Source organism: Calliphora vicina, chromosome 5, assembly GCF_958450345.1.
Source record: "Calliphora vicina chromosome 5, idCalVici1.1, whole genome shotgun sequence".
In the NCBI taxonomy this organism is placed as follows: domain Eukaryota; kingdom Metazoa; phylum Arthropoda; class Insecta; order Diptera; family Calliphoridae; genus Calliphora; species Calliphora vicina.
Genome location: NC_088784.1, coordinates 42212472 through 42334367, shown reverse-complemented (window position 1 = coordinate 42334367; position 121896 = coordinate 42212472). Strand labels below are relative to the sequence as shown.

At 29.7% G+C, this 121896-nt stretch overlaps 1 protein-coding gene across 3 annotated transcripts; it reads left to right on the top strand.

Annotated features, from left to right (window-relative positions):
* Nucleotides 1-724: 724 nt before the first annotated feature.
* hbs (hibris) lies at nt 725-53704 on the top strand. Of its 3 annotated transcripts, none has more exons than XM_065513201.1 (14): nt 725-1060; nt 48744-49235; nt 49306-49479; nt 49543-49696; nt 49757-49893; nt 49973-50272; nt 50398-50688; nt 50757-51059; nt 51124-51405; nt 51474-51755; nt 51818-52405; nt 52475-52686; nt 52855-53217; nt 53287-53704. In XM_065513201.1, the coding sequence occupies exons 1-14, from the start codon at nt 1006-1008 to the stop codon at nt 53293-53295; spliced, it is 3642 nt and encodes a 1213-aa protein (XP_065369273.1). In that variant the 5' UTR covers nt 725-1005; the 3' UTR covers nt 53296-53704. The 3 variants fall into 3 exon arrangements, with proteins under 3 accessions (XP_065369273.1, XP_065369272.1, XP_065369271.1); XM_065513200.1 differs by having other exon boundaries at nt 52834-53217; XM_065513199.1 differs by lacking the exon at nt 53287-53704 and having other exon boundaries at nt 52834-53235.
* Nucleotides 53705-121896: the final 68192 nt, after the last annotated feature.

The window sequence follows — 121896 nt, the reverse complement described above, 5'->3', positions numbered from 1 at the left end:
GAATCAAACACCGGTTTATATTTAAAGCTTTTTATTTTAAATTTAACACAAACGAAGAATCTAATAAACAATAGAACTATTCGATAGATCAAACAAGTGAGTTTATCAATCCATCAATAATTTTGTTAATAAAAAAAAACATAATTTCCATATTTTGGATAAAAGAAAGAAAAAAACATAAATGAAAAAATAGTGAATGGATATTTTAGCGGTATTTACGTGGGCTGTCATAAACAAACGGCCAAAAGTGACTAAACAACTTCAAATCGAAGTTAAGAAATCAAAATAAAAAAACGAATTATAATAAATTATTTAACACATCCATTAGATACTTGTGGCGGGTGTTGGTGTAAGAACACAATTTAATATTTCTTTTACAAAACAAACCAACGATATCATTATCATTGTAATCAGTGAATTAATGAATGGAATTCAAATTTGTTAAATGTGTGTGTTTATTTTTTGGTGAATTAACAAAACAAATACAAAAATTATAAAACGTAATATGAATTAGATTTGTGTGCTAACGTTTCCTTTGCATTATAATTTATGCAATCGAATTAATAAAAATATAACTGTAGTTTCTTCAAACAAATGACAAAATACTGTAAACTTTTTGTTTAAATATTAAAAACTATTTGCTAGTAAAAGCAAACTGATTTTTGTGACGTGATTAAATAAATAAATTCTGTTGTTTTTGAATAAAATTAAGAAAACCAAACTTTAAAATGTGTAAAATTGTGCAAAATATTTAAAAGAACTTAAAAAGCTGGCAACTCAAAATATAAACTTGTTTTCAACGCATTTAGCAAGCCTGCCTGCCTGCCTGCTGCTTTTTTAAAAGGACACTCGACTCTTTGCCTATTTTCCCTTTTATTGTCGTCGTCCTCATCGTCTCCATCATCATCATCGACTTGAACATCAACAACGTCTGGCTTTGTTAACGTCTTTGTTTTGTTTCATTTTTATTTGTTGCTAGCAGCTTGCAACATTTAATGCCACAAGATGCATCTGCCGTTAACACATTTTTGGATAACTTTGACATTTACGTTGCTTGCGGGTAAGTTTAACTCACATATACAACCATACATAAATACATACAATCATATTTTATACTGTTTTTTTTTTTGCATTTATGCAACGTTACAAAACATTGCAACAAATATTCATACAGTTGTGGCAAATGTTAGGACAGACGGACGAAACTTGCAATAAACCAACTTAAGTTATGGCATTGTTGTTGTTGCTTTTGCTTTTTAAACAATATTTCTTAAGTTTTTGTCTTCTTGTGCAGACAAACAACACCTTGGCTTTTGTTAATGTTTCAACAAAAAATGAAAAAAGACACAAAATTATGTGCTGCATGTGTAGCGTCTTTTGGGTGCTTTTTTTATTCCGTCGTAAGCATTTGAATGAATGAGTGCCAGAGTGAGTGTGTGTATGTATGTTTGTTTGTTTCATTTAAGCCATTATATTGTCATTATTCTTTTTGTTAACCAAGTTAGTGGTAAATAAAGTCTCTACTACTTTAGCTTCAGCTGTATAATGATACGACGCTAAGTACTTGTACAAACAGCAACTGCAACATGAACGCACATTAATTGTGTATGAATATGTATGACCTTTTAGGCTTAAAACAGTAGACTGTATGTTAAGGTATAATAATACCATACGTCCTCACTGTATGAGGTCTGCACTCTTCTTGCATTATTGTCTTCATTATGAAAATATTCAAAAAAAAAAAAAAAATTTAAATTAAAATTTAAATGTGGGTTTTGCGGCTTTTACAGAAAACTAACCAAATAAAACTCAGCCAACCTGTTACCAGAAGCATAAGAAATATGAAAAAATTATATAAATATAAAATTGTAATTGATGCTATTATTATTCATATACAGAGAGCCTCAAAATTTTTTGATTTTTTTAAGATCATAAAAATCATTATATTCAGAACTGAATTTATTATTCAGTCCAATCTCCAACAAACCGTAACTTTTAAATTGTAATCGATTTATAGAATTTTGGATTTTTTTTATCTTAAAAAATCAAATAATTTGTGGTGTTTACTTACTTTTGAGGCTCTCTGTATTTATACATTAGGGAAGTTTTTAAATTGGACATTTTCGATGGGCTCATAGTCTTAAAATGTTCTCTATCATCTAAAAATCAAAAACTAAAAGTTTAAGCAAAATGGAATAGCAAAGTTTCAAAGTTTCCTATTAGTGTTAAAACAGCAATATTTTCCTAAACAATTTAAAAACTAAAAATTTCAATTAAATTTAATTGTTTTATTTCTGAAATATAATTGGAAACTTCTGAAAAACAACGGGCAATACTGTATTTCATGTTGTATTTCAAAACGAATTTTCGTTTGGGTTTCTGTTTGGAACGAAAAAATACAAATTTGTTATTTTATAAAACGAAACATTATTTGCGTTTCAAGACAATTTTTTATGTTTAAAAATATCGTTTTTATCATGATACAATAATTGTAGAAGGTAGAATCACTAGGGAGAGTTTTCAATATTTACTCCTATAACGTCAAACTTTGTATGATTTTTTTCATATTTTCTTTTGTTTGACGTTACAAGAATTTGTATAATTGAGAATTTATATTCTACTGAGTGTACCTTATATTGTTGTGTCATGGTTTTTATGTCTGTTTTCTGCCAAATAAATTAAATTATTTTTGTTTATTTATCAAAAATTGAAAATTTTTATCTAAAATGTATCAAATATTTGTTTGCTGTATTTGTTTTTGCATGAAAAAAATATCGTTTACTTATACAAATGTTTTTTTTAACATTTAAAAATCCACAAAAAATCTCAATAGCATTTTTACTGCAATTCAAGTTGAAAGCAAGTGTAATTCAAGCCTTGAATTATAGTTGTCTAAGACTTTATATCTATAGCATTCTCCAGTAAAAAGGAAACATAAATCCAGGCCAAATCTTTTATGTTTGAATTAATTTTTGCAAATGTTTTTTAAGTTTAAAACATAATTTTCAAGTCAAATTTCAACCAAATATTCAAGTGCTTGAATTTTTTGGGACTGTGGTGCTTATTGCCGTTTATTGAAAGGAATAAAAAGTGTTAATGTTTGATTATGACATTTCAAGCGCTTGGGAACGTTTTATGAAATTTTATTTTTTAAACAGAATCGAAAAATTAGTTTTGAAAAATATGAAAAATTGTTAATTTTTTAAAAAAAAAAGTTTTGTTGCGACTTACAAAATTAAAATTAAAAAATGTTGAAATTATAAAATTTATGATTTGCGAAATGCATGAAATTTTATAATTTTTAGTCTATTTCTTTTTAAATAAATCTTGTAAAATTTTTAATCCAGTTTTTTAGTTAGTTTATTCATTTAATTTTAAACAAAAACATAAATTCTGGGAAGAATAATTTTAAATTTATTATCATCTCCACTTTTTGATAGCAACTTTAGTGACAATAAAGACTTTAAAATAAAGAATAACTGTTATATAGAAAAACTACCAAATAAGTAATAGAAAATGTGCCAAGTCCTCAAAAAAGACTCCTTCTAAACTGTGTTTATTTATCATTATAGATCAGTAAGTAAAAAAAGACTAATTAAGAGATTTCGAAAATATTAAAAACAAAGGACTTGAACATATTTGTTGTGTCTCCTCTAAAATTTGTAAAAAGGGACTTATCACGTTTGTACACTAAGCTAACGAAATTTAAAAAAACTATTTTGAATTAAACATTTGAATTTTTAAAGCTACTTTGACCCAAAATTCGAAATTTAAATTAAATTTTATTTGCATTTAGTTTTAAGAAAACTGTGAACAATATTTCGATATAAAAAGTATAATTTAAGAATCCCCCTAATACATATACAATCATAGATACAAAAAAATCTAAAAGCTTTACCTGACAAAATCTGCAATGATTTTGTAAAATTTATAAATATTTGTTGGTTTTATTAAAAGTTTAGAAAAAAAGCTCAGTAAACCAACCATAAACGAAAAAAAAAAATAAAAATAATAGACAAAAGTTCATGACATTTTTTTTTTGTTGACTTGACTTGTTTTTTGTGTTTTTTTTTTGTTTCATTGTGGCACATACAAAATATTTTGCACATTTTATACATAAGGATTTTTTCCAAAATAAAATTTTTGTAGTTGTCGCTGTTTTTTTTTGCTTCTTTTTTTGGGGTTTGTTAAAAATGCAGTAGATTTTATTGTTGTCATTGTTGTTATTACCCAGAAAATACTGACATTTTAAACTATGCTTTCAGCACTATGGGTAAAATAACATAAATATCTTTACATACCTATACAAAATACATTTATTACTTAAATATTTATGTATTTACTTAGTTTTCAAAAAAAACACTCAGGTGTTTCTTGACAACAAATATTAAACAAATTTCTTTAGTTGCTTGAAACTTCAAAAACAAAGTTTCATTATTAAGTCCCCAACAAATCAATCATTGTTTGCAACAAATTTGTTTGCTTCAATTAGCATTAAAATAAAATAAAAATTTGTACTGTAATTCCTAGAAAAGTGAAATGAAAAAAACCATCAAGCTAAGTCTTTGGAAAGAACTTGGCAAGAAGTTTTTACATATTTTTTTCATTATTTTATTTTACATACAAATTAAGCTTATTTCTTATTACTTAAAGAAACCAAAATTTTTATTGAAATAATTGTAAAACAAGAAACAATGAAATAAATAATATAAAATTAAAATGTATACTTTTGTAAACTTTTGCTACAATTTACAAAAGAACATTTCAATGTATTCAAGTTATGTCAAACTAGAAATTTGTATTAACATTTTAATCACAGTATAGCTTTACCTCAGATCAAAACTATTTTAACAGGACTAAGGGGTAAAAATACAATGGCACTTAGATTTTGTCAGTAACACATCGAAATATTGGCTGTAGACCCACAAATGTATATCGTAACCTGAAATGCAAAAGAGAGTAACAACCAAAAAATTCAAAATTGAGGTTTTAATGGATATTGGTACACAGCATCAAGGCACACGCCTTCAGCAATTTTTAGCTTTCTACTTTATTAAAGAAAGAAAATCATATTTGTAACCACAACACTTTTAATTTTATTAAGTTTTTTGTGTCTCTTGTAAAATTTTAAGGTGATGATAGGCCATTTTGTCTTTCAGGTGACGATATATGTTTTAGATCCTTGTAGATAGCGATATCCTTCTGTCTTTTGAACTCAACTGTTCAAATTCCTCAAATAACAAACTGTTGGCTTAGTGTGCAAACGTGTTAAGTCCCTTTTCGCCAATTTTACAGAGAACACAAAAATCGTTTAAATCTGTTGATGAAGTTTTTTTACTTATATATTTGGTATGATCTATAATGATAAAGAAACACAGTTCATTGAGCAATATTTTTGATATCAGTAACTAGTCGAGAAAATGTCTTTAAAAAATTTAGATTTCGTTTTAAAAATAATATTTAACTAATACTAGTTCTATTTGACTGAGTTAATAAATTTTGCACTTTTGACAAAAAGTAAATGAACTTAACACTTTTGCATACTCCAGTATAGCGACGAGAAAAAAACAAGTAAGAGAGCAATATTCGGCTTTACCGAATCTTATATACCTTTCACCAAATTATACTTAAAAATTTCAAATATTTTTGGTAAACAAATTTTTTTTTCCAAAGTTGTTTTTTTCATTTTTTGGAAAAAAATTTGTTTGAATTTAAATTTGAAAATTTTGTTTTTTCAATTTTTTTTTTGGAGAAAAAAAATTCGGTTTAAAAAATATTTTTTCCGATTTTGACCGATTGTAGGTCCAACTTACTATGGACTTATATACGTCGTTGCAAAGGTCTTTGAAATATCTATCATTAGATATCCATATTGTCTATATTAATGTCTTAGTAATCCAGATATAGGTCAAAAATTGGTCAAAAATCTAGGTTGTCCTGGTTTTTTCCTCATATCTCAGCCATTTGTGGACCGATTTTGCTGATTTTAAATAGGAGACTTCTCGGAAGCATGTCTGACAGAATTATTGAAGATTTGGATCCTGTAGATCTGGGGTCTTCAGAAAATTGATTTCAACAGACAGACAGACGGACGGACATGGCTTAATCGACTCCGCTAGCTATAAGGATCCAGAATATATATACTTTATAGGGTCGGAAAATTATATTGTGGAAACTTATATATACCCTTCTCACGAAGGTGAAGGGTACAAATAGTTGGTCGATTCACAAGGTATCCTATCATGTGATATTGTCATAATGTTCTAATATTTCACAATGTTTTGAAAATGTTGTTATTGCTTTACAAGCTAGAAATGTCCTAAAATAATAACCAACCAGCAGAGACCTGTGCCGAACCCCTAAAAGTCGGTTAAGACGAGCATTATGACAATATCATATGATAGCATACCTTGTGAATCGACCAATTGTATTTTTACTTATACTAACATTTTGTAATAAAATCTTAATTTTCATAAAAATTTATGTTCCCGAGAATGTTGTTAAAAATCGGTTCAAAAATTGAGCTATATTCAATTATTTTTTATTAAAAAGCCAAAGAAATAACCTACAACAAATTAGAGTATTTCAATAATCTCTTTCTCTATAATTTCACGATCAAGATTTGAATAGATAAACATTCAATATGGTGTGTTCAGATGGTGTGCTTTTAAGCATCAATTATGAGAACAAAGTAGCCCATTGTGCATAATTATTGTCTTTCAATTCGTTTTTTATGCAGCTTTAAAAAACATTTATCGAGTTCAATTTTTTTGCGCTGTGTTTTTTTTTTACAAACAAATATTATTGGCAATAAAATGCAATTGGCAAAGTTATGTGCTGATTTTTTCTTTTGCCGTTGAGCTAACTCAACTGCTGCTGCTCTAACTAAGTATTTAATGTACATACAAACATACATATGTATGTATCTATGGATGTGTGTAAACTAGTAGATACAAATACATAACTAAATACATTTAAAAACATATTGATGGTATTAGCTGGTAGTATGTATATACCTTTACCATACATACATACATATATATTTATGTATATTTAAGTAAAGGTACATACAGTAGTTTCAGTTGTACGTTTTATGTTCATAGGACCATTTGTTTGTTCGATTATACGTTGAATCCATTGAATTCATGGCTGGTAGCATCATGATACTCCTCTTATGGTGCTAAAAACAGACACCTTGTGTGGAATTATGATATTCTAGTTTTTGTTATTTTATTTCTTTCTTTTTTTTTTTTGTTTTTGCAGTTGTTGCCGTGTGGCAAATATATATTTATTTTGCAAAAAAATAAAATAGAAAAACATATAAAAAAAGCAAACTTTGTATCTTTGTATAGTTTTAAAAATGTTGTTTTTTTTGTTCGTTAGTTCGGTTCGTCTGTATGAAAAATCCATTGAAAATGTCACTGGTTGTGATTTATTGGAAAATATGTTCACCTAATTTAATGTCATACATAAATAATATGAAATAATACCTCTACTACAAAAGCACATTTGTTAAATAATGTTAAATTATCGTTAACTATATAATAATGCGAGTATTTTATTGACAACTTCAAAATTAATAAAAAAAACAGAAATACTTTTGGCGAAATATTAATACCTGCTTTTATTTACATACAAGTGTATATAAAAATAAATTAAATTATTTCAGGTTGGCTTCATTTTAATTTAAAATATTAAGGATGTTTTTAAAAATATGTGATCATTTTAAAGATTTTTTTTAGTTTTCTAGTTTGTTGTAAACATTTTAATTTAAAGCTAATATTACATTGGAACAATTCCATTGTTTTAAATTGAAATTTTAGTCTAGTGATCGTTAAATTGAAACCAGTTTTAGTTTATTTTTCTTCTTCTACAAATTCCCGCATTTGTTTATATGATGGCCCCTATTGTTTATATAGATTTGTATTATTTTTTTTGAAAATATTCGTTCAATATTTTCCCATTTATTAATTGCTGTTTACGTTTGAGAGTTTTTTTTGTATTTAGTCCTTGATATTTAGAGATTAATATGTTTAAACTATAAATTTAATTTTATGCTTATTTATGTGTTTTAAATAGTAGAAATAAACACTAATTAAATAATTTATTATTTTGTAAAAAAGTTTGATTGTTTTTGTTTATGTTGTATTTTTTGTGGGTTAGTCATTTGTATTTGATCTTTTTAACTTTGTAATATTAATAAAAATATTTATTTAACCCATGTTGGACAAGCAACACATAGTATTATGTCATATCACACAACTATTCATTTAATTTTACAAAATAAGCAAATATAATAAACGGAAAAAATTATTTTTCTGATCTTTGCCCAATAAAGTATATAAAGCATATGTTTGTACCGCCCAAAAATATTGGTCTAACACCCCAAAGTATACCGATCGACTCAGAATCACTTTCTGAGTCGATTAAAGGATGTCCGTCCGTCCGTCTGGCTGTCCATGTAAACCTTGTGCGCAAAGTACAGGTCGCAATTTTGAAGATATTTCGATCAAATTTGGTACATGTAAGTTTTTCAGCCCAAGGACCAAGCCTATTGAAACTGGCTGAAATCGGTCTATTATTTCACCTAGCCCCCATACAAATATCCTCCCGAAATTGGACTTTATCGGTCATAAATGTTTAATTTATATATGTATCTTCACAAATTCCGCTTCAAATAAGTTTTATATACGATCGGTCCATAATTAGTCATAGCTCCCATATAGAGCCGCTTCCAAAAATCACTTTAACGTACATAAATCTCTTAAAAATGTTGATATACACACGAAATTCACAATAAATAACTTTCATATAGACATAAATCACACGATCTAATTTTATGGTGATTGGTCAATAATTGGTCATAGCTCCCATATAAGGCCCACTTCCGAAAATCACTCACGAATATAAATTATTGATATTTTAAAAGAAAAATGTTTTTGCTTACTTACTTGGTGTAGGGTATTATCGGGCTTGACCGACCATACTTTCGTACTTGTTTTTTACTTTTTATATGAAAACTTTTCGGTTTTGTGAAGGGGAAAATTCCTATTTCACCCCCTCTGGATCCGCGCCTGAGCTGAATATGGAACTCTGACTTCTTTTTTTTATTTTTTTTATTTTTACGAATTATTGGAAATTAAACCAAAAAAACAATCCCACATGAGATTAAAACATTTAATATGTAATTAAGTTTGATTCTATTTTCGAAAATCCATGACAAATCGTTAATTTATGGATATAAATAGACACAGGGGAGAGAGATACTATCTGGGGGGAACTAAACATGTAATGAAGCTATAAGCTGGCCATAAGGGGTTAATATTTTCTTCATTTAATTATTTTATGACTCCATATTATTACATATTTTTGTTGTTGTTGCTGCTGCTGTTGTTATTGTTGTTAGTTTGGCCGTGTTAATATTATTTTATTATTATTTTATGTTTTTGTAAACTCACCCATGTACGAGAATCTGTTTGTATTATAGTTCAAATATTTTATAGTGTTTATTGTTTTTTGTGTTGTTGGTTTTGTTAGCTGTTGGCTGTTTTAGTTTCAGTTGGTTTTTTTGTTGTTTCTTATTCTCAAAAAATATTGTTGTTGGTCGTTTAGCTGTCAGACATGGTGGCACTAATGAAAATTTACCTACTACAGATACAGAAATGTTAATATGTACCTATCTATCTATAACTTTACTATATGCATTTGAATAATAATAATAAGAAAAAAACAACAAGCCAACAACTTTTTGTTGTTAATAAACAAATAAGATACAGCTAGCTACATGGAGCAACAGATACAATATGAAATGAGTAAAAAATAAAGTTAAATGAAATAAAACCTGTTAACCTTTATTGGCAATTATCATGCTGAGAACTTTATTTCTTTGTTTTCTAACAACAAACTAACAAACAGCAACATTTTAATATCCAAACACCAGCAGCAGCAGCAACTGAAGAAAAAAATCCCAGAGGCACTAAGTTCTCTATGGTCTGTCGGTGGGTCGGTCGTTCTGTCGCTTGTCATAAAGTGGCCAACTGACTTTAATGTGAATTTGTATCTGCATTGTGTGTGTGTTTGTGTGTGAAACACAATTTAAGTTAATTTAAATTAATTTATTAACTTAAATATACAAAAAGCCACGAAACAAACAAACAATCAAACAACGAAAAGTCCCACAGATAAATAAATTTATAAACTATTTCATATCATTTTTTTGTAACTCAAACTATTTTAATAACTGCTTAATCAAATCGTTTTTCTTTGTGTTTAAAGAAATTTGTGGGAACTTTTTTTGTTCGTTGTTTTTAAATGTAAAACAATCGTTATTAGTTAAATCACATAAACCTAATGAGAATCTCTGGACATTCGTAGCCACACAATCTAATAACACTAATAAAATGTTCAGATTTATTGAATTGTTTTAAATAGTTTTGTAGTCAGGGCCAATGCTAGTCTCTCTTATGTTTGGTTTTCAAGTAAAAGATTGTAAAATTTTGATAACATTTCAATGCCTAGTTTTGAATGAAAATGTTTTGTCATAGCTCAAAAATTAATATTGTAAATATTGAAAGTGTAGCGAATTCTTTTTCAAAATGCATAGCGGAGTTGGGTATTAAATGCCAACAGTTTTGCCCCATTGCAAATTCGAAATTTCACAGCAATTCAATAACAAAAAAGCACAGAAAAAAGCTATAAAATTCACACTTAATACTCCCGAAATTATCATTGAAATAAACATGTCAAATTTGAAAATTACATTAAAATTGATAAAATGAAAATAAAAGTTCTGTGGGTTCTTAAGGAATACATCCCTATGTCCTTTATAGGAAACCTATTTTATTTAAAAACCTTACCAGCTTAATAAAAAAATCCCCTACAAATCTATGCTTGTCGGTCTGTCTGTTTATTTGGAATGTCAGCAGTGTACATATGTCTTGAATAAATCTATTCATAGGCTGATGTGATAACAAATATAAAAAAATGACATTAATTAAGGAATTTTTATCTTTGAGGTGTGTGTTTTTTTGTTTGTTCATTTGTATTAAAAATAGCAACACGTTGCAAAAGAAACAACAGTCTTTTAACCATTCGAATATTTTGTTGTAGTCGTTGCCACATACAGCAAGTTTTGTTTTTTTTCATATCTAAAGTAACTGACATGCAACTTAATTACTGCTTAAACAAACAGTCAACAAAAGCTAAAGTCCAAGCAAAAAAATAAAATAAAATATAAAAAAAAACTTGTACTTTTAATATGCGTACAAGATTGTAAAGAATATTAAATGAATAGAATAGAATAACTATATACATAGCGAGAGAGAGAAGAATAAAAAGTCTTAATATTCTGTGTGCCACATATTGTTGGAATACGTAGATACATTGGTTATAAAAACGATTAAATGCTAATCCAATAATTAACTTAAAGCCCTGGTATAATTTTAGCACAAATACAATATATATAAATATTTATGTAGTAGAAAACTAAAGTAAGTTTTTTTTTTGTTTTAAGAAACTACTACCACTTGTTTTCTAAACATAAAAACTAGTAAAAAAGCACAAACTCTACTGACCTGTAGTTACATTTAATGGTTGTTAACACATGCATACACACATGAGTAGTTTAGTGTAGTAAATAAGCGATATAGTAGTTTTACAAACCCTGCAGTTTTAATAGTAGTAGTAACGTATCCCTATTATAAAGTCGTTAGCTTAGTATGCAATCGTGCCAAGTTACTTTTCACAGATTTACAGGAGTCACAAAAACTGACTACCCCGTCTTCGCCCGGTGGCATTTACTACTGTTAGTTCTTCGAGTTTCTCCAACCCACATACGCCTGCCTGTTCTTATTTATTTGCAAATAAAATATCTAAATTTGTACTGCATACTTTAGGGAGCTTTTTTATAACAGTTGAAAAAATAAAAATTTCCGAGTTTTACCCGGATTTCTTTAATTTTTTTCTTTACAAAGCATCTCCTGAAAATTTCGAATCGAATAAAAAAACAAGTAAGAAAGTATGGTCGGTCAAGCCCGACCCTATAATACCCTACACCAAGTAAATGAGTAAAAATATTTTTCTTTTAAAATATCAATAATTTATATTCGTGAGTGATTTTCGGAAGTGGGCCTTATATGGGAGCTATGACCAATTATGGACCGATCACCATAAAATTAGGTCGTGTGATTTATGTCTATATGAAAGTTATTTTTAAGTGATTTAAGCACGTTAAAGTGATTTTCGGAAGCGGGTCTATATGGGAGCTATGACTAATTATGGACCGATCGTAACAAAATTTGGTGACATGAATTTTGTATATATAGAACTTATTTGGAGTGAAATTTGTGTAGATACATATATAAATTAAACATTTATGACCGATAAAGTCCAATTTCGAGAGGACATTTGTATGGGGGCTAGGTGAAATAATGGACCGATTTCAGCCACTATGGTGGTGTAGGGTATAAAAATTAGCCAAATAGCTCCAGCCATTCTCACGTGATGCCATTACATACATGGACCATTTAATTTTTATAGATATAGAAGATAGATAATCACTGCTTAAATAAGTCGCCAACAGGACTTATAAGTTCTTTTTTGGAACATAGCTCATTTTCAATAACTTATTTTGTATTTTTAAGTTTTTTAAACGCATTTTTTTTATAAAATATTTCCTTAATTTTTAATATTTTATTATTTTTTTATAAAAGATTTTCTTTCATTTTCAAAAAAGTGGACTTAGCATGTTTTCACTACTTGACTTACAAGAATTTATATATTTTTCGTCATGTGACACGTATTGGTTCGTTGTAATGCAAAGACCTCAGCAGTTAAGCAAGTAGTCAATGTATTCCTTAAAGACAGTAATTGTCACAAATGTCTTATCACTTGGCTGATCTTTGTAGTGCAGAGAGAAGACAATTGGTTACTTTATACATCCCAAGTAATCTAGCGTGAAGACAATTGTCACTTAAGTGTCTCTAAGTAATCTGGAGTGTAGTCACTTTAAACGTTTTGTGAGTAATTCGTACAAACCGGTTTTATGCAAATTGTGTTGATATAATTCTCATACAGTTTATTTTTACTTTTGCTTAAGTATACTGATATCCCATGTAACATAGCATGAAGTCAATAGTCACTTTAGTGTCTCTTAGTAACCTATGGTGAAGTCACTTCAAAATTTTTTTTGTACTGCACTTTATTTTACCCACCATACTACTTTCGATCAGCTATCAGACAGTCTCATTGTAATCAAAAGGGTCAATTGACCTCCTGCTTAGGACATGAACGTGTTAAAATAACTAGTCACGTAGCTATTGAAGTAACTAGTTCCCATCCTAAATGTTGGGTAAAATCACTAGTTCGGGACTGTTTCCTAGAACTGTTGGGATATGGCAATATATTACTTTAGAAAATCCTAGTGATCTAGTGTATACCTAAGTGTCACTTCATTGTCTCTTAGTAATCTAGAGCGTAGTCTGTATATGTATTTCATATATTACTTTAACAACTAAATCGTTCACCAGTAGTGACTCTATAACAAGTTTGGGGACAGTCTCTAGAACTCCTGGGTATATAGAATATGTAAGTAGTAACTTTGTATATTCTTTATTACTTTATATTGACAAGGAATTTGTGTTGCAAATGTGTATTTTTTTTTTGCTGTTGATGGTGAAGTTACTAGAATAGCAAATATCTGGTAAATGTGACACTTACTTACATATTCTTACTATGTAAAATATAAACGTTCTAGTAAATAATCGTCATGTGTGTGTAAATGTTTAAGAAAATACAAACGCAGAAATTAAATTCTTGAGCCAAAATACTTATTTGAAAGTTTTTTATTAACGGCTAATAAAAAATTAAATTTATAAGCCAAAAAAACATACTAAGAAAAAACAGTTTAACTAGATTTTTTGCAAATTCACTTCCGTTGTACGAGAATCTGTGTGCAGGCAGGTAACTAATACAGGTATGTTGTGTTGTATAATTTTACACAATCACTGTACTGTAAGGCAACATACGAGTACATATTTGCATGTGTGTCTGTCTGCTTGTGGCAGCTTTGTCAAGTCTTTTTTCCCATTTAGCTATTTTTTTTTGTTCAGGTTAAAAGACACATTTTTTGTTGCAAACTCTTTATATTAAATAAAATTCAGAATAAATATTTTGTACTCGTACTTACAATGTGTATGAAAATTTGCCAACAAAGTGATTTTTCCTGTTTGCCAGCCATACGTACGTCCATACGTACGTACAATATCATACATACTACTTGCTGAAAAATTACAGTTTAACAGTTTTAATATGAAATTTTTGAAATTTGTATATTTTTTTTCATTTTATTATTTCAAGACTCGTTGTTCATACTGCGTTCAAGTTTTGAATATAATATATTGGCAACCAGTTTTGGGTTGAGAGAGAAAACTTTGGTAAAATTCATTTAAAACAAAAACTTTGCAAAAATTTAAGTACCAAAATTTAGAAAAAATAAATAAAAATAAAGAAAAGTGAAAAAGAAGTTGAAAATTTTTAAGGTGTTGGCAGTAAAATATTTAACACAATAAATGCTACTCTCACAGATACACTCATTCATTCACTCACTCACTTGCAAATGCTTGCAATCTTTTACACTTCATAAAAGTTAAATAACAAAATTTGAATATATTTGTATGTTTTTAAAAAATTAAAAAAACTTACACATAGAAATTTATTTAAAAAAAAGGATTTTTCGAAGTTAGCAAATTTACACCTAAAAATTAAACATTTCTGTTATTGTTATTTTATTTATTTTCTCCATATGATTAAAATTTTAGTATGAGAATTATTTTTTTTAAAAAAAGTAAAAGTGTTTAATTAGTTATAATTATGTTTTACCAGAAAATTACCTGTTTTAAATTCAAAAGTAATCATAACATAACTATTTGTATGCAACTAAATTCAAGTCAATTAGTGCCAGTTTAAAATGAAAACAACTGACATTTATTATTTAAATGTTGAATTTAAAACAAGTTGATTTTAAATACATATTTTTTGGGTGTTTCCCATGGGAGTTTCCTTTGCAGTTTAAATATTAATATAAATTTGTGGGGAAATTAGCTAAAACAACCTACATATTGATTAAACTATTTAAATTATTTATTTCTCATGCCTTGGCTTTCCTTGAAATATGTAATTGCTTAAAAGCTAATAAATTTATAAATTAAAATTTTTCATTTCAATTTTTTTTATTATGTAATATTTATATATTTATGCAACTGATTTTTAAAATTATATTAATACTCTCAGTCTTCAGACAACTACAAAGATTGCCAAAGTCTGATTTGAAATCAAATTCTTTCTCAAATGTCAAACGTTTGAATATGATTTGAAAATGCGTATTCGCTTCAAATTTTTCAAATTTAGGATAATTTATTATCTATTGGAAAAATAACTTTATTCTCAACCTATTCATAAACCTTATTTTCAAACGTATTTCAAATGTGGAACATAAGTTAAGTTTCCTAGATTTTGTAATTATCAAACTCAAATATTTTAGGCTAAAATATTTATTACAATAAGTTTCCTACATATTACGTTTAAAAATATAAGTTATTTTTTGAATTTTAACTTAAATACAACAATTTAGAAATAACAGTTGATATCTAATTGAGAAAAACAATTTTTATTTATTTTCTCATGCATTAAAACTTATATTTACGTTTGAGAATAGGTTGGAATATAACTTTTGATAACAAGCTGAGAGAATATCATTTGTTTTTCTCAAATTATTATTAAGTTGAAAATTATTTAAATCTGGAATAGTTTAACATGGCGTTAATTGTCACAACAAACATTGCCACTTCGTGACTTGGCTCTTGACATACACAATACCCACCAGAAGCATTGACTACTTTCGATCAGCTATCAGACAATCTCACTGTAATCAAAAATGGTCAAATTACCCGAAAATGACTCCTAAATGAACCGCAATTCGACTCAAAAATGACTCCAAAATAAACAGCAATTCGATTCAAAAATTAGAGAAAACTGATCAGAAATGGGGCCCATAAAAGACTCATTTAGACGAGTCACGGATAGAGTATCAAAAATGACTCGAATGATTGATTAAAATGTACAACAATTAGGTGGAGTTGCAATGACAAAGTATGACAATGTTTTCGGTTCGGCAAGGCAGTGTAGAACCATTCGTATGAATTGTCACAACACTGCATGACATAGTAGAGTATAGAATTTTTCATCAGGATTTTGTCTTGTACTGCTATTTTCAAATATGTTGTTGTGCCTAAAGATCCAAATTCCCTTTGAAATTATTATACAATTAAAATACTGATCATGTGTGTTGTATTTTGTTGACTCGCCTTTATAAAATTGGAATCAAACTGTTCCACATACAAGTAAATATTTATCTTACAAATGTCTAGTGAATTTTATGAATGAAACCAATTGCATTATGAATGAAAATTGTTTTACGCGTATTTACAGAAGTCTGTAATGTTTGATTAATTTATTCACACCAAAAGTGAAATTTTTTTCGGGTGTAAAGTAAAACTTTAAATAAAAAATAAATTTGTTTGTATGTAAATAACTCGTACTTGTACCGGTAGTTGGAAAACTTATGGCAAAATTTTGTTTTAATACTTTTGCACTCAAAACTACTTACATATATTTACATATAGTACATACAACATTGTTTTTAACATACAGATATCTTTATGTAGATACATATGTACATGTGGTTTTTTGGGTAAATCAAACATATTTCATTGTGGTTAATACCAGAAAACAACAATAAATAAATAAAAAAAACTTAAGGTTTTGATATGTAAATTACAGTAGAAAGGTAAAAGGTAAAACCCCAACGAAGGAAACAAAGCGTACATATTTAAACATTCAGTATTTACTGCGTGTATGTAATGTATGTTACGTACTATGTGTTTAATGCAGGTAATTTTGTGTTTGTACGAAGTATTAAATGATTGACAATTAGGTTTCTTTGCATTGCTGCATCTCTCGCCAGTGTTTTTGTATGTTAATTACACTGTACTATAATTCAAATATTGATGTATGATCGTCAGCGTCATCTTCACCATTGGCCATCAATATCAGCATGATTATGATGTTGGCATTTTTAGTTTTCTTTAGTTTTTTTTTTTATTTTTCTGTTTAATGATTATTTGCCTTGTCTGAGTGACTGATTGCCTGCATGCCTGCATTTAGACATAAATACTTACCCGTACGTACTCATTCATTCATTCATTCATTCATTCACTCACTCATTCACTGACTAATGCGAACGTTTTACATGATCATTTTTACATCTTAATGAGTAAATATTGTGTGGCACAATAATTTTTAAATCAAAATAATCAAGTCCATACATATTTTCATAGTTGGGTTTTTGTTTATCTTTCTCTCTCTCATTTTAACCATTATAATGTGTTATTATTGGCCATCATTTAACGGTATTTTTTTTAATAATAAATACACATGATATGAAAACTTATGAGTTTTTCATACATGTAGTATGTATCTGCATCCTATAGATACTTATGCATTTACAGTATGAAGTAGAAATGACCATGGTGATGAAAATTAAAAAAAAAAAATATTGCATAAATTACACAAAATTTCAACACATGCAAATACATAAATACAACATACGAGTATTTTGTTGAATGTTTGTTGTTTGCAGCTGCCCCTCAAAGCCTGAGCTGTGGCTGCTTGAATTATGATTACGATTATGTTGCCATTTGTTTCTTCACCTTTTTCTTTGCCACTAATTGTTGGTATTTATTTTAATAAATTTTATAGCGTTTTTTTTTTGCTGTGCACATTTTATTTTTCGTTTAAAATAAATTTATATGGTGAAAAATTATGGTGTTACTTTTTAACTACTTTAACAGCGAATTATACTTAAAAATCAATTTTGACAAGTTGTTGCTTCATGTTTTATCACACGCCACCAGTTTAAGCAACAACGTTTTTCTTATTTTTTTTTTAATTTTTTTTGGCAAAATGAAAGTTTAAATTTCAATGTGTTGCATTTTGTTGTTGTTGGGGTTTGTTTTGCTTTATTTTGTATCTTACAATCACAATAAGGGCAACAAATTACAGGTAATTTTGAAATATTTTTCTTTCACACTTAAAATAAATGATGATTTTGTTCTACTTTTCACACATTGTTGTGTATTGATGTTTCTTTTAGATGTTTTTTTTGTGTTGTTAAATATTTTAATATTTATTACTTTGTTTGTGATATTTACAAAATAGCCCACTCTTTTTGAGAAAGTAAGGATTTTGTATAAAATTTGCTTATATGATATTAATTTTCAGGCATCAAGATTTCAGTGCCTGAAACTATTTAATTTTAAGAACTTAATTCCATAACTATTATGAAAATATGTACTTATATTGTAATTTATAAGATGCTAATTTATTTCCATTTATTACTTGTTTTTTCATATTCATCACTAAAAAGATGGGGGTATTTTCTCATTCCGTATCCGATCCTAGACTTACAAAACTATTAATAGCTCATAATAGATATGACCCATTTCCACCCACCAAATACAGATAATTACCTTAGCGCCATGGATATTTGGCTTTGTTGTCGATTCGGCTGGTTGAAAATCACAAAAAGTGCCAGCCTAGTGGACAAATACAATCCGACACAGGCGAATATAAAACTCTTACTTGTTTTTTTAGAAAATCCTTTAATGTGCTGTGATTTTTACACCCTTCACCTTCGTGACAAGGGTATATATAAGTTTGTAAATTCCAAAATTTAATTTTCCGACCCTATAAAGTATATATATTCTGGATCCTTATAGAGGTCGATTAATCCATGTCCGTCTGTCTGTTGAAATCAATTTTCAGAAGACCACAGATATCTTCGGGATCCAAATCTTCAATAATTCTTTCAGACATGCTTTCGAGAAGTTTCCTATTTAAAATCGGTCCACAAATGGCTGAGATATGAGGAAAAAACCAGGACAACCTCGATTTTTGACCTAAGACATTAATATAGACAATATGGATATTTAATGATAGATATTTCAAAGACCTTTGCAACGACGTATATAACACCATAGTAAGTTGGACCCACAATGGGTTCAAATCGGAAAAAATGTTTTTTAATCGGAATTTTTTTTTTCACCAAAAAAAAGAAAAAAAATTTTAAATTTAAAAAAAAAAGTTTTAAAATTTAAAGAAAAACTATTTTTAAGTAACAATTCGCAAAAAAAAATTTCCCAAAAAAATGCAAAAAACAAGTGGAAAAAAAAATTTTGTTTACCTAAAAATATTTGGTGAAGGGTATATAAGATTCGGCACAGCCGAATATAGCTCTCTTACTTGTTTTTTTAATAACATTATCTTTGGATAATTAACAATGACTCAAATTAGATTTATTCTTTGATCCTGATGGCTCAAATTATGATTGAAAACTATTTTTTTCTTCCAATTTTTTCAGTTCTTGGTATTAAGTTTCGTTTTTGAAGAAAGAAAAAATAATGTTTGTTTCAGTATATATTGTAAATAAATATTAATATAACTAATATGGGAAACTGTCTGTAAGATAAACTTTGCCATAAGATTTCTTAAGTTTCAAATTTCATCTTTCTCATACAGCTCACATTTGTTGGATTTGCATTAAGAACTCAAGTTTATAAAGTTAAATGAAAACATAAATATGAATATTTGCCATATTTAACCTTTAATACTTGTATAAACATATTTGTGGATGTGTAAATATGTTTGAAACTGCTTTAAAGTCAAGAAACACAAGTTAATGTAAGGCCGGAAGTAAAAACAAACTTTAAATTACAACTTTTAGTTTTTGTATCTATAAACTACAATATAGAATTAGTATTAAGGGAATATATATACACAAAAATACTTGTAACTAATATATGTATGTATATTAGTGCAGTCGTAAGTATATATTTCTATAAATTTCCTGTTTCCACTTGTCTCACATAGTTAACCCATTAAATATGATAATAACCTTTAATTTACAAAATATAAACTTTAACTTTCTTATAGATAAGTTCGTTTGTTTATTGGTTTGTTTTAGGTTTTACTTTGAGAAATGTTGTGTCTTAATTCCCAAGACCCCTTTCCCCCCCCCAAAAAAAAAACATGTTTAAAATAAATATTGAGATTCTTTTAACATGTGTAGCTGTGTGAGTCTCTGTATCTGTGTTTACATGTTAACTGACAATCAGTTTGTTATGTTTGTATATGTTATAGGTTTTTATTTCATTAATTAATTAATTAAAATCGTAAAGAAACAAAACAAATTCAATATCTGTAACTCTCTGATTGATGTTAATTGTTGTTCAATCATCATTATTATTATGTATTATTTTTTTTATCCGCCATTAATATTATTTTTATTTTCTTTTTTTATTTTTCATTTTGGTTTTTATTAATTTTATTTATCATTTGGCTGTTTGTGTGTGAGCGTGTAAAACAGTTTAATTTGCAATAGTTAAACTCATTTCCAGCAGCATCTATAGCTATACATATAAATGGCGTATGTGCAAAGCTATACAAAAAAAATATTAGTTTATTTGCGTGTGTGTGAAAAGATTTTAATTGATAAATAAAAATTCATTTTTAATTTACACTTTGGTTAATCATACAACAACAGCAGCAGCAACAACAGCAACGGTAACATTACAGCAATCAACCACGGGAAAAATTACCCACCAACAGACACACATATGTATGAATGTATTTACATGTAAAGTTATGGCTGTGTATGTTGCCATTAATGCGGTTACAGGTAAAATGCATTGGTGTTTGTAGTCATTTTGTTGCAAAAACTTATCAACATTAATTTATGACTTCCTTTTTTGTTATTAATACATGTGTACACACACATACATAATTTTCGCATAATCATACAGACACACACATACACACTGTGTTGTAATTTTTTAAACAGACCGGTAACACAACTTACTGTTATTGCTACTTAATACATACAAAGATACATATCGTCATCTAAAATGCAAAATAACGTAGCATCATTTCAAAAATGTTTCAAGTTATGGTCAAAAAATCATTGAAAAATTAAAAGTATCTATGATATACATAGACTTAATTTCTCCCATCAAACAGAATGACAAACAAATTTTCAAATTAAAATTTGGCTTTTTTAATATTATTTCTTAACTTATTCATCATTTTGGTATTTCAGTTGTTACGTTATTTTGCATTTTAGGTGACGATATGTACTTAGATATATGTAGGTATATAACCCAGCAGTTCTAGGAGACTGTCCTGAACTAGTGTTTTAACCTATCATTTAGGGTGACAACTGGTTACATAAGTAGCTACGTGACTAGTTATTTTAACACGTGAATATGCTAGACATGATCTCAATTGACCCTTTTGGATAACAATGAGACTGTATATCTTACTAGATATCTAACTGGTAACTTGATCAGCTACATAAGTAGTTATCTCATCATGTACTAGTGCTAATTCACCTCAAATAGTCAATTAAAAAGACATTTCATAGACATTCCAATAACCGATTGATTGTAAACAAACCTTCCTCCGACAACTCTCCAATAGATTACTTCTGGTGAGTAAAATAACTACTTTCTAAATTGCAATACTAAATTTAAAGTGACTACACTCTAGGTTACTTAGAGACACTAAAGTGACAATTGACTTCACTTTAGGTTACCTATAATGTCAGTATACTTAAGCAAAATAAATAAACTCTATGCGAATTATATCAACACAATTTGTATAAAACCAGTTTGTACGAATTACTTACTCACAAAAAAGTGCAGTACAGAATGAACGTTGAAAGTGATAATTGACTTCACGCTAGATTACATGGAATGCATAAATTAACCAATTGAATTCTCTCTGCACTACAAAGAGCACATACGTATCAAATTACCCAAAATATATAAATTGGATTCCGCCAAGTGATCAGACATTAGTGACAATTACTGTCTATAAGTGATACATTGATTATTTGCTTAACTGCTGGGAAATGTAATCAATACATATGTAATGTAAATAAAAATTAAATACACTTAAAGAACAATCTCATGGTCATGATACTTTTTCTTCATAACTTTTCGAAAACTCAAACCCTTCAACATAGTAAAGTTGAAGAAAAACTAATTACTTTTCAAATTTTGCAAGAAAAATAAGCAAAATCGATTCAAAAGACTTTTTTCAGATTTTCTACTTTTAAAATTTTTTTTGACCAAAAAGTCGATTTCAAGTTTCGAAATTGTTCACAAAAAAAAAAAATTATAAAACTACAACATATTCGTTTCTTTTAGCGACGACCTTATTTAAATAAAAATCAGTTTGATTGATAAAGTGTTGTTATTTGTTAAGGGTGCAAATTTAACGAAATGTGCGTTAAATTGACGAATATTTTGTTAATTTGAATGACAAAATGGTTCTATTTACTAAAATTATTATTCATATTACAGAATTTTATTCATTAAAATTTTAAAAGAAATTCTTTTGATTTGAACATGAAATAAACATATTTTCTAAAAACGGACTTAATGCTTTAGCACTCTAAGCAAACAACATATTTGTTTATACATATATGAAGATTGAAGCTTGGCATTTAAAATATTATAAAACTTGAAAACTTATTTTCCTCGCTATATTTATATCATATTTTCTGGACTGCTACGTCCTTCGTCAGCAACCTTCTGGTCTGAATAGGGTCTCACGCAACATGTAGAGTAATAAAAATCAATTCTCAATAAAATGTGAGTTAAATGGATGATATTTATGGTTTTAAATAATGCAGATGGGTGCTGACACAGATTGTAGCATTACACATCTTTACATTGTTACAATAATGCACTCAACTTGAGCTAGAATTTGCAATTCATTCATAAAATCATGTACAAACGTAAACGAAAAGTTTTATAAGCAACTTCTCAAATCAAGGAGAAAAATTACACAAATATGTTTTTATTTAGTTATAATCGTAGAAAGATAAAGCTTAAAATGTAGTGATGTTTTCCACTTGGTCAGTCATAAACCTTGTGAATGTGCCACTGTGTTTGTTTATGTTGATTTAGGCCCTTGAAAAAAAAGTTTAAAGCGCTAATGATATACACTGGCTTATAAAACAGTGAAAACCCTGCGTAGACACACACGGAAAAAGAGGTCGTTAGCAGCACAGGAAGCAATCAATGTCGACGTCATCATTATTATTATTATTATTATTATCGTCATCAGCTTCTTCTGCTTCTCATATTAACTTGGCCAAAAAAAAAAAACCACAGCCCAACAACAACTCGCAAAAAAAGAAGGAAATTAAAGGAAATTGAAAAAAATCTCATATCAAAAAATCACTGCAACTCCTTATATCATCATCATCATGGAAGAAAAAAAAAACCAAAACAACAGCAACAACATTGTGGAGTAACAGCAGTAAGTTGCACAAGTAACTTTAGACTCTTACAAACACACAGAAATACACGCTCACTACATGCAGAAACAGCCGGCCAACTAAAGCATGTGTTAACTTTAGTATTTTGATTTTTTTCCCTTTTATTCTCTACTTCTGCCCGTCTGTCTCTCTACGCTGTTGTCTGATTTTGTTTTTCAGTTTTTTATGAAATACTATGGTTTAAACCGAGATCCAAAAAAAAAAAACAAACTCCCATCAATATAAACTGCTAAAAGAATCCTGAAAAATTAAAAAAAAAGAAATCCAACTAAAAACATCAATGAACGTCTAAACCAGAATTGAAGCTAAAAAGTAAGAAAAGTAGAAAACCAGAGGCAACAAACAGCCAGAAAAGAAAACAAACAAAAAAACACGTCCACCAATGGCCACTAAACTTGAGCAGGTGCACACTTAAAAGGAACAGCAAAAAAAAAAGAAAAACATAACAACATACATGACCAGTACAATATTAACAACAACGCCGTGTAGAGTGTATCTGTGTGTGTGTTTGTGTTTGTGGCAAGTGTACTCTACATATTCATTGTTGGTAGCAACACATTATAAGTGCAACATACAGAATAACACATGTGTGAGCAGCAGTGTGCAACAAACTTTAACGACCAAATGTTGTTGTAGTACACACACGAATATTCGCCCAGTATCTTTAAGCCGGTTTTTGCCTGCTTCTTAGCTGGTTGCAATAGAGTTTCTTATACTTGTTCTGCTGCTGCTTCAATTAAAACTTTTTCCACCACTCATCCCTTGTGCATTAAAACGAAAAGAATGAAAAAAACCAGACTTATGCAAAAGTCAATGGATGGGAACTGAAAGATACTTGTGGTTCGTTCCTACAGCCATTCCAACCATAAGTTTATTCAATAATTTTAACAATTTTTTTCTTTCATTCTTACTTTTTGTTTGTTTACTAACGAAATTGTAAAACACACGAATGCGAGTATGTTCAACTTTAGACCTGGTCAAGTGTTAGTGTTATAAATATTCCTCAAATAAAAGTGGTTGATTGAAGATAAAGAAGATACTCCTCGTAGTCGTGGTATCAATGACTCAATTTTTTTTGTTTATTGCCTTCGTTAGTTTCTCAATGAAATGTTTGTTTAACTCTTAAGTAGGGGTTAATTTTTCTTAAAGAATTTTTAGGGCCACAAAACAAGGTGTAGTTCCTCTCACATACAAACGCACTTGTATACGTACATACATTTTTTACACCTTTCCGCACTTAAAACTCATATGTAAGATGATTAATTTAAGTATGAATAATTAAAGTTCTTTTCCGTTTTTTTGTTTTAATTATTTTTAAGTATTTGATAAATGAAGTTTTTTTTCTTGGTTAGACCGGCCTTTTATTTGATTATTCCCTAGCTAATGATGACTTTTTATGTTTTTATAATGGTAACGGTTAAAGTTGATGATGAGATCATTTCGGATTTGTAAATTGTAAAACTTTATAGATACATTTTGTCATTGATACCTTAAACTGCTATGTCCAGTAACATTAACTTCAATTTATAGTTTTATAAAATAAATAATGAAATCCTTAAATCTATAGAGAATAACCCAGCTGAATCCCAGCTAGACGGGCAAGTTGATATAACTTCAACTCTTATGTATAATTCCGAAAGCTGCATTTATCTGACACACAGAAAAAACAGATTCGTAATAGCAACCGAAATTTTTGCAAATCGAATGATTCTGCCTTAGTGACCCAATTTTACGGTTGTAGCTACTAAATTTTAGAAATGGTAACAAAAGTTTGATTGCTTCAACCAAAATTCTTCTTTATCAACTGACTTTCTGTTGTTAGAACCGAAAAATTCTATGTGTGTAACCGAAACATTCGATTGGCAACAAAATCGGTTGCTACTACGAATCTGTTTTCTCTGTGTATATGTTCAAGCATTTGTATATTGCAAAATAGAAAAATCGGTCCATAAATGGCTGAGATATAAAAAATGCATATCGTTAGCTTATTTTGCAAACGTGCCAAGACCCATTTCACAAACGTTACAGCAAAAACAAAAAACTCTCTAAAATACTTTGTCTATATATATAAAAATGAAATGATCCATGTATGTAATTGCATCACGTGAGAACGGCTGGAGCGATTTGGCTGATTTTTTTTCCATTCGAAATTTTCTGGAGATGGTTTGTAAACCAAACAAAATTCAAAAATTCCAGGTAAAACTCGGATTTTTTTTTGAGTCCAGTCAATTGTAATAAAAAAGCTCCCTAAAGTATGCAGTACAAATTTAGATATTTTATTTGCAAATAAATAAGAACAGGCAGGTGAATGTGGGTTGGAGAAACTTGAAGAACTAACAGTAGTAAATGTTACCGGGCGAAGCCCCTGTCAACTAGTTTTAAATATTTTTGAAATCTGCTAATGCCGTTTTTTGTACTTATTTTTGATAATGATAAATGTTCGGCGACTTATAAGTCACATTTTCGGACATAGCTGATTTCTGTTATTTGACTTAGTGCCATTTTCTCAGTCTCTGGTTACCGTATACAAACTTCTAATTAATATAATATTTGTATAAGAACTGTCAGTATATCGATAAACGATAAAAAATAACCTGAGATTGAGAAAATGGGACTTAAAGTCTCAATTGTCTGTAAAGTTACTCTCAAAAGGCAATGGAGCAACGCAGAGGTCGACTTGATAATTCATTTCAAAATGATCCATCATTTCCAAACAAAAATGAATGATTTTCGTTTTTGGATGAAATTTTGACAAAATCAAAAAATGGATTTAGCGCTTTTGCGTATTTTTAATTATTCTCAAGTTTTGAGTTCAAATCTCAATTTTCATAAAAAGTGCACTTAGCAAACCACTCAAGCTGATATCAAATCTATCATTAAAGGCGCTCGAAATAGAGCTGAATATAAAGTTCTTAATAAACAAAACGATTTATATGAGTTATCGGGAAGTAGATAGTTTGACTTTGTTGGATATCTGAATGCTGCAGGTGAGATTTAACCCTTAAATGCATGATTTTTACTTTAATTTTTTATAAAGTATCAAATATTTAGTGGATTTTTATTTATTATATTTCCTTTAGCTTTAGTTTGATTTAGAATTTCGTTAGCTGAAACTTTTCGTACTCCACTTGATTTTTCTGAATTAGAATCTGAATTAGTATCAAGCTTATATTCGTCTAAAATTAAGTGGAACTGAAATGTAGACAATTGGAAACAATATGCATTAAAGGGTTAAAAATCTCGCATATTACAAGCATATAATATTGAACTAGTTTCTCAATCTTATGGAGTGTTGATGTCCTGTCAAACTGCCTATATCAGAGGACTAATTCAGAGGACAACACCATAATAGATTGTTAAAATTTTGTTTTTTTTTCATAAAATTACTTGAAACTATATATATGTATGTAATAATAAAATTCCAAAATCAAAGATTCTCTGGAAATTTTTCCGGTGTAGAACCCCCAATGTGAAGTTTAATATATATAAGTAAAAAGTGTGATATAAGACCAAAACCTCCTACATGAGTTTGGTGGTCTTAAATCTTCGTCTTATTTTTATAGGCGAATAATTAATCATAGTGGGCGTGGTGTGTTAATCACATTCTTTCATACATACATAGTTTTCAAAATTAAAAGAACAATTTTGAGTTTGCCAGAAGTTTTTGTTTTGCTATGATAGAACTGTTTATTTAACTTTTTTTTATTGGCAAAATAAACAAATAAAGTTTACGACCACAACGAATTTAAGTTTCTATCAATGAAATATATAAATTTTGTTAACACAGAATAGATAGATGGTGAAACAAGTAACCAACCATCATTATACCAGCAAAATATAAAAAAAAATAATGAAAAATGGATTTTTGGTTGCCAAGTTTAAAAACGTTTCGATTTAGGCTGTTATTTTGTTATGCAAATTGTTAATGATTTTTTTATGTTTTTAGTGGTTCATCAAATCCCTAATGACAAATGATGGATTTAGTTTTTTGAAAAAAAAACAAACGAAAAAAACAATCATTAATACTTTTAAACTGGGCAGGTTAATAACATTTTGTTGAGATTTGATTTGAAATTTTTGTTTGCGTTTTGTTGAGAGAAGCTAGCCGGAGAAGTGTTAAAATTGGTTTATAACTATAATTTAGTATAATCAAAATAAATTTACTAATGATTGTAAACAAGATTTTATTATAATTATGGCACAGCTGTATATTACTTGTTATAGACTTTTCTATTAAATCAAACAGACAAAATTTCTGTTTTAAGTAAATCTAGTTCATCTTTAAAATGGAACAACAAGATCTCAAAAACTTGTGGCCAGTTTTGTAATTAAATTACATGTTTTAGTTTAGTTTAATAAATTGCTGTATATTTAATTTAATGTTGTACTTAAGCAAAACTTGTTTAAAACAATTTTAACAAATTACTAAGAATATTTTTTCTCATTTAAGCTAACAAAAAACAAGAAGTTTGTTTTGTAAATGACGTAAATTTTCAAGGGAAATGAAACATCTTAGAGATAAAGTATTTCATTTTCTATTGCTAAGATTATAAGTCACAAGATATTTGTAATTTCAGTGGTGTTTATTTTATGCTAAGAGTACTACTTAAAACAAAGTAAACTTAAGTTTTAATTAAAAATTTAGTTAAATCAAATAAATATTTCATTGCTATAAAACAACAATTTTGAGTTTTTTAAAACAAAAATTAATATTTAGATTCACTCTGCTGCTTTTTGCTTCATTAATGCTGACTTTCATCTTGAATTGATAATGTTTTATGAGAGAATGGTTTTACTACATGTTTAGACATTTTACAATGAAATGTTACGTTTAGAATTTTCGGTATTAGGCTAAATTTACCGATATTAGGCCGAAAGTGTAGTGTGCTAGACTATCAGTTTGGAGGTTCGGGGTTCGACTCCCGTTAGAGACTCTGATATTTTTCCATTAATTGCTCTGCTCGGCAGAAATAATAATTTAAATAGAATAATTTATATTCAAATTATTTTCAGTGGACCTCAATTATTAATTGTTTCAATTAACATTTTTTAATAAATTTTTATTTGTTTTAAATCATGGTTTATTTTTACCTTGAATAATTTGACGAATGTATCAATATGAATTACCAGTTCTTTATGAAGTTGAAATTGCACTAAAACTACTATTTTATAGATTAAATGCTGGCAGCCAATCACGTGTGATAAAAAATCTAAATAAATGGACCAAAACTATCTTGATTGATCAGTTTTCAAGTCACGATTACTTCATAGTTTTTTTTATTTTTTTTTGGAATTGAAATGTTAAAAAAATATTCAATTTTGTTTAAAACAAAAATGTGGTAAATAATGTGTGTAGTTGAAAGTGAATTTCAGTGATTGTTGATTATATTAGTTCCATTTGCAAATACTTACAGATACGAAGTTTTCATTTTATATACTAAAACACACAAACAAAGTCTTATAAAATCCTAATATATATATGAAAATCGTATAGATTAGAGTTGTAAAGAGTAGACGAAACTGTTGTGGAAACAAATCCATCTTAATAAGTTTCATTAGCATTTATTATTAAGCTCTTGGGAGAGTATTGGTTATAATACGAGTTAATACAATGTAATATTAAAATCCCAAAGAACGAACTATAAAGCAAAACATTAATTTAAGTATAGACTTTGAAACAAACTAATTAACATTTCCACACGGTCAAACTATTAATCAGTTCTGGCAGTCATTAAAATAGAAATCCAAAAAAAAATAAATAAATGAACATTTCAGTTAATATAAGGACAGTTATACTTACCTAATAGATACTTAGACATACTGACTGGATACCAAATAAATACATGTGTAAGTATGTATAGAAGTTTCAGCTAGTAAATCAGCACAGAGGGGAGATTTACATAGATTTACACTAAATATAACAACAAGAGAAATACTAAGCAAAATATCAAATCAAATATTAATATATAAGAAATATATACAAAAACTTATCAAAGCAACTAATAAAAGAGAGAAAAAAAAAACTTCAAAACCAGTTCAACCACTAAACAGCCCACGGTTTTGAAGCTTAAATTGTGGCAGGTTTCTTAAAACACCAACAAACAAACAGCAGCAGCAACAGAAAAAGCTACAAAGAAAACATGAACAAAATAAGAAGAAAAAAAAATACTACATTAAGCCAAGCTTTATGAATGAATATATGAATGAATCTAAACTAAAGTTGTATCTGTGTGTAAATAACTACACAGAGTGTGTGAGAGTGTGTTTGAGACTTAAATATTGGTTACAAAGCCAAACGTAGGTTTTATAGTAAAACGTAGTTAAGATGAAAAAAAACCATGCATTAAATAAATGATCTTTTTTTTCAAAGTAGTTTCGCTTTTTTTTCCTCTCCAGTCGGCTACAGTAGAATCGGTTTGTTGGCCAGATGAGATTTTCATAATAAATTTACAAACATTTTCTTAATTCACCAAATTCAACTGTATTCATATCTACACAAGTTTTAAAGATACTTGTTCATAACAGAGGGTTCATATTGAATTTAATTTGGATTTATGGCCAAAGAATATCAAACAAATGAATTAATAAACATACAAACAGCGTACATACATTTATACAGACATGTCCGATTACTCACACACTCAGTGTATGTAGATGTACTTACTGTACAGTACTTTATATTTGAAATTGATGTATTTTAGCCGTGTCCAATACGCACCTGGCTGTAAAGTAATAATGATGCCTGGCTTGCCAAGTTTTTTTCTTTTCTACTTTAGCTTTAGATTTTGCTGTTGTTGTTTTTGTTGTTTGTTAGCTTCTAAAACTTCTTCTTCTTCACAACAGCTTTTAAGCCATCCATCTAAGTATTTTACACAGTGTATTTCGTATTAGCTTCTGAGTATTATTACTTTATTTTTTGCCATATTTATTTCATTTTTTGCGCAAGAACTAGTAAAACATGTTGTAGTTTAAATGTTAAATGTATATTTCTTTTTTTTTACAACGTTAGAGTTTTTCTAGTCTTTTTTTATTATTGTTGTTATTATTGCACTAGGGTAAATTTAAAATATCCCTGTAGGAAATGAAAAGTGTTTGATGGCCGTCAGCAAATTTTAATTAAATTGATGTAAGAAAATCCAATAAGTTGGGAAGTATTCGGTGCTTAATTGTGTATATATTAAACTACAGCAGTATATTGGCTATAACTGGAATATGTAGCAAAATTAAAAATTGGGATTGCTAAATTATGTTATTTCAGTTTAGGAAAATATTCAAAAATTTCTTTAATAGTAGAATTCGAAAAATCAAAATTAATTCATCTATGGCATCCTGTCTCATTTTTAAAATTTTATTTTGCTAGAAAATCATTGTTTTAAAAAATGTATGATATTTTGTTATCGTCAACGGCCTGCACAGTTTAGTCATTCTTCGATCCTTTCATAAAAGTTTTGATAAATTTGCAATATAAAGACTTTAAGGCCTCTAGATTTTGAAAGTTCGGGGCATTGAAAGAGGAAGTGAAATGAAATTATAATCGGGGCACAGTCGAATTTTCCTTTAAAAAATATTAAGTCCTGTGATAATAAATACATTGATCCTTCATTCAGGTTTACTCTGGACTAACATTCTCTTCCTTTCCTGTAGCCCATTGCTTTTACATACATCTCGAAGAATTATTTCAAAATGTGTATGCATCGACTTTAGTGTAGAAGGAGGATCATTCGCCATATAGGCACATCTGCCAACACCAAATAACTTAAAAACCGATTACATTATCATGTTATGTTTTCGTTTATCAATTATTTACAATTCCTGAAAGTTGAAAAGTTTAATTTTACATATGATATGAGGCAGACGCGATTAATTGTTTTTCAAAAAGCTGTGTAAATATTTCAGCATATGAATTTTTTATGTTAACTTCTTTAGTTTTTGTGATACAAAAAAGACATTGGTTGGTGATAGAATGTCAATAATAGTGAACAATAAATGACAATAGTTTTTTCGATCATTTAATTTGAAATACGAAAAAAATTTATATTAAATCTCAAAACTCCCCCTGGGACACATTCGCCAGATACAAAGAATCCCTGTCATGTAGAGCAAAATATTGATAAAATATAGAAAAAATCAGTCACAATTTGTTTAATTTTTTTTTGTTAAATTATGTGAAATAAATAATAAATATCTGGTTTATTATACTTTGTTTTGTGAATTAAGGTATAAAACAGTAAAATACTTTTATATTTTTGGATTTTTTTGTTTTATTTGCGTATTTACCCCATGTTTGGGTTGGTTTTGCCGTTTTTGGTGAGTCTATAAATGTTAAAAAAAATATGTATATTATGATGAGATAGGCAAAATTGAAATGAATAAAACTAAAGCCAACATATCTAAGTATCCGAAACAAGAAGAAATTTAAGAATATGTATTGTGATTTTGATTCGAGATCGCCTCAAAAAAAAAAGTGGCGTATGGTCCCCCATCTACCCTACCCCTATCGTCTTCTATACAAAGTCAAGACAGGCAGGTGGTGTATATTCTTACAATCGATGCCAGCATCAATATTCTTCCCTAATTTCATTCTAATCGTTGTTATTGTGACCTGGTATCCAGCACAGTTTCAATTACATTGAAAGCTCACTGTTGCAATATTGCTATAACCAAGTATCTGATTTGGTTACAGCAATGTTATAACTTGAATGTGTAGGACTCTTAAATATCAGACAAATTGCTTCAGACACCCCAAATATTGCAGCTTGGAAAATGTTGCAACTTCTCAAAGAGAATCCAATATTATTATATTTTGGCGGAGTGCTATGGTATCATTGTCCCAGAGGATTTGAGCCATTGTGTAATCAGTTTTTGTGTTCTTTAAATTGTATACATACACAGAGAAAACAGATTCGTGATAGCAACCGAATTTGTTGCCAATCGAATGATTCTATCTTAGTAACCGAATTTTACAGTTGTGGCTACAATATTTTGTAAGGGGTAACTAAAGTTTGGTTGCCTCAACTGAAATTCTTCTTTATCAACTGACTTTCTGTTGTTAGAACTGAAAAATTCTATGTGTGCAACCGAATCATTCGATTGGCAACAAATTCGGTTGCTATCACGAATCTGTTTTCTCTGTGTATGTATATCAAAGAGAACTTCCGGTTTAATTGGCTCTAACTCAGGCTCTGTAAATTTTCCATTGGCATCGCTTTTATATAAATATATTTTTATATAAGCTGTATGTAAGCGTTATTTATGTATATTAGGATGGCCCTGTTTATATGAAGCAAACCAATTTTTTGTGTTTCCAATTAAAATAGAAGCTTACTACATTTTAAAATATCCTTTCTCAAAATTTGTATTTATTTTCTTATGCTACAATTACTCAATCTCTAAAATATTTATGTTTTGGGCTTAAAATTACATTTTTAACTTTTATGATTTTGCTGCTAAATACGACTGAAAAATCGAAAACTGGCAGAAATAAAAATAACTATGCTTTTGATGCTTTTATGATATTTTACAATTATTTGTGTAATGAAAGGAACTTTTTAAGTTTTTGGGGGCATCCTAATCGACATATGTATAATAACTATTAAAATATAAATGCGTATGTGTTTATAGCTACTACAAGTAAAATTACAACAAAAAAACCCAATTCTACTTATGTATTATAAAACTTACCTGTAAGTAAATATTACTTAACTTTGTTTCCAATGGTGTGTGTTTCTTAGTTACAGTTTAAAAATATTTCGCAATTTGCAAAAAACATATAAAGAACTGAATGGATCTCTTGTGACTTAAAGTTTAAAACGAGATAAAATGCTCTCCAAGTCTTTCAAAGTGTTTTGCCAACACTGGCAAAGAGAATAAATACAATCATTATTTATGAAACAGTTGTTAACACAAATAGATCCGTTTGAGAGTCCATCCATGTATTGGTCTAACTACAATAATAAAGATACCGTTTGACATTAAATGTATGTTTCTACATAAATGAATGTATTTATGCATTTAACAATGAAAGTATTGTATTATTTTAATTGTATGCAGTTGGTTACAAAGACTGAAGGAATTTCAAACAACATGACACCAACACTACGACACTCAAAGATCACTTGTTCCAATGTTGTCAATAACAAAAAGATTTTCAAATGCCACTATTGGCATTTAAATCTGCAATGGCTGATATTGAATGGTAAACAATGTACACACATTAGCAGCCAGACATACAGACGGACGGACGGACAAAAAGACAACACATAAATTTATGTCATTTGCAAAAAACCCAGACAATCAGAAATACATATACTAGATTGAGTTGTTCAGACAGATATTTAAAGGTATGTAGATTTTTATACAAGTATTCCTTACTAGTTTTTAATGGTTTCAGTACAAAATGTGACTGAAGGACTTTAAAAACATAATCAGCAAAAACTTAATCATTCAGTTTTCAATGACTAATACATACTGTCTACCTTACTTGGAAGTAATCGTATAATGACTTATTTCTTATATGAGCATTTGCAAGAGGGCATTTTGTTTTTACTGATAACGGTACAGTGCACTCGCGATAATATGAACTAATTAAAACCAGGCCAGTTCACTTTTGCAAGATTGTTCATATTTGCGAATGGCATCTAATTCCCATCTACAAAAATTTTTCCCATAAAAATAAAAGTTTCTTATGTTTAATATTTTATTTATTGGATTTAAAAAAACAACAATTTATTTTGAAAAAGGAAAGAAAAACTTAAATCAGTAAATTTTTTTACCCCAAATGTAATTGCTAAATTAGTAACCTTTTCCTAATTGTTCTAAAATTTCTAATTTGTATACCCTTCACCTTCGTAAAAATGTACATATATATAAGTTTGTCATTCCGTTTGTAATTTCCACAATATAATTTTCCGACCCTATAAAGTATATACATATATTCTGGATCCTTATAGATAGCGGAGTCGATCTGTCTGTCTGTTGAAATCAACTTTCCGAAGCCCCCAAATAACTTACATACACGATTCATACATCAATATCTCCGGAATTCCGGCTATTTTAAATCGAGAAAATCGGTCCACAAATGGCTGAGATATAAGGAAAAAATCCAGGACAACCTCGATTTTTGACCTATATCTGGATTACTAAGTCGTTAATATAGACAATATGGATATCTAATTATAGATATTTCAAAGACCTTTGCAACGATTAATAGGTTTCAGTCAGATATAGCTGAAGTAAGTCTGAAAAAAGCAACAAACTATATTGAAATACAGAGTACGGCAACGATTTCCTGGAATACCTGTAAATCTTGCAACAACGGGAGCAAGATACAATACTTTCAAACTTTGGTTTGATTGCATAAATGAAATGTTGAGTTGTCTAATACTTACAGTATTTTCTATTGCTTTTAAGCCAAGTGTGGTGGTATTTTTATGATTTTGTTTTTGCTGTCTTTTGGATTGTTTAATAATAAACAAAAATAAATATGTATGTAATCAAATTTCATGCTGCTTCATTATTAAAAGTGTCGGTTTGTGGATAGCTGCGTGTGTGAGTGTGAGTGTGTTTGTGTATCTGAGACGGTTGTTGCATTAACTGTGGCATGGACAAATGCAGAGTTTCAAGTCGATCTAGACTTCAATTAAAAGGTCAACATTTTAATATTATTTCACGGCATGAGTTTGGTTTTCCACAGCTATTTTTTTTGTTTTTGTTTTCGGTGGGTAATTTTGAAAATATGTATTTTAAATGTAAGTATGTACGAACACAAGCAGCGTACACATGTGTGGCTCGATAGAAATAAACCATAAATACACATTACAAAGTTCTTTTGTAATTGTTGCTGCATTTAAAAAAAAAAAAAAATATTTTTTGGTTGCACGAATGCAGCAACAATTATGACTAGAGAGGACCTTGTATTTACACAAACATACATACTTATTAAATAAATTGGTATTAGTGTGAGAATGTTTTGTATGTGTATTGGTGCATTAGTAATCATGCCTCTGATGTTGACTGTTGCTGATTCTGACGACTATGATGATGATGATGGTGGTATTTAATTTAGTGGTTGTTTATTAAATACTTCTAGTGGTGGCGTTGTGTTCGTGTTTAAATAAATATTCTAAATAATTTTATGAGTTCACATGAAAAGGTCACTTTTTCTCTAGCGTTTTTTTTTATTTTTTTCTTATTTGACGTTGAAATTGTTTATTTTATTTTTTTCGTTTCGTTTCATTTTATATTTTTGTCGTTAATTCCGAAAATAACGTCTTTTGGGTTCACTGCTTTTCAAAGCCTTAATTATCTTCTATAAAGTTCAACAGTTTTTCTGTATTTTTTTTACCATTTTTCTTTCCTCTGATGAATGTTTTCATAATTAAAAAAGCGGTAAGGGGGAATTAATAAATAACTCGTTGTATTATTTTTTCTTCCATTTTCATTCAACAAGAATTTGTTAGTTTTTATTTTTATTTATATTTTCCCAAAAGGTACTTACTATTATTATTTTATTCAGTTTGAAAACCAAATAACAAGTAGCCGAGAAAAATTTATACATTTGGAAAATAAAAACTGTTTGATGTTTTCTATGGTCCAGATATGTTCATTTTATTTCTCTAAAACACACACAAATTCACATACAACCTAAAAATATGATGGATTATTTTCTGTATCTATTGCTATGGGTAAAAATATCTCTGGCCATTGTTTACATGTACTAGGAAAAAAAGAATACATATTTGATTTATTGGAAAATGGTTAAAATCAAAAGAATTCAGTTGTCAAATATGGGTTTAATTTAAATGTATTAGTTTGCGACAACAAAAGAAATATTTATGTATATTTCTATTAACTCCAACATTTCATATGGTTAGCTTAGTGTGAAAAACATGTCAAGTCCCTTTTCACAAATTTTACAAGAGTCACAAAAAACGTTCTCAAATCGTTTGCTTTAAATAATTTTGAAATCTCTTAATTTATTTGATATGATTTAGCTCATTTTCTATTACTTATTTTGTATGTTTTTGTGGACTTATTTGATATCAAGTCTCAGTTTTCACAAAATTTGCTCTCATAAGGCAATGGAGCAACATTTTTGATATCAGTAGTGGAGATGATAATAATTTTAAAAATTATAATTTGGTAATTTTGAAAATTTGTTGAAAACTGTATATTTTTAATTCTTTTAACGTTTTGTATTAAAAACTAAATTTTCATAAAAAGTGGACTTAGCATGTTTGGTCACTTACCTAACTAGGGATGCCAAACGGGACTGGGTTTTACAAATCCCGGGATTCGGGATTTTAGAAATGTAAATCCCGGGATCCCGGGATTTTTCGGGACCCCGGGATTTTTCGGGATCCCGGGATTTTTCGGGATTTCGGGATTTTTCGGGACTTCGGGATTTTAGTTAAACGTCAAAAACATCAAATTCAACAATAAAAACTATTATATCATTAATATATTTAAGTAAAAACATAACAAATCAAAAACTAATGCGTTAAATTAAAATAAAATGGTCCATGATTTCCCCTAGCTCCATACAATTGTCCCCCGGAGTACTGTTTGAGCAGTCATAAATATCTTGATTATGCGGCAATCCTTATAAAATTTTGCACAAAATAAGTTGTAAATACTCTAAAATTATACTGTAAAGTACTGCGGAAATCGGGCTACATTTGCCCCTAGTCCCCTTTAGAAAATAACTTGAACATAAATTTCGTAAAAGTGTAAATTGTGTAAAAGCCTGTTAATGCAAGGGAGACGTGCTGCTCTCCGATTCAAATGAAAAAATCTGTCTGCGTTTGGATTTGAAGCGAGATTAGTATTATAAAAAATATGGAAAAATTTAGCTTTCTAAGTATTTTGGGTGCTTCAAAAATCTTCCTAAAATATCAAAAATCTCATAATATTTCGGGATTTGTTAATCCCGAAAAATCCCGGGATTCTTTTTCACAAATCCCGGGATTCGGGAAATCCCGATCCCGAAAAATCCCGGGATTTTCGGGATCGGGATTTCGGGATTGGCATCCCTATACCTAACCTTATGTACCAGGTATTTCAAAATATATTTGTAGACATTTTAAAGTCTCTAGAACATATAAAGTTTTTATTTAACTGGAACTACTTTCAAGTAGTCTAATATTGTCTTAATTACTACTTTGGTATCTATGGCGACCCCCACTGAAATTCCGGCAAACATTTTCGTAGAATATTTTAATCCGTAAAGAGAGGAGCTATAGGGTTAAGAACTCCCATCTCAGACATTAACTTAAAACATTTTTTTCATTTAGTATAAGGTTTTCTTCGATCAAAAAATTAAAACTTTGACCTACTGTAAAAAGAACTCAGACAAAAATTATCTACTCAACATACCTTTTCAGAATTATAGGGTCTCTATTCTGTTCCAAAATTGCTGTTGGACAGTGTTATTAGTCTTTTATATTAGCACTTAAATACACATGTAGTTAAATTTACAACCACGTGGGTTTGTTTCGGCCTAAGGAAAGGGTTGCGGGTTCGATTCCTGCCAAAGACTCTGGGTGATTCGCAGATTGTGTTTTTTTTTTTTAACTTAATATTTTCCAAGGTACTAAACCAGGAGACGACCTGAGCCGTTACCGTAATATATAACTCCAGTGGCTTATTACAGTTGTTACATGTATCTAGTTGTTTTAAAGATATCAAATTAATGAGAAAATTGTAAAAAGTGTTAAGTAAATGGCATCAAAATAATAATTTGAAATGCTAATTTGTTAGCGGTGAAAAGTCATTACATTATCATTTTCTATTTATTAAAGCATTTGGAATTTATTTGATTACAAGGCATCATATGAAATTATAAACAATTTAAATCACCACAAATAATAAATTTGTAATGATTTAACTCGTTAATCATACAGTTTTTCATAATTAAATTTCATCGGTTTTAAATTATCCACAACTTTTATATAGTGGGGCTATAAACAATTAATTGAATTTTAGGATGATAAAAATATTTCACTAGAAAATTATAAATGGCTTTTATTTAATTCAATTTGAATACTTTTTTAAAGTAAAATCCAAAAAAAACGCAGCATACTGTCAATCAAGCTTGTGTTAAAATTTGTTGTTAATAAAATTAAATTCGTGTAAAACAGAGTAGACTAAAATATTTTCAGATGAAAGAAACACGAAATATTTATAAAAAGAACATAGTACATACTTTGGCATATTAATAATAAATTAAAACTAATTTAAAGATCAAAGTTTGTTCAAGAGAAAACAACACAATTATTATTGACTCATGCCATTGATTGCCAGCCTACAGTCAAGTCAACGCCAACCAGAACGACCGACTGACAGACAGACAGCTACATGGACGGACAACGGAATGAATGATATTTCACTTACCCCAGTACCAAATAAAGATGCTGCTGCTGTGTGTTGCATGTGTGGTGCGTGTGTGTTAGATGAAAATGAAGACAAACCAACAGTCAGGCAGACAAACTGACTTTTTTCTTCACACAAACCCCCACGCACTTATGATCAGGCAAGACTCAACAACAACAACAAGAAAACTTATGAATGAAGGTCTTAAATTATGATAGCAACAACAACAACAATAAAGGAAAAATATGTATGAGTAAAAATACATGTTTACACCGGTATGTTTTTGAAAGTAACGTATGAGTATGTTATTAACAGTGCGTGACAAAAGTGAGATGACGAGTTAAATTGATATTCATTTTTTTTGAAAAACTTTAGGAAGGTCTTTTACATACATATCTATCTTCTATCTATCTATATAAAAATGAAATGGTCCATGTATGTAATGGGATCACGTGAGAACGGTTGGAGCGATTTGGCTGATTTTTTTTTATTCGATTCAAAATTTTCGGGAGATGGTTTGTAAAGAAAAAAATTCAAAAATTCCTGGTAAAACCTGGAAATTTTTTTTTGAGTCCAGTCAATTGTAATAAAAAAATACCTCTAAAGAATGCAGTACAAATTTAGATATTTTATTTGCAAATAAATAAGAACAGGCAGGTGTATGTGGGTTGGAGAAACTTGAAGAACTAACATTAGTAAATAGCTACCGGGCGAAGCCGGGGCGGTCAACTAGTATTTTAATAAAAATTAAACGTTTGTTGTTTCAATTAATATATAAATTCTATCGTTTGAAGAGTTTTCATAGAAATATTTAGCTAGACTCAGATTCTTTTTATGTTAGGTTATTTCCCTTACAATTTTTTAAAATATTTTCCAGGTTTTTTTTCGAAATTTATATATATTCGACTGACCTCACTACCAATTTTATTTGTTAAAAATTTACATGTTTGAATGTTCAATTATGCTAGTAACTGTATAGTTGTGTCATTGAGTAAAAGTATTTAAAACAATTTTATGCAGGCAATCAATTTTTAATGGGCTTCTTACAAAGAAAAAAGCTAAAAACTAAATGGCGTAAAAAGGAAAAAAATAAATAAAATTTGATATATTAACTAATTTAATTAATTAGCAGGAAAACTTTTTCACACACAAATAAACTTAACACAAGAATATTCAGTTTACACACATTAGGGTTCATGTGTATGTAGATTAGACATGTCCTTAAGAATAGATTTACTTTGGATGGACTTTATTTTGTTCTTTATTAGAATTTGTGCCGCAAATAAATTGAAAGTTATAAAGCTAATATTACAGAGAAAATTATCCTTATAAAAAGGTATAAAACATGAATGTCAAGTGAAAAATAACGAAATATTAGCATATTTCCTGGCATTGTTTACCCATTTTTGTTTGCATAAAATTACCAAATAAAACGCTTATAACTTTGCTATATTTTATTCAAACGATTTATACCTTGTTAGGCAGATAATTTTCTCTAGAAGAAATCGGGGAAAGTAACAATCGAGTTTTGCATCAGTTCATTTTAGATACTAAAGCACAAAATAAAACCCCTCCAATGTAAATATATTTTTTAAGGGCTGGTCTAATGTACATATATTTATATGTATAAATGAATGAATGTGTTTCCATGTTGTATTCCCGCTTACAGGTTTTGCTATCTCAAATCATCTTAATATAAATGGTTGTGTTGTGAGCAAAAAATAAAAAAAACAAATCTAAAAAAAGAACTAGCTCAACAGGATTTAAATTAAACTTTGTTTGCACAAACACTTACACATGCTTACACAAACACTAACATCCATATGCACGTATGTATGTTTTTATCGCAAGTGAATTAAATTTCTTTTGTTTATGATCCTCTGTGTCCGTGGAGTTGTGGTTCTATATGTTTGTCTAACAGCGTGTATGCCAGTCAGCCATCCAGCCAGGCAGCGAGCCTGTTTTCCCTGGTTTCATTTGGCTAGTGGTCTAGGTAGGCTGTGTTTCTGTAGCTGTAGCTGTATGTATGAATGCACTTGTAGTATAAGTTTCTTGATTACTAGTGAAATTAAGCGGATTTCCGGTGATATAAGTGTTGGCAGTAGTTTATTTGATGATAATTCAAAGACGCACATAGTTACAAACTGGAAAACTTGTACGATTACTATGAACTACTCGCATCTATATTTTGGTAATTTATTTTGCTTTTATTCCTGCATCCTTTTAAAGAGAGACAGACAGACAGATACATAGACATACATACGATGCGTATTTTAGTTTCAAGTTTGAAACAATGTATATAGCGGAAAATAACCCAGGAAAACTTTGGCAGTTGAAATGCTAAATTCTGGCACTTTACTACTTGGACAAAATAGCATTTTAACTCAATATTTTAACACGGTGAGGTTATTGGTGGCAAGTACTTACAAACAACCGCTTATTAATATGTCGTTATTTTAATATCACTTAAACTAGTTACAAGTAATGACTTAAAAAACTCATTGAGAGTTAGGTCTCACTAAACCAGTTATCTGTCAAATTTGTTTTTAATTTGTAAATTATTAAAGTTTTATAAAAACAAATAGATTTGCAAACTTGTTGAATATCTACTAAATATCAAATGAATTTGTAAAATATACAATAATACAAAAACAAAAATTAGTAATTATTAGAACATTTTATTAATGGGAGAACATTTTATTAATCTACTATATTTGTGCAAAAAATTTCGATGGAGACTCGATTAGGTTAGGAGTTATAAATATTTACGTTATTAAAAATACGTTTTTTCATATAAATTCATATACAATTTATTTTTTTTTAAATGTTTCTCCACATAATTTATGATAACTCAAAAACGGTTAGTCCGATATTATTGCGTACATTTTATATGTGTTTTGTTTTTGTTAAAATTTTTGTTACAATAACAAAACACACTCAAAGTACACGCTTGTATGCACATACAATTTTCTGAAAATATGCGAATTCACTTAATTGTGAGTAAATTCGAAAATAATCCATAGATTTTTATGATCGATATCTCATTTTGTTCCTATTACATTTGGCTTTGTGATAAAGCAATAGATCTAAACAATTTCTGCCGTTTTCGATTTTTCATGATTTTTTTAATGCAAAAAAATTGGATATTTTTACATAAAAAATATATTTTTTGCTTCAATTTGTTATCATAACTCCTAAACGACTGAGCCGATTAAAAGTATATATGCAAAAAATTGTACATAACATGGGGAAAATGTTTTCAACACTTAATCAATCGAAATAAACATTAACTACTCAATTTTATGTAATTCAAACAACTAAATATATTTTGTGAAAATGAGCGAATTCACTTAATTGTGAATACATTCGAAAAGATTCAATCGATTTTTATCTTCGATATTTCATTTTGTTGCTATTATACGCGGCTTTGCCACAAAGTAATAAATCTGAACAACTTATGCCGTTTTCGATTTTTTATGAGTTTTTTAAAACACAAAAATTTGCTATTTTCACGTAAAAATATATTTTTTGCTTCAATTTGTTATTATAACTCGGAAAATACTGTGCCGATTAAAACGCAATATATAACCGGATTAAAGGTTATGTAACTGTAATTTGAACTTTTCTAAGTTTACATCAATAATATCGGACTAACCCTTTTTGAGTTATCATAAATTATGTGGAGAAACATTTAAAAAAATTCACAATTTTAGAAAAAAAAATTTTAAACAAAATCTGTCCATAGAATTCAAAAATTTTACCATTTTTGTACTTAGGTAACCATGATGCATCAAATCTATATATTGGTTAGTGAAGCCTTTTTTTGCTGTTGACCTGTGTTATCCATAAACACTTTAATAAAGTTCTAGACCGGAAACGGTTTCGAGTCAAAAAGCCAATGATAAATTAAAATTGCATTAAAATCGGAAATGTAAATCTGTCCGTTTCGGAATTACTTAATAGTGGAAGTTTTAAAGGATTATTCAAGATGAAATTTTTCCTAAAATTTTTTTAAATGGGACGATTTCCTACTGGCAATTTCTATTCATAACAAAACGAGAAAAACTTTTGGTTGTTTCCTTTTCCAAATATATCAAGCTGTGCTAAGCAAAAGCTAATATACTTATTTTATGAAGCAACATATAGCAACTACAAGGTACAAACTTTTTGTTGAAATCTCCAGTCAATTTGAAAAAGAAAATAAGTGGAAAAAATCTTAATATAGTTGGGGCCCGTAAAGGCAAATATGTATGAAAATGCAGTTGTAGGTAGTTCATTTTATTTTTACACCTTTGTGGTTGTTATTGCTGTTAATAGACACATTGAATTGCCTACTTCCCTTCGATGCATCCATCCATCCAACCATCCACACATATATGAACTTAAATACATTAATAACCATTATGTCCTGGCCCAAAGTCCAGCCATTCGTGCATTCATTCGTACACATTTACATGCTCAAGTTCTAAGTGTAAGTAAAAAGAATAACGCAAGAAAATAATTAACAGCAACAACAACAAGCTAAAAAAAGTTTGAAACATAAAGAAGAAAAACAAAGTTATCAGCAAGAGGAGTAATGGCAGAGAAAAGGAAGCTACATGCCATTAATGAACCCAACGAAAAAAATAAACGAACAAATAAAGTAAAGTAATAGTTTCAGTGGAGTAGAAAAACCACTAGGCTTAGGGTTTTTACCAGTTTTGTTATTTTATTCTTAGAGTTTAGTTTGTAGCTTCATACAAGTCATTAACTCATTTTCAGAAGAACAAAAAAAAACAGGCTAAAATTAAGTAAAAATAGCCAGGGCAGGAAGATTTCTAAATATTCATTAACAAAATTAAAGTTTTCATTAAAGATACATACGATCAAACATGTATGAAAAAAAAAACATCAATATCAAGTTAAACCACAGCAACAACAACATCTACCAAGTTCGGTTCGGTTCGTTTCTTACGTCCACTCATTTTATGAATGAATTGACTGAAGTTGTTGGCTTTTTTTAGTTGTAGTTTTTGTTTTTAGGGAGGCTTATATGTGTATCTGTGTGTATTTTCATTTACACATCGATAAACATTACGAGTATAATACCAAGTTTTATGAAAATAAACTGAAAGTGACCATTAGTGTGACATCCGGTGTGTTATTACCATACCAACTTCCATATACATACTCGTACATCTTCTATCTACCACTTTTTTCAGCTCAACTGCCTGTTTGTTGCTGGTTTTTTTAAATTTTTTTTTATTCCATTTAAAGTACTTTTTGCAGGGATTTTTATAGTTCAAACTTGATCACTTGACTACCTTAAAGTCAGTAATCGTAGTCATATGTAAAATGATTTTTTTTATTTGCTGAGATTTTTTTTTTTGCAAAAAACACTTTAGTTTCTTATGTGCTGCTTTATCAACTGTTTGTGTTCCTTTTTATGGGGGGATTAAAAGTATTTTATGTAGTATTAGTATTGGTTGAGTAGTATGTGACATATTCCAATTACTTTTTTTTTTTTTTGTCAAATACATAAATTCTGGGTTGGTATTAAAACTGAAATTGTTTGGGAGAAAATGTGTTAAACAATAACAGCCTAATTTTTACTACTTTTTTCAATACTAAGAAGTGCTTCTTTTTCAGAATTCAAATATTCAAAATATACCATGTAAAAGAATAGCGCAGTAAGGGGTTAATTTCTGTAAAACTAGATATAAATACATAGTTTTGAAAGTTAATTGGGTCATCAAATATCCTTAAATTTCTTTAAAACTTAACATTTTGTAAACACATGTTAAACTTTATGGATATTTTGACCAATATTTTCATAGTGTTAGCAATGTAAAAGTAACCATAACATAACTTTTGGGATAGTGGCTATAAAAGTAACCTCTAAACTAATGACAAATTGATTATAAAGTTTTTGTTTTTCTTTACTTTTGCTAGCAAAACACATGCAACTTTAAATCTTATGATATTTACTGGCCATATAATTTTCTGGTAGTCCACATCCTGTATTTTTTTTTCAAAACTTTTAACCTTAATTTAATAAATAAGTAAAAAAATAACTATTGATGAAAGTTTGTTGTGTGTTTTTGTTTGTGGTTAAGGATCAACAGCAACAAATAATTTTCTAGAATTTTTGGTTTAAATGGTGGTTGGTGACTTTAACAAGAAAACAAGACTTTAAACAAAATAAATAACCAAGGAACCATAAGTTCGGATATAAAAGCAACAAACACTACAACATACATACATATATAGTATATGTATTATTTCCAACTAGCTATATAAATCCCAGCGGGAAAAAATGATAGGACTTCAATTTGTAGGCCTTCTAAAAGGCATACTTACACATTCTAAAAGATCCGATACTCATTCCACCCTGCCTGCTCTTAGAAGGTGTTCAAGAAGCCCTATGAATCCCCTTCTAATAACAAGTGAGCTTGTTGGCTGCCAACAGCCCATCATAAGTAGGCCTTCTCTCAGTCCTCTAACAGCAGCGAGTATGCAAGGCCTTGGCTCGCAATGACACGCCGTGTAAAATTGAAATGATTTTGCAATGCGGCAAAATGATTTTGCAAGTCCTTGTGTCTGCAAAATGAGGCATTTAGGAAGGCCTCTTTACTGCATCTTTTTCCCGCTGGGATATATCCAACTAGCTATATACATAAATACATACAGATACGAATGTATCTGTTATTTATGAATGAATTGAAAACTCAGGGAGACTGAAGCCGGTCAAGTGTTTGAACAAACGTTTCATTGCTGTTTAAAACTAAACAAAAATTCATTTAACTTTTTGCCTTTAACTTGTCACACTTGAAGGAGTTTTTCTAACAAATGAAACAACAACTACATACAACAATAATAATGACAACAAATCATCATGATGAACGTTAACCAGCCCAACACATTTTAACAAAGAGGCGAAGAAGTCTTTGAACTAAAGATGCCTTTAATTGTTTTTATTAAAACTTTGACCAACCACAACCATGAAAATAAAAAAGAAAACCCAAAAATATCAATTTTTTCCTGCTTGTGGAAAACCAACATCATTTGGGTCATTTTAATCAAATTCCATCAAATACACTTCTCACACTTTCTTCTCACACTCCTACTCGTAACTCATGATAGCGATTCATACATTTGTAGAGATTAGTTTTTGCTTATTTATATGGTTATTACGGTGGCCCTCAGTCATCTAAAAACCGAATGCTATTTTAACAAAATAGAATATCGTTTGGAGGTTTGCACAAACAAATTTCAAAAATTAAATGTTGGCAAAAAAAATCTATTTTTTTATTTCATTTACCCATAGATGTTTAAATATAAAATATATCAGCCTAACCACAAAAGCCCCAAAGTCGATTTTAAGTCTATAATTTCTTACCATAAAACAAATTTCAAATATAATTGAAAATGTTGTTTTATTATTACTTTGACCCAAAATACGAAACTTTAAATGAAATATGCAACAGAGAACTTGGGAACATTGAAAATTAAAAAAGTGGAAAAGAAGGACCAACCTAATGGACATGCATCAATATGTGTATGTTTATGAGTCGTGGCACAACAAAAAATTACCAAAACACCATCATTTATTACTCACAAACTGTCCTTTAGTCACTTAAAATACAACCCTTCGGTTTTGATAGTATCAATGTATCCTTTTTAGACATTGTTCTCTAGTTACTTGGCTAACTCCAATTTATACTTTCTCTGACACATGGGAAATTCCATATCATCGTACGTGACATTTGTACGCCTATAGAGTGGAATAGATTTTGCAAAAATAAGAGTATCTGAAAAATAATTTGGTCTTTATGTTCCATTCAGAGGGTACTATATTTTAAAATAATAAAAAGTTCTTTCGAAATATTGTTGTCCAAAATATCAAGCGAAATAAGGGTATATCGTACGTGACATAAAACGGAACTCATTTTGAGGTACATTTAGAAAGAAATATGCGAAAATTTTCTAATCGTGAGAGGCGTTATGTTTTCTTTTAATTTCTTACACAAAACGAAATATTTTTCTTTTACAATCCGTCATATTTAAATAAAAACAATCTTCGGATGATTTTATAATAAATTAAATTTAATATCGTACGTGACATACCCTACGTGATAGATATTTCTCTTATAATAAAACAATATATATACTTTTAATATACATATGTATACAAAAACTAAAAAAATTAATAAAATAATAAAGAATTTTATAATAGCAAATAAACAATCAGTTTAAACTATTAAAAATAAAATGTTGTAATAAGCTCTAAATACTTACACATAGTAATATTTTAGTGCTTTCTCCTATTCAAATCATCTTGAAAAAAAGTTTCTATGATTTTTGGGTTTTCAGTCGTGGTAGTCATTCTCGTGGAATTGCCCACATGTGGATTCTTTAAATATCCCAGTTTAATTATTTTTTTTTACTTTTTTTAATTCATTTTTTTACATTGTACTTTAAGAAGTGGTTATTTTATTGCAGAATCAATTTTACTAAGTGTCCTTTTGTAATCAGGAATTTACTCTTTATAATCTATATATGATCGACTTCCTCCTAGTTCGCGAAAATAGTCAATTTGTTATTTTGTAACTGCAGTGATCACCAGAACAGCTGGGATATTTAACAGTTTGTTAGCTGTACGAAATGGACTTTTGTTTTAGTTTAGATATTATTGTATTAGTTAGTTGCTGTTGCTGCTTTTGCTTCCTGTTGTAGTTTAGGTTCTCTAAATATGACATTTTCATTACAGCTACCATAAATTTTAATTCTCAACGGAAATGAATCGTTGCCGACCAAATATAAGAGAGTGACCATTAAACTGAGGCTAATAATCAATTAATCCACTAATGTTGTTCAACATGTTTGCTTTAACTTTAACACACTTGTCCCTAGATGAACGGACAAGATGTTAGATTTATTTCACTGAAACCTTTTTTTTAAATTAAAATATCCAATACATATCATGAGAAATGTTAAATCTGGAGAATATTATTTTGACAGAATCTTTATTTCTGAAGTGTTTAAGTATTAAAATGTGGACAGTCGTGCATCATTCATAACAATATCGTACTGAGATTGCAAAGTATTAATTATAGTTACAAGTCCCAGGTGTAAATCAAATGTGTAACTGGTTGATGTCATGGGAATAAATATATTTTCTTATCAATGAATATTTTCTATTGGCATTGAATAAACACACAGACAAACACTCTGAAGTATACAGTCGTTTATTCAGAAATTGATTAGTGTGTCTTTAGGACTCTCCTTCGTCTCGACCGATTTTCAAGTTACGTATGCTAATCAGTTTTATTGTTGTTGTTGTACTAATGTTTGGGTCACCTGAATGAATGAATGACTAAACGTTTGAGTAGGCTGGGAATGTCTGGGTAGATAGCAAGAACACAATACAAAACTTGTGCAACATTACAATAATATTTACTTATTTATTTATTTCTGTTGCTGTTGTTGGTTTTCATGTCTATTTAATTTTATCTATTAAGATTTCTTTGTGTGTATGTGTGTTTTGTATCTACGAGTATTTGAGTTGATGTCTAGTGTTAAATGTTGAAAATTAGTTCACAAAACAATCTTAATTTACCCAAACAGACCTTTTAAATGTGGGTGTCTATTTTTTTTATAAATTTTCTTAAATCGATTCGGTAGAAGAAAGACACACACGAGACAAATAAAAAAATAAAATAAATAAATAAGAAATCGAAAAAATAGCCGTGGGATGATTAGTTCGGTGTAGCAGAGAAGGAAACATGTAAATTTCAAATAAAGTGGGTTGTCACCAAAGTTTTTTTTTTTTATTTTAATACAATACTAATGAATTAACAGTATGACTTTAAACATAAAATTTAGTTATTAAACAAACAAGTAATGATTTCTTTTCTTTTATTTCTTCTCTTTACAGTCATTCTTATGACTTCGGCACAATCATTGTCTGCAGTACAAAAGTTTCGTGTGACGCCACATGATTTACAGATTCTGGAGGGTACCGATACATTGATGCGCTGTGAAGTGGCCAATCGTGCTGGCCAAGTACAATGGACTAAGGATGGCTTCGCCTTGGGTTTTTCAGCGGTCATTCATGGTTTTCCACGCTATTCTGTGCTGGTGGATGCCGTAAATGGTATTTACAATTTGCAAATTAAAAACGCTTCCCTAGAAGATGATGCCGAGTATCAGTGTCAAGTTGGCCCAGCAGCTGGCAATCCCGCCATCCGAGCCAATGCCAAACTGAGCATAGTAGCAGCACCCAGTTCGATAGCTATTGATGGTTATGCACCCAATGCCAAAGTTGAGGTTGTGGAGAAACAGAACCTTACACTCAAATGCATTGCTGAGAATGCTAACCCAGCGGCGAATCTAATATGGAATAGCAACAATGTACCTTTGATGGGTGGTAAGTTTTTAATAAAATTAAACAGAAATTAGAAAGTTTAGTGTAAAATTAAATTAATGATGTTTTACAGTCAAACCTCATGTTGAGATAACTGAAAGTGCCGCTAAGCGTTACACCACAATATCAACCATAACCATACAGCCTAGAGCTGATGATGATTTTAAAGATTTTGCCTGCGAGGCAAAACACAAAGCTTTGCCACCTGATGTGCCCATGCGCTCATCCATACAGTTATCTGTTTTATGTAAGTTAGATTATATAGCAAATTTACCAGCAGTTTGATAATAAATATATTACAATACAATAGATCCTCCTGGGCCGCCATTCTTTGAGGGCTATACCCAGGGTGAAACATTAAGGAGAGGTCAAAATGTTAAAATAGCTTGTCGCAGTCGTGGTGGAAATCCTCCCGCTCAATTAGTTTGGTATAAAAATGGTGAACCTATAAGCTCCCCTCAGAGGTAAATTAAATGAGAACAAAATTAAAAAAAAGTGTCTCGAGTAAAATTCATAATTTTCAGGACATCGGGTCGTTTATCGGAGAATGTGTATAGTTTTGTCGCAGAAGCCTCAGATAATAGTGCCAATTTAGTGTGTGAAGCCAAAAATATTTTATCAAATACTGCCTTTAAAGCTGAACTGAACTTGACTGTTTTGTGTAAGCATAACCCCTGGACATACATGGTTAATGGTTAATTAACTAATTGATTTGGTTTTATTAATAAATATAAATATAGTTGCCCCCAAAGAAGTTACCATTAGTGGCGCCACAGAAGCCAAAGTGGGAGATTTTGTACAATTGAGTTGTGTGACAGCGCCCTCCAATCCACCAGCCCGCATTAGTTGGTCTTTGAATGGACGTCCGGTTAGCAATTCAACATACAAGACGCAAAAAAGCGTTGAAGGTGGTTGGCTTAGTGCTTCGAATGTCTCCATCAACATCGATGCCAACTCGCGTACATTTGTGGCTGTATGTCATGCTCTCAACGTTGAACTGACGCAGAATGTTGTGGGCTCTCACAGTGTTAATGTTTTGTGTGAGTGTCTTTTATTTCAAATAATTGATAAGTAAAACGAATATTTAATTAATGTCTTTATGTATTTATTTGTGTCTCCCCTTTTATCGTGTTATTTATGTATTTGTATGTTGTGCAATATTTAGATCCACCCTCACCACCCTTGTTGACGGGGTACAATGATGGTGATGTCATCACTTCTGGTTCTGTTAAGAAATTACAATGTGCTTCATCGGGTGGCAATCCACCACCCTCGTTGATTTGGTATAAAAACGATAAAAGACTCAATACCCAAAGCAAAGTCCAAGATTCGAAAATCTCTTCGGAGTTGACCATATTGGTGAATTCCTCTGATAATAATGCCATCTATAAGTGTGAAATTCAAAGTCCTGCTATTGAAATTCCACTATTTTCCACCAAAACATTAAGTGTTCATTGTAAGTTTGAATTTGTTGAGTCAAATTTGCAAGAAGTGCTGACAAGGTTTTTTATTATTTACTTTTAGTTCCCCCGGAGACAGTTAAAATTTCCGTAGAACCCAAAAATTTAGTGCCCGGCATTAGAGCAAAATTAATATGTGATTCCAGTTCAAGTAATCCTCCAGCTAAGGTGTCCTGGTGGAAGGATGGTATACCCGTGGAAGGTGTAAATCTCTCAACAAAGCCAGGTTTATGGGGTGGTTCAGTATCAACTCTAGAAGTGTATGTAAATATAACACAAGATTTGGATGGCATCATTTATACATGTCAATCGATAAATGAGGTTTTGCAACGAAGCGTTCATGAAACTGTCAGTTTGGATATATTATGTAAGTTTTTATTTGCAACAAGACTTGAGTGCAACAACAACAATATATTCTAACAATTTCCTAGATCCTCCCAAATTTGACAATCCTCAAATGTCCACTTATATGGGTGTGGAGGGAGAGCCTTTGCGTATTGAACTCCATGCTAGCGGTAATCCCATGTCAATGTCGTACACTTGGACCAAAGACGGTTTGCCCATAATGCATAATGGACAGGGTCAGCGTATAATTTCAGATGGTTCTACTCTCAACATCAATAAACTATCACGCAATGATGCCGGCAGTTATATTTGTGAAGCCATGAATTCTCAGGGTACTGCCATTATGGAAATACAAATAGTAGTCGAATGTAAGTTGTAACATTGTAAGGAAGTTGGATTGGAATTGGTAGGAACTTAATTTTAATTGAATTTCTAGATCCACCTTCAATCGAGTCGGTAACTGAAAATTCCAGTTTCGCTGAAGGAGAGGATGCTGTTTTGGCTTGTAATATTTTAGCAAGACCTTTAGCAGCCGAGCATGTTACCTGGATAAGAGCCGGTTATGACATGTCACACAGGACAAGCATTACCTATGACAATGGCACCTCATATCTACACATCAGCAATGTCCAACGTTCAGACATCGGAAACTTTACGTGTGTTGTTGATAATCAGAGAGGATCTCCAGCTCAAAGAGATGTTTTGTTGGTGGTGCAATGTAAGTTTAATAGCGTGCAAAATCAATTGGTTAGTACTACAATTTTATATTTGTTTATATAGCTGCGCCTGAGTTGGATCATTCGCCTGCTTTTACACGATTTGCTTCTCGTATGGGTGACAGAGGACGCATAGTATGTCGTGCTGTGGCAGCACCACAGCCCAGTTTTGTCTGGCGTCGTAATGGTAAGGACTTGAAGATGCGTCGCAGTAAATTCAAGGCTTTAGATCGTAAATTAAATGCTCTTACCTATGAGTCATCGCTGATCATTGAGAGCACCTCGGCCGATGATTATGGTCAGTATGAATGTGTGGCCCGCAACACGCATGGCCAGGCTAGTTCTACGCTAGAGTTTTCCAAACCCATGCGACCCGATACTCCTTTGGATGTACAAGTGAACAATGTAACAGATAATGGGGTCGATTTGTCATGGACTCCAGGTTTTGATGGCGGTTTACCAGTCTACTATCGTTTGAGGTTTAAAATATTCAATGAAGACAAATACAAATATGTCGATGCCAAACCCGGAAGTGTAAATATAACAATTGATGGTTTAAAGGCTGGCAGTACGTATGTGTTTTCAGTGATGGCTGCCAATGAAGCTGGTGGTAGTAAATTTTTGCCAGACATAAAACTAACACTGACTAAAGGTGAGTAGAGAAGAGAATTTGGGAGATGGAATCAAGCTTTTATTTAATACATTTTGTTCACTTTTTAAGGATCACAACCTTATTCGGCGGAACTAAATGAGAAAGATGAAATGCCCAATATGATGATTATTGGCATTACTTCGGCTGCCATGGTCTTATTGATCTTAAATGCCGCTTTGGTGGCCTGGTTTGTAATACGACGACAGAATAAGAATTCAACAGAAACCGAAGCACCCAATGATGACGCCTATTCCAAAGAAGATAACCAATCGGTGTATAAGGTAAGTTGGGAGGGAATGGATGCTTAATTTCTGTCTAACATTTATTAACAAATTAATTGCCTAAAAAATAAGTTTAAATGTATTTTGTCTAACACTGTCTAACAGATTTTAACCTTTAACTATGTTTCTGATTAAATTTTTTCACAGTTGCCAATTTCTGCTTTGCAGGCCGATGTCCAAAAACAAGCTACTTCCACGTATTTGGTGGAAAATGTAGACATCATTCAATCGACTGCATATCCGCCAAAGTACCAGGAGAGTTCAATGTGCAGTCCGCCTTATATGTGTAATCCAGACTTTACACGCACTCTGCCCAATCCCAAGCGTCACAGCAATCGCAGTGGCATGCCAGAGCCCACACGTTCCAAAGATGATCACATGCTCATGTCCAATGGCATGTACATACCCTCGCCATCGCCCGCCTCTTCGCTGGTCATCAAGGGCAGCTATATCTCCTCACCGTCACCGGCTCCGCCACCAGATGGATCGTATTTTAACATGAGCGACAAGTACATCTCGTATCCACCTGTGGTGAGTATACGCGTTTAGCATGCCAAATTGTAAATATTTTGTATAAATACTAAAGCATGGCTAATTTAGGCCTACTGAAGCTGATTTAACCTGCAGCCGCAGTAGAGTCATTACCCATGGCCCGCATCTCTCAATACCAATAAGGAATCTCTTAGAGCTTCTCTCAAGTACTAGACTGACTGGTGAATATTATTAACACACACAACACAAACAACTTTAACCTAAAAGCAACAATGAAAAGAAAAATTATGAATTTCCTCATCTCTCTCTCACTCTCTCAAATAAAATAATAATAATGATAAACGAAGACGAAAGACGAAACGAATGTAAAAATCAAAACACAAAAACAACAAAAGAATCGAATCAATTAAATATGTACAAACGATACGAATTAAATTCAACAGACGGACGGACCCGTCTTTGAAACCCGTTTTATATACAAAACAAACAACAACACAAACGAATAAAACAAAAACAAAAAAAAAAAGATACAAATTCAAAAGTTTGTGCTTAAGGCTGTGATAAAAATGAAGAAGAAAAATTCTTGCTTAAATGTTTTCTGGAGACTTGAGACGCAACATGAGGAACAAGTGCCGTTGGCACGCAAACTAAAAGGCGTCATCAGCAGCACTTTACCTTAAAACTGAAACACATACAAACAAATATGTACACACTGAAACTCACTTGTTTCTACCAAGAGTTTGTTATGTTTTCGAATAATCATCCTATGATACAGATGGTGGTTGTAGGTACCATTAAATGGATGGATGGATGGAAGTTACACGAAAGTGATCATCAGTCTTTTGCTGTTCTTCCAACAATCATTCATCAATCATGCTCGTTGGCTGGTTGTTTGGTTAGTTGGACGTTTGGTGTCATTCTGTCCTCTTACATTTAAGCAGGTTTCTTCTTCAAAAAGTAGTTTTATATTTTACAAAAAAAAAATTAAAAAAACAAAAACCTAAACCATAAGATAAAATTATAAGAATCTAAGAACAAAATTAAAGTAGTTTTAAAAACATTTTAGTAATAAATACAAAACAAACAAAAAAAAAAGAAAACGTAAAACAAGTATCTTAATTTTTAGCATTTTATTATAATTAACTCTTGAAAAATTATTCTTAGTCTTACTAAATCTATAAATATGAACAATCATACGCATACTTGTCCATACACACACACAAACACACACCTATACATTCAAACAGAAACACTCTCACACTCACGCATACATATGACAACATTCATTTCCTTTCAACAGAATTCAAATTCAAATTTTTCTTCATCCTGTTGAAAACTTTTCTTTTTTCGACACTTTCTACAAACAGAAAATTAAAATTATCAAAAAAAATTAAACAAAACAACGGGAATAAAGAGTGAAGAAGTAAAATACAAATATTGTTACAGAAAAGTCTTTCATTAAAATAAAAAAAACTCGTGAAAACAAAACAAAATACAACATTAATTTTCAAAGAAAAAAATCATCGCTGCGAGAACAAAAGTTTAATATAATTATATTTACACCGAATTTTACAAGAAAAAAAAACATAACAGCAAACAAAAAGGAAAAAAACGTAACACACGTAACAATTTTAATTATTTTTGAATGAAATAATATTCCAAACTGCCCTCTAACCCCACTGCCAATTTTAACCTTTTCGATTTGATTTTTTCCACTTGTAATTTAAAGTACATACAATAAATTAATTTTCTTAGTTTTTAGTTAAAGCAAAAGTAAAACAAAAAATAAAAAAACAACCAACAAGTCGTAAAATACATTAAATACAAATATTATTCTAAATACTTAGAAATATTTTGAATGTTTTGTTTGTTATTTTATAATTAAATTAAAAAGAAAAACTCATCTCATACGTCATTAAGTAAGCAGATTTTATTTTAGCATAATTATTTTTAGTTTGTATACAAGAAAATATAATTTCATTAATTTATAATTATTATTTCTTAATTGTATGTAAAACTTTAATTTTTATTATTATTTAAAAAAAAAGAAAATATTTTAAGCATTTTAAGTTGACCACAAAGAACTTTTCGGTTTCCAACAATTATTGAAATGACAATAAATTTTATCCGTTGTACAAGCTCCTTGCAACAAAAAACCGCACATCATAACCATCACTACCCCTACCCTACCCCATCTCACCTCACCTCACCACACCCTATCCATCATCAACCAATTTCCCTAAATGTTAAAATTATGTCTTGTCAAGTGTTTCATTAATTATGGCCGTCAGTGTAAATTAAATTTATGTAATTGTACAGTTTATATACATAAATACATTCGTACGAGTTTAAGTATAAAGAAAATATATCCAACATTTTTTTTTTAATAAAAAAAAAATTTAAAAACACATTAAAGAAATTACAAAAAATAAAAAAAAGAAAGTTTGTTTCATTTTCCAGCATCATTTCGGCATTTCAAGCGTAAGTATGTATGTTTTTTGTTACAACATCATTAATTATTTTTTAGCTGCATCGTGTAACACTCAGTTGTTTGTTGTTGCATTCATCTGCAGCAACAGCAGCAGCAGCTTACATGAAAAATACAGCAAAATTACATCATTTAATTAGTAATTAATGTTAATCAGTCAGTTGTCTTGGGGTCATTTTCCAAATTAAGTAGTAGCGGCAAATTTTATTTCAATCACTATGGCCGTGGGCTTTAACGGTTTTCATTTATTTTCAAAAATAATGCTTGCATTTTAATATTAATTAAATGGTCATTACTAGCAAGTGTTTGGCTGAGACTTGTCATTAATGGGAAATTTAATTAGGATACATAATTCTCATGACCCAATAGATTTAAGCCAATATAATATAACATTTCTAACATGATCGCTAATAAACACAGAGCTCTAGGATTAATATGGAAATGTCATAATGTTCATTTCATATTGGGCATTTCCACGGAAAGATGGAAAGGTCTTATTCAAGTATCAATGTAGCGTTCTGGCAGTAGTCCGCTATCGTATGAATCAGGTGGCTCATCATTTTAATTCAATCCAAAATTTTATGGTTTTAACTAAAACAAAAGTCACTGCACAACATTTTTTTTTTTTTTGATTTTGAAAGTGTGTCTCGTTCGCTATCGTAAGTGTATATTTTTTCAAAAACAAAAATTTTATTATGTTAAAAATAGCAGAGATCCACAAAGGTATAAAGTATATTCATATAAAGCTGCTTTGAAACACAATGAAATTGACAAAAACAAATATAAATCTGCTGAAAGGAAAATGGGAAAGATAAGTGGGATAAGTTAATGTTGAAGTTATTGAATCACTATTTACAAATATAAAATATTTGAAGAAATAATAGATATTAAATATAAAGCTTTTTCTCACGGAAATTTTAAGCATGACAGGACACTTGCATCAACGCAATTTACACAAAGTTTGAAGACTCTCACAATTACAGTTCACTTGATATTCGAAAAAACTATATATATTAGGTTGGGTCGATTTGTATGGACGATCAAAAAGTAAAAAATCGTATAGCAGAAACGCAATCTACGGAAAATTCTAAGAAAGAAACCATAGGTCTAAAATCAAATCCTATCTTGCGCATTTCGTCTTTTATCCAATAAAAAAACTTTGAAATATCATTTGATAAAAGACGAAATGCCCGCTAATTCAATACATTCCATTTTGAACCAAACTATGTTAAATGATAATGGTGATATTCGGCTAAAGTTTGAAGACTTTCACAATTATAGCTCTCCAGACTATTCGAAAATAACTATTTACTTTGTATAAGAGGTGGCAAACCCCTGATCCGTCCCATTTGCGGTTCAACTTCATGCAGTGATAAGAAATTTATTCGTATAAAGTTTGAAGATTATCACAATTATAGTTCTGGAGATATTCGAAAATAGCTATTTATTTTGGTGGTGCCATGCTCATTCATACTAGAGTTGGGTTGTTCATGAACGAACAAGTTCAATTGAACAATTCATTCAAATGATGTTAAACATCTTGTTCTTTATTGTTCTTTTTATTCACTTTATTCTTTTTGGTCGTCTGACATTACTGTAGATGTCGGAAGCTAAATATTTTGAAAACGCGTTTAATGGGATTTATATTGTTTGAATTTTATATAATTCCTTCTTCTTTACTTTATTATTAAAATCATTTTATAATATGCTAAATTCTTTTTCCAAAAGCAGAAGTGATATGTTCTTTTTGTTCACTGTAAAAACATTAAGCGATCAATTGTTCATTCACTTGGTTCAGTCAAACACAACAGAATAGAAGTGAACAATTGAACAAAAAGAACGAACTTGTTCATTTATTTGTTCTTAACAAAAATGACCAATCAGTAAAACGAACGATTACGCCCAACTCTAATTCATACAATCCCGCCCATTTTGGGGGCAGCAGCGCACAATGGTATCGAAGTAAATTCCTCGAAACTTTACGACTTTCACAATGACAATTCGGCAGATATTCCATAATAACTATAATTTCCATAATTTCCTTTTTTCACCCACCTGCCAGGAATAGTAATTATTTCTCACTTTTACCCCCTGTTTCTATATTCCAAGCGAGTACTTTGATTCAAAATTTACCATGTATTTGATAATGACGTAGAACACAACAACAGTTCTTTGGCATTAGTAACAATATTGGCTGTACGCTAGTTCCACGGTGCTACGATGGAAAAAAACTTGGAAAACGACATAGCGTGGGTTATAGGGCTTGCTGAGTACATTACAAATTGTGTTAAAAAATTTCAAAAACACCCTCAAATTCAGAAGTTATTCTGAAAAAACCGTTTTCAGTGCTGTTCGTCAACTTATCGATCAGTAACTCAGTCAGTTTTTGTCCGACTTTAAATTAGTTAACGGGTTTGGAAAGAAAACTGATTACGCTTTAAAATTATGTGCAGTTTTTTATACATTTGTAAGTTATAAGTATTGTTTTTCTTAAGAATATCTAAAAGAAAAACAAAATTTATCATTTTAATTTGATTTTAGTCGCTTTTCATTGCTTATTTTGATATTGTTACCTTTTAACCTTCTCAAAACGTTTGTTTATTTCCTTTAATTAAACCGGATACATTTGATAGCAAATACAGTAATTTTGACTTACCTGCACAACCAACTTTGCACGATATTTTGTGCAGGTACGATAAAAATGCAGTTAACCTTAATACACTTACGTGCTCATTGATGCTGGTAAGTGCATTTAAGTTTACAGCCCAAAAAAGCAGCTAAATGAAGCTTTGTGATTTTTCCGTCTAAACATAACGACAAATTTGTTATTTTAGCTATGTTCAAATTATTAAGAAGTTGCAAACTTCTCATTTTTTCAAAATCGTATTTTCCTTATTTTGTTTTGATTTAATTTTTTATTAGGCAGCTAAATGAAATTTTTTTCATAAAAAACAGTTATAGCTTCCAAAAGTATTATGCACTTATCTTAAATGTGCAGGTATGAACAATGCCCTTAAATTAACGAATTTATATGGTGTTTGGTAAATAAATATACAAAACGCAAGTTTTGTGCACTTATATGCAAAATGCTTTTAAGTGAAAGGCAGGTAAGTCAAAACTACTGTAAAAGCCCTTTAGTAGTTTAAAAATTGTAACAACTCTTTATTTATTTAAAATGTACAACATAATTCAATAGTCACTCAATGTTTTTTATACACGTTTATAAATTCGCAGAAATACTGACAAACTTTATACAATGTACACGAATTCACTTGAAAAACACAGCACACTTTAAGGCACTCAGTTGATGTTTATTCGAAAAGCGTCTCTGATAAACTCACTAACGACTGCAACCTCTGCCACTATTTATAACACTGCCATCTGCACTCTAGATTGCTCTTTATCTGTCTAGAGCTTTATAATACATACGCCATCTGTGATGTACTTTCTACAATGTTCTTTAACTGAATATTAAAATTCGAATATACGGTCGCAGCAAACAGCGTTGCCATACTTACGATCATTGGTCAACTGAAAGCTTTAATTCAATATTAATAATGCCCACAGATAAAACAAAAAACTGTAGAAAAAAAAAAATTTTAAAATTTTGAATTTAGTTACAAGTTAATTTTTTCGAACTTTTTTCAAAAAAGGTTAATAACTTTTGCAAATATAAACCGATTTTAACAAGTAATATCTGATTTTTTCCCATTTAAAGTTGTCTTTAAAACACTGTGCAAAAAAGATTTGCTTTTTATAGAATCAAATGAAAATAACTATTGTTGAATTTGAAAAATTATTAAAAAAATAAAAAATAAAGCGAAACTTTTTATAAAAACTTACGCAATTTTTCCGATATACATTTTATGCATACATTTTATGAAAGCTTCTTTGTCTATCCATAATTGTTTAAAATTTTGAAATCGGTCTAAAAATGTGTGAGTTAGAGGTAATAAAGTACTACGACCTAACCTAAAACAGATGCGAAATTGATTCTAGACTTGTTATATCTTATTTCTGACTTTCTGGTTGAATTTTCCGTTTTGGTGAATTCAGGGACTTAAAATTTCACGGACAATATTTTTGCGGAACATTCTAACCCCTTAAATCCCTCTTTTAATGGTGTTTTTTACTATTTTTTAAAAGAAGGACAAAAAAGGCCAATGCCTTGAGGATTTAGAGGGTTAACATATTCTACAAAAATGTTCTCCGTAACATTTTAAATAAATTTGCTGAACACATTTTATACCTACAATGTAAGGATCACATGGTTTCTTATGCCGATTAACAATAAGAATGTGCCAGATTTGGGAAACTTTAACGCCCCCTCAAATGAAATTCAGATGTAAACTTCTCCTCTATCAACCTTGTAATTTTGGACAAAATTTGATTTTGTTGTATATTGTAAATAACTTGAAAATGAAAAACAGATATCTAATTTTGCAAAAAAATAAAAAATATTTTGAAAATTTCTTGAGCACTTTTTTGTAGCACATTTACTAATTAAATTTTGGCAACATTGAAGACAATACTCTTACATAAGGTAGGGTCACACATGGGAAATATTTGGCGAAAAAGACGTAACCACTAAATAATATATGACTTCTTTTATTTGAAAATGAAAGAATTAAGAATTTAATTTATGCTATTTGATCTTTAAAAACTCTTGTAAGAGTATGCGTTTTTGAGTAAATATTTGCCATGTGTGATCCTTCCTACCTTTTAGATACATTTAAGTTTTTGTGTCACGGATCCGAGCGTTTGAATGTAGTTTGTAATGAAATAATTTAGTATTACTTTAAAGGCGTAAAATAATTAAAATAATTTCACATCTTACATTTTTCAATTTGATACTTCTAAAGTAAGTATGTTGTAAGTTGTTTTTAGTTACTTCAATTCGTGCTTTAAGATGTACAAATTTACAGAGAGCCAGCTGATAAGGCTGGCTTTGAGGGGGATGTGCACAAAGGAGATATTTTGCAGCACATGATACTGTGTTCATTCTCTTTTTAAGACCTGCATAAATAAATAAATAAATGAATGACTTCTTTTTTATAATCACACTTTGTATATAATTTTGTAAGTATGTTTGTTTGTATGTATGTATGTATGGATGTATAAGAAAAAGCCGTCTAATCAGAATATTTCATTTCATAAAATGTGGGCTTTTTATGCATGTTTTATTACTCGTGTTGCACAAACACACATTAACAGATACAAGAATACAACCTTCAATTTAGGGCTTCGACATCAAACACACCTCAGTAAATCCTTGATTTTATTAAACAGACTTTTACCTACAACTACTCTACTACTTACATACTACAACAAAGATGCGAGTACAAGGTGGAAGGAAGTATGTTGTAGTATGATTAGTAGTGAGTGGTAGGTAGCAGGGGTTGGTTGTAGGAGATGTAAGATAATTGCAATTTTTGCCTCTAAATAAAGTAAATAATACTCGCACTCAAACTCAACAGCATAGAAAATCACAAATCCCAACACATGGTGTCCTTGTCAAAGATAAAGGAGGAATAAAAACAAAATATTTTGTATAAAAATAACATGTGAGCTGGTTGTTGTTTTATAAAGGATGAACGAATACAAAATGAATAAAATAAGAAAATAAATAATACAAAATACGTACTTACAAATAAATACGTACATTAGACCTGTCCTTAAAATGCAGATTTGCTTTTGATGGGTCTCATTTTGTCCTTTAAAAGCTAAAAGTAACTATTGCAAAACATACTTTGTTATAATGGTAATTTTCTCTAGAAGATAAATTTAGAAAAAACTGTTGTTTCATTGTTACCTGATTTTAAAACATTCAATCGATTTAGCTACTAATGAACAAAATAAGACCCATGCAAAGCAAATCTATTTTTCAGGGCAGGTCTACGCTATAAATATGTATGTAGATTGTGATTAAAGCTGAAAGTTGCAAATTGGACAAAACGACAGCGACCGTATAACGATTGCGTATGCATAAGTGTGGATATGTTTTATTTAAAAGAAAACAAACAAACAAAAACAACAACGAATGATGAAGAAAATCCAAATCATACTCGCACATATATAAATACTACCATAAAATAAGTGCAACTCCAAGGAATTCATTAAGGTGGTGCAATGACAAAAGCTGTGAATTTTTATGTGGTAAACTTGAGTTAACTAAATCGACAGGAGCGTTCATGGAAATCAAGTATAATCAAATGCAGTATGTATTGGTTTTAAAAGAACTTCGATTAATACAGATATGTTCTTATGCAACACGCTATCTACAAGTTACCTTTGAGGCTACTGGTCTTTTGCAATCAAGTTTACGTAGGATTGCAATACTGCATTCACAGCTATTCATTCTAGAGGATGTGAACTCAATTTCCGAAAAGGATGCACCTCACATTTCGAACTTCAAAATTGCGACGTAAGAAGTATTGTTGTTCCTAATGGGACCATTCAAGATCCATTTCTTCAAGTCTAAAAATATTCAACTTGACTAAAAAAAGTATTCAGTTACGAAACAAGGACTTAGTTTTAGCATACTTCATTCCAAATTTGTGACCAAGTTAGACTCTGCGAATTACCAATGTTTGATTGTGTATCTTTCAAAAAGTCCAATATGTGAATTGAACCTAATATTCCGCATAATTGCGAGATTTTGGGAACACGAACCGGATGATATACGTAGGAAACTATAAATCAAATGGAGAAAAACTGCGTTTTCAGTTTTTCATTTCGTGATCTTCTGTCCTTTTTAATGGACTTCAAAGTTTTGAAATACAGTGGTTGACAAAACAATGGAAAAACCAAATATTTCATTAATCTGAAATAATTTTTTAAAAAATTTTAACATTTTTGTAGTATTTTATTTGTATACTTTTATTAACTTAATTTAAAAAAGGTCATAATTAATTAAATTCTAAAAATGAGAAAACAAAATTAAAAGATTTCTTTATTACAGCATTGACAAAACAATGGAAACTTAGGTATTATTTTAACAAATATGGCCTAAACTTTGCAATAACTCAATATTTTGTTGCGTATCCCTTATTTTTTATAACTGCTATACAATGGCCTCCTTTGAAATATTTTGCCATTCCCTTATAACCGCATAGAGGTGTGTTTCGGGTCGTTGTCGTGTTGGAATCTCCAAACTATGGGCATATTTTCCTCAGCGTATGGATACATAACATCGTTTAATATGGTTCTGTATCCTATACCTGTCATGGTATCTTTTATAATATGAATTGGGCCCATACCTTGCCCTGAAAAACATCCCCATACCATAATATTGCCACCGCCAAACTTTACAGTCTTATTTGTGTACTTTGGATCTAATCTTTTTCCCTTTGGTCGTCTTACAAATGTTCTCCCATCACTGCCTCTTAAATTGTATTTGGATTCGTCGGAAAAGAGGACAGTATTCCATTTCTGTTTAAATGATCTCTGGCAAATTGTAGACGAGCAGAACGGTTCTTTCGTTTTACACTTCTTTCTTGCAGAAGTTTAAAATTTCCATTGTTTTGTCAGTAACGAAATAGTGAATATTTTTAATTTTGTTCCCTTTTTTCAGAATATAATTAATTATGTTGTTTGTAAATAAAACTATACATATAGTAAAATACTAAAATAAAAAAAATTTATTTAAAATTTTGGGCTACATATGGAATATTTGGAAAAGTTGTTTTGTCAACCACTGTATCTATCATTAGATATCCATATTGTCGATATTAATGACTTAGTAATCAAGATATAGGTCAAAAATAGGTCAAAATTCGAGATTGTCCAGGTTTTTTCCTCATATCTCAGCCATTTGTGGACCAATTTTGCTGATTTGAAACAGGAAATTTCTCGAAAGCATGTCTGACAGAATTACTGAAGTCTTGGATCCCGAAGATATCTGGGGTCTTCAGAAAATTGATTTCAACAGACAGACGGACATGACTTAATCGACTATGCTATCTACAAGGATCCAGAATATATATACTTTATAGGGCCGGATATTGTGAAAATTACAAACGAAGGGTATAACAAATAACAAAACGAAATTTTGTTTGGATCGGTCAAGATTTTATCATAGCTCCCATATAAAGTCCACTTTCTAATATCATTCAAATACGCATAAATCTATAAAAATATCGTTGTAAACTTAAAATTCGAAATAAATTATCCCTATATAGAAATTGCCGCACTAAATTTTTTGATCATAGTCCCCATACACTTTCATATATCACTTAAAATAAACATATTATAAATATCATAATCAGTTTGAAATTCGATATCAATAATACTTGTACATAAGAATCGCCCCAACTTATTTCATAAAAATCGGCCCATAATTGGTCTAAATCTTTCAATTTAGTAAAACATGACTCTGTTCCACTATCATTAGTACAGTATTTATTTATGTTGCACTATCAAATTTAGTGAAGAAGAAATGTTGCACTAAATTAATTTTATTTTTTAGTGTGGCTGTTATTTTTTGAGTCGCCACTAAACATCAATAGTGGTAATGAACAATTTTGCACTATCGCTATCTGTAATTGGAAACTGAAAATTTAGTGCTTTACCCCCCAACTCTGTTGATTAATCATAGTTTTGGTTAATTTGAAATTTTGATTAATCGCTTAATTGACTAATCAGAATGTTAAATTCCTATTCAGGACGAATTACGAGAAGGCCATTCAAAATATGTTGTTCTACGGAATCTGATATAGCAGATTTGTCATGTTACATTTCATGAAATTGCCATTAGTTCCAAATTTGGGGTTGTACCGAACAAATTAATAAAAAAGGGCAAATGCAGATAGTGACGTATGTATATTCGATATTATGGGCATTTGATCTTCCTATACCAATAAAACAAGTAATATTAGGGGATTAAGTTTCAAGAACAATTTGTTAAAATACACTCCCAATATAAATTTGGAAAAGTCGAAGAGGAACCGCCACTGTTTTTGCATTTGCAAAAAAACGTACTTTCACACTTTACTGCCAGTTGCGAACAGCAAAGATTAAATGCTCCTGTTGGGAGCTGTTCAGCGCCATCGACTTTGTATTTAAATGAAAACAAAAAAAATTAAAACAACAAAATGATGTGTGTATTTAAAATACAATAAAAATTTTATGTTTATTCATAAGAGTGTCCCAATGAACAGAGTTGTTACTAATCTATTCTAGAAATACTATTCAAGTTATGCTCATCATCATATCTTTACAGTCATATTTTTGTACAGTTAACAAAAAATATATTTTTCCTTTTTTAAATACAATTTTTAAAAGGCCTGACGTCTGATGCACACATTTTTTTTGGTACTTAGGCATTTCCATCCTACAAAAAATGTTTCCAATGGGACACTCTACCGGGCAGCACAAAATACATTTGTAAATATAATGTTATTTGTATGTGCAGATCTGTGAGAGCGTTAGTAGTACATATCCTTCTACTCTCTGCCTTTAAAAAATCATATTTTTTAACTGCTGTGATTACTTTATGTTGTCTCAAGCAGCATGTTTCTTCTTAATTTTTATGTATGAGCGAAGGAATATTTTGTAGGAAGGAATATTTTGTTTTTGTAAACGTGGCAGAGATGCAAATTATGTTTGGCAAATAATGATGGTTGGTACCAACTCCAGGGAGCTCATTCTCGCATTCGTATACGAACGAATACTTATTCGAACATGCGAGTTTTTTGATTTCGGGATTCTCTAATTTGATATCGAATAAAATGTATTGAAATTTTTTGATTACGAATGCGAGAATTAACTTCCAAATACAACGGCACAATTAATTTTTGAACCATCAGTATAAACTTTTTTGTCATATCCATTAATCATAATGCCACCCCTTCATTCTCACCTGGAAGGAATAATTACTTTTAAAATCCCAGTAAGGTATGGCGAAAATCGACCAACATATGTCCCTAGTCCTCACACAAGTTCTCCCTCAGAAAATTACTCTTATAATAATTAATACCGTGATGAAATTGGACATAAAAAAGTTTTATATGAACCTTAATTTTTCTACCAACTTTTAGGAGGATCGGTCCTAATCAACCCTACACCCCATATAACCCCTATATCAGAAAAATATTTTATTGTCACATATTGAAAATCATCTCATAAGAAAATCATCTCAATCTTTTAAAAATTAATTTAACATACATAACTTAATTTTTTTTAAACTTTTTTACATAAAAATTACACCGAATTTGAAATAAAAAGCAAAGATATGAATTAACCCGCCGTTAGTCGCAACTTTTAACCTTTTTTACCTTTTTTACATTAAACAGAATTTGAAATCAAAAGCAAGGATATAAATTAATATACTTAATATTACTTGGACTTGTCAATACTGCCCGGGTGTTAAAGTCATAGTTCAAGATTCAAAATGCTACATTGCTGGATTGGCCTTCTCGGCTGACATTAACATTATTGAAAATGTTTGGGGATAGCTGGCTCGCAAAGTTTACGCTTCTGGAAAGCAGTTGAGTAACAAAAATTAATTTATTGAAGCTATCTAAAAAGCTTGGTCTTCAGTTTCGCTTAATTACATAAAGTCGTTGTTTGATTCAATTCCCAATAGAATATTCGAGTACACATTACACTGTCCAACAAATTGAGACTTTTTGATTGGAACAGAATAGCGACCCTATAATTCTGAAAGGACATTTCGAGTAGATAATTTTTGTAGAATAAACTTATTGTCCACCTGGTCTGAATTTTTTTTTACAGTGGGTCAAAGTTTTCATATTTTGATCGAAGGGAGCAGTATACTAACTGAAAAAAATGTTGTAAGTTAATGTCTAAGAGAATTTTTATTGTCAGAGTTATATTGTGGCATTTTATGGGGATCATTTTTGTTGAAGATCTTAGCCCTCTAGTTCCTCTCCTTAGAGGTCAATTTAACCATTTTTTCGAGAAAATCAAAAAAAGCCCTTTCAAAAAGGATTAAAATATCCGACGAAAATGTTTGCCGGAAAATTTCAGTAGGGGTCACTAAAGATAACAAAGATGTAGAGAAATCTCTTTACGCTTAACTAGCAAAATTATACGCCACCTTGGGTCTCACATTTTTAAAAAAATCGCCAAAAATCTATTTATAATCCAAACGAGCTGATATTTAAAATATAAATAGTTCTAGAGAGGATCTACAAAAAACATATATACATATGTAGGTTATCACTTTTAGGTCAAGAGTTATTCAGGATTATTTTTTTAATTTTGCTCTTTTTTTAGTTTTTTAGATATGTCGGGGCTACGGAGGTTAAAATTTTTGTTTTTAAATATCATCTATATTTGCAATAAAATTTCGAATACTACAAAAACAAATTGCTAACAGTTATCTCGTCCATATAAAAAGCACAAGTTGGAATATGTAAAAATTACCAATTTTTAACGTTTTTTCCCAAAAAAGTCCCTATATTTTTTCTTTTGTTGAAAAATTTTTCTTCGGACTATATACAATTTGTATGTGATCCAAAAAGAGAACCTAATGCAAAAGCATGTAAAATAAAACTTGGCTAACTTAAGCTGATCTAGTCGCCCCCACAACTAACTTCGCAAATTTATTAAAACAATTTTAGTTTTGAGTAAAAAATTCTAAAAGGGAAAAACACAGATTTTCGAAAATGCTCCATGTTTGTATAGCCCTATATCATATTTAAATAAAAAGTGTCAAGAATTATAATGCCATTGATTTAAGTACAATATACAATATTTCCAAATTTTGTTATAATATCTTTAACCGTTAAAAATGTACATTAATTAAAATTTTATATTTTTGTTCATGGAAAATCCATATATTAAATTTTTTTTGTTTATAAGGTAAATAACTTCCAAAGAATTCATAAAATTATTTTATTTCACTAAACAGTTAATATTCAAGTCCTAAGATTTTCACCAATATAAACTACTTATACCAAAAGCTTGTATTTATTCATAAGGAGCTCCACAAACCTTGCTCCCTTTTGAAAAATGTTAACGTTTTTTATATATTCCATGGAAAATGTGTTTTGGAAAAATCGTAAAAAATACGGCATGTTTACATGTTCCAACTTTGGATGCGTTACTTTTGTAGTATTCGAAATTTTATCGCAAATATAGATGATATTTTAAAAAAAAATTTGGAACCTCCGTAGGCCCGAAACATATAAAAAACTAAAAAAAAGATCGAGCAAAAATAAAAAGAAATAAATAAATAAACCTAATTTACTCTTGACCTAAAACTGATAGCCTACATGTGTATCAGCTCATTCGGATTATAAATAGATTTTTGGTGATTTTTTTTTTTTAAATGTAAGACTCAAGGTGGCGTATAATTTTGCTAATTAAGAGTAAAGTGTATTAATTAAATTAAAACTTGATTATTCAAAATTAAAATTAATTAAATGGAGTCGATGCGACACAGGTAACATTATCCTAGGGGGGTAGGGATTTTTTCGTCTATATGATCACTCTAGTGATCATGTATCGCTGTTAGACTCTTGGCATTCTAAAAACTTATATGTATCAAAAATCCATAATGTTTTATACAGAATTCTATAAGTACAATTTAAGTAAATAGTACCATGTATGTGTAAATGTACGAAATTTATAAATATAGAGCTTTTGTGGCATAAACGTATTAAAAGTACCAGCGTTTCCTTTTGTCAGCTTCAGATGTGTGATGAGTTGTGTTTTGGTTTTTCTTGTGTTGATTTGATCGAGTTTTTCTACCCTCTCCCCTGGTCACAGCATCTACTATATGGTACAAGTTTATGCTACATGTGTTTAATACGTATATTCGTGGGAATTAATTATGCGATGCCTGATGATTCCCATGCCAAATACAAATACAAACTCCCATATATCCATACTTATATATACAATACATACACTCACTTAGGCGCACATCTGTGGAGATGACAGAAATGTTTGTGGAGTAGCAGTTGATTGTGTGGCAGTTGCACTTGTTTTGCTGCTTGTTTGTTTGCAATAAAAATTCACAGTGTAGCCAGTCAGTCAGTCACTCCGCCAGCCACCACCACATTTGGGGCTTCATTTCGTTCATTGCAACGGAAAGATTGCGTATGTGTAGAACACATGAATGATGGTTTATTCGTTCGGGAGTCAGTTAGCATTTGTATCTGATGGATGTGCGGCTCAATTGCTGCTAGTAGAACAGTAGTTGTAATAAAATTCGTCTTTTTGACACTTTACAACAAATTACAACAATTTGACATTTATGTTTTTACTTAAATACACAATCGTCTATCTTTATATGGATTAATACATACTACATACATACTTTCATATACATAAATTGTATTTTATATTTTTTTATTATGTATTAAGTTTTGTTGTACATAGTTGTTGTTCTGAGTACATTTTAATAAGTGTCTTTTACTGTCATGCATTTATGTTTGTTTGTTTGTTTGTATGTATGTTGTCAGATGAGTGTATTGTCACAACTTTATTTGGACAACACTTATGATTTTTATAATGGAATTAAATGATATTACAAATATCCATACATACAAGTTGGTAGCTCTACTTGATATGATGCATGATTCTTGTGCACATTATGCATGTTGCATGTACATAACTCAAGTGTTGCATAAGTAGTTTTAAAAATTTTCCCCAATTCTTGTGTTTTTTTTTTGTTGTATTTTTTAATAATTTTTTGTGCTTTTATTCTTGCGTCAACCAACACGACCCCCTTTTTGCAACCACAACAACATGTGTTAACATTGCAACAACATCATGTTGATGATGCACAAAGACGACTAACCGACCAACAGCGACATCATCAGCAATTACAGCAGTAGCAACTACAGCAACAACGATAATAATGAACACAACCACAAACATTTAAATTATGATGATAAATGTTTTAAAATGTTGTAATTACAAAAACCATTACAACTCTGTTCAACTCTTTAACAGTAGCAACAACAAACATTCAACAATAACCGACAACAACAGCAACTACAACCACCCCAGCAGTTCTAGGAGACAGTACCGAACTAGTGATGCTACCCATCATTTAGGGTGGGAGCTAGTTACTTCAATAGCCACGTGACTAGTCATTTTAACACGGGCATGTCCTAAGCAGAGGGTCAATTGTCTCTTTTTGATTACAATGGGACTATCTAATAGCTGGACCAAAGTAGGCAACGTAGTGGCTTCACTGGTTACTTGATCAGCTACTTGAATAGTTATTTTAACACGTGCATGTCCTAAGCAGGGGGTCAATTTACCCTTTTTGATTACAATGAGACTATCTGATAGCTGATCGAAGGTAGTCAACGCTTCTGGTGGGTAAAATAAAGTGCAGTACAAAAAAGTTTGAAGTGACTTCACCATAGGATACTAAGAGACACTAAAGTGACTATTGAATTCATGCTATATTACATATGTGTTATCAGTATACTTAAGCAAAAATAAACTATATGAATTACTCATAAAACGTTTAAAGTGACTACACTCCAGATTACTTAGAGACACTTAAGTGTTAATTGTCTTCACGATAGATTACTTCGGTTGTATAAAGTAACCAATGGTCTTCTCTCTGCACTACAAATTGCACACACGTGTCAAATGACCAAAATATATAAATTGGAGTCAGAAAAGTGCTAAGACATTTGTGACAATTACTGTCTTTAAGGGATACATTGACTACTTGCTTAACTGCTGGGACATTAAGCCAGCCACATTATTTCATACACATCCATTTCAACTTTGTATTCAAAATTCACAAATTTCTCTGACAATCAAAAATTATTTTTTTATTTTCAAAACAATTTTTCATAATTCTTCTTCAAGTACATCCATCCATCCATACATTCATATTTTATTTTCTTTTTTTTATAAATTATTGAACAGTTTTCTTAGTTTTTGTTTTCTTTTTTTTTAATTTGTAACAGTCTTGTTCCGTTTCTAATGATGAGAACAATCATGACATAAATTAGATTTTTTACTTATTTAGTTAATTTTGTTGGTTTCCCTTTTTAAATGTTGATGTCTCCAGTCAGTGCAACGCAATTGGGTGTCTAGTGAGTTGGCATCCATCTATTGAATAATGACTGAGCAATAATGAGTTAAAGTCATTTACATGCCGACCAAATTATCTTTTGGGACCAACAACCACTTGACAAATATGAACTCAATCTTTTAGGAGGGGGAGTTAAATCTTAATTGACATTATTTTTAATTGATTTAAAAATTTCTTTCACGATGAGGAAGATTTAGAGCAGTGAACGTTTGTTTGATGAAATTAGTTAAATTGGTTATTTCAAGTAGGTTAATAGTACATTTAAATGAAATTAGAAAGATTAAAAAAGGAAATGTAAATAACATTGAACAGGGCAGCTGATAAATAATGAAGTTAGTATAATTTTACAGTGAGATTTTACTTAAGATTCCATTAAACTAGTTTAAATATATTTTTTTATATTAGTTACTGGTTTGTAACTGCTTTATACATATTTATATTAAGGGTCCTCATGTAAACGCTTAAAAGCCTCGCAAACTGTGCAATCTGTGCATTTTTACACTCTCGCAAATGAAATTTCAAAAAATGTATGGAAATTCGTTTGCACAACTCCGATAAGTTTGCGCAACAATTTAGACTCGCAAACTTGAATTTATTGTGCATTTGCTTTTGTTTACTTTTATTTATAAGAAATAAAAATCAAATAAAATATAAAAATTTTGTGCATGTTAAAATTGTGTAACTTTGGAACAGAATGATTGTATTAAATGACATTGTGTATGAAAACATTAACCAACAGCTAGAACATAAACAAAGTCCTCCAAACTATGTATACCACCGTTTGTTCCAAAGATTTAACTTTCATTCAACATTTTAAAACTAAAATTTATACAATTTGAACAAAAATTATTAAAGCTTTTGTTGAATTTATGTATATTTATTTGACAAATATAAATTTTCTGTATAAACTTGCACAAAATTGAAAAGGTGGGTTCATGAAACATGTCGCGCAAATTTGCCCATTTGCACAAATGGGAAACTTAAGCGTTTAAATGAGTACCCTTATTATTTTAATTGAATATGTTTTGTTATTTGAAAATGTTTTAAATTTTCAATAAAATATTCTTGAATTTATTACGTCAGTAAATCAATTTTGTTAAACAAGAGCAGAGAATAAAAGAATAATTAAAATGTGGATGCAGAAAGTAAGATCAAAAAATGAATCGATGGAAATTATGAAACATTTTGACGTCTTTGTTGCTGTTTTGAAACACAAGTCAACATTATTTTTTCAACATGAAAACAATGTAGGGTGGCCCTAATAAAAGGGTCTTTCATTAAGAGCTTCCTATTTTTAAATTAATATATAAAACAAAATCGATTTTTTTTATTCGTTTGCCGATGCACGGCAAATGTCTGCCGTGGTTCTGCTGGGTGGCGTGAACTGAAATGTCCAATTTTCTATGGCTCTGGCGCATAAATCAGGTGGAATTTGATCACCAATTACGAAGAGTCTCCCCCAGAAGCAGCCAATCGTACCATAACGGGGTTCAGTTCCACGACGCCAAAGATTAACCAATGCGAGAGCGAAACGCAATACTCTCGAAGGCAGAGAAAACAGGATGGTCTGATTGGCATTAAGTGATAATGGTAATGATGAGCAAGTTCTTCCTCCACCCAGAGCTGATTTACGAGTGTTTGCGTATTTTAATTGAATGTAAACCCATGGGCAATGTGCACTTAACCCCCCCATCAATTTGTTACCGCTGCGAAGAAGTTCTTGTCGATGTTATGACATCAAATGTAATTTTCACACAAAATGATAGCCATTTTAAAAAAATTACAAAGGAAACTATGCAAATGAACATCGACGCGTCCACATTGAAGAACATGAAAAATGTGGGTCCGTTATTCTGCCAACGGTTTGTTCTTGTGCGCACAAAACGATGGCTAGTCAAGACGTGGGGTAAGAAAAAATCATTATGATGACAACTTATTCTGTTTCGATTACACTATACAACAAAATCAAATGTTTTCCAAAATTACAAGGTCCGGCCAATAAATTTTGATAGAGGAGACAAAAAAAAGACACGTGTATCGGCGTTTTGAAAGTTTACATCTGAATTTCATTTGACGGGGAGTTAAAGTTTCCCAACTCTGGTACATTCTTATTGTTAATCGGCATAATAAACCATGTGATCCTTATATTTTAGGTATAAAATGTGTTCAGCAAATTTATGTAAAATATTACGGAGAACATTTTTGTACATTATGTCAACCCTCTAAACCCTCAATGGGTCTTTTGTGTCCTTCTTTTAAAAAATATCAAAAAACACAATTAAAAAGGGATTTAAGGGGTTAAAATGTTCCGCAAAAATATTGTCCGTGTAATTTTACTATAAGTCCCTGAATACACCAAAACGGAATATTCAACCAGAAGGTCAGAAATAAGACACAACAAAAGAGGGCCTAGGGTTAATTTCGCATTTATTAAGAATTTTATTTTAAATTTAGCATGAAAAAAAATAGTTCATATTTAACTAAAAATCACTAATATCTCTATTAGTTTACCTTCGATAGCAAATTTGGATAGGAAGTATTCATTAATTAAAATAAATTTCTTAATAAATGCGAAATTAATCCTAAGCTCTCTTTTGTTGTGTCTTATTTCTGACTTTCTGGTTGAATTTTTCGTTTTCATGTATTCAAGGACTTATAGTAAAATTTCATGGATAATGGTGTTTTTTGCTCTTTTTTAAAAGAAGGACAAAAAAGACCCATGACTTGAGGATTTAGAGAGTTAACATATTCTACAAAAATGTTCTCCGTAACATTTTATATAAATTAACTCAACACATTTTATATCTAAAATGTAAGGATCACATGGTTTCTTATGCCGATTAACAATAAGAATGTGCCAGAGTTGGGAAACTTTAACCACCTCTCAAATGAAATTCAGATGTAAACTTTCAAAACGCCGATACACGTGTCTTTTTTTTTGTCTCATCTATCAAAATTAATTGGTCGGACCTTTTAATTATTTTTTGTGTTGTACATACCTTCATATCTAGCGTTTTTATGTGAAATGTGTGTTTGGAGGTTTGCGAGAAATCTAGGTTTTTTTTAGCTATTTATTTTTTACAAATCAATATATTTACTCGTATCTGAAAATTAATGTATGTCTTTTTATTTGTTGGTTTGTTTGTACCTTATAAGAGACTAAACAATTCCACTGATCCTCTTCAAATATTTACTGCATGTTCCTCTATATTTGGAAGGAACAATTAGTTTATCACTCCATGAAGTTTAACCAAAAATGGGATGGATCTGAATAGGGAATGAGGCACCTCCCTATTCCAATGAATCATATTGAGAACTATAATTGCAAGATTCTTTAAAATTTGTCCGAATTGCTGTCTTATCATTTTACATAGTTTCGTTGAACATGGTCGGGATTGGATTAGTGGGCGTGGCACCTCCCATAGAAAGTAATTCATTAATTTCGAATAATTGGAGAACTATAATTGTAAAGTATTTAAACTTTGTGTGAATTAATCACTGTACGGAGTTTAGCTAAGAATGGTCCAGATTGGAACAGTGGGTGTGGCACCTCCCATACAAAGTACATAGTCTAGATAACTAAAGTTGAGAGATTCTTTATACTTTGTCTGAAACATTTTTTTATAATTTTACGTAATTTGGCTGAAAAGGTGAATCCCCCAATCCCCTATTTTGTTGATATTGTGCCATCAATTTTTCTATAGCTTTTGGCATAAGTGAAAAAATGTCCACTACGACATATCAATGAAATCTTGATCGAGACGCCCAAATTTTAGAAAAAGTAAAACAAATTGACTTTTTCTCAACTTTTATTTTTAAACTTTTCAACTTTTATTTTTAAAGTTTTATTACCTACTAAAAATATCTTAAAAATAAAAATCAATTTTTTCACTTTTTCTGAAATTTAGCTGCTTCGAAATTTTTATTGATATGTCGTAGTAGAAATTTTTTTCCTCATGCCAAAACCTAAAATTGATGGCACAATATCGACAAAATAGTGTACTATATATTTGGGGGATTCAAAAGGTCTGTTATTAGGGCATATAGTTTCGAATAATGTTTGTTGTGTTTCACACAAAAAAGTGTTTATTGTTTTGTCATAAAATAACAATTTTTTGTTTGAAGTACAACAAAAATTTGTTTAAACTATCATAATATATTAGGACATTATGACAATATGTCTTAATAGCAGAATAATTGGAGGATTAAAACCTCCAATTATTTCATTTGAAGAGGTTTTTTTAAAAAAAAAATCAATAAACCATTTTCAGCATTTCCCCGTAAAAATTCTAACATTTCTCTAATTTCAGACGTTTGAACAGTGCAGTGATGAATCATCGCCAGTCATTCAGTCATTCTATAGCGTTACATTTTTATAGGAGTACATACATATGTATAAATACATATATATTTAGATATTTGCAAATATTTACTTGTAGCTATGTTTATATTTGTATTTTTGCAGCGTTTTTGAAAGGTAATTAAATTAATTTTGTAATGGGACATGCTGCATATTAATAAAATCCATATCAAACTCATATCCGTAAATAATTGTTGTCAGACAAACTAAATTATTATGACTAAATTACTTGTAAAAATAAAAAAGACATAAAATACTCGTATTCGTATATGAGTATTGTTTTCCACATTAATAAGGTGTGTTGTTAGACTATCAGACGACAAAAGACATTAGGAAAAGTTTTATTATGTCTGGACGAAAACTAATCCACTATTCGGATGATTCTTAAAACACACAAACGTATGGGGGACGTACATAAACCAATTTACGAGGACATAGACTTTGAAGATAAGAACATTAATTAAATGATTAATCCCCCACAGATTATGACATGTACTAAAGACACAATCATTTTAACAACTTGTAAAAATACACACAATTTTATTTACAAATGCACATACAACATACATAGATACATTTATTAATACGAATTTACATGCAACTAAGAGTACAGGCATGTGTATGTATAAAGGCAGTTTAAAGGCATTTTTACTAAATTAAAAAAAAATACTTGTAGTTGCACATAAAAATTACTCTCTTAAAATAAACAGAAGTAAAAGACTAAAACAAAACAACAAAAAATTGTAATAAATTTCGCTGTAGGCAATCGAATTGAATCAAAGTAATAAAATACCCCACGGATCAAATCATGTATCCATAAGATAGATATAGATATTTATGTATTTGTATGTAAGTATGTGTACATTGTATCTGTGTGTATATTTATTACTTGCTGCTTACATTGTTTGCATTCAAACTCATGTCTACATGGAGTTGCATGTTGCTCCTACAAGTTACAAACAAATAAACAAGGCGTAAAAGTAGCTGACATTTAAGTGGTACATGATAGATACAAACATACATGGATATGAGCTGCAAATTGACTAACAAATATTGTATTAATACTCGTATAAATAAATATTTATTCATTTACTTATTTACTCACACACTAGTTATTTACTCGCATTGGAAAATAATCCAAAGAATATTTCAATACTCGTACATATTAGAGAAATTTTGAAATTTATATACATATACCCAGTAGAAACATTTACTTAATTCATCTATTGCCGAATACGCCAATTATGTCAAGAACATATTTTTGTTTTTTGTAACAGCCACTGAATCGTCCTTCTGTATTATTATTAGGTAATTCAGTTTCATTCAGGTATGTTCTGTAATCCACGTGATTTCAAATCACATACCGTTTTAAAATCACACATGTGATTTGTGCCTGTTCTGTAAATCACACTGTTATTATATTTTTCGGTGTGATTTTAAATTTTCGAAAGCACAAGAAAACAGCTGATTCGTTTATTTTAAATGTTTTGTTTTGCTAATAATTTTGTAGAAATATTAAAGTGAAAATAAAAAAATGCCTGGAGCTTCTGTTATATCTTTAATGGAATTAAAAAGAATGGAACTACATTTTATAAAAATTTTGCAAAAACTATGGCGCAAGCTCATCCACTATGTCAAAAAGAAAACAAAACAGTAAAGCTGCCACAGTACACAATTGCTTTTGGTTACCACTTGCTTCAACTTTGTTGCATTTTTTTTTCCAATTTGCGCAAAAAACTTAACGCATATTGATAACTTATAATATAATCTAACAAATATTATAAATTTTATGACGAATTCTATAATTAATTTAAAGATATTGAACATATTTTAGACAAACATTAAAAAATTTTAGTCCGGCAAGCTTCCATGTATTTTCGAAAATCATAAACAGCTGACAACTGAAAACAAACCTGAAACCACAAAAGAAATCACAAAAGCAAATAAACTTATTACAGCAGAAAAGGTGTCTCTAGATTTTTATTAAATTGTAGGTGTTTTTTTTAATAAAACAAGTAATTCTATAAGAAAATTAATAAAGGACATATTGTTTAATTTATTTAAATAATTTATTTTAATATTTTCCATTCAATAGCCGCAGAAAAAAAAGAAAAAAAAAAAAAAATACTTCAGAAAAAATCGAAGCATTTGCCAATCACTTGGAGAATGTATTTACCCCAAATGATACAAATTCATATATTAGAGATAATGTCATAAATAATGTGGTGCCAGCCCCACTAAAATTCCGGTTCTCTGCCGTGAGGACGACGGTCAAAGGTCTTAAGGCTGGAAAATCACCTGGTATAGATAAAATTACTACCACGATGATAAGTAATCTGCCCAACTCAGCACTGAGAATTATTTTGTTCATATTTAACTCAATACTACGTATTGGATATTTCCCATCCTCATGGAAAATATCTGATATAGTTATGATACCGAAACCGGGAAAAGATGTCACTCAAGTGACATCATACCGTCCCATTAGCCTATTGTCAATATTCTCAAAACTTTTTGAAAAGTTGTTACTTGAGAGACTTATAGTGCACCTTGACGAAAATTGCATTATTCCTGACCATCAATTTGGTTTCAGAAGGAAACATAGTACTATCGAACAGGTACATCGGATAACTACACTTATTCGGAAAACCTTCGAGAGCAAGCAGTATTGTTCCGCATTATTTATTGACATATCTCAAGCCTTCGATAAAGTCTGGCACGATGGACTAATACACAAAATTACTAGATTACTACCTGCGAACGTACATAAACTGCTTAAAAATTACATACAAGAAAGATCTTTCCAAATCAGTTCAAAGGACGTGATCTCAACACGTCGAAAAATATCCGCTGGTGTACCACAGGGAAGTATTCTAGGGCCGTTCCTATATATTTTATATACTGCAGATATGCCCACGAGCGCACTGACTCACACATCTACATTTGCGGATGATACCGCTTTTTTAAGTACACATGAAAATCCCGTAATAGCTTCTGTACAACTCCAGTCTCACATCGGCGATTTGGAAAAATGGCTGGACAAATGGAAAATTAAGGTCAATGCAACAAAATGTATTCACGTTACATTTACTTTAAGACGAGAAAGTTGCCCTTCCATACAGATATATAATATCAAAATCCCAGAACAGAGCCATGTGCGATATCTCGGTATCCATCTTGATCGCCGTTTAACATGGTCCCACCATATTGAAGCCAAGGTTACGCAAATAAAATTAAAGTCAGTCCAACTGTACTGGTTAATTGGCCCACGGTCTGCTCTAGACTTGGAATACAAAGTGCTTTTGTACAAAACAATTATAAAACCGATATGGCTATACGGCATTCAGCTATGGGGAACAGCCTCCTCATCTAACGTTGAAAAATTGCAAAGAAAGCAGTCAGCACTGTTAAGGACAATAACAGGTGCCCCATGGTACATTCGCAATAGTAATATCCATAGGGATCTCAATGTCCCCATAATACGCGAGGAGATCAAACTCTCCAGTCTAAAATACATTTCAAAACTAATGGATCATCCAAACCCCCTCGCCAGGGAGTTGCTGTCATTTGAGGGTCATAGACGACTGAGGCGATTGGAAACACTGGATCTGGCCAGATAATCATCGAGCACTCATGTTGGATATTGCAGCGGCAATAACAACTTTAGTTTTAGTTTAGGTTAAGATTTGAATACTTATTTGTAAATTTCTAAAAAGAAAGATTCAATAAAGAAAAAAGATACTGAAAAAAAAAAAAAAATAGCCGCAGAAATAACCAAGTGATTTGAAAACATTAGTGACTTTGTTGAACGTTTTAAAATCACAAAATTATGTGCTCAGAACACCATTTATGTGATTTCAAACCACTTTTATAAAATGGGATTTGCAGAACATACCTGATTGTGGCAATTTATATTTAATAATAATAATTATAATAATACGATGTTAAACTTTCAAACACAAATATTTTGTTTCGCAGTTATGAACACATTTTGTTCGGAATGGTTTCAAGGCTGTAGTTTTTATTCCGATCGATTTCGTGTCATATCTCATTTTATTCCTATTACATGTGGCTTTGCGATAAAGTAATAAATCTAAACAATTTCTGCCGTTTTCGATTTTGCATGATATTTTTTAAAAATTTATCAAAGGTTTTTCATACCTAATTTTTCATCCTTAAACTGTGATATATTTTATAGATTATATAAGGTTAAGCTAATTTGTTATTAATTGTTGAAATACTTATGTAAAATCTCATAATTTGTAAATTGTAAACTTGAAAAATTTTAATAAAGGAAAAAATTTATAATAATAATAATGATATTTTTTAAAAAGAAAATTGCATATTTTTACATAAAAAATATATTTTTTGCTTCAATTTGTTATTATAACTCCGAAACTACTGAGCCGATTAAAACGCAATATATATGTATGTGAAAATTTGTACATAGCATGGAGAAAATGTTTTCAAAATTCTATGAATCGAAGGAAGAACATTAATTACTCAATTTTATATATGTATGTATATCAAACAAAAAAGTTATATTTTGTGAAAATGAGCGAATTCACTTAATTGTGAATAAATTCGAAAAGAATCAATCGATTTTTATCTTCGATATCTCATTTTGTTGCTATTATATTCGACTTTGCGACAAAGTAATAACCCTGAACAAGTTCTGCCGATTTCGATTTTTCATGAGTTTTTTTAAAAAAAAAATCACACAAAAATTATCTTTTTTCAGTAAAACATATATTTTTTGTTCCAATTTGTTATTATAACTCCGAAACTACTGAGCCGATTAAAACGTAATATACAAACAGATTAAAGGTTATGTAAATTTGAACTTTTCTAAGTTTACTTCAATAATATCGGACAACCCTTTTTGAGTTATCATAAATTATGTGGAGAAAAATCTAAAAAATTCAGAGTTTTAGAGAAACAAATTAAAAAAAACTATCCATAGAATTTAAAAATTTTACCATTTTTGTACTTCGGTAACCATGATGCATCAAATCTATATAGTGATTAGTGAAGCTTTTTTTTGCTGTTGGTATGTGTTATTGATTAAAAATTTTAAGAAAAATAAATAATTACAAACAAAAATTCCACTTTGAAAACTGAAAGTTGGTGGTTTCATGCCGAAAGAAATTTTCATTTTCCTTTTGCTGAAGAAGCGAAATGCGAAATTCTGTGACAAGTCTGTATATCACGAACTCCATCAAAGAGCACAGAAATATAATATAATTTTTTAACCTTGGATCTTTCGATTTTGACCATTTTGACCAAAAATATACCCTATGGAGTTCTTCGGACACTTTAAATTGTAGTCTTTTAAATTTCGAAAATATCACGATTTAAATTTTTTAAAAATCGAGAGAATTTACTTGGGCTTTATCTATTAATATTCGTATCTTATACATCTGATGTCGAATTTGATTGGTTTAAGATGCATTTGAAAGATAAATTTGTCCTTAGCCAACTTAACACTTTTGAGGTAAAGAGTATGTGTTTACTAGGGTATTCAATCGATTAATCGTCAATCGGTTAACCGATTAATTTTGGACGGTTAACTGTTCGAATAATTTAAAATTGCCGATTTTCAAATAACAAATAAACCGATTAATTTGTGTCGATTAACCGATTAACCGAAATTCCTTTTTTTTTGCACTTTAAAATTATTTTTTGTATTTATTTTTGTCTTTCAATTCAAATACAAATTTCAAATTAAAATTGGATATTTTTGAACATCCAATAAACATGATTAGTGAGTATGTATAACAACTGACATACATATTTAATTAACATGTCTTTGAAACTTTGTTTGTATTTACATTTTTTGAAATGAGTCTTTTATCATAACTAAACGAAACTATTAAATTAATCAAAATCTAAAACAATCCAAAAAGAAATATTCTTTATCATGCTTTTGATTTCTGAAACATATACAATCAGCGAGGGAATTTTTTTCCAAGAAAAGTTTTATTAAATCTAAAGAAAAATTCGTTTAAATTATATTCTTTTTATAAAACATTATTTCAGAAGATCTCACTAAAACCCTAAGAAACTCACACATCAATCATTTGCTGCAACAACGTCATAATTCCAAAAAAGTCGTTTCGAGAAAAACGTCTTTGAATGTTTTATGACATTTTAATATTTCTTAAATAAATTTTCAACAAATCATGCGATTTCAGAAATAGATAGATGTAATATCTTTCTAATCTGTATTTAACCCAAATTTTTACTTATCAAATATACACTCTCACACAAAAAATAATTGACTTTTTTGAAAACTGATAAAACTATGAAAGATTATAGAACAGCGAATATTTTATATTACTTAGTTCAAAAAACACGGATTTTGAGTTATGACGTTGTTTGAGCAAATAGGCGATTTGTTTACAAAAATGATCTCAAATACCTTATTTGCCGTTATTTATGTTTTTGTACACAAAATTCGTTGTTGTATTTTCAATTTAAAATTAAAATAGAAATTATTCGGTTAATCGAATAATTTTAAATTAACCGATTATTAACCGAATAAATCTAAGCCTCGATTAATTATTTACTCGATTAACCGATTAAACCAGAAACCCGGTTAATTGAATACCCTAGTGTTTACCGACTATGATAAAAATCTGAAAACCCAGGGTCAACTTGTTTGCGATGTCTTATTGATATCATGAAATTTGGATGTGTCGAATTATATTTGGGAAATCAGTTTTTTTACAATCCCTATTTTATGTGAAAACTATTGGGCGTATGACTTAAAAATGAGGGATTTACAATAGATGGCGTATCTTTTGAACGTGGTTTTTGTTTTTAAAAACTTAGGGCATTTTGATGGGTACATATCTGCCATTTATTCTCACATAGTTGTTGAGCATTATAGTGTAAACAATCGAAATTCAATTCAAATATATATCACATATTGAACTGGTTTCAATTATTTTATAATTGACTCAAAAACAAAATTTTCTGATATTTTCTATTGAATTTTGAGTTTTGAATTTGATAATTTTGACAATTGAATATACAATTTTCGTTATTGGTTGAATTTCAAATACAAAAATTATTGAACAGATAATTTTCGTAATTGAAAACACATTTTTGTTATTTTTTGTGTTTTCAATTACGAAAATTATCTATTCAATAATTTTTGTATTTAAAGTTCAACCAATAACGAAAATTGTATATTCAATTGTCAAAATTATCAAATTCAAAACTCAAAATACAATAGAAAATATCAGAAAGTTTTGTTTTTGAGCACATGAATACTTGATTTAATTATGAAATAATTGAAACCAGTTCAATATGGGATAAATGTTTGAATTGAAATATAATTTTTTCTGTGTGTTTGGTATATGTGCTGCTGAAATCTGATCAGACCATCACAGGGAATAGGTACCGAACGCAATTGATTCGTTTGAAGCGAGGATTGGCCGAAAAATGTGCAGAATATGCGGCCAGATATGAAACTGTAATATTAACTATATGACAACCGCTCGGTCACATAACTGTTAAAAAGTATTTAGATTGAAGTGGTTGGGATGTTTTGCTTTAATAGTCCAGACCGTGCCCGTCCGACTACTATTTGTTTCGATCGATGCAGAATGCTCTTTCTGGGATACGCTTCACTCCGAGCCAAAAGAACTGCCTCTAAATATGTGCAGTTATTTTGGCTTGGAATCCATATGCTGCCGGAAAGATAGGTAAAGCTCATAGCTAATAATGACCAATACTTTGAATAAATTTATATTGTACAATTGTTTCAAAATAAAAGCTAAAATTTTGAGAAAAAAATATCGCATTTTTAAGTCTTGCACCCAATAGGTAGTCCTGCTAATGTGTAAAATCAGCTATAATTTTTTAATTTAAGAAAATACAGAGTCATATACATATCACGGATTTGTCCAAACACCTATTTGCAGACATTATTATTTCACCAATAGATAATACATAATGACTTTAAATTAAAAAAAGTGAAAACAAATAAATTTAAATTAAGTTCAAGAGATACGGTTCATATGCTAACTGGAGTTGTAATAAGATCAACAGAGTCAATTAATTCTTCTATCACGATGACTTAAATTATATAGTTGACAAAATATTTCAAGATTTGGAACAAATACTGCGACAAACAAATATCAAATATTCATATAACATCTGGAACTAAATTGAAAATACCAGCTTAGTCAAATTTCGTATCGATTCGAGGCATTTTTGTGTGACACAACCGACTCAAACATCGTAAAATATTAAGTAATTAGAAAGAAATATTTAAATGAATATTTTATACCTAACTTACAACATAGATAAACATAGAGCGGAAACTAGAAAAAAAAACTCAAACAAAAAAATCACTCAAAATAATCACACATGCGAGTGTTGTTTTTGTTTTCTCATAGTTTTTTCTACTAATACATTCTCACTACTTAGGTTTCTGACAACTGAGTTAGGACTTTGACAGGAGAGTTTCCGCTCTATGTCTATTCTCTATGGCTTACAATATGTTAAATCATTTTAAAAGCAGTTTTCAATGAAACAAATACAAATTCATCAAACTGGTCCAGAAATATTTTAAATTTTTTAACAAGAATGCGGTTTGTTTGTACAAATGATTAAATGAATGTGCAATTATTAGCTAGAAGGAGATGAATTGCTTGAAATACTGATATTTATTTATTAGTAAGTATAACAAAATTAAAAATACTTTCAATATCATCCTTAAAATGTCAGTGAGCTAGTGTAGACATCAATAGTTTATTTTAATTTGCCGATTTCATAATAAACTGTTTTGCATTTTTCAGATTCATTTCAGATAAAGTCAATATCTAATTTCTCAATAAATAATCGGCACTATTCCGTAGATCGATTGATTTCAGAAAAGAATATTGGCAAATTGATGTTCTGCTTTGTTTACTACAAAGTAAAGCGAACTCATGTTTTAAGCGAGTAAATCATGTTTTAAGTGAAAAGTCGGCCATAATTTGAGCAAATGCTAAGTTTCATATCTGAAGGCACAACATTTTTTTTTGTAAAGCCATGTACAGACGCAAAGTGGGACAGAATCAAATTTTATCCCGATCGGAAGAGCCGTTTAGAAATACCAGATTTATTTCCAAAAAATTTTGATTCTGTCCTACTGTGACGGTTGTAAGATCTTACATTGTATTGATAGTGAAAAATAGTTAGGTAAATTGTCAGTTCAGACGATTGTAGGAAAACCTTACAATTTCATTGCCAGGTAATTGTCACATGGTTGTCAGATTGTTGTGTGGCAAAAATTATCAGATCCGTTGTTAGACCATGCCTGAACAAGACACAAATTTTAAGTTCACACGGTTGTTAGACATTTTCTGAATCTGACAGTATTGTAACATGCAAAGGCTCTAAATCTGCTTTTTTATAAATTGAGATTTTTATGCAGTATTGTACAGTAAGTAAAAATACATTTATTACAAAGAAACAAATTGCAGTGATCTCGTTTTTTGTTGTTGTTTAGTAGTGATGAGCAAAAGCGCTTAGTCCTGTTGGAAATCCAAAATGTACTTTATAAAATAACACTTTCCTAAACAATATAGTTTTGAATCTAGTAATTCATGTTTAGCGTTTTCAATATTTGAAATATTGTAATAAAATTTTTCACTCTGATTTTTATATTCAAACAAACACATCGTATTGTTTTTAATTCCCAAGAAGTCCAATTTATCACAAGAAAAAGCTCTAAGTCCATATAAAAAGTACAGTTTATAGAATTCGAAAATATTTATGCAAAAAACGTTTGATTGTTTTTTGTCTCTCCTGTAAAATTTTTTCGAGATATACCGTTATTTCGGTATTGCATAACATATTAAAGTAAACACCTAAGATCCTCAGAAGCCAAAAATTCAGATCTTTATGTAAACATTTTCCCTATAAACAGGGTGATTCAACATGCACCGTTTTATTATCTGACTTAAAAGTAGGATTTTGTAATAAATTTTGAAAATTCAATCGCTTATAACTTTTTATTTTCAAAAGGGATTTTTATGAAATGAACGGTTTTTTCGACGGTTTAATTATTCGATAAAAAGATGGACTCAGAAAGGATTTAATGTTGTTCAATACACTATATACTCAACTTTTTTATATAAATTTCATATGCAAATAGCAAAAAAAAATGTCTTACTTAACTTTTGGCTAATTATTCTTAAGAAAATAACTATCAATTTTCTAGACATTATAACTACATTCCGCCACAACGTAATAAACAAACTAATATACCAAAATGAGGGTAAGAACGTCACCTATTAAAAAAAATCCCATTAAAAAATTCCGTCTGTGTCAGAAGTTATAGACTTTTGGAATCTATTTTTAAATTTGCCACACAGTGCACCGGGTGCCCCTCTTGACAGTTTTTTAAATTTTTTTCCAGCAGGATAGCAAAGATTCGAAAGGTTCAATTTTAGAAATCAAAATAAATTTAAACTTTTAACAATCCGTTCGTTAATGAATTTATTATGAATTAATTCATAGGCTTAATTCCTTTGTACTTGAAATGTATTTAATTCATTCTTTATATAATTAATTCTTTATTAAATTATTCAAGTTTTCTTTAATTTATATCCAAAGTATACCAAATAGTCCAACCACAAATTATACAGATATGAATCAGCTGGTTTCAGAAGAAAAATAACAAAAGAAAATGTCAAAATTGTTGTGGTTTGAAAAGAGGGACATATATATTTCACACTAGTTTCCTATTGAAATTATAATTTTTCTCTCGCTCTGCAAATCACAACCATTGAAAACTTTTTTGACAACTGTCATTTGTTTCATATCTGTAATAATCTGTGAGTCCAACTCTCAATTTTTTCAAATTACTCTCTCACATATACGGGTACCGTGTGAGCTCAGAGAAATGTAAACAAATGAAATGTCATGAAATTTTAACTTTTAATTTTTGATAAAATAACGTTCTTTCACACATTATTACTTTACCACTTTCATTGTTAAAAAGTTTATATTTTGCACATATCAAGAAAAAAATATTTTTGGAAATTCTGAAATTTTTTTGTTATTGTTGAATTTAAACTATAGGACAGAGTTACAATTTTTGGTATTGAAAATTCATACAAATTCAAATTTAGAACATATTTATAAAACTCTGTTGTCTGTAGAAAATTTAAAAGTTACCAACACATGTGTAATTTTGTTACTCACACATGTTTAGAGTTAGGTACTTTTTTACTAACACATGTATAGAGTTAGGTACTGTTGTCAAAGAGTTGGACTACTTGTTATACTTTGTTTATATCCATTACAAAATAGCTTTCAAAATGTATTCATTACTTAAATTTTTCATCAATTACAAAAAGGCTTTAGTACGTTTTTCCAATTCGTTTTGTAAAGTTATTAAAATCAAAACAAAACTGAATGAAGAAGATATATGTATAATTAACAAAAATTTAATCAGTCACACTATGAATTAATTCTATTTATGTAAATGTTTTTGAATAGAGCTAAATAATTAGATGTTGGAAATGGATTTACGGAATGAATAGCTGACATTTGTTAATTCCGAATTCAGATTTTATTGAATTAATCTCAAATTGATTAAAACAATTCGAAGCTCAGATTGTTTAAAAAAGTAGAATGGAATTTCATTTGCAAACTTTGTAATTTTTCCTATTGTGTATTAACGTATTTATCTCTTTATTTTACGATATATTAATAATCGAATGTATGTATTTAGTACATTGATTTTAACATAGATATATTATCAAGTTGTACAAGTATCTGCATCCATGTTCAATATGCTGTGTGATGTAGTGATAAATGTGTTTAAAATATTGTCAAAATCAATGTTTGTACATAAACAAACAAGCAAAAAAACATTTCTAATGTATACACATGTATCTATGTATGTATGTATGTATGTATGTATGTATGTATGTATGTATGTATGTATGTATGTATGTATGTATGTATGTATGTATGTATGTATGTATGTATGTATGTATGTATGTATGTATGTATGTATGTATGTATGTATGTATGTATGTATGTATGTATGTATGTATGTATGTATGTATGTATGTATGTATGTATGTATGTATGTATGTATGTATGTATGTATGTATGTATGTATGTATGTATGTATGTATGTATGTATGTATGTATGTATGTATGTATGTATGTATGTATGTATGTATGTATGTATGTATGTATGTATGTATGTATGTATGTATGTATGTATGTATGTATGTATGTATGTATGTATGTATGTATGTATGTATGTATGTATGTATGTATGTATGTATGTATGTATGTATGTATGTATGTATGTATGTATGTATGTATGTATGTATGTATGTATGTATGTATGTATGTATGTATGTATGTATGTATGTATGTATGTATGTATGTATGTATGTATGTATGTATGTATGTATGTATGTATGTATGTATGTATGTATGTATGTATGTATGTATGTATGTATGTATGTATGTATGTATGTATGTATGTATGTATGTATGTATGTATGTATGTATGTATGTATGTATGTATGTATGTATGTATGTATGTATGTATGTATGTATGTATGTATGTATGTATGTATGTATGTATGTATGTATGTATGTATGTATGTATGTATGTATGTATGTATGTATGTATGTATGTATGTATGTATGTATGTATGTATGTATGTATGTATGTATGTATGTATGTATGTATGTATGTATGTATGTATGTATGTATGTATGTATGTATGTATGTATGTATGTATGTATGTATGTATGTATGTATGTATGTATGTATGTATGTATGTATGTATGTATGTATGTATGTATGTATGTATGTATGTATGTATGTATGTATGTATGTATGTATGTATGTATGTATGTATGTATGTATGTATGTATGTATGTATGTATGTATGTATGTATGTATGTATGTATGTATGTATGTATGTATGTATGTATGTATGTATGTATGTATGTATGTATGTATGTATGTATGTATGTATGTATGTATGTATGTATGTATGTATGTATGTATGTATGTATGTATGTATGTATGTATGTATGTATGTATGTATGTATGTATGTATGTATGTATGTATGTATGTATGTATGTATGTATGTATGTATGTATGTATGTATGTATGTATGTATGTATGTATGTATGTATGTATGTATGTATGTATGTATGTATGTATGTATGTATGTATGTATGTATGTATGTATGTATGTATGTATGTATGTATGTATGTATGTATGTATGTATGTATGTATGTATGTATGTATGTATGTATGTATGTATGTATGTATGTATGTATGTATGTATGTATGTATGTATGTATGTATGTATGTATGTATGTATGTATGTATGTATGTATGTATGTATGTATGTATGTATGTATGTATGTATGTATGTATGTATGTATGTATGTATGTATGTATGTATGTATGTATGTATGTATGTATGTATGTATGTATGTATGTATGTATGTATGTATGTATGTATGTATGTATGTATGTATGTATGTATGTATGTATGTATGTATGTATGTATGTATGTATGTATGTATGTATGTATGTATGTATGTATGTATGTATGTATGTATGTATGTATGTATGTATGTATGTATGTATGTATGTATGTATGTATGTATGTATGTATGTATGTATGTATGTATGTATGTATGTATGTATGTATGTATGTATGTATGTATGTATGTATGTATGTATGTATGTATGTATGTATGTATGTATGTATGTATGTATGTATGTATGTATGTATGTATGTATGTATGTATGTATGTATGTATGTATGTATGTATGTATGTATGTATGTATGTATGTATGTATGTATGTATGTATGTATGTATGTATGTATGTATGTATGTATGTATGTATGTATGTATGTATGTATGTATGTATGTATGTATGTATGTATGTATGTATGTATGTATGTATGTATGTATGTATGTATGTATGTATGTATGTATGTATGTATGTATGTATGTATGTATGTATGTATGTATGTATGTATGTATGTATGTATGTATGTATGTATGTATGTATGTATGTATGTATGTATGTATGTATGTATGTATGTATGTATGTATGTATGTATGTATGTATGTATGTATGTATGTATGTATGTATGTATGTATGTATGTATGTATGTATGTATGTATGTATGTATGTATGTATGTATGTATGTATGTATGTATGTATGTATGTATGTATGTATGTATGTATGTATGTATGTATGTATGTATGTATGTATGTATGTATGTATGTATGTATGTATGTATGTATGTATGTATGTATGTATGTATGTATGTATGTATGTATGTATGTATGTATGTATGTATGTATGTATGTATGTATGTATGTATGTATGTATGTATGTATGTATGTATGTATGTATGTATGTATGTATGTATGTATGTATGTATGTATGTATGTATGTATGTATGTATGTATGTATGTATGTATGTATGTATGTATGTATGTATGTATGTATGTATGTATGTATGTATGTATGTATGTATGTATGTATGTATGTATGTATGTATGTATGTATGTATGTATGTATGTATGTATGTATGTATGTATGTATGTATGTATGTATGTATGTATGTATGTATGTATGTATGTATGTATGTATGTATGTATGTATGTATGTATGTATGTATGTATGTATGTATGTATGTATGTATGTATGTATGTATGTATGTATGTATGTATGTATGTATGTATGTATGTATGTATGTATGTATGTATGTATGTATGTATGTATGTATGTATGTATGTATGTATGTATGTATGTATGTATGTATGTATGTATGTATGTATGTATGTATGTATGTATGTATGTATGTATGTATGTATGTATGTATGTATGTATGTATGTATGTATGTATGTATGTATGTATGTATGTATGTATGTATGTATGTATGTATGTATGTATGTATGTATGTATGTATGTATGTATGTATGTATGTATGTATGTATGTATGTATGTATGTATGTATGTATGTATGTATGTATGTATGTATGTATGTATGTATGTATGTATGTATGTATGTATGTATGTATGTATGTATGTATGTATGTATGTATGTATGTATGTATGTATGTATGTATGTATGTATGTATGTATGTATGTATGTATGTATGTATGTATGTATGTATGTATGTATGTATGTATGTATGTATGTATGTATGTATGTATGTATGTATGTATGTATGTATGTATGTATGTATGTATGTATGTATGTATGTATGTATGTATGTATGTATGTATGTATGTATGTATGTATGTATGTATGTATGTATGTATGTATGTATGTATGTATGTATGTATGTATGTATGTATGTATGTATGTATGTATGTATGTATGTATGTATGTATGTATGTATGTATGTATGTATGTATGTATGTATGTATGTATGTATGTATGTATGTATGTATGTATGTATGTATGTATGTATGTATGTATGTATGTATGTATGTATGTATGTATGTATGTATGTATGTATGTATGTATGTATGTATGTATGTATGTATGTATGTATGTATGTATGTATGTATGTATGTATGTATGTATGTATGTATGTATGTATGTATGTATGTATGTATGTATGTATGTATGTATGTATGTATGTATGTATGTATGTATGTATGTATGTATGTATGTATGTATGTATGTATGTATGTATGTATGTATGTATGTATGTATGTATGTATGTATGTATGTATGTATGTATGTATGTATGTATGTATGTATGTATGTATGTATGTATGTATGTATGTATGTATGTATGTATGTATGTATGTATGTATGTATGTATGTATGTATGTATGTATGTATGTATGTATGTATGTATGTATGTATGTATGTATGTATGTATGTATGTATGTATGTATGTATGTATGTATGTATGTATGTATGTATGTATGTATGTATGTATGTATGTATGTATGTATGTATGTATGTATGTATGTATGTATGTATGTATGTATGTATGTATGTATGTATGTATGTATGTATGTATGTATGTATGTATGTATGTATGTATGTATGTATGTATGTATGTATGTATGTATGTATGTATGTATGTATGTATGTATGTATGTATGTATGTATGTATGTATGTATGTATGTATGTATGTATGTATGTATGTATGTATGTATGTATGTATGTATGTATGTATGTATGTATGTATGTATGTATGTATGTATGTATGTATGTATGTATGTATGTATGTATGTATGTATGTATGTATGTATGTATGTATGTATGTATGTATGTATGTATGTATGTATGTATGTATGTATGTATGTATGTATGTATGTATGTATGTATGTATGTATGTATGTATGTATGTATGTATGTATGTATGTATGTATGTATGTATGTATGTATGTATGTATGTATGTATGTATGTAGGTATTTAGTATCTGTGTTTCTGTTAAACGCCAATAATACCAGTTTTATAGAAAATATAAACATTTTGATTATTTTTGTCCGTTTCTTAAGTGAAGTGACACCACCACACAGTTTTCCAGTTGTTGTGAATTGACTAATGCATTTCTGATTACAAATAATTTACGAAATTTTGTCAGGCAGAGTTACATACATATTTACTTATAATAGACAGAAACACGCACACACAGAGTGTAGACTTTGCCTGGGTTCGTTCGTATGAGGGTTCTTGATTCGTACCTACAGTTGTGGTGCGTAACTTTTATTACATTGTGACAGACAGTGTGTTGCACCCTGTTGAGATTGTGCGTAAACATGCGCCACAATGATCTATAATTAGTGTTCATGTTGCAAGGTCAATTTGTTTAAAAATAAATTGTGCACCATTCTAAACATTTCTTTTCCTTTTTTTGTATTTATCGATTTATGTTCGTTAATTAAACAAAATTCTGTTTAAATACTGGCAACTATAAACCATGTACATGAATATGAATGTATGTCTATGGGCTTCTGTGGTAATGGCCGTTTATGGTTAGTTTTTCGTACTATGGGTAATCAATGAAAATGTCAACATTAACACTTGACGGCGGCTAAAAGCAATTGACAAGTCGAGCCAACGTCAGTCAGCCTGTTTTGATGACAGCCCTGAAAACGAACACCTTCAAGTGGTCATGTTATGTGGTCTTAGTTTCAAGTCTGAATGCATGAAAACTAATGGATTACAAATAGTTGACATTTTAACTTTAAACTGAAACAACAATGGAATTTTTATGCATCCATACAAAATATTTACTATGTGCGTGCTATTTACACGGCTTCCTTGTGTAAACACATACATATTTTAATATCGAGTGCGAATGGGCGTATGTTAGAAATTCGTATATATCTAGTTTCAAACAATTACTTTTCAAATTTAATTTTTTCGAACAATCACTTTTTTATGGACTTGTTAAAAAAACGGTCGAATTGTTTTTATTAAATTTTGTTTTTCATGAAACTCCCGAACAGTGTCCCCCCTTTTACCTTGACGGAACGGTTATACCGAAGTCCGATCCCGTTAAATATTTAGGCCTTATAATGGATAAACGCTTGACTTGGAAAGACCATATAAAACAGAAAAGAAAGCAACTTGAACTTAAAACAAAAAACATGAATTGGCATGGCTAGGTCCGAATTAAATCTTAACAACAAACTTGTGCTTTATAAAACGGTACTAAAGCCAATATGGACTTACAGAATACAGCTATGAAAACACAGTACAAAATACCAAGAAAGACTGAGCAACCACCAAAATTTACTTGCGATCTCACTAGATCTCCCATTTCAAATATAACTTTCAGTAAGTATAAGTTAATGTAAATAACTATTTTAAACATTGTAAATATATAAAATAGTTAGGTTCTTAGGAGCCTAACACTCTGTGAATTTGTTGAAGTAGCTATAAGTTTTGCCTAATATTTATTTTAATATTTAGTTTGAAAAACAATCAAAATATGTATAATTAAAAATTTAGTGATTTTCATAAAATTAAAAATATATTTTCTGTACGTGTTTCTGAATATGGCCATAAATTAAGGTATCGTGAAAGAACTCGCAAAGAATAAAATTAAATTACTTCCAATAACATTGTGCTAGTTGAAAAAACTGTCAAGCGGTGGGTTAAACTAATTCGGGTACGCTGAATTCAGTGGTGCTAACTGTTTTTTTAGGTTAGCTCGTATTTTCGAGATATACCGTTATTTCGAAAATGGAGGAGGTTGCACAACATATATTCGCGTAACTCAAAATCGGTTTAGTTTATTGAACAAACTGAAGAAACCTTTAAGTAAGACTTGAATGTTTTTAATCTTCGCAGTCATTTTAGAAAAATAAAAACCTACTTTTAATAATTTTGCAACTATAGTCAAAATTAAAGTATATTTTAAATTGAACCGACTTTAACTGGGTGCCACATCAAATATAGGAAATGTTTTCATACAATATGTAACAAAATATAGACAAGGGGCTCCGCTGAACTGCTGACATAGAAAATTAAAAAGAAACAACAATTTTTTGTGATGGAAAAATGGAAAAGATAAGATTCATATCATATTTAGGATATTTTGGTACTAATTTTATTGATAACTGTTCAATAATTGCAAAATCTCAGCCAATATCTTGTAACTTAAACATTTTTTAATTTTTGCCGAACTTTTTTACACGGCGAAGAACAGCTGGTGCTGTTGGTAAACGAGTTAAAAACAGCTTCACCTAGTTTTAGTATACTTTAACTTGTCTAAGATAGACCTAAAGTCCACTCTTAAATAGAGTCGAGTTTAATTCTTATAAAGTATACTTTTTTTTTTGACTATTATTATGGGCAAATGTATTTATCTATGCTTAAAAATGGTAAAGGTTTTCTCCACTCGTATTCTTGCATTGCCGGCCTTCGTCCGGGAGCAAAGTTTTTCTTGTTTGGGGTGAATCAAAAACCGGTTTCCCCAGTTACTACAGATATGTTTCCAAATACATACTTCAGAAAACATTTGATCCCGCAATGCAAAGTGGTTTAGAAACGTTTTTTTTTTTGCAAATGATTCGGTAACTCGGGAGCTATTGGAATATTGTTTCACACGGTTGTAGCTGAGGTGTTTTCGAGTTGATTAACGTTTGTTCAACTGCCCAGCGCTAATGAGGTCCAGTGCGTTGCCCCTAAAAGTTGGTCACCTCGGTCTCAAATTTTTTAAACAAATCGCCAAAAATCCATTTATGATCCGAATGAGCTTAAATTTAAACTATAAATAGTCCTTCCAAAAAGTGCTTACTGTGATGTTATTTACCGTGTGATAGTAAAATAACTTTGTAAGATATTAAGAAACATATGGGTCAACTTTGCATTGGCCTGGGGGTGTTGTGTCCACTTAAGTGAATCAAATTTTACTTTACACGATTTTGCATTAAGTTGTCTTTCCGGATCATATAACAATTATAATTAGTCCGAAAGAAAATTTTGTTCTACGAAAATATATAGGCTTTTTTGGGTAAAATACCGCCCTTTTTACATGTTCCATATTTGGATGCGTGTAAGTTTTTTAAGGACTAAATAACTATTAGCTAATTCTTTTTATTTTGTTAAGAATTTTATCGCCAATATAGCTGGTAATTTAAAAAAAAAATGTCGTCCTTCCGTAGGCCCGCCATATCCAAAAAACCATAAAAATATCAAGCAAATTAAAGAAAATAAATTTAAATATCTCTTCAGAGATAACCTTCACATATAAGCGTATTTTTGTTGATCTTCTCAAAGACAGCTCATTCGGATCATAAATGGATTTTTAACGATTTTCTTAAAAAATTTGAGACCTGATTTGACCAAATTTGAGGGCAACGCACTGGCCCCCATTAGCGCTAGAAAACTGAACAAATGTAAATCAACTCGAAAATACCTCAGCTCCAACTGTGTGAAATTTCGTAATAATATCTTCAATAGTTCCCGAGATACTGAATTATTTCCAAAAAAAAAAACAAACACTGTGCATCGGCTAATAGACTCAGAAAATTAGAAAATTTCATGTGCGTACAAGTTTCAAAAAATTATGTTAGTATATAACATAATTACAAAATATACATGAGCGGGCATCTCTTTAGGTTTCATAAACAGCTTAACTAAATCACACAATTTCGTGAGGAGGGTGAATACTTGACCTATACTATCATATAAAGTCTGTATCCACAATACATTACGACATATGATTATAAAATAGCACTGACAATAATTATCTTACTTCGTTTTCTATGTACAAGTATAATGAAGTTTTAGCCATTTTTTCGTTTTTCGAGTTGGCGATTTTTCATTGGCCTACATCAATCACATTTTTCATTCTTTTGTATCAAATTGCCCTTTATACTTGTTATTAAAATTTAACACTTATTTATGAAAGAAGTAGGTATTAATCTAGCCGAATGTAGTGAGTTTAAGAAAAAAACACTTTCTGAAAAGCAGCATTATCGCCTTTTAATGTCAAAATGATAATGCTTTTGTTTATTTGTTCTTGTGAATGTTTGGTTATATTTATTGTTTTTCTTTATTACTGTGTAGATCTTGTTGTTGTTTTGCAATAAACAAATTATGAAAGTGTAAAGTTGTGGCAATCGATTTCAAATTATACAGAATTGCAGCACGCTTCAATGTTGATTAGAATCGGAAACATGTTGGCAACCGTGTATTTTCTGCCAAGATTTTAAGATATAAATAGACGGAAAACCGGACGATTGCAATGATAAGCGGTCTTCTAAAAGAAAATCCAACAAAGATGGATGGATGGGTGGAAGAATAAAAATATTAAACAGGGACGTTTATGTGTATGTATGTGTGTAATGACCAATTCGTGGTTGACTCTGTACTTTGTCGTAGTTAGTGGAGAGTTATAAGATCGATAGGAAGGAAACAAGACCATCAAATGATTATTACAACACAGCGATCTTTTCGCTAAAGTATAGCAAACGATCAAAACTGGTTCAATTGAAAAACGACACACAGATGCAGTCCAGCGATAAGTGCAAAAGAAGAACATCACAACATCAATTAAGATACAATCAGGTTTTTCTCCCTTCCTTGGCGAAACAAGATAAACGAATAGCAAAAAAAAAAGAAACGTAAAAAAAAAACTTAAACTAAAAGGAACTAAGATGTTGCTTTTTTATCTTTTTAACAAATAGAAAGGTACGACCAGATGACAGACGGACACACTAAGGTTATGAGCCCCATTCATTTCAATTTCATGTACAACGACATCCCTTCACTCTCTCCAGAATATTTACTCACATTTGGTTACGATACAGTTTAAACTTGATTAGAGGCGTCAACGCGACGGTCATTTTATGAATGAATTCAAATCCCTGTGTCGCTAGTGTTGGTATTGAGCAATTGTGTGAGTAAATGATGGACAAAAATAAATAACAGCAACAACAAAAACCTGTGGACGAGAACAACACAACGTAGAAACAAGATTTGTAGCAACTACTTACTAGATGGCATGAATGAATGAATGACTGGCTGAATGAATTGCATGGTAAATGGTCAGTGCACCCAAAAGTTCAATCGCAGTTGTGAGCGCACTTTCTACGCACCTTAAACTGATTCGTACGTACGTACGTTCGTACACCAACCACTACGAGTCCAGCACTTTGTCAGCCAACTTAACAAATTGCACACATCAAAAACAGCTCAGCTAAAATGATAAAATCCAAATAAACCAGCAGCACTCGTTTTTCATCTACTCTGTAGATTGCACATGCCTTCTCCTATAACTTACCTGTTCAACTTATGTGTATGTACTACTACATGTTATTATTATATGATCACTTGATGGAAATTTAAAACAGTGGGGAGGAATTGTTGGGTCGCAATGGGATGAGAAGTCACTGTGATGCTTCCATAGTATCCAGTGATTCTTTTAAACTGGAGAAAAACAAAAACAACAACGGAAAGTAAGTAAGTAAGTGTTGTTGTGTTACAAGCCCATGACCATGACAAGAAATTGGAAGCTAATAATTCTGCTGCTTTAGATGATTCTACGAGTACTTACTACGTTCACTCGTAGTTACATTCATATTCGGATGATCATACAGAGCAAAGAAACTGTATTAAATATAATGTTTGGAAAATAAATAAAACCTGTTTAAGTAAACTCACATCTGTGGTTGCAATTTGCACTTGTTGCATTCGTAATCTAGAGTCTAGTTTTCTCTAGGTAGTTTGTTGCATCATGTGTACGTGTGTTTCGTTGCCTCTACATAATAGAGCTTGTGGTGCAAGCAACATCCAAACACATACATTAATAGAAGTACAGAAAATATCACATAAATTGATATTAAAAACTCATTCGAAATGTTCAAAACAACAACAACGAAAGCAATAACTTTAATTTCAATGAGATTTTGTGATGTGGGGGGAAAATTCATTTTCGTTAAAATGTAAAGAAATTGTTTTTCTAAACAATTTAATTTCATAATATTTAGATTGAACAAAAAATACCCATCTGGAAATAAAAATATTTCCTCAAACATAAATAAGGTATTCTTATATTGAACAATTTTTTAATGGGGTGTTAATTAAGTTATTTCATCTAAGGCTTCGTTAGTAAAAGTTTCTTGTAAAATTATTAAAATTTACTAAGCGAAGCTGATTCAGGATATATCTTAAAGAAGATAACCTTAGACCCCGGCCGAAGGCTGGCAACACAAGAAGTATTGAAATATTAAACAAAAATAGGCATGATATTATTTCTAAACTAAATTGTTCTTATATTGTGTAGGATTAATTAATTACACTGTACAAAAAAAAATCTTTTTTGATGGAGGAGACAAAAAGAAAGACACGTGTATCGTCGTTTTGAAAGTTTATATCTGAATTTCATTTGAGGAGGGTTTAAAGTTTCCCAACTCTGGCACATTCTTATTGTTAATCGGCATAAGAAACCATGTGATCCTTACATTTTAGGTATAAAATGTGTTCAGCAAATTTATGTAAAATGTTACGGAAAACATTTTTGTATAATATGTTAACCCTCCAAATCCTCAAGGCATGGGTCGTTTTTGTCCTTCTTTTAAAGAAATGCTCTTGAAATTTTACTATAAGTCCCTGAATACACCAAAACGGAAAATTCAACCAGAAAGTCAGGAATAAGACACAACAAAAGAGAGCCTAGGGTTAATTTCGCATTTATTAAGAATTTTGTTTTAAAGTACCCCAAAAAATTAGCATGAAAAATAATTGTTCAATAATTGTTCAAATAATGTACAGTGGTGCCCAGGAATCGACTGTGTCAATTCATACATATTCACCATGAACACATAAAATTTTAAATAAACATATTTTCTCACATTTATATCATTATAATTTTATTATTATAAAATATTCGGTCCAAATTTCGTATTTTTAGTTCCATTAGTTTCGGTCATATCATGTTATTAACAGCGGATGTTCGCTGAGGTGGGTCAACGTATTTGCACATATCTTTGTCCATATATGTTTTACCGATTTTTCCAAACATTTTTCAGAAACTAGAAACATTAATAATAAATTTTATACCCTTAGAGGTCCTTTTATTTGGCTCTATCGCACTTAAAATTCAGTTAATGAAAAAAATTCAAGTATTTGTCTTAAATTGGTGGCCACCACTGTATATTGCTTTAGAATTCGTAATTATTTCACTTTTGTTTGGTATTATTAAAACCTTAAAATTATTACGAGTAATTACATTGAATTCTTTTGAAGTTATTTCATTTATTAAGGCTAGGAATTAGTTAATTGTTGTTGATGTTTATTTTGCTCTTTACCACTTAAGAGTTATGATCAGCGTTGCCGCTTTGGTCCAATTGGACCAAAATTGGTAGTTTCAAGTTAACAAATTGAATTTTGGTAGTTTGGTTGGTTTGTTCCGATATTTGTCGTATTTTGGTAGGCTACGATATTTCTGAATACATAAGTATTTTTAAGAACAAAATAATTAAAATAATAACGCAAAAACTACTTTTGTTGTGCCAAAATAATAATAAATTAGTCAGGTAAATGTGTATTTATTTAGTAGTGTTGAGTTCAAAAAATGCCAAAGGGCTCTCAAAACTTTTATTTTCTAATAATATGTGTTAAACTCTTCTTCAATATTTCAGTTTCACCTGACACTTTAAATATCCAATTATGGAAATTAGGACGCTTAATTAATTTTTATATGAAACTTATTTGTGTTGAATTTTTTCAGGATACCAACAATTTTAGGATTTTTATGCTCGTTTAAGTAATTTTCGGAAGAGGGCCGACCATATGGGAGCTATGGTCAATTATGAATTGAATTTTTAGGTGTAATTTATTAGTAAAAATGTTATTTAATATCTATATAAATCAAGCATTTATAACGGATAATGTCTTATTTCTGGAGGACATTTATATGGGGGCTATGTGAAATACATGGACAGCCAGCCAGACAGACGTACGAAAGGACATCGTTAAATCGAAAACTGAACGATTTTAACATATTTATGATTGTAGTGTTATTAAATAACTTCCTTCCTATGGGTAATTTTATAGCAGCAATAATATAATTTTAAGATAACTATTAATTTTGAAACGAATCCATATAGCACTTCTAAAATATTTTAAATTTGGTAGGTTTTGGTAGTTTTTAATTAGAAATTTGGTAGGAAAAATATGACTTGCTGAGAGAAAACTGGTTCGTTGCGACTGCCGAATTTATTGTCAATCGAATGATACAGACATAATCACAGAATTTGACAGATTTGACTACAAAATTTAATATGAGTTGACACAAATTGTTTCTTCAATCGTAATGCTTATTTATTAACTTTCTTTATGCTACTAGAACTGGAAAATTCTATGTGTACAACCGAACCGAATCATTCGATTAGCAAAAAATTCTATTAGATGAAAAATCAGGAGAAAAAAAAATAAAGAGAAATATTTGATAAGCTCCCCGTAATACATTTAATTTGACAAGTCTGTAAAATGAGTTATACATTGAAAACATCACTATGAATCTTCATACGGCTTACAAAATAAACCCGCGTATTCAGTTACCTCTTAAAGTTCTCTATTCAGTATCTCCTAGGTGTACATTCACAATTAACACATGTAAAATAGACTATATATCCAAGGTTTTGTTTTATTAAAACAGAAATTCGGAAATGTAAATTAATAAAAATTCATACTCTTTATTTCCAACTTTAGAGTTGGTTCCTTGGTTTTTTCTAATGGATAATGTGATAAATATGTGAGAAATATCATTTAGGCATCTTATCAGTTGCAGGATTAATCAGAAAACCATTTCAATGCAGTATTGCCGAATATAAAATATTTTGTTTATCGAACTTTTAAATAAAAACTTCCAAACACTACAAAATCTTAAATATAGATAGATTCTATCTCAAACATAGAAGTATATTATTAAGGTTAAACAGGCTGTCCCAATGACATGTGACACACTTGGGTACTTAGCATCGTCCGAAGACATTTATCTTTCAGACGTCCATCCATCACGTATGCACAAAGAAGCCACCCACATATTGTGTTTTCGTTTCCAGGAATGTTTTAATGCAGGATTAATCTTCATGGGATGATGGATAAACTCGTCGGACTAAAGTCCCTAAATTTCGTATAAGAATTATTACCTCAAATAAGTATCACATTAGAGCTTGTCCAGGACTCCGGATAGAGAAAAACCTTATAAATTCGAACGAGCAAAAGCAAATTTATGTTGCAAAGATTCGCTGTATAATACAGTCAGGACCTGGTTATTTAAACGGGTCAAATCTGTTGACGTCCCACTTTAGCCTAGCCTCAAAAAGGCACTGTTAAGCTATCACAAATATTCTCGTTAAACTCTTCTGTGTGGTGAAGACAGGTAGGAAGGTGGGTGTCATTAAGAAACTCTAGCGTCTCATGTCCACCAGTTATCCAACTGTACAGTTTTTCTGTATTTAACTTCGGACAGGTGGAGTCGTTGACAGGATTTTACGTAAATGGCTGGTTGGTTGGTTATCTTGGTAGTTCACTGTGAACAAACATTTAAGTAGATTCGAAAAAACCGCGCCTTGACAAGACAGATTCAACCTGTAACAGTGTTGCATTTCGAGTATGGACCTATATAAGTTAATATGTAATTGCCCAGGAATCTGTGTATCATTATAGTAAGGGCCGGGCATTCGCAGAGAAAGTGGAAAACCATTTCCTCCCTTTTTTGTCATAGAAAACACAAGAACCAACACACTTATTTTACAGCCATCTGTGTATATCCTGGTATTATATTCGTACATAAGGTTACCCCTTCACCAGTCAGTCCTGGATAGAACATTAATTTTGAATATCCTATTAAAATCTGTATGCGGAGTAATATAGTCAGAAGGTTTATGATCAGTATGTGAAGGTCGATGGGAATAATGTGCGGTATATTACTCTGAAGTACTAGTTCTTAATTCATGCATTGGTTATACCAATGATCTCTAAACTTTATATAGTTGGTCAACGACATAGTTTTTCTTGGAGATCCATATATAGGAATAGTCCAGCCACAGAAATACCTACAAGAGTTGCGTATGGAAATCGTATTATATACGGTTCGTTAAATAATTTGCTGGACACTTTGCAGACCCTCGCTATCTACGAATTTCAAAATGATATTGAATTTCATGTGATATTATGAATGATTTTTATAGAAATTTTAATATTATGAAAGCTGTGTAATTTAGGAATCTGTCAAGTGTAAAATGAATCTTGGGATGAACACTTAATTGGGCACCATTAAGAATCAATGTAAAATATTCAATAGTTTATTCATAATCATAAACAAATATAAAGAAAATGGCTACTGACAACCAATATTCAAACGGGAGTTAGATTTCAATTATAAACTGCATTTGCTTATAGAATGTCTAGAATGTATATTGTTGTAAGAGACAGATACTAACCATCCATTAATTTGATATATAAAGTTATTAAGTAATGCCAATTCATTTTATATAGACTTGGGTGATTACAAAAATTGTCCGATATCCCCAAATAAAATGAAAGTTCACTATTCAATCTTGCTGGACAGACAGTTCATTCACTTGAAAGTTTTTTTTCTTAAATCAATACACATAGAATATCAAATAAATACATACTAATATTCTAAATTAAAAAGGGAACAGCAACAATAATAAAACAGGCAACTTACAGCATTTCCACAGCACTTAATGGACAACTTGTAAGCCTATAATATCTTATTATTTTTATTATTGTTGCTACTTCTTGTGCTGTTGTTGTTTATATTATTATTACAATTATTCAATATGTATGGATGCACATTAGGAAGGCTCCGATAAGGCCAACTAAAATGACGTTAGTATTTGGGGTTATAGATCAAAATAATAAAAATCAGGCAAAGAAACACCAGATTCTCGAAAATAGTGAATTTCTTAATGAAATTGTCGTTTTACCATACATTCAAAAATTTTTGAAAAATTTTGATTTTTTTTAAAAAATTTAATGTTGAATTTGAAAGCTGCCCGTTTAAGGTATCGTAATAGTTTTTTTTTAATTTAAACAGATGGTTATGTTTTTAATGAATAACAGTCAAAATAATTAGTATAATTTTTATGCAATTCTGTGGTGGTTTGGAAAAACTAGGTAACTCCATTTTTGAAAACAGTTTTTCCAAAAAAAATTATTTTTTTTAATTTATTTTTATATTTTACGGAATTAAGGCAACTTTTGTAATCATTTTTGGTAAAACATTGACTCAGTACGTTAATTTATTTTTTCGTAAAAAAATGGAGTTACCCAGTTTTTTCAAAAAATATATTTTCCTTTTATCAAAAATAAACCGAGTTTTTTTTCTAGTTTTACGTTCAAAATTTGAACATAAAGAGCTTGTTACACGAATTTGTTCTATTTCACTCTTTCTCTCTTAGTTTTCAAACAATGTCGTTTTGAACTTCTAGTTTTTCAGTTTTTTAAGAAAATATGGAGATATCTTGTTTTTTTAAAAAATGCATGGAGTTAGCTGGTTTTAACATGAAAATAATTTTTAAATGAGAAGCTATATCAAAATTTCGATCTGATAGAGTGATAGTAAATTAAACGTACTTTCTATTTTTGGTGGTATCACAATTTTGTTTTGTTTTTCCAAACGAACACAGAATTAAAAAAATGCTACTGCAAAATTGACTATTTTTATAAACCAAGCTTTTGGGCAGATTAATATTTATAAATATGTTTATTATAATTTGTAATAAAAAATAAAAACGAGATGTGATATTTTTTTATTAAACAAATAAACTTTATTTCGACCATTGCCTGAAGTAGGGACTATATTTATATTGATTCTAAAATTTCTTGATAGTAATTTTGTAGCCAGTTGTTTTAAATAAGAAATATTAAAAACAATTAATCTCCATTATTGTAAAAATTTAGACAATTTTAAAAATCATTTGAAAATTTTGAATTTGATTACATTTCATGACTAGGCAGATGGCTAAAGCTTTGGGTATATATTACCAATGATGTTTGCGAAAAACAAAATAAAGTCATGGAAAAAATTGAAAATTTCAAGATTATAAGAGATAGTGAAATAAACAGGAATTTCTTGACCCACGAACTTTGTTATTACAAAGTTTCTCTCAAATACAAGTAGCAAGCTGACGATTACAATATAAACACCAAAATAAGAGTTGGCATATAACACATTCATGGCTATTCCTGTTCTCACTTTCACCATTCACCCTATTTTTGAAAGCATAATTACAACAATATAATATAAAATAAAATTTCGAAAATTATATAATTAAGGTTAAACAAATTAGGTAGATACTATTGTTGTAATTGTGATTTCAAAAATAAGGTGAATGGTGAAAGTGAGAACAGGAATAACCCTGATTATTATTTCATTAGGTTACAAAACAATCATTTCACTTTAACTAAAACCCTTGCAACATTTGAAGCAGAATATTTCATTTATTTATCATGCTTTCTATGTGATTAACATTTTAATTGATGCTGTTTATTCTATGTGATAAATTAATACTGTGGTTATTGTATAATAGAAAATTTATTGTTCTACAAGAATTCTAAAGAATTCTAGTAGAAATTATGGGTGTTGGACATATAGCTAATATCAGAAGGGGTAGAAAATAGGTTTAGAAAAATTTAAATAAAATTCGAACTATATTGAATTTTGAAAAACGGAAATTAAAAGAGGTTTCGAATGTGTAAATTTAAATTATTATATGTAAAAAACTTAAAATGTTTGCAATAACTTACAAAAGTTCGAAAATTTTTGGACTTACACGAAAATTTTTAAATAGCACTTTCAATATCATATCAGAAAATTTCTCGTCTTTGCGAGAAATGTGAAAAAAATAATGAAAATTTTAAAAACGAAAATTTTTGTCATTTGATTCAGCTCACAAAATATTGAAGACAGAACAAACATTTTGATATTCTGTCTTTTAAAATGAACTAAACTTTTATTTTAGTTGGGAGCATCCACAACTTTGGTTTTGGGGCCTCCCTAATGCGCGTATGTTTCTTCCATATTCCAAAACAAGCTCACAAATAACAAGATGACCAAGTACTCGTCCATACTACATCTCGTGTAGCTGCGTTTAAAAACAGGAAGTACAATTGCGCATCCGCGCGTTCTCTGTCGTCACGTTGGCGCTTTCATAATGTTGGTTCCACTTAGTTTTTTTCTTCTTGGAAGTTTTGTTTCAGCTTCATCATCGTTCTCATGTTCAGCAGCATCTTAAACAAGTTTTAGTTAGTATCGAAGTTTTAATTAGTTTGAGGGACCGGTTGTCCAGTTTTTCTTTCCAAACTCAATTTGTTTTTATTTCTGCGTATTAAAATTAGTTTTGTTTACAAAGTATATCTTTGTTTGCTTTTGGTTTTTGCTATTAGTTTTTTCTTCGTTGCATCATAGTAGTAGTACGTGTCGTGTATCTGAAGCAAAATGCCAGGCTTAATGAAAGTATTTGAATAGATACAGGAAATTCAAATATAGGAACTAGACTAGTAGTTTTTTTCCAATTTTGTTCTTGTATGTTTTGAATTTAAGTGTTCAAGCATTTGCTGTCAAGTCTATATAATTTGCATCTTGATAGATATTGTTAACGCTTTTTAATGAAGAGGGAAACAATTTCTCTTTCATAAAATACCACCTAAACATACAAAATTTATAATCACTTGTATGACAAGTGGCGTTTAAATTTAAATTTTAAACTTGTTAGTTCTGTTTTAGTTGTAATTATTTATTAAAGCTTGTAAGAAGTTGAAAGAATCATTTTTGGTTTTTCTTAAAACAACTTGTTCTGACAGAAAATTTAATATGGAATTTATCAAAATTAAATTTAGTAAAGTAGATTTGTATGGAAAGCAAATTTGGAACATTGACGTAATCCAAATCGAATCATCTATATAGTTGCTAGTCTATATAATCGTGATGAATAGGCATGCCCTTAAAAATATATTTGCTATGGATGGATCTTATTTTGTTCTTTAGGTGCTAAAACTAACTATTGTAAAATTTAATTGCAGTCGGAATCCGTTGCGGTAATCGATTGAAAATTGTAAAATTTGGTAAATAGTTAAATTTAAAGTGGGCGTGGTACCTCCCATACAATGTAAGCAGTTATTAACTGAATACGGACGGTATTGTATTAGTGGACGTGGCAATTCCTACATAGAGTTAATAGTTATTTTCCAATAGTTAATCGGGGTTTAGATTTAATAGGTTAATTTTAAATTATTCGATTAACCGAAAAAAATAAAACCTCTAATTTTGTGTATTTTAATGTTTTATTAATAAAAAGAACAAAAACATAAAAAATAATCAAATCATAACAATTCAACAAAAAAATAAATAACACCAATAAATTTTGATAGAGGAGACAAAAAAAAAACACGTATCGGCGTTTTGAAAGTTTACATCTGACTTTCTGGTTGAATTTTCCGTTTTGGTTTATTCAGAAACTTATAATTATATTATAATTTCACGGAACATTTGTTTTTTGCTCTTTTTTAAAAGAAGGACAAAAAAGATTCATGCCTTGCGGATGTAGAGGGTTAACATATTCTACAAAAATGTTCTCCGTAACATTTTATATAAATTTTCTGAACACATTTTATTCCAAAATGTAAGGATCACATGGGCTTGAACAGCTATACCCTCTTACTTGTTTTTAATTTAATAACCACTTGCAATCGTAAATAATGCTTAAACGTTTGTTGCTTACGCATTTGGAAGATGCAATAAACTCTATCTAAGAAACACCCCCATGTACAGATATTATTTAAACACTGCGACAACTGCAGCTTTCAATAACTCGAACACGATACGAGTATTTGTGGCATGTGCTTGATGCAACAGTTATTCATTTAATTATTCAACAGAAGCAAATCATTTATAACATATTTAGATCGAACTAAATATCATAATATTAATAGGCAAGTCGATTTCTTTAGACCCCTTTTACGCTCACATTATACATTTAATTTGGGCAAGAAATATACCATTTTAAAGGGATTTCTTCACAGAAGTGCAGAATATATATTTTATTGAAATCGGTTCAGTTTTTTAGGAGTTATAAGCGTTTAAAAATGTTACTAACACATACGCAAAATCGTGTACATGTGAACCTTAAACAAAAAAGTAAACAAAGCAATGCGTGTTTGTGCAATATGTTGTTGTAAATAAATAAGAGAAACAATTAAACAGTATTGATGTCGCTCTGTTTTAAGTGAGAGTTGTTATAGAAAACAAAGAAGAAGAATTTAGTAATTTAAATTCGCTTTAATAAATATATTTTGAAGGTGTTTTTTTTTTATTTTCTAACTCCCATATGCATAAACAATTTTTAAATTTATCAAAGGTTTATAAAACAAATTTTGTTTTATAAACCTTTGATAAATTTAAAAATTGTTTATGCATATTGGGGTAAATATGTAATTGTAGATAAGTAAATAGTTATTTTATAATTGCGACGATTTTCAACGGTTTATCACTGCATGAAGTTTAATGAAAAATGGGACGGGTCGGAAAAAATGGTGAGTCGCCTCCCATACAAAGTAAATAGTTATTTCTAATTATTTTATAAATTTTCATAGTTTCGCTGAAATTGTTCGGGATTGGAATAGTGGGCGTGGCACACCCTATACAAAGTATGTAATTAATTTCGAATATCTGTAGATCTATAATTGTAAAAGTGTTTAAACTTTTAGCGAATTAATTTCTTATTACTGTGAGGAGTTTAGCTGAATATCGACGGTATTAGATTAGAGGGCATAGCACCCAAAATGGGAGAGGTCGGAAAAGGATGTGAGTCATCTCCCATACAAAGTAAGGTTCTTCAAACTTTATCCGTATAGCTCTCTTACCATTTTACACAGATTGTCTGAAAATGGTCGGGATTGCATTAGTGGTTATGGCGCAAAGTAAATAATTAATTTTTAATATCTGGAGAACTACAATTCTAAAAGAATTTAAACTCTGTATCATTCAATTTATTACCATTCTAAGGAGGTTAGCTAAAAACGAATTTATTCCTGATCCCTGTTCGAAGTTTAGCTAAGCATGATCGGCTTAGTAGGAATGACCCCTCCCTTATAAAGGAAAGTTAAAGTAAAGCTTGATATTTATATAAAAGGTTTAAAAATGGGTGGGATCAGAGCAGCGGAGTGGTATCTCCCATACAAAATTAGTTAGTTATTTTCGACTGTCAAGTGAACTGTAATTGAGAGATTCTCAAATTTTGTATGTGTAATTTTCGTATTTCCATTCATATTTTTTTAATTTTACTAGGGTAGGGGTAGCGAAGTGCCCCTGGTTATGCTAGTGATTAAAAAGTGATGACGAGGTTGTGGGATCACGATTTTATGTTGGAGTACTGAAGCTACTAACTATCAGTGTTTCCAATTCTTGGTGAAAAAACTTCTGTATGTTGATCCTTAACTTCAAAAGAACGTAATATGTGGCCACATTTATATCCAGTGCAGATGTTTTTAAATCCTCGTATTTATCAACTTGCCTGCAACAAAAATGCTTAACCCTTTAATGCATATTGTTGCCAATTGTCTACACTCCAGTTCCACATAATTTTAGACTAATATAAGCTTGATACTAATTTAGAAAAATCAAATGGAGTACGAAAAGTTTCAGCTAAAAAAATTCTAAATCAAACTAAAGCTAAAGGAAATATAATAAATAAAAATCAACTAAATATTTGATACTTTATAGAAAAAAGTAAAAATCATGCATTTAAGGGTTAATGACTAAATTCATTTTCTACTGGCTATATAAGATTGAAAAACGCAAAATTTAGTCACAAAATTGGCAAACACTGCTTACTATCTATGTCTAACCTGACATTTTAAATAAAATTTTAAAAAAATCGCACATTTTAGCTAAAATACAGTGACTCAAACGCAAAATCGGACAAGAGTTTGTCTGATATAAATGTGCTCTAAACATAAAAGGATGTACCAAAAAATTAGTAAAAAATAATAAAAACTAAAATTTGCATAATTCTGTTTGGGGCTGCATATTGAGTGCAGTAGTATGCAATTTGCATTTTATCGATGGCAAAATGGACAAATTTGTCTATCTCAACATTTTGAAGCTAAATTTAGAGCAAAGTGCGAAAAAGTGGATACAGAAAACACCTTTTCGTCCAAAAGTACTACCCATATTTTAAAAAAGCGGACCAAGGTATGGCAAAATTTTAAAATTTAAATTTTGAAATGCCTATCAGGTGCCCCGATAGAGGCATTGAATTTTTTTATTAAATAGAAATTTACTTTCATTAGATTACTATTTGCGGTTTTTTTAAATCAATATAAGCTGTTTTGAATAATAAACTAAATAACAATATTTAACCGAATACTTAAAAAAATATTGGTAGTTGATAGTTCGTATTCGTATTTTCCAGTATATTTTTTTTAAAGTTCTCTTTTAAAAAGTTATAGTTATAATAAAAGCAAAAATGAAAAAACAAAAGAGAAAAATATGAGAAAAGTGTTATTGTTAACTGACTAACTGACAGTATACACCTGTATTTGAATGTTTTTTAGTATTTATTACAACTTTATTGAAACAGAAACATACATTGTTGCATAAAAGTTTCAATTAATCTTTATGGCATGAACTAAGTCAACTTATGTGCACCCTAAATATTGTTTGCAACTCAATTAAAACTGATATAATGTAGTAAAAACTTAATCAAAATTTTGTATTAAGTTGCATATGGTTTTGTTAAATAAATGTTGATCAGAAGGTAAGATATTATCATAGATCATGTTTGAAATTTACATTATGTATTGCCAAATTTAAAATTTTGGATACATACAGCATGCTATTGCAAAACTTGTAGGGTTCGAAGTGCTATGAATTGGTTTATACAAGTTGTAACATAAAGTTTAGTGCATAATTAAGGTGGCCAACATTTAGAAGCTTTCTTAGCTATTTAAAAGGACTTACTGGATTGATTTTAGTAAAACCAAAACAAAAACTAATTTATTAAATTAAAATAATTGTAAAAAAAGATAATACATATTTAATACAAGGATACCTGCTGCACCCTGATTGTAGTTTAATAATTTAACTCCGTTGTAGGTAGAGTATCCAAAACTGAAACAGAAAACCGGTTTTTTCATCTTTGTAAACTCCACTGGTTTACTGGATATTTATAAAAAAACTTGAATACCATTTTTAAAAATATTGATATATTTTATAGCATTTGACAATTTTGTTGTAAAACATATAAAATAATTGCATAAAGATAGACAATAAAGCATTCAACAATCTAAATTTCCGAAGATTTAGTACATAATTAGCGTCCACAAATAAAAATAAATTTAAGGAAAACTTTTTAAATACAAATATAATATAAACCGGTTAGCCGGTTTTTTTGAAGACAAAAACCGAAACTGTTTAACCGGCTTTTTTAAAAGACAATAATCAAAACCGGTTTATTCAAAAACACATTTTCGGTTAAACCGGAAACCGGTTTTTCAAATTTGCCTGTTTTTTTGGACACTCTAGTTGTAGGGTTATTCGAAAAATTATATAAAATATTAAAATGCTTTTTTTTTGAGACCATGGAGAATATCTAAATATTGTTTATATTTTTTTAATATGTGAATCGCATTTTTGTTTATAAACTTTAACAGGGTGTTTACATTTTTATACAAAACCCCGAAAATTTCGAATTCGGGATTGACATTTCTAGTATTTGTTAACCAAATTAAGAAACATTTAAAAAATATTAGAAACTATGATTGGAAGGAATCTTCTGCTAAAAATATATATTCTAATTAAGTCATAGCTTAACATTAAATTATTTGAAATATTTTTTTATTATTATATCCTTCACCTTCGTGAGAATTAATATAGACAATATGGATATATAATGATAGATATTTCAAACGCCTTTGCAATGACGTATATAAAACCATAGTAAGTTGGGCCTACAATGGGTCAAAATCGGAAAAAATATTTATTAACCCGAACTTTTTTTTCACCAAAAGTTTTTTTCGCTATATATTTTAAAAAAAATTTAAAAACTCAAAAAAACTATTTTTAAAATTTAAAAAATTTAAAAAAAAACAATTCGAAAATTTTGTTTACCTAAAAATATTTAAAATTTTTATTTTGAAGTATAATTTGGTGAAGGTTATATAAGACTCGGCACAACCGAATATAGCTCTCTTACTTATTTTTTTATTATATGGTCACCTCATTCCAAGTTACTATTGCAACAGACGGTTTTAATGCACAATTTCTATTCAAGAAATAGTTTCATTCATAAAATTGAAACCACCATTTAAATCCAGTTTTCAATTAGAACTTTAAAGTTATTGCACTTTCTTGCGAATTTCTTTATTTTTAATAGTTCTTGTTGCATGCATCTGTGAGAGTATTTAACACGAAATAAAAGAAGAAACTGTTCGAATATGTATGTGTGAGAATATTTTTTTATTCTCAAATATGGTCAGGTTGGTGAGAATATTCCCGCACTTTTAAGAATTAATGAACAGTCAGACAACTGAACGTTCAAGTGCTAACTACACACATCAGGCATGAAACGATAAGGTTTTTGAAATGGTACTGAACTTTAGCCAAAAGAGTACTTTTTAGAGATAGGAAGCACGTACTAAGTTTCACATTTGAAAAATGGATTTATTTTTAAATATTGTACCATTTCAGTTCGTCAACCGACATTAATAGAATAGTAATTAATTGTTTCTTGGATGTTGAAAAAGTTTTTTGCAAGGTTCGATACCGGCACGATATTTCAATTTAACGGCAAGTTTGGCTATTGATTCAAAAGGTAACGGTAACGCTGTTATTTTTTTTTAACAGTATTTTAAAGATAAGGGTAATTTGAACCAGAATTGTTTATAAAATTCACAAAAATCAAAAAAAAGTTGACAAATTTGGTAATTTATTATAACTTAAACTCTGTAGATTTCAATAAACTCAATTATTGAAATATTTTTTTTTTATTATTTTATTTATTTAGAGGTGATTATTTCGGTAACGACAGCCAACCTTAGTTTTTTGTTATTCAGTTTTAAAATGAATGTCTTCAGTTCTTTGTACAGTATTTTTTAAAAGTTCTAAATTTTAAAAGTTTGATTTAGAAAAGTACCAAAAAGTTCAATGATACTTAATTTATCATCCCAGATTAATACTCATACGTTCATGAGACTATATGAAAATACATATATTGTTTTTATTTGTATATGTGTATATATTAGGGTGACCAGATCTCATATGGGAAGAAAAAAATTGCGTAATTTTGTTCGTCTGGACCCCACAAAACGATTCCCCTTTCCAGATATTGAGATAGCCGAAATTTGAGCTCGATTAAACGACGTTAACCCGTGCCGCTCGTCTCTCAAAGTTTTGAGGTGCATTTAAAGGGTGAAAAAATGCAATTTTTTAGTTTTTGTAAAAATTTTGCCATTAAAAAACTACTTTTGCAATTTAATTTAAAAGAATAGACATGTACACGCAATTGTCGTTCTAATGAGCTATAAAGGACTAAAATTGGTTAAAAAATGTTAAAGTTATTAAAAATTCCCCAGGCCATTACTAGAACAAGAAATGTAGGAACGAAATTAACATATTTCAAGAAATATTAAAATAAAAGCTCATTTTTGCTTAACATATATCTATATTTACTTGTATATGACTTTTTGTCTTCGTAGAATATCGTTAACCTATTCGCAGGTATGACCAAAAAATTTAATTTTTTTAACCGCGGTTTCAAATATCCATTTTCAAATTTTGTTAAAGAAATATCAGAATTTTTTGATCATCACATTGGGATTTATTGACAATATAATAGATGAAAAAAACGTGAAAAAATTATGACAATACCTCCTATAGTTTTTCCGTACCTTCGATTTAAATTTTGCGATTTTCGAGAAAAACTATTTTGTTGACCATATTTTGGCGAATGAGCCGAATTTCCTTACTGTTATGCATTTTAAGAAAAATCTGTTAAGAATATTATAGTACAGGTAATTTTAAATTCAGTCGGAAAGTTTTACTAAAATCGGAAAACTCTAACCCTTAAATCGTGAACATCAAAGGTAAATTTTTTCAATATTTGGAATTTTTCATGGAAATGTAGTGAAAAATTATATATTTTTGGGCCGATTTTGATGAAACTTAATACAAATATAACATGAAGTCTAGTATTTACAATAACAGCACAAAAATTAAAATTAACCATTAATAGCATTTGGGGTAAAAATGACCCTTAATGAAGGTTAGCACCACTGAATTCAGCGTATCCAAATTAATTTAAGCCTCTGGGTGCCCTTCTTGACAGAAAAAAGTGTCAATTTCATGAATAGTGTTATTAATTAGATCAGTTAATCTAAAATCTAATCTAAAGTGCATAAACTAGCAAATAAAACAAAATAATCGAAAACTTAATTTGATCGCTAAGGCCCCTTTCACACTAGCCAATTTAGTTGCGCAAGTCTCTTGAGTTTGTTGATGCCAGAGGTAATGTCGGGTTAAGGAGAAGAAAATTGTACATGCTGTTTTGTTTTTTTGCAAGAGACTTGCGCAACTAAATTGCCTAGTGTAAAATGGGTCTAATTTAATTCAAAAACCCCAAGTGTAATAATCTATTTTAAGTGCTTCTGAATTATCTATTTTATTTGATCAAAAGAACAGTCAAACAATTCGGATACCCTAATACGTTAGTTAATATGAGTATATGTATACTCATCACTGATGAATACATGAAAGTGTTGTGAATAACAATTTTAAAATAAACTTTTATGGGGATAAACCTGTTTTCGTTGTTTAGTGTTAGGGCTGATGTTTGCAACAAAATGTGCACCAAATTTGGAACGTACCATGAGTAGCCATGTTACCATTTAATCCAACTACATGTTACTATGTAAATCAATGAAGTTTGTGTGTAATTATGAAAATGGTAAAAATGGAACTGTATACAATTTTACTGAATTTTAATGTAAAATATTTTAATAATGCGTTGCAAAATACCAATTTATACCTTACTAAGTTTATTTACTTGCCTAAACAAAAATTGTGATTCCTATATTAACCATATTGGAAAAATTATGTTTTCCAGATAGACTATTCACAACACTCGAACTAGTGTAAAAAGCCCAATGACTTGTCCTGGGGTATATACTCCCTGGAATACTAAATGGATTTTCGACAAATGTATATTAATATTGTTTGCGAATATTTCATGACAGATCCATCCATCATAGATCTTTTAAATGGATTCTGCGTACCTTGGCATTGATGATTACATCCGATGTTCGCACCACATAATCAAGCTGGACTACTGCACTCACAGACTGATTATAGATATACAATCTGACCAGGGCACTATACTAAATTTTACTTTTTTAGCCAAAATTTAAAATTAATATAAAATATAAAAAAATAACAAATTATACAAAACATTTTTCGATAAAATTGCTTTACAGTTACTTTATCGGTTTCTAATTAAGTTAGTAAAAAGCGATTTAGTGCAGTAAACTATATGCCAACTTTAGTTAAAAGTTTTATTAATACTTTGTGCGGCAAAAAAGTACCTGGGAAGTGATATTACTTTTCTGGAAGATGTTGTCGAGAAAAACATAAATCTGTTTTACGACTAAGTGACATTAATTTGAACTAATAGAATTGGAATTTTCTTTAGCCTTATAAAAAAATAATAGTATTTGATAGACATAATATCATAACAGCTCTCCAGACCAATTAATTATCTGAAAAAAAAACTAAAATAATAAATTAAAATTATTTACTGTTCTTTTCTAGAGTGAGTATACCAATTCCACGAGAATGACTACCACGACTGAAAACCCAAAACCCTAGAAATTTTTTTCAAGATGATTTGAATACGAGAAAATACTAAAATATTACTATGTGTAAGTATTTAGAGCTTATTACAACATTTTATTGGCAAAAATAATAGTTTAAACTGACTATATTTAATTTTTTAATTTAATTGACATGTTTTAGGCTAAAATTGCGGTTAAAACTAAGCTCCCAATTAGCATGTAGTATGAAATGAATTTGATTCTGATTGTTTTTTTGCTGTTATAAAATTGTTTATTGAAACCGAATTTATATTTTCTATTAATTTTTTTAGTTTTTGTATACATATGTATATTTATATTGTTTTATTATAAGAGAAAAATCTGTCACGTACGGTATGTCACGTACGACATTAAATTTTATTTATTATAAAATCAGCCAAAGATGTTTTTTATTTAAATATGATGGATTGTAAAGGAAAAATATTTCGTTTAGTGTTAGAAATTAAAAGAAAACATAACGCCTCTCACGATTAGAAAATTTTCGCATATTTCTACATGTACTTCAAAATGACTTCCGTTTTATGTCACGTACGATATACCCTTATTTTGCTCGATATTTTGGACAACAATGTTTCTGAATGGAATATAAAGACCAAATTATTTTTCAGATAATCTTATTTTTGCAAAATCTATTCCACTCTATAGGCGTACAAATGTCACGTACGATGATATGGAATTGCCCATATGTAAAGTATTATGATTTAAATCGTTCGGTCTTTTGGCTGTAATTTATGTCCACGAATAAAGGTGTAGGGAAATCAATTTGAAATATTCACCGATGTACATATCTTTAATGTCATTCAGACTGAGATCTTACCCGGGACATTTACAATGTATTCAGACCACCCAAATCTAATCCTGAAATGGTCATCTCTGAACAAGAGGCTTCTCTGAGTACCAAAACAGCAAAATGTCGCTTGGATTGCATTGGCTAAAAAGGGAGTTTCCTTGACCGATTGTTTGGTGTACCGCTCTCATCATGCAAAAGATGGGTTCATAGGGGATTCTACGATTGCCAGTATATCCACCAGCCTTCGATCCTCAACACTGAAACATATTCCGAGTGATCGAATACGGCATGTGGAGGCAGTGATTTCCGGTCACATTCTGTTAGGTGTGCACGTAAGGAGTTTGAATTTCTTCTATTATGATAAGGAGAAGACGGTGAACCACCAACTGTTTAACCTAGTCTAACCTATAGTTTTTTCTGTGCATAAGAAAATATTTTCTATTTTAGAAGTAGATGTTTACACATTTTAGTTTTAAAACGTTTTTTAATTAAAACATCCATATCAAATAATCATAGAGACAACGATTATAATTTATGACTGCAACATATGTATGCAACATGCAATAATTCATAATTTAGTGCATATTTCATTGTTTTTACTCTCTGTATTCTTGTTGGCTGTTGCATGTTAACGGCAACATTGTACGCTTATGCCTGCAAATAATTTAGAAATAGTTCTTAAATATTATTAATCATTTACCTGAGAATCCAATTACTCAATTCACTCAAATTACTTTCATGTTGCATAAAATTCAAAATTAATTAATGTCATACGAACCATCATTATTTTTAGCAGCAGCAACAAGAAGAGCAATGATGATGTTCATCATCATTATTATGATCATAAATGCAACCCTTTTCAGATACATCTCATTACAACTAGTAATTAGTTGCATGAACCTTTAAAATGCAGCCTTTAAAGAGTTAAAAAGTTAGCAAAATATTGCGAAATTTATGTTTTTATCTAACTATTTAAGTATGGATGTATGTAGTTAAATGAAAAAGGTACAAGTACTTTGTTTATAATAATATACTACAAATATGTATGAGAGTATTTCCCTTAGACCCCTATACTGAAATCTTGTTAACTTTAAATTGAAATATAAGTACCAAAAACAAATAAACATTGATACACTATGATGACATAAAGATTCATTCAGTTAGTAAAACTATGACCCCCAGTTGAACCAAAGTCTCATTCATTTATGGCCAACCATTGTACTTCGGGGGATATAAAAGCCTAGGATTTGATGATGAAGTTGAAAACCTTATAAGTATTTATGTCTTTTTTATAAATGTCGGGCAAGACGCTTAATATAGAGTTGCCTACGCTTACGAGAATTTATACTTATTTTTTGAGAAATATTACAATTAAATTTATTCCATTTATTGCACGCTCAAAATGGTGTAGTCGACGCTTACTTATGTTTTGAGAAAGAAACCCATTAAAATGTATTCCGTGATAAATATTTGTTAGTAAAATTAATTTGATCAAACCTTAAAATAATTAAAACAAACTTTCAAATGCACAAAGTAGTACCGACACTTTAGAACTTATGGAAACACACTTTTTGGGTTGCAGGGACGATGAAAATGAAGGCCCTGATCCAGACTAGCTTGCATCGTCTTAAATCTACAAAAGAGATTAAGTAAGTTCCATTATTAGAGAAGAGAAAATATCTTGAGCAGTGTCATCTTTTATGCCCTATATATCTGCAGGACAACATGGCATGTTCCTAGCAATCGATATCAGTCATCGTGACATGGCTTATCAGGAACTTAGGGATATAGTTGGAAAGAAAAGGCTGTGTTATTTATTCCCAAAGTTGAGAAGATAAACCACAGTGACGCAAATGTTTATAGACCGATCAATATAACATCGGTTTTACTGGAAACACTACAAATATTGGCTGATGTCCATGTTAGGAATATCCCCACCCCTCTGTAGGGTACAACACGCTTCTACTCGGCCTTCTAGACTCTAAGCACTCGTTGAAGCGTAGTGCTGTTTGTCGAATGAAAAAAGCACTATGTGTATTTTATGTCTGTCTAAGAAACGCTTTGGAAATATATACAATAGCCAAATATTAGAGACTGGATGTACAATGTGGTCATAATACCTATTCTGAATTATGATACCCTAGTCTAGTGAAAAGCGATGGACATTGAAACACATCTCACCATTCTGAGGAAGGTACAGAGACTAACCAGCCTTGCCATTACTGGCTGTATGATTTTCACTCCTCAAATGCGAATAATTCATAAAAGCGTAATTTTTTAAAACCGGTTTTTAGTTTTTTCGGTCGTTAGTTGTTGCAATATTAGTACTTTTGTGAGGATTTTGAACTTCATTTAATGTTAAACAGAGTTTGTAAATTTTGCGAGTCACTTTTAATATATTCTAAATCAGATGAACTTTCATAGAGTTCTGACTGTTTGAAAAAAGGAACCGTTATACGAAACTACATCACACAACCGAAAGAACGAGACGCAAAATTCTCGCATAATTCTCGCAAAATCTTAAATAAATAAAAAAAATATTCTATTTTGTCGAATATTTTGAGACAAATAAAACCGGTTTGTCGAATAACTCGAAAACCGTCCAATTTTAAAACCCGGTTTAAAAAAAACAGATTGATAACAAAAATATTTATAAAAAACTTTAGTCTTATCCAAAATCTAAAAAAAAGATTTTTTATGGAAATTTAACCGTCTGCATTGTGTATTCAATCCCCAAATACTCAATACTTCCCAAGAGAACTCACAAATTTGCTATTATAAATCGACAAATATAAATGTCTATTTGGCCCAATTGGTTGGTCAATTCTGAAACTGTTAGTTTTAGTTTGGCACAGACATGGATAAATTAAAAGAGGTTCTCATAGAATTTCTCACATTTTAAACAAATGAGCTCAAGTGTGACCGATAAATTTCCAATTCCCACTATCGCTACTTAACAACAACGATAATAAGAACAAAAACAATATAGTTTTTGTGATTCTGATTCTGGTTTACAAACACAACAACAAAATTTGTTCACATTTAAACTTCATATTCAACTCGTACGGTATCTTTTGCATCAAGGGTTTGAATAATAAATTTTGCTATATTCTTTACTTTTACTCCTCTTTCAATTCCAGTTGATGTTTGCTTGTTGTTTTGATTTTTTCAGTTTCTGCAGTGTGTGATTTAATTTATTGTACTTACGTTGGATGCATGTCGGAGATGTTATTATTGTAATGAAATATTCCTGGAAATACAACAGTTTGTTAATAAATGGAGTAAAAGTGGTGGTTGGTGGTCAGCGTTGTCAACTCAGTGCTTTTATCACTGTCTTTAGTGCTTAATGCTTCATTTCGGGTTTTGATTCTAAACTTTGGTGGAAAGAACTTTAAAGCTTTTAACACTTTCGATCCTTATCAAGTACAATTTGCATTATTTTAGTAAAGAAATTTACAAAAATCAAGAATACGTTTGCAAACGTACACAGAAAAAAGTTTCAACATAAATATTATGATTCGAATTCATTGATTTCAATTCATAACATTTATAAATAATTTCTTAATAGTATGATTTTTTTTAATATTTTAAGTTTTGAAATAAAATCTAGAAGGCTTGAAAAATATAATTTCATTTTTATTTTTATGTTGTTCAAAAATGTTTGAAATTTTTCATGGAAAATTTTTATTTTTTTTATGATTTTCAGCTACAAAATGATATAAAAAGCGCGAAAATGATTAAATTGATTTAAGAGGATGAAATGCTTTTATATTTATGAATGTTTTATTATGTTTAATGATAATTTTTAAGTTTCAGATATTCTCCTTTTTATCTTAAAATATTGGCCAATATATGGCTATTATGCAAATATTCTTGCACTAATTCATTATATAATACAATGCAATTTATTAAAAAAATTAAGTAAAAAAAGCAAAAATTTCCGTCATGTAAAATTTTATAATATTTATGAACATGTTCTTATTTTGAATGAAATAAGTTCGATTAATAATATTTATTACAAAATTCATTCCAATTATGAATTTCTTTTTTCTGTGTAATATTTTATTACATTTTAAGTTGTGTAGATTTTAATTCCTTTGATAAATTTTTGTCATGATAAACTTCAAAATGGTTGTCAAGAGAAAACATTAGCAGGTATGATCTCATCGTTTCCTAAAATTATCTCTTTTGTTTAGAAAATGTTGATTTCGATCACAGGAAAAAAATTTCAAATTAAAATTTTGTCCAAAAATATTTGAGATTGAATATTACAAAATCTTTGAAATTCTTTTTTTACAATATAAATGTACAATATTTTTATTAACTACAATATTTTATTAGAAATATTAACATAGAGATTATTTCAACATAGAAAATATGTCCAATTTTTTATTGGAGTCATTGAGAGGTCCTTTCAAACGTAACAGTTCGTACAAATTTCGAATTTAGCCTATTTGTACTAAAACCAAATGCAGATAATCCCCAACAGAATAGAGTTTTATATAACATATAAGCATTTTAAAAGCCTCGGAACAAATGTGGTGCCAAAGGACAAAAGTGCCAAAATTTTTTATTATTTGTTGGCAATTATGGAATTATTTTATTCCAAAACGAGTGCTTTGAGTGGAAATTTAACATGTGTTTTGTTATTGTAATATGTACATGTAAAATTTCCACTCAAATCACTCGTTCGCTATTGAAAACAGCACACTAGTTTTTGTTAATTAACTATACCAATACCCCGTGACAACCGTGTACAGAAAGCGCGACAAACTTTCGGTCGTTTAAGACCTATTTGGAATTCGTCTTCCATTTCCCAGCGTACAAAGTTAACCATTTTTAACACACATGTAAAATCCACTCTTTTTTATGGTTGTGAGACGTGGAACGCTGCCCCTCGAGACATGCAAAAGATCCAGGTGTTTGCGAACCAGTGTCTTCGCATGATCTTGCTAATATTTTGGCTCATGGTAATATCCAATATTATGCTCTGGGAACAATCGTATCAACAGCCCATAGCCTCAGAAATAAAAAGTAAATGGCGATGGATTGGACATACAAGGAGAATGCCATGGAATGACATCACAAGGAATGCAATTGAGTGGAATCCACAAGGCAGCAGAAGAAGGGGACGTGCAGCTCATACATGGAGAAGACAAACCGACTCAGAAATATCCAGAATGCATAAGAGTTGGAGCGAAGTGAGAGCATTAGCACAAGATAGGAACATGTTCAAGCAATTTATTGAGGCCCTATGCTCCATATAGGATCAACGGGAACATATATATACAAACGGGACTATATATTTTTTTTTAAATTTAAAAACAAACACAAACTGCGAAGCGTTTTGCTTGTCTGCAGCTACATCCAGAGTCTCTGGCGGGAATCGAACCCGCAACCCTCAGATTAATAGTGCAGCACACTATCGACTAGCCTATCCGGGTCCGGAAAGATAACTTAATGCAAAAGCGTGTAAAGAAAAATTTGGCTAACTTAAGCGGACATATCACCTCCCAGTCTTATCCAAACTTGGCCAATTTAAAAAAAAAAAATCAGTTTGAGTAAAGAATTCTAGAAAGGCAAAGCACCGATCCACGAAAAAGATCCATATTTGTATAATTCCATATGTTTTTTAAATACCTGCTAAGTATTTTTACTATCACACGGTAAATAACGTCACAGTAGGCACTTTTCTAAAAAAACTCAGTTTTTGGAACACATTTTACCCGTTTTAGGAATTTCATTATTTGAAAATAAAAAATTTCAAAAATTCTAATGCCATTCATTTAAGGACATTTGAGTCTATATTGTTTCCAAAATTTGTTATAATATCTTTAATTGTTAAAATTTTACATTAATTCAAATTTTATATTTTTATTCGTGGAAAATCAACATATGAATTTTTTTTTAGTTTTTAAGGTAAATGAAGTCCCAAAATTTTATAAAATTATTTAATTCGATTTGCCTCGTTTTTGTTTCAGTTTTCGTCGCATGACTTCGAAGTTTAGCCGCTAGTGCTTCGATTTGCGAGATTTTTTGAAAAATCTATTTTTTCAGATAAAATTATAAATCTCGGAACCAATTAAATGAAAATCAATACAAATATATGGAAAATCATACTTCGATTTGCGTCACGTTTCTCCGGTCCCAATTAGCGACGCAAATCGGGGTATTAGTGTATTTGGAATTGAATAGTCCACCTAGGTAGAAAATGCATTGCGATATGTGAAATAATCACGTTACTTCTAAGTAATGTGAACGGTATGTAGTAGTTATTGCAAAGTAAGTTATGTAGTAATTGCATGTCATTGAGATGTTTTTGCAGGATATACAAGATATTTGTTGATATTGGTGCTTTTTGAAATGAAAAAGCTGACAACACTGTTTTGGTGATGTAAAATAAGTGAGAATTGTGAGTCAGGGACTAACTCGTTTCGTTAACTGTCCTCTAGTTATTAAATACTTACACACAGACATATTGTGATTGTAAAAAATAAAAACAAATACGTACGTATGAATTGACATTTGCTGTTGACCACAAGTAGTGTATTTGTATGTTTTTTTTTTGTTATTAACCACATTCATACTTGCCACACATAGTTATTGTGCTATCCATACTTGAAAATCCTTTATATTGTTATTTTCTGT

Coding starts and splice junctions, on each gene's coding strand:
- hbs (XM_065513199.1), top strand. CDS start 1,006: ATGCATCTGCCGTTAACACATTTTTGGATAACTTTGACATTTACGTTG. Junction 51,756..51,817: donor TGTTTTGTTGGTGGTGCAAT/GTAAGTTTAATA, acceptor TTGTTTATATAG/CTGCGCCTGAGTTGGATCAT. Junction 52,406..52,474: donor AAAACTAACACTGACTAAAG/GTGAGTAGAGAA, acceptor TCACTTTTTAAG/GATCACAACCTTATTCGGCG.